The sequence below is a fragment of the Phalacrocorax carbo genome, chromosome 1 (genome assembly GCF_963921805.1).
Source record: "Phalacrocorax carbo chromosome 1, bPhaCar2.1, whole genome shotgun sequence".
NCBI lineage: Eukaryota > Metazoa > Chordata > Aves > Suliformes > Phalacrocoracidae > Phalacrocorax > Phalacrocorax carbo.
The window spans coordinates 148,935,794-149,079,972 of record NC_087513.1 but is presented as its reverse complement, the minus strand read 5'-3'; the positions used below and the strand labels follow the sequence as shown (position 1 = coordinate 149,079,972).

Below are 144,179 nucleotides of genomic sequence, written 5' to 3'. Positions count from 1 at the left end.
GGGACCATTTGAAAACCTTAAATACACTGTTCACTGGTGACTTTACTTCTGGACTGTATGTTGACATTTGTGCGTATTCCCTCTAATTTGTTAGTGAAGATATAAAAATGAGCACCAGAAATAGCTAAGCAGAAAGCTCTAATCATACTTTTTATCCCTCATCAAAAGTCTTAAGGCATTGTCATATAATTAGCTGAGGTGGTGCAGATGACTGACTGTTATGCAAACTTTGTGGAAGGAGCAAGAAAGAAAAGATAAATTGGTAGAACTGTAAAAAATAAAAAGGCTCAGTTACCATGCTTTGTAACCTGAAAGAAAAGCCAGTAAAAGCAGGAGAAAACAAATCATATGATCCAGTAGTTCAGTAAAACCATCTTTTTATAGAATGTTTTTTTCTCAGTGTACTAATTTAGATCAATTCTGTAGATTAAGAAGAAACCAACATATGATCCCTTATGAATTTAAAGAGAAAAGGCCAAGGGCAGTTCCCTCATTCGCTCCCATGACACAGCAAAGCTCTGCACAATGATCAAAGTTTTACCATAAATCACAGTCCATGTGACCTTTTCATTTATTTATTTTTAATAGCTATCAAAATCAGAGGAGGCCTTTACACTATTATCTGAAAGAGCAGTGAGGAAGGGTCAAGCCCTTCTTTTTCTGAAGTCAAACAGGCTGGGAACAGTCTTCTGCATTGGTAGTAGAGAACTGAATTTCAGGGCATGTGTGTCTTTTGTCCTGGCCACAGTCTGATCGGGGAAGAGATTTGAGGTCTGTTGATGGCTGATGAGTGTTAGACCAACACTGCCCACGCTGCTCCCTCACCCATCTGTGTCTCTCTGGGAACTATTGACTTTTCCTGACTCAAAGAAACAACCATATCAAATTAATTATCTCTCTCTTTCTTCTCTCTCTCTCAACACTTGAATAAGAAAGGGGATTCCTGTCTGGACTTGACTTAACATTTGCCATAGAAGGCCATTAATCCCGGAGACAGGGAAATCTCCCATCTCTTTTACCTTTCTGCCTGAAAACTCCCCTCCTTTTCCTCCTCACCTCTCTCCCAAACGCTGTCAGAGAGATAACAGCCTCTCCTTTGGGGTGGCTGGTACTGGATGGGGCACCCAGCAGGGAGACACTCCCAGTCAAGTTAGCAGATCAGCCATGGCACAGGTATGAACTTGGCAGAGGTATGAACATCTGATCTACCCATCCTGCCTTTTCTCCTCCGGACATTGGTGTGCTTGTTTTGCCTGCAGCGACAGAGTGACAAAACTAGCAATGTTGTGGAGATAAACCAGAAAAATACTGAGCATATGAGGGCTGAGAAAATCCAAGGATGAGATGGAGCAGCAGGCAAGAAAAGCTAAAGCTGAGCAGCCAGCAGGGAACTGGAAATAAAAGCCCATAACTCTCCCTGGGTTTGCACAAATTTCTACTTATATATCCATGAAAGTGACTCACAGCTCCCTCAAAACTGAATTTCAGGATGACGAGGCAAAACCTGGCAGACGGCCTTCCTGTGCTGTTCCTGCTCTTGCTCAGCACTATTTCTCCCCTCCCACATGGCACATTCTTTAAAACGCTAGAGCTGGGTGTGGGGAAAGATTTGAAATGCCAACATGAAGACAAAAATAGACTTCCAAATGCTTTTCCTAAATAATTTGATATAGAGGAGCCTGACAGGTAAGATTTTCAGGCTTCTGGACTCTGCAAAACTCTGACTTTTATGGGAGAGCACCTTGCCAGGTGCATTGCTGCAGATGTCTTCCTGTCCAGTCTTACTCTGTGTATGTGTGCGCGTGCGTGCGTGTGTGTGTCACCCAACAACTACTGAAACCCCTTGATAATTTCCATATACATTGTTATAGGGTAGTGCTCTCAAATATACTTTTTCTTCTACAAGAATCACAAAAATGAGCAGCTAGCTAGAGAAACAAAACCCTAGAAGCATGTAGGGTTGAGGTGGTTTCCTCATTAGACATCAGAGAATCCACACTGAAGGCCCCAAACAAAGGAGAGATTTCAGTTTGAGCTTATGCATTATTTGATAACACTGAATCTAACACAAAGCCAAACCCATCTACTTTTTCCATTTTGTATTTGTATAGAGCAGCAGGGCCTTTTTCTTGGTTTAACTTGCTAAAAAGTCTGCTTCTGCTTGTATCTGGTGTACATGTTGCACGTGCACTGGCATTTTTTTCAGATTTATTATCTTATAGGTAAGAAACATTAACACATCCCTATTTTAATTTGTCTGTATTTTAAATTCTCATCATGGTCTAAAAGGTACTAAGAGTTTTGACAAGCAAATATGAGGTTTTGCTATTTGTCAGCTAAAAAATCCATTACCTCCGCTTCACGAAAGAAATGTTGTTCTGGTTTGTATGAGTTTCTGGTCTCTGTCAGGGTTCCTAGGAACTATGGCAATACAGATGAATACTAACTGCATCTAGTGCCAAATGGCAGAGGTGCAAAAATAGTTTGTACCAGCTGAGTAGAAAATGGATGCTTCCCTCTCACTTCACAAGGAAAATTTGATTTTCTGAAAAAAGAACAGAAACATCTAGGTTATGATTTTTTATTAAATAAAAAAAACACCACCAAGAACAAATTTATTTTAGAAATGCCTCTGAAGTGACTGTTGAGAGCTGTTTATTACCTCTCTCACATCCCCACACCTTCCACACACAGCAGGCTCATTGGGCAAGCAGCGCCTGTCGCAGGCCATGCAACTCAGCCGCTGAGAAGTCGCGTTCCCTGGGGAAGTGGTGGGGCAGGGCAGGAATCAAGCTGAGGGAGGAGGACCACTTAACCACAGCTTTCATAAGGTCCTAGGGTCAAGGTTTCAATTAATTTGAATTGTTTTCTCAATAAATTAAACATTCAGAAAGCAAACATTTAATTGGAAAATATAATGTTACATTGGTTTTCAACAAAAACAATTTTTAAAGAACATTTTAGACTAACCTCATCAATAAATAGAGTATATCAGTCCTATAGGGATGGTTTGTGATTCCCAGTATCTGGCCAAAGCAAGAGTCTACACAGCCACAAAATCTAAACCAGACATTTACTGCTGCAAGACTGCATGCTTCACCCAGGTCTTGTTGTGGTAAAGGATTATTTTGTATGATGCTTTCATCAGAAACGCTGATGCCTTTAAAAGAAGGACAGAACATGTTGCACTTCAGTGGTGATGCTGTTTTATAATTTTGTTCAATGGTTAAATAATATTCAGTCTTTTACTTCTAGCTCCAGATCCTGAAGACAAAGGACTGAGTAAGAATCTCAGATTTCATTTTTTAAAATGACACCTTCAAGCCTTGTGATAGATAAAGAAAGCCTGTAAAGGTAACATCTAATCCTTCCCTTCCCATGAATATCCAACCTTTCCTTACACCACAAGTTCAGGTATCAGGAGGCCATTTACACAAGCCAGAGACACTGTTTTTAATCTCCAGTTTGTTGAAATCTGCCTCATTGTTTGTCTTTTTCTTAACACTTGGCATTGGCAATGATTAATGCTGCCAACATTTTCCTTGCCAGGGAAGATGTTTCTTTCCTCTCTGGAGTGCCAGTGAAGCCTGGAGACACCTCCCGCTCTGGGGCTGCCTCACCTATGGGGAGAGCAGCTAAGGAGGAGGATGGAAACATCATGCCCCTTTCAGGAGAGGCGTTTCCAAGCAGGAAGGAAGGAAAAACAGCAGTTTACAATTTTATTGTGGGTCAAGAGCAATGGGAAAAGAGTGAAGGAGCTCCAAATAGCTTTTCCCTTTCTTTTCCATTCCTGCTGAAATGTAACTCAGAAAGTGCTGATAACCTCTCTTTTCCACTCCTTAGGCACAGCACTATACCGCCACAGACTGCCCCAAGAAATGCTGTTTGGCAGAAAGCTGTAATCAGAATAATTTGATTGACCTACAGCCTGCTCTAGGTTGATCCACAAAATGAGGGCTACCAGGATGAGGCCAGCTGGGTTATATCAGCAGTCTGTACCCAGGCTGTGGGTTGAGACACCTCGCTTACACTGATGCAGTGACCTGGGCTAAGCTTAGCTCTATGTGGGGCAGATCTCCTCCTGCTTCTCAATTTTTGCTCTCCCTGTGAGGTGGGGTGACCAGGAGAGGCATTTTTGGCCTGCCATTTGCAGCTGGATGTTTGCCAGCTCCTTCTCACCTCCTGAACACCCCAGAAGTGCCAGATCAGATTTGAGAATCTGGCCTATTATCTTTTTATTATTGTTCCAAGGATAGAAGAGTACCCTCTTCGCTTGTCAGCAACTAATAGGTCACAAGTTGGCTGGTTTACCAAACATGAAAACAATTTGCCAACAGCAGGGACTTACACCCTAAAAGGAGAAAACACACTTTTAGCTGGCAGCCTCCTCGCCACCCCGAACAAAGGAGAGATATAGGGTATCAGTAGCAGCTTTTAAGTTGTCCTGAGTGCTAACTTGTTTCTGATTTTTAGGCTGTCTTTTAAGTCTTGCTTGTCTATTGCTAACAACTGCTCAGTGAGCTAATACTTCTTAAGAGCTGCTATCAGTCACCCACACTGCCCGGTCTGGAAAACAGACGTGAAGTTTTTGGTAGCTCAGTCCTTATCCCACTGCATCGGTGGGATCCTGCCACCAGCGACGAAGGACAGAAGATTAAAGCCAAGTCATTCTGCTGCCCATTGCCAGGCTTCAGCAGTCTTAAACATGGTGGAAGGACCTAGATTTATTTAATTTCAAATAACTGTAGTTCCAGCTGCATTTATGTGAATATAGAGAAAAAAATTCCGATTTATCCCTAATGGTATCTTGGTATATTCTAATTGCGTATTCTCCCTTCCCTCGTATGCAGCAGCTACAGAACTCAGAAAGAGATGCCAGCAGTAGATGAAGAGGGTTTGGAAGTTATACAGAGGTGTGGAGGAGGGGAGAGAAGGCTTAGAATGGACTGAAGGGAATTGCACACCCTTCCTTGCTCAGTGCCTCATGTCTCTGCAGGCCTTCCCTTGGATCCCCCCGCCACTTTGCAACACTCTTCCACTAAAGAGATGCTTAAGGTGGGAAGGGAATTTGTAAACCACTGAAATGTTGCCATCAGCTGTGATTTATGCTGGTAACAGTCCTTGGCCTTCGCATTTGGCCCTATAGCATGTTTTGGCAGAGGAGCAGGGGTGGGGCTTGGCTGCCTGAAGCTCATGGAGTTATAACAGAAACACTTTTTATTCTTATTAAGGCAATGAGCTGAATGTGATTATTTAGGGTATTTATGGGAAGATTCACCAGCCCTCATATAAGGACCTGCAAGTTAGGGAGTTCATTCAGCTGCCCACACAGAGGTGGCTCGTTCACTGTGTGGTGCCCTGGGGCACCCCAGGCAGCCACAACAGCATGGGCCACCTCCAGCTCCTGTGTCCTCCCTCCTGCCCCATACACGTGTCTCTGAGACCCCAGGGTATATCCAGCGGCACTAGACAGCTCCCTGTGGGCAACTGCCTGGAGTCCTCAAGGGCTGAGATTAATATAGTCTCTTTTCTAGCAATGAACAGGCTGCTCCAGAGGACAGTTAAGCATCTAAGGGAGGTCAGATGAATTTACCTCTGGAGGTTCATGTTTCACTTCTTAGGTCATGCCCACAGACTTTAGACTTACAACTTTCTTTTGTATAAAGTGAGACAAATCCCGCTTATGCTGCAGCGAAGTGTGGTGTGTGCAAAGTAGATGGCAGTCATTTTTTAGAACTTTGTTTTAGGATCAAGTCACAGATCAGAATTATTTACAATCCTCTATTTATCCTCTTTTTCCATTCATACCTTACCTTTCTGTTTTCGTGCTTCTCTCTCAAGTTCCCTTTTTAACGACTGCCAGAAGGACAGCTACTGACATCACGCCCTGTGCCATGGCTGCTTCCCGGTGCACCACGTTTAGCCCCCAGTTGCGATTTTCAGGAGGTGAAGAGAGAGAAAGCACTGGCGCACACACGAGCGGGCGAGCATATGCTTTATAACAACACCAAGATGCTGAAAAGCAGTAGCTGCAATATTGATCATGTCAAGGCAGCGTTACCAGGAGACGCCTCGCAGCACGGCAGACGCACGCCATTGGAGTCTCTTCGACCTCTGGAAGGTAGTGGGTGTAACGTTTTACATCTCTCTCTCACTCAGACATGAAGGACAAGCAGCCTAACAAGGTCACGTTTGTTAGAGACATGCATATTTCCATCTGCTCAGGCGGATGGCAAACAAAGTGCCTGGCACAAAGCAAGACACTCTAAAAAGGAATTGTTTAAGAGGGAGTGTCTAGGCAAAGCTGGGGAGGCAAGTGGTAGTTAGATACCACGCGCTGGGATAGGCACAGATACATTAAATCAAAGCCTCATATATTTATCGAGCAAAACAGCAAAAGCTACTTTGGATTTTCAAAATCATTCCAGCTGTATTGTTTTCCAGGGCACTATTAGCAAAGTGGCAGAGGAGATGCACAAGTCTTAGCAGTGATGTACCCCCAAAGCTGAAAGTTCACTCCTTCACTTCTAATGCAGAACCTGCACTGAGAAATGGTTCGTGGCTACTGCTAAGCCTTTGCTAGACTTGAGCGAGCACCGCTTCATCTGGTGAGTCCTGGACGGGAGATCCACAAAGACATAAGTCTAGTTTAGGTTGCAGCTCGAATTTCTTTCAAGGTGAATGAAAATAGAAAAGAACTCTCTGTCTTTGAGGTGAGAAGGCACAGTCTGCAAAAACTCAACTCTGAACATTATTTATGCTAAATCCCTTTGAAATGAAAGCTATAGCCCCACTTGTCTCATATCCTGGACCAAAGGATCTTCAGAGCATGGAGGTTTCAAAACCTAGTCTCTTACAAAATCTGGTATCTTGAAACTACCATGATAATAGAAATGAAGATGTCCATTAGGTTCAATGTTAAAACCATTTTCTTTGCTTAAATATTATTTTTGCTAAACATATTAAACAAGTGATTGTTTTGTATAAGCTTAGATAAGACACGGGGATTGCAAAGGAATAGAGAAGAGCAGTGTGTCTAAAGAATAAAATTATTCTTTAATATTTTCCTTTTCAGACTAGCAGGAACATCTAGTAATTCATACAGAAATGACATGAGAGTGGAGAATAATGAAGGGGCAGATGAAATTTTTCTTTGAGGCATCACTAGGATGAGTTCTGTGATGATACGCAGTTAAAAGTAGACCTTATTGCATCCTCTTTTGGTTTTACTCAGGTTTAAGGCAATGGCATTATTCTCTGTTGGCTCCTGAGAAATGCAGCTCTTATTTGAATACACACCATCATTTTAAACCAGCAGCTATTCCCTTTCCATGGAATACTTTCTGCAAATTTTGCAGATTTGGAATTTTCCAAGAATACCTACATCAAAAATACGCACTAAGCCCAGCTAACACTTGCTGAGACTGCTGTCTGAATGGCAGGCAACAGGAGATGTTCCTGCTTTGGGGGCCAAGACCCCTCTCCTCCCTGCCTGCCTTTGATGTTGATGTCTCAGTGAAGAGGAACAGCATGGCCCAAAAAGCGATGCTTGACTCTTAGACATTAGAGTAGTGATCAGTGGTACCAGAAGGGAGCCCACTGACATAACAGCAGAGAACCAGAGAAAGTCAAGCCCTCTTCTGGGGTCTGACTAGGGATACATCTCCATGGCTGGGCACAAGCAGATGGATCATGTGGTGACGGCTCATGGTGGTGGTGACCTACAAAAATGACTTAGCCAAATTCTAACTCCTGGGATGGATGGGCAGAAGTGAGATCCAGGCTGGTGAGTCCACACAGTGCTAGCACTGCCACCCACATGTCCTGGCTCAGCTTCTGCTGCCTTGGGCACCTCTGTGCTTGGGGACTGGAGACAACAGGTGAGGATCAGAGTAACAGGCAGCTGGGCTGGAAGGTGTTCATGGGGGCACATGCATGTGCCCAGCCTCTTCCCAACAGGTTCCCACAGCCTAGGGACTGCTGGGAGCCATCACAGGTCCTGCAGGAGGGGTGAGGAGCAGTGGCTGTGGGGGAAGCCCCATGCCAGCCAAAATATGCATTTGGCTTCAGACCCAAGAAGATCAAGCAGGACTGTCTCAAATAATGCACTGCATCACCCTATCAAGGGTTTTCCTGGAAATCCTTTTCAGAGTCCCAGACAGCTTTAGTTGCCATCATTGGTGTAGACTGACAGTAGGCAGGTTGCTAAAAATTGAACATGGCATAAAATTTCAGCCATGCCAGAAGCAAGATGACATTCTCTAAAATTAAGAGCAAATACTCTTTGACACATAGAGCCAGAGAAATTAAGAACTACTTAACTTGCTTTCTGCAGATGTTAGGGTATGGATATACAGTAAGAGCAAACTCTTAATGCCTGGGAATGGCTCCTAAAGCCAATGTTTATCTTTTGCTTAGCCTAATTAATAGCTAATGACAGACACATGACAGTGGATAACCACCATGCACCTTAATCAATGTCAAAGCCTTACACAGCTCCTCCTAGTTTGTTTGGCTCACTTGAAGAGGGCTATCAGCAGCAATTCATCACCTCTGAAGAGGGGCTGATAGGCAGCAGAGAGTGTTCTCAGAAACTCAGCTCCTGCGGAGGGATGGCAACATTTGTCTCTCATGAGTAGCCCTGAGATCAGCAGCAGTAACCAGGAAGGCATTTCAGGGGCCAAAGTCCCCTGCTGTCATGCTGAGTGGGCCACCGTAAGATACATGGGAATAGCATGGCAGAGCCTGTCTCCAGGATGAACTCAGTGAAAAGGGACAACTTCACTCTCCTGCTCTTTTGCACAAGATTCCAGGCACTCTGGGAGGAGGTTCACCATTCTGGACTCACCTTTTATTTGTTTCACATTTAGCAACCAGAGAGCTTGACTTCTTGACCCTTTGGAGGTCTTCAAAAGACTTGACCTCAAGAATAAGTAATAGCCAGCTGTTCAGAGACCATGATGGTAACCAGAAGAATAAACTGGGCCCAAAATGGTATGCTTCCCTCAGCTGACCTAGTCAGAATGTGAAAGGGGATAGCAATCCCCTGATGCTAGAGGTCCTGAATGGCAGACCCTGGTCTACACAAAGCCATTTCACAGTTTAATGGTAGCCCTCTACATTTGCTGATATATAAAAGCATGAGATATTAAAGGTGCAAGAAGGGAGCAGTAGCATCCTTTAACTGGCTAACAGGGAAATTTTTCAGCAAGGATTCAAGTCTCATAATTATTCTTCAGAATGAAAAAAAATTCATTTCAGGAGCTTTTCCATAGTACATGAGACTATGGTGAAATAAGCCATGCTAACTGGAATCCTCTTAAAAGCAATAGCCACATTTATTTTTAAAAAATTTTTTAATTACTGCAGTACTCATGAGCTGGCCAGGTCAATGGCTCAGTTGTGCTGGGTGCTGTGCAAAAACAAGGCAAAAAGGAGCACTCAAAATCTCACCGCACCGTTAAATGCCAGCCTGCTCTACATTTTAAGGTGGGAATAACCATCCCTCTGCAGTAATCCTGTGGTTTGGATTAATTTAAAAAATGTCTCTTGTTATGTGCCACAGTTAAAATTATGAGGGAATGACTTTAGGGGAAAGGCTCCTGTATTCTTTCCCAGGGTGTGGGGTTTCCTCCTTTCTTATACACCTCCTGGTCCTCCCCTGAAGAACAAATCAGAGTTACATCTGAAAGCTTGCCCATCAACTGACTTATCTGTTAACTGAACAAGCACTCTTCCAAACTGTCCTCAAAACAGTATTGGTCCCCATGCGCGGATTATTCCCAAAACTTTGTTCCCCTTAATCATGAGACTGAACTCTTCTTGTTGCTTGACTCTCTCAGGCAGATGCATGCCCTCTTATCAAAAGAAAGAAGGTGAAATGAGGATCATGTTACAACCCAGATGAAGTAGGAGGCTTTTGTTGAGATCTCCTGTTTATTTTAGTCATTTGGCCACCTTCCCACACCAGACAGCACTGATCTGAGTTGAGTTGTGGGCTCTGTGTGGTGTTAGAGATACACTGGACAAGAAACTATTTTTGGGGGAAAGCCCACAGATATGAGTCATGCTCAAAATCCTCTGGCCACCTCCATTAACATGTCGTACAGTTTTTCCTTCTGATCTCTTGGGAGTGGATGGTTGCAAACACAGAGATGTAGCCTGAAACCTTCTGATCATGGCAGCTTCCCATGGTGCGGGCAGCTTTCTGTGATACTGCAGGTTTTCCTTCTGTGACCACTTCGGCTAGGAGATCCTCTGCCAGCCTCCTTCACCAGTAGTTTCCAATGCCATGCTCCCACTTTACTTGCACTGCCATGTTTGCTTGTGGAGAGCACATGTTGAACCAAGCAGGGGAACTGGTTGGGTTTGGGGTTTTTTTTAATAGTATTTTTAGGTGGCTTAGTTCTCTCAGTACAGACTCAGAGGAGACTGTATCAGCCCGGCTGGGCCACCTGTGCTCTGAGTTTCAGTAGCAGAGGTGAGCCTCTGGGGGCTTGGGCAGGAGAGACGGAGTGTGTTTTGCTGACAGTGGCATGGCCACGGGGAGAGTTACCCATGGAAACATGCACCACCCAGAAGAGACCGGCTAGATTTGCCACCTGTGAATGCTGCTTTGTGCAGGGAAATGAACCTGTGAATGAGCAGAGGAATGGATTTCAGAGACTGGAAAAAGGCAAACGAATTACCTCAGGAAAACCTCCTCAAAGCTTTCCTTTTTGGGAAGTCAAGGTATACCAAAGAGGGGTGTCTAGACACAAATAAGATATACAAGTCTTTGAGGTAGCGGGTCCTAGCAGTATGTCTTCATGTAAGGGGAAGCTGTGATCCTTGCATAAGCCCGCATACCTATGCTTGCTTATTCCAGCTAGCTTCTTACACAGAGGCAAGGGAGGCTGTGATTTAGAGTACATCTCATCTAGAGCACGTCCCTAGAGAAATTAAGCATTGGCAGTCCGTCTAACCTTCAGGTTACCTTGTACCTACACTGCTTATCTCCACGTGAGACAGGCTGAGCTGACAAATGCCACAATCACACCTTCACTGCATTCTTTTTAACGACAGTTTAACCCATCCCTTTTTCTTTATTTGATAGTCATGGAAAGTGATTGATCCCTCAGGCACACGGTCACTGGGAGCGCTCAAGGCTGCGTTTCTGGAAGCAGAACGCAGGGCAACTGAGGCAGCTCGGGAGCATGACAAATTACTGTAGACAGACTAGGTTACAGCTGCTGCCTTAAAAGGCAGTATCTGTTGGCCCGAAATAAGGCAGATGTAGCCTGACAGGTTAGACCAGGGTCACAGGTAGCCTTCTGCACGCTCTCTCATTTGTCTGCGGGGGTGACGTTGCTCTGTCATAATTTACAAATGCCATATGTGACCTGCTATACATCTCAGGTCTCCTCACAGTCTTGCTCCCTGGCATGTGCCTGTAGCTATAACTTTAGTTTTAAAGTGCTGAAGAGCTCTAACAGGCATTTCTGTGACACATATCTATGTCCAAAAGCCTGGGCCCCAAAGTTGTTTATTTATAGGCTACTAGAGACATGCTTGGCTCCTATTTCTGAAACAGGCACTTCCCCATCACCTTTGTGACCCATGCTCAGCTCACACAGCTTAGGTTTTCTGCTAGCTTGTGCCACCCCTTGATACAAGACCTAAGGTAATGGAGCCAAAATGAGCTTCTCCGGCAGGGGAGAACCGTGAGCAGAAGGTTAGCTCTCATACAGGGCAGGGATTTGGAAGGGCAGGGAGGGACTCAGCCATCAGCAGTAGGTGGTTGACCCTAACACACCAGACTTAAGCCCTGGGAAAGGAGGGATCTTTGCAGGCAGGAGCAGAGCTATACATTACACAGCAAATGAGTAGATCAAGGGGAGGTATGAAAGGCAGTTCCTGAGCAGAAGCTTTGGCATTTTTTTGGATCACTGATTTGGACTGATCATATAGACACTGTGTCCAAAGCCAGCTCCAAACCTCCCTCAGGTACTCCAATATTCCCAATGAACTTGTGTGAAATGGAAAAAAAAAAAAAAGCAAAAATAAAATGCAGAGAGCTGAAACAGAGAGCCAACATAATTCTCCAAATACAGGCTGCCTCACAGCTGAAATTCCCCAAGGCAACCCATGTTTCACTGGCAAACAAACAAATGGGGAGCACTGGCCTTTTTGCAAGTGTGTGGGTGAAAATCCTGCTTCCTTTTCTCTCTGTGCCTAGCAGATGGGACAGTGTGATCACCCGTGTGAACACTGGGGTCATTTCACCCAGACCTGGCAGGGATGGCCCCAGCCGTAACACTAGTTCCCTGCCTGCATGCTGCCATGCCTTAACAGGGTGGCAGAGGAGAGGGGTGCAGGCAGCTCCCTCTGCAAGAGCCAGGCTTGCCACCTTGCTGTGTGCTTATAAAATGGTCTTACAGCTCTGGAGAGCTAGTAATTGTGGGGCTAATGGCTGGTGAAAAATGCAGACTTTTTTTCCAGAATATGAAATCTTGTACAGCAATGACTGACTGTTCAGATAATGTAAAAACACGTTTTAAAATCACCTAAGAATATAGGGAGAAGTGGTTTAATGTCTTTCAGAATAAAATGCACTGAAGGGTACCAAGATTCCCCAGTAAAAGGCTAAAACCCCTGGCAGAGGCCTGAGGGTTGTTAAATCACCTTTAACCATGCCACATGCCCACGGGTGAGGCTGCTGTAACCGAGGAGGCAGGATCATGCCCTCCTGAGCCAGGCTGAAGAGCTCCTGACAGGATCATCACCTCAGTGCGCAGAGCCACCTCCCTCTGCTCTGAAGGGAAAAGGGCTGTGGCCAAATGTGAACATCTCAGTGGTTCCCCTCAATTGCATCTTTCAGACCACCCCAAACTCGTACATGAGAGTCCTCATCAGGCTGAGTATCAATAACTCGAGGAGAGCAAATGTCCAAGTTGTGCTGGGAAGCAGCTTCCAAATAATGAAACCCATTTCCCTGGAACCAATCCATAAACTCTGAGAATGTGCTTAAGACCCCTGGGTCAGGAAAAGATTTAAACCTCTTGCGAATGTCCATGCTGTCTGAGACATGCCATGAGCATGCACAGTTCTCAGAGCTAAGCACAAGTTTAGGTGTCTTCCTGGGACTGTGGGGTCATGGGCTCAAAAGCCAGGGTTGGGACCTGATCCCAGAGGGGGAGTGGGATGGGCACGGCTCCAGGTACCAAGAATATAGTGGACCCTTTATGCTGTAAACCACAGACATTTCCTCCCACCTCCCTCACCCCTCCAGGCCAACCTCTGGCACCTCTTGCCCACTGCAACAGGGGAAAGATGCAGGTTTAATATCACAGAGAGGGTGGAGGAGAAGGAAGACCCATAAAAACAATGGCCTCCTTGGGGAAGTGTCTATCCTCAGTGCAGTCTGTCTGTCTGATAGCTACCTTGCTATTTACCAAATAGCATATGTGGCTGCATAACACAAAACCCAGCTCCAGCTCAAGGGAGATGAGCTGAAGAAGAAGGTAGCATCCACAGAGGACCCTGGGCAGGATGGCACCTGGAGCAGCCTCACAAGGGCTCCAGTGAGCAGTCCACCTCATTTCCATCTAGACCTGGTTTCAAGAGATGCCCTTCCCAAAGGCAGGGCCGCCTTCTGCCCCAGAGATCGGGCCCAGACACCCTTGCAGAAGGAGAAACCATGGGGGGGCTGCAGAGCACCTGGCTGGGGCTGAGCGAGCCTCACTTGGGGAAGGAGGCCACCACTGTCTGCAGGGACAGCAGTGACGCCGATGGAGAAGGAGGGCGTCCTTGCAGGGACCTGTGCCTGCCGGTCTGGTAAGCTTGTGGCAGTGTTTTCCCGTTAAATCCTGATTAAGTCAGCCTTAAAGGCTCAGCCCAGTCAAGCATGTGATATAGAAGGACTCCTCAAGGCAGCCCAGGTAAACTATATGCTTTGTAACTTCTGCTTTTAGTGTCTTCTTTTAAGAGTCTGTTAACATAGCATATAAATCACATCTTTTAATACAGGAAAGTGAGACAGGTTTGAATTAGAAAATGCATGGAAATTCAGGTTTTGATTACTATTCTTCCTCTCCACTTCAAATTAAGAGTAGGCTATTAATGGCAACATGGAAATTCCTGCGTAATGCAATTTAAGCTGGATGCTTTAAACCATTTGAACATAAAGGACCAGATTCTTCTTTATACAAAAGCTCTGAAGTGATAGAAAATAATATTTAAATCCTCTTTCAGACCTAAACATTTTCATCAAGAGTAATTTTTATAGTATGTGTCTAATCCAATCTAATCTGGCAAAAGATGGTTTAGTGCATTTAGTAGAAAGTATTTACATGATAACAGATAAAGTGAATACATCAATTTGCCAGCTATTAAAATATAGTTAATAATTCCAGTTGGAGCACTCAGCTGTAAAAGCTGCTTTCCATTTCAGTGAACTTTCTGCTACGAAGAGGAAAGAAATGATTCCTCCACATGGCTGAGCATCAGGTTTCTTTAAGCATGAAAGCAGGCTTGTAAAGGGTGGGTGTTTATGGTTGCTTGTCTCCACCAGGATTGTTTTCTGACATGCAGATAACCTGCCATCCACTAGCACTGCTTTAAGCAGCTCTGCTTTAAAACCTTCTTTTCTAAGCCTGTGTCAGCCCAGCCCAGCCTAGCGTGTGCATGGATTACCTTCATTTTAGGAGATGGTGTAGTAGTTTCTTTGCTGCTGTGCTGCTGCAGCTGCTGCAGCTGTGTGAAAAGCACTGAGTGACAAAAGGGAAAAACTGAAAAAAGGTATCTGTGGAACACAGGAGGGCTCTCATGCCCTTCTCTCTCTCTGAATTGGGCTCTAAAGACAATTCTGCTAACTCAGAAGAACACCAGGGGCTGATTTCCAACTGGAGGTTGACTTGGAGCAGCTCTTTTTCTGAACTAGTCTGTACAGCTAGCAGCTGGGATTTTGTCTTGTTTGGTTTTAGCAATGCTCACGGGCAAAACAAGTGAGGCTGTTTAAACATAGTGCTCTGGACTCCACAGGCTGTACATGGCACCTGAGGTAACTCACTCAGATGCAGGTATTTAAGCTGCAGCATCTAAATGTCCTCAGCTGGCACCCTCCCTTCTGTATATGTGTACATTTGACTTTACGTTGCAGGAAATAAAATTACTTCATTGAACAGCTAAACTTACACCATGAAAAACCCACTTTAATGCCTGGCAGCTCAGGAAAAAACTTACGCTGAAGCCAGAGAATCCCTCTGTGTTTGAAATGCTTAGGGGTGATGCTACTTTTACACTCAGCAGAGTGGGATGGGTGAAGGTCCCCTTAGCCCATCATGTTGCTGACCAGGGCTCTGCTTTCCACATGTGGCAGCCCTATTGCAGGACCTGGCTTATGAAGTCAACCCCTCTCCCTGTTCCCACAGCTCTGCTCGTTCTGTTGTGCCAGACCTAGCAACCAATCTGGATGAAAAACAAACAAACAAACACACAAAACCAGCCAATGTTTTGAATAAAACCACCTTATTTCAGCCTAGTAGGGAAGGTAGTCTGTGGGTAAGAATCAGCAGCCAGAATGAGGGCAGGGCAATAGTTATCTGATAATAGTAAGCTAAAAGGTGCCTGGCAGATGACATATTAAAATGGGCCAGACAGTACTCTGGAGTCAAGGGAGAGGGAGGAGAGAGAGGGCAAAAGGAAGGGCAGGATGGAGAGGACTTCTACCCATTTGGAGTTTCACCTTGGGTGGAGCACGATGGCTGAGACCCTCTTTCTTGGGCAGCCACGTGCATCCCTGCTCTGTGGAGGCTCTGCAGTAAAAAAATGACTTGCCTGGAGCACACAAGGAGCAACCCCCAGGTGCCCTGCACTCCCGTCACACCTGCACAACAAGTAGTATTTTTGCCTATTCATCTATGCAAAAATAATTGAGTGGATGCTTTTGGGGACAGCTTATATTATGGTACTTTTTCAGAAAGGCAATCTACCCATGGCAGTGTTGCATAGTTGAACACCAGGCTCCTATAAATAATTAGTATCGCAAATCTTCGCTTTTCCTTTTATCTTCGTCACAGTGACTGGAATGCGCTCCACTACCATCTGTGATTATAATTCATGCGTCACTAAAACCGCAAGGTACACTTTTTACACGCCTGATGTCCACCCCTCCACCCACCAGCGCTGCCCATAAATCTCCTTTTTTTCCAAAGATGCTAGGACCCACTGGCAAAATCTGAAGACTTGCCAAGTATTTGCTTGAAATATTAATATATTGTTAAAAACAGGAGCTTTTCACAGAAGACATATCTGACATTTTCAAGGAGTGTCTGGTGAGCTGGGGTATCTGGAAAGTGTCTGTTGTGAGCATGATGGAAGAAGTGGTTCAGAATAATCTTTTGCAGCAGAAAGCGGTTTCAGCAAGGACCTTGCTTCACTGAAAGGAGAGATGCTGATAGAAGCTAACCTAGAACAGCTGCTATATTTATTACCATTGTTGGCAGTTTTGATAATAAGAGCAATAACAACAACAACAGTAACAACAATAATTAATCAACGCAGGACAGGCTGCCTGCAGGAGGCTCACTGCCACACAGCCTTACCTGCTTGTTTACTGTGCTGTACAGTGCAGGAACCCTAAAAGTGACTGCATATTAAAGAGAAAAAAAAACTAACAGCTCTACATATTTTTAAGATCCACTGCAAAGTCTGTGTAGGCTATGAAAACATGTACAGTCTAAGTAGTGAAATAATAATTGAAAAAATAAACCCTCTCAGATAATCCCAACCAAGAGCCTTTCCTTAAGCACACAGCAGGGATCCTAAATAAAGCCAGGGACACTGCTTAGGGCAGAGGATTTTTATGCCATGGCACTATGGAGAAACAGGCCATTCCCCGAGGGATCAACACCATTCCCACAGGTATCTCGCTTAAATTGATTGAGGGCTAGCCGTAGATCAAACTCCCATTTTCTTGTGTGCTGTGGTGTGCATGTATGGGCAGCTTCCATAATAACTGGTACCCAGAAGAGGAATTTTGGCAAACTGCTTTCATGGAAGAAAAAAACCACATATCTTCTTGCTTATCTTTCCATGTATCTTTCCTGCATTGCTGCCACTGGTCACCCTCTCTGAGTGCCCACAGCACATATGGCCAAATGTGCTTCACCCATTTTGCCTTTACCACACTGTGAGGGTTGGGAGAAGATCCTTAGAAGAGTTTTATTCCAAATCAGCCTGGTGCAATACAGCAATGCACATAGCAGGCTCTTCAGGTGCCTAACCTAACCCACCCGGCGCTCACGCACCCCTACCTGAGCCACCTCTAGTCCAGGGCCTCCACCGACCACAGCAGGACTCATGAGTTTTTATTGATGGATTGAGCTAATGGCTTGAGTCATGCATGAGTGAAAAAGGCTGAAATGTTTTAGTAAGGCTGCTGAATATTGCACAGGTGCTATGGGTGTTTAAGAACAAGTTAGCATTTTGTCAGGACATCTGTCAGAGATGGTATGTCTGAAGCTGATCTTGCCCAGAGGCAGAGGATTCAGCCTTGCTTTTCTGTGGCTCTGTGGTATTCCGTGAGTCCCATGGTCAAGAGGAGGAAAGCTGGAGGAAGCCACAGAGACTCTAAATTTCTCAGGAAGCTGTAACAGCTTAGGAAACAAAGTTAATGAAAAAACAGCTTTGGGAAAATGCAAAGAGTATCGGAAATTTAAATTTTGAAACTTGCCCGAGGCATCATTTCTGGAAAAGTCAAGCTACTGTAACAAGTACTCACTTGATGTGGGATTTTCCTTACAGCTATAAGATGTTCCTTTTCACTGGAAAATGGTGCTAAGTGAGGACAGGAGGGTGGGGGCTTTGCTACATGATCCAATGCCTTTGGTAAACCATGTCCTCAGGTGTGCCTGACAAGAGCTGTACCAAACAGAGCTTATGTAGTCAGCGGTGAGTCTTTAGCCTTCACCTTGGCTATTTGCAAAGTAAGCTCTAGGAAGCAGAGCTGGTCTAACTCATAGTAGTTCAAATGAATCAGAGGGTCTAAAACAGTTCTCATCATCTGAGCTTCTACCACCATGTCTGTCTGCATATGGGACTGTTTTTGTGGCCAAATCCTCGTCTGGGCTCTTTAATAGCCTTGGTGCAAGGGCTTACATCAGTAAGCACTCAAGTTTGAAGAAGTTTATCCATCTGTAGTACCAGCCGATGTGTCATTTATTAGGCTCTGAAAAGTCAACCTTTGCTGTCTAAGGGTGTTTTCATAGCAGAGAGCAAAATTTAAAGGATGCTAGTTTAAAACACAGATGGCCTGGGCCAAATGGACGGTTCGCTGTCTATTCACAGAGATCATGTAGAGTTCTTCAGCCTGACCCGAATCTATCCAGAGACCTACGGTGTTACCAGGTAAGGTGTCATGCAGTTACAGAGTGACTGCCACAGGGCTTCATGTGAAATTATGCAGTCAAGCAAGGACCAGGAGAAGGACCACTCCCGTGATGTGCAACTTCATTGCTAGAAGGGAGCCAGACCTGTCCTCCACTCTGCTGGTCGACTCCTTCAAAAGCAAGAGAAGAGATTCAACCACCATATCCCTGGATAGACCTGTTCATGTGATGGGGAAACAGGGAAAGGGAGAGGACTACTTGTAGAGCGCTATGTGTGACACTTGTAGGACATGTGTGATTTCACCCTGAGTGTAAAGCAGGATGCTCACACTTTTTACCACCCTGCATTCAGAGCCTGATTCAGAGACCTTGAACACTTTCCATTGACTTCAGTGGAGTTTGAATCATGCCTGAAAGCCACCCAACAGCCTTGAAGGGGGAAAAAATAAACTGACTTTTCCCCCTGAAAGGATCCAGGAAAATAGTTCAGGCAGAGAGAAGTAGAATATCGTAGTATTTAGGGGGTTGTTGGGGGGTTTTTTGTTGTTGTTTGGTTGGGTTTTTCTTCCTCACAGCAGCTCATAATCTAATGCCTGGATTATTTTTAATGTTACATTCTTCTTGTTGTGATTTCTAAAGGGAACAGTCTGCAGGGCCTTTGGCCTCAGGGCCCAGCAGGCAGCTGAAAAGGAGCAGCAGGAGCTCCTGCAGAGAAACGTGGTCCACGACCCAGCTGGCAGCCAGGGCTCCCGAAGGGCCGGGGAAGCGGGGGGGCACTGGGGCAGGATGAGGTTACAGAGCTGCGCTTGGATGTCCTCTCCCCAGAGCTGTGCTGGGCAGATGCTGCCGTAGGGGGTAGAAGGTGACTGGCAGCACCTGATAATGGGGTGGCCCCTGAGCCCATGGATTTGACAGCAGAGTTTACAAACCCGTCACAATCCTTGTGACTATCCCAGGGCTGGTGAGCAAGCTCCAGGAAAGATAGGGGTTTGATGTGAGCTAACGTAAGCCATGCTCTTGTTTAGTCTGGGCCTGGTCCAAAGTCACTCTAGATGCTCTGGTTTGTGTTCTGGCTGGACTAAGGTTTGCTTTTCCATTTCTGAGAGAGCCCAGAGAGCAGGGTCACGGTATGAAAGCCCTATCAGCCAGGCTGCTGATGTGAAACAAGAGTCTTACATTTGTTTCATTTCACATCCTTTTGGTTTAGGAGCACATAGATACATTTAACAGGAACACACACCCTAAAAATAACATCTTCAGAACAGTCAGAAAATCAAGATTTTTGCTTTTTCATGATTAGCTTAAGCAGCCCTGCTTTATGATCTGGCCTTGGAACAGACATCACACAATCAATCAGCCTTACAAATAAAAATAGTTTTCACACCTTGATACTTTTAAGATAAAGTGTCTTTTAATGGCTTTTTTACTAATTAGATGCCATAACTTCCCAATTGCTTGGCAGAAGCTCTTTTTAATGTATGTCAATAAAACCACCAAGCATTATAGTCTTTTATTCAAAGGATGTCCCTAAGGGATATGCGAGCATAATGGCACTACTTTCTCCCCACTAATGGCCACCTCCGGCTGAGAGTGTCTCCAAACATCAGACCTGCTGCATCACCCACCTGCCTGGGCGGGAGTTGCCAAGAGGGGCTGAGGATGGGAAGACCCCCCCCAGTAGGGCTCAAGTGGCCAGGAGGATGGAGCAGAAATCTATTGCTACAGCCCTGCCACAGGTTTCTGTGCTGCTAAAGCAAAGCCTAAAGCTCAGAGGAAAGTACATGGCATAGCCCCCTCCCAGGATACAGGGGACTCATAAACTCGGTGGCTTTTTCAGAGGCCGAGAGTGTTGTGCAGCTGCTGTGATGTTCCCTTACAGCTCTCCTCTTTCTCACAGAAGAGCTCTTCAGCCTAAGCGATGTGCCAATAAACATGTCAGTAAAGAAAAAAGTCATCTGAGTATAAATAAAAGGGGACAAAGCCTCCTTAACTGTGGTCAGTCTCTAAACACCTCTGTCATCTAGATGTTGCCAACAGTAGATCCAGCTCTTGCACTCTCCGTCTTTCAAATGGCTTTGCTCAAGCGGTATGAAGCACTGGGTGGACTAATATTAATAGTGGATATTAAGGGAATACACACAATCACACTAGGGAGTAACAAATGATCCAGAACACGCCCTTGGATGGCCATTTTAAAATAAACATTTAGAGTCTCAGTTCTTCAGCAGTCCACAACAGGACCAACCTAATGCCATAATCTCAGGATTTGTCAGCTTGGATCACACTGAACATTGGCCTTTCTAGTCTTACACTGCAAGCTGTCTCATATTCCTAGCTAACACAATTATCTGTGCTCATATTTTCCACACAGTCTCAATAAAACGCTCAGATATTTCAAACCAATAGTTTAATTAAATTATGGCAGCTGGGGTTATTTCAGTTCCAGGAGTATCTGAGGCAGAGATGCTGAGGATAAACCTGGCACTTGTGCTTTCAGGCAAGGGGGTAGGCTCTGTTCTGTGTGAAGATGAACTTTCAGAGGACTGAATTTCATTAGCATCTGAATCCTCTAGAAATCATGCTCCTTTCACACATTTCAATTTGGATACTCCAAGATGGAAGTCATCAAGCTCACTTGTGGAAACTTTGTCTTATGCATGCAAGGAGAGCCGGTCATCCAGCTATTCCTCTGTGCTAAAGAAGTATTTTTAAGTGGTTTAGACACCCTCTGTGCAGCCAGGCATGCCAAGACAGCATGGCTCCCTATGGGAAGCTCTGCTTGGCCTCTACTTTTACTAGCCACCCAAAAAGCAATGTTAGGTTTCTATGTGTTAAGTTATGTGACTAAAGGGCAACCACAGCAAGCAGTAAGACCAGCAAGGATCAATGATGGTTGGAGGCAGCCTAGTGACCTGAACAATGAAAATAGGGCCCACTGAACTGGCAACTCCCTAGGACCATCAAAGGAGAAGGATTAGGCCATTACCAGTGTGAAACACCCCATAATGTAACTGCCAAAATGGGTCAGACAGCCATGCACAGGAAAGGGAGACACTGCCTAACAGCATGCAGGACTTAGCATGGTATGCACAGGCAGGAGAATTCAAGGATTGTATAACATTTCTTACTGGAGGTTTCCAGGGGACTGGAAATGAGTGGGGCTCAGTAAGGGATGCTTATGGGAAGGACCAGAGGTGGAAAAAATGGAGGCATAAAGGTGAATTGGGGGGATAACAAACATGAGGAAATAGAGGGGAAAAGGAGATGAAAGGGCCCAGTTAAGTGTACGCTTGCCTGACTGAGTCCTGCTCTTTACCACCACCATCTATCCTGTGTTCTCACTAAATCCTATCTCTAACTGGCTTCTGTGAGGGAGCACTCTCTGTCCTGAGTAATTCTCTGTGAGTGCTACCAAGCTTCAAACCAGACGAGTAGATATAGAGAGTACCAGCACCTAAAGGGGGACTACGAACCTCTGGGGCGCGTAGGTCCAAGCACCAGCAGCTGCAGGAGACTGGGAGCTAGGTGCCAGCTAGAGGACAGAGTGTCTAGGACCAGCTCCTGGAATGACCCATACATTGAGTGTATGTCCCAGTAGTGGATTTCAATCCTGATCCCCCAGAGAGGGGGAACAGGATGGGGCTGTCTGTGCCATTCATGTTTGTGTGAGTGCTGGCTGTGCCGATCAAGGCAGTGATTCCTCTTTGTGCTGATCTGTGCGACAGCGATGTGCATGTGTGTGTTTGCCTATCGGGAATATGAGCTCAGCCTTGCTACAGGCTCCATGAATGTGGAGCTGCAGCACCCTCACTTACATCCCGTAGCTCGCCAGATCTGGCCACCCCTAACACCATGAACTTGCTGGAGACTCAGTGTTGAGGCACTTTCCTAGCTTTCCAGAGACAGACCCTGTCCCAAGAAGACTTCCTTTCCAAGCCTCATTATCAACTTTCAAAATGTCCCATGCAACTTGGGGAGAAACATCTGGCTACCTCTGACTTTGTGTCCTTTCTAGGGGAACAGTTCAACACCCTCGGTTACTGAATCATCGCTTCTTTGGGAATGGAATGACAGTGGTTTGCCAGTTATCCTTAAATCACTCCTACCACCAGACAGGCTTGAAGATAAAGGAAGGAATGAACTTATTCAGGAATCCAGAGATCAGCAGTATGATCTCCTTATTTAGAGGCAGCTGTGCAGAAATAAAAGAAAACTAACAGCTGCAGACAAATTATTCTAACTGTTCTCTGTTTTATCCAGTTACAAAACTCTCAGCATGCTTACATACTTTTCAGCTGGAAACTCATCTTTAAGCAAGATCTGGTGCAGAGCATGTATTTCATTGAAGGGATCTTGATCCAGGGATATGTATGTCCTTGCACATCTCTTTTCTTCCTCGGGATGTTTCAGGTCCCCCTGACACCTCTCCCATTCATGCCACCACCTGACCTGAGACGTGTTGGCTCCTGCTGGATGGGTGGGATCTCCTCCTGCCCAGACAGGGAAAAAATATCACCATATCACCATCCCAGTGCTTACCTTAATGCATGCTGACTGTGAAGGAAACCTTCTTCTTGAAGGCAGAGCAGGATTCAAGCCTCCTTGCATTAATTATTAATAAACTCAACACACCAGCTCATATATATGCATAAGCTAACAATCATAGTAGTTTTAAACATATAAACAGTGATAATGCATGTAGTTAATTAGATCTTGGCTGCATCGAGACAAGAATTAACAGTAACCAAATTATTTCAGGACAACAATGACATGAACATGCTTGGCATGAATAACAGCCCTGTAATACCCCATAAGGATATTTTCTTCTTTTGAATGTATGGATGTACTGGATGAGAGATTTCTGGAAATCATTAAAACCAAAAGTCATTTATCATAATCCATATTCTATTAACACAGTTTTGTTTTCCATCTGTTCTCCCAAATCCAGGCTCCATGTTAGCCAATGCTTTGCACCAAGCAGTCCCTGTGTTTAAATCTCATACGTGACACTAGCGCCTATCCTCGCTGGCAAAGTTTCAAAACTGGCCACTTATGGCAAGCATATGAAAGTTTTTCCATCTTTTGTAGGGACTGTAGACATACCTACCACTGTCACATTAACATGAGGAGGAATGATCTTGGGTTGTTTGGCATTAACCTGATCTCACCCCTGTGAAGAATGATTTTGACCTACAGGTTATTTTGCTTCACACAAGCACCACTGGCTGGCTGATGTTAAGCAGAAGGGTTGTCTTTGGTAAGATTCTGACATTCAAATCTACTGAGATACCAAGAAAAAGCTGAGCAATTTGATCTGCTAGCACAATACCATGTTTGAAAAGGAGCAGAAATGCTCTATTATTCACAGTCACATTGAGAGATGATGCAAATCACTTCCCATCATAGCAGCAACAGGTCACACATTTGAAAAGCTTCTCTATTCAGGTCTTTAACATAACAGTGCCAGAAAGGGGACTTTGAGAGCTGCGTTTCTGCAATCCCCTGGGCCCCCTCTACCACAGCTTCCTCTTCCTCCTCCCTTGAACCAGAGTGCCCTGCAGCATGTGTAATGGAGGGTGGTGGAACACTCTTTCATAAACAGGAGAATGACTTTACATCATGTTTGGTGGCAGATGGCTATGACTGCAGAGTAGCTCCTCCTGGGCTGGCAGCAGTCCCAGGGGTGCTGCAACTGGCCCTGGGGTGAAGCTGCAGCAGAGGCTGGCGAGTGAGGGGTTTCTCCTGCAGGGCCTGGGGCAGTTGGAGGACCCATGGAAAGGGCATTTATGGGGGCCTATCACAGAGCTTAGCTTTCGATCCTTAATCTTTTCAGATCAGGTCTGGATGCCACAAATCAGGGGAATGAAAAGAGCAGCTGAGGTGGTTAAGTGCCCAGGTGAGCTCCTAAAAATGCTCTCCCATGGGTCTGCACAAGCCATCCTGGAAATACCCTGCAGCTTTGAAGAGGAGCAGACACCCTCTGCCCTGTTTTGGTACCCAGCTGTGGAGTAAATGGAGATTCACACCTCTTCTGCAGCACTCAGATTTGTCTTTTTTTTATATATAACCTCTCCCAACCTATTAGATTCTATTAATGAAATTACTGCATTTCTGTACAACTCAGTACTTGTTTTTCTGAAAATTTGATCTCCAGAAGGCAAAGTTGTCTCCAGAGCCCTTCCTGTACACAAGGATAGATCAGGACCAAAGCAGGCTCAGAGCCAGAGAGCTCGCAGGTCTGGGATCTGGTGTCATTTTAGGATTTGTTGTGATGGTGCCCAGAGTTGAGTGCCCTAAAAGCATTTCAGCATGCAAGGCAGAGATAACAACTTCTCTTTCTTTCAACTTGTTCCTCTCCCTTTGTTCTAGACTTTTCAATGCCAGGAGGCCTTTCTTTTTATACTCCTTTAGGTTTGGCAGCTATCAAACCTCTTCAGGCCCAAGCTCGATTGCAAACCATGGCCAATGCCCAAGGCTTGTGCAGGGACTCAGAAAAATGCCTTCTTCTCAATACACTCTTGCAAAGGAGGCCATTCTTCCTAAAAGATAGAAAGAAGTGCTGCTGTCTGCTGAGCAGGAGCCAAGTTTAGCGCAGTCACAGGTCAGAAAGAGAGGCGTGAACCCCTCATCTCCATCTTAGCAGGGTGCCCTCCGGAATATTTAATGCTTGTGCCCAAAAATTAAATGGCAGATTTGTTTACAGAAGTGTTTTCCAAGAGATGCTTGGGCTACGCTTGGCAGCTGCCCTTACCGCTGGCGCTGGGCGTACCTTGCATGTCTGGGTGATTAATCGATTTGAGCTGCTTTCTGCAAGACTCCTGCTTGTGGGCAGGGGCGTGCTCCAGCATGGCAGAGGAGCCGTCAAACAACTGCTGCAACAGATGGCTTCAGCTCTCGTCTTGGTTTGGCGTGCCCTGCCAAAATGGTGCCAGACACACACGCCTGTGCAGGGCTTGATGAATGAGGAATAATGCCAGAACATTTGTCAACTGAAACCAAAGGGGACTAATGTGCAGTAAGGACATAAAATTAAATGGGGAGATATGGGGAATGAGGTGAAGGGGGAAAACTGCAGGTGTTTGGAAGAAACACCTGCTAATCCTTGAGGGGAAAGAAGTGGTGGCAAGGATGCTAAGGCGGCGGAGAGTGAGAAGATTAGCTTGCAGGTTTCATGGCTTGAGTGGAGAGGGGAGGTTGGCAGACCACACACTGACACTAACAGATGCCTGGGGCAGAAAGGAAGCAGGGGAGAGATGTGGCGTGCCAGCTGTAACAGCCGAGAAAAGAAGAGATGGTGGAGCATGGAAAAAATGCAAAGAAAATGATGGCAATGCTAAGGTGGTCTAGTATTACATTGAATGATGGTTTTATGAGGCATACAGGTGGCAATTTGAAAAAGATCAGCAAACTCATAGTCAGGATCTGTGCAAAAACAGAATGCTGATTTTGCATGATAAAGACTCTAAACTCATTATCCTCCAGTTATGTTGTACGTAAGTACCTTTTTAAAGCATTAAAAAGGCACAGTGGGTTTTTTTCCTAACAATCTGAAAATCGGAGAGCTCTTTGTGTATTTTGATCAGTGTGTAACTGACAATTTAGCTAGTCTCAGCTGATGAGAAACAGAAAAGATGTGTCGCTTCCTTGTTCAGCATGCTTTGGTTTTGCTTTCTGCGCTCCAGCAATTTAATGGCTAAACACGTTTGTCAAGACTTTCAAATTAATGCATGGCCATAGAACAGATTATTTGGCTTTGAATCGTTTTTGAAAAATCTGAGTAGCTCTGATGATGATAGAAGTAGCTCTCTTGTTTAACTGAGGTACCATAAAGATCTGTCCTGGTAAAAGTCATGTTCTGTCGAACTCGGACATAAGATTAGGGTGCCAGGTTTAATACGCATAGCTTTTTTCAGCCATCAGCAAAATCACTGTGGGCTCTCACGAAAAACATCACTGAAACAGATAAAGTATTAATATAACCAGGTGAAGGCTTTTTATGTTATACATGAGAAAAAAGGCAAATCAGTGACTCAGCAAAGAGAGGAAACAAGCATTTAAGGATCATCATAGTCAGGCACAGGATCTGGGTAAGGGGAAAGAGTAGGTGTCAGGTTTGACATTAATTTTGGCACCTGTGGCCAGGCTGATATAGGCTCTCCAGTTAAATTTTTCACATTGCGCTAAATGGCCTAAAAGGTACATGATAGCCCTGGGCTGCACTTCTATCAGCAATGCAACAAACCTCTAGCAAAGATAGAGTTACCAGTTATGCAGTTGATTATATCTCCCCGGGAAGGATATACACCGTAACGCCAACAGCTGCTCTTTATAAACATAATTTTTAATATTGCTGGGCTTGTTTCCAATCGCATGCAATGGCCTTCAGCAGGCTAACCTGAGCCACCAGGCTTATACCAAGGCAATGCCAAAAAGGGGGGCCACTGCCCTATTCCACGGTGTGCAGAGATAAGACAAGGCTTAAACTTTCTGTGGAAGATTATATTTATTGCCACTGCCAGCTGCATTATCCCAGTTTCTATTTCTGCACTGTTTTGGGAAGTGCCTTTGAAAGTAGTATAATGTCATACTAGTTTTGCAGCAAGTGAAGACTGAGGTCCTTCTTAATATGTCCTAAGAAGAGCCTATTGATTGCAATGCAGTGTGTGCAGACAGGTTGATTCTGGGGTACCAGAGCACCGCTGCCTGAAACCACGTGCACCCCACCCGACATGAACCCTGAGGCAGAAGATGTAGGGAAAGGGCTGTCACAGGAAAGGGGAAAATGTGCTCCTGCCAGAAGGATCCTTCTAATGGCTGTGAAAGTCTGGGAAATTCTTAGTCCTCTAAGGGTTGGGGTTTTTTATGATATCACTCTATTTTTCAGATCTTGTTCTCAGCAATGATCTGTCTCATAGTTTCTCCTATAAGAGGGAAACCTGAGCCCCAGGGAACTTAATTTGATTTTTTTTTAAGTGCTTGGCACTTGTAGCTCCTCCGTCCTTCAGTGGGACTTGCATGCACTTGCCAGGTTTGATAATGTGGATATGAGTGTCATGTCCAAGGTCACGCAATTAATTAATGCCAGAGCTGAGATTATTATTACTTATTATGGGCGGACTGACAATTACACCTATGCTTAAGGTAATCTACAGCTTCTATTACTAAAGTCTGCTTTAGTCTCTATACATGCCAAAATAAAACTGCTTAGGCTGAAATTCCTTATCCATATAAGCACCCTTGTACTTGAGGGCAGGCGAAGCAGACCGGGCTCTTGCTTACTCCATTTTGCTGGTGGCAATTCCCAACTCCCACTGCTGGGTTCACAGCACTGTACTTCTCTCACATATCAGTTATCATCCCACGAGAAAACACCTCTCTCCCAAAAGGAGCCTTGAAAGTTTCTTTTGCACGTGTATTCATACTCATGGGTGGAGTTAAGTACAGTGTGGTAAGGATATTAATTCAAGCAGGCAGGTAAGTGTGCAAACAGGGCACTGAAATTTGGTGTTGCTGGGATTGCTTCTCCCATCTGCTTTGAACTCAGGCAATCACTTGGATCCTTTTGTCACTGCAACCCACAAATAGTTACATCTCAGCTTGTTGTTAAGTGAAGCCTGCTTAGCTTTATCAGGACTTAGTTTGGTGGATTATGAGGGTAGATTTAGTTTTGGACTGAAGAAGTCTTAGCATGATCCAAAAACAGCAGCTACAGAGGAGTGAACGAGTATTTCAGCCAAAATGGGAAAGGGCAGAGGTAAGGCCACGAAACAGCTGCTAAGAGCAGTGGCCTTTTGTGAGCTGTAACACTTGCTGGGTAGATAAATGAAGAAGTGAAGCAGAAATGATTCCTGCTTTTCCAACCTTGTTTGCACTCTGAAAATACATCCAGAGCTCCCTCTGGCTAAAGAGGCACCTTCCAGTCCTCTCTTCACTCAAGGCATTTCAGTGCTGTGTCACTAGATTTGCAAAGTGAACTCTGAGATATGGGGCCATTAAGTAGGGGCAGAAAGGCAGCAGTGCAGACTGGGGACTGGATTCATCTCCCTTGGTGTGTGTGGGACAGGGGCTAGAGAGGAGGAGAAAGGGGAAAGCTCCCTAGGTTTCCCATGCAGATTTTGGTTTGAGAGGTTTGGAGAGTTGGGTGTCTGAATTTTGAGACAAAGGCTCATCTGCATCATTTACCTGAATGTAGTATTTTTTTGTGCGGGGAGGAGAGCTCCTGCCTGTGCTCTGAGCCTCTGCCAGCCCCGACGCCTGTGGGGTGCAAGCTGCAGAGACTGGACCAAACACCCTAACCCCTTGGGTTCAGAAAGAGTTACAGAAATTCATACCAAAAAAAAAAAAAATCCATCAAGGTCATTAAATATAGTTTGCTTCTGTCTCAGAGAGTCCTCAAAACAACTCCTGTGGGAATTCAGGAACTTGTTCCCAGGAATATATATTCCCAAACATGAACTACTAGCCATCACTGGAGGCAAAAAACCAGGCTAGGCTAACCTACATCGGCCCCAAGACAGGCATTTTTGTGGCACACTACAGCAAGGGCATCTCAGCTGAGTGAGGTGCATTTCACATAACTTCAGTCACCAGAAGTTAGCTGTGTGGTGTGAGTCACCTCCTCTGCCCCCATAGTCAGCAGCGGGAGCTAAGCACCTCAGCCCACCAGAGAAAGCACACAGTTAACTGGCTTACAGTAAATGCCAGCTTTTGATGGCAAAAAGTAGGTGAGGTGAACTGCTGATGACAGCGTGCGTGGAAACCGCAGAGGTCACAGGGCTCCGAGCCTTTCAGCCTGCTCTCAAGCCTGCACGTAGCTTTGCAGCGATGACATCTTCTTGGAGCCTCGGCTAAAAACACAGGGCAGGAGGGGAAGCCGGGCAGAGATGAGGCCCCTGGAAATCACACACACTTTTCTGCTTCATATGAAGGCATCTCCACTGCATCTGTGCTCCAGAGCCTGGGCATGGTGGTGACAGTAAGGACAGCCACCCGCTGGGAGAGACCCGGGGCTGGGGTCCTCCAGGTGCTCATCCCAGGGGCCTGGAGATCACTGGTGTCCCTGAGGCCACCTCTGCCAGAGGCCAAATACTGCCTGCCGCAAGCATTTTCACAGGTGCGGGAAGGCCTGAAGATGTGCAATGCTCCTGATGCCCTGTGTGCCTCCTGGCAAAAGGTTGTGTACCCATGGGTTTGCATGGGAATCAGTGTTTGTGCGTGCTCTTCTTCCAGGTGTGGGGCAGCTGGATTTGGGGTTTCATGTGCAAATGCCTTATTTGGAAGGTACAGGCATGACCGGTGGCTGTGAAGGGCAAGAAAAAGCAGACAAGCCGATGGCTTGCTAGCACAACTGAATCCCCAGTTCATAGCGGCAAATGCTAATCCCATCTTCCTCACTGTGAAAGCCTGAATGTAAAGTGTTTGCAAAATATTGACTACCAGGAAAATCTCCACAGGCTCCCTCTTCCCCTCTTCTCTGCTGCTAAGTCTTTGGCAGTCAATATCGTATGTGCAGAACTTACTTCTAAATCCCACAAATTAGATTAAAGGCTCAACAACATCATAACGTGGTTTTAATCCCTGTGCTACCTACCATGAACACAAATGTCAGGACGGCAAGGTCAGATTCCCATGAATATCTGTCAGTAGAGCTGCTCCTTTAGAAAAGGGAGTGCCGGTGCAAGCTGGTGAGCTTTTGTTTGTTAAAGCTATCCTGAAGATTTACATTCTTCTTGATGCCCACTCTGGCATCTTCTGTGACTTGCAGAGAATGGCGGGGCAAATCCTGATTGTGAGGGATCTGTGACAAAACTTCTAACCTCAGTGTAACAAATGGGTAACAGGACCTTGGTATGGTTTCCACAGGGGTCTCTGCTTTAAAGCTTGCAGCATTTCCTTTGCGTTTCAAAAGAACAGTTGGACTCGATGATTTTAAAGGTCTTGTCCAACCTAAATGATTCTATGATTCTAAAGCAGTTCTTCTAGCACATGCACCTCCCATTGCCTTGGAGTAGAGAATTGGCTGAAATTCTTGCTTTGCTTCCTTCCTATACCTTCGTCGTGGGAGCAGCAGGGCTGAATCCAGTGCCGCAGACCCATGGAGATGGCAAAGGGGCCACCATGCCACCACTGCTTTGGGCCACAGAGCTTCGGCCCCTGACCCTCTCCTTAAAGGGCTAAATTCCTATGCTGCTACAAAGCCAAGCAGCCTGGCAACAGAGGAATACCTCTCCTCCATCGTTAACCTGCCTCCCCTCTGTAGCTCAGAAGTGCTGGCGCCCTGTGTGTGGGGGCATTTCCCTGCCTCATCTCAGGGGAAGGGATCAGCTGTTCCCTTTTGTGGGAGAACAGGATCAGGCCCAGCAGCCTGATGTTGCTGATGCTTTAGCCTTCTGTCAGCATCCTTTTTGAAGGACCCCTCCTTTCCCTGGTGAGCATCATCAAAGAGTAAAGCAATACCTGAAACAAAACTGGGACAGTTTAACTAGAGGTACAGTGGGGGGCAACCAGCTTTACAGGATGTTTGTTTTTTTCAGAGAAAAGCAGTAACGTTTGCGTTAACAGGTCTGTAATCCACCTTCTCAAGTAGTTAGGTGAAGAATGCTGGGAGGTCACATTTACCCCAAGCTGGTCACCAGTTGCTCAATGTTTACACCAGATCCAAATGTCCTCTGTAATCGGGCTGACACATAGGGATTAAACATGTCATTAGTGCCCAGAACAGCCTGGACTGGGGCTGGGGACAACCATCTTTTATCCAGGTTGTTTCTACAACATCACCCGGACCTTTGAATCATGCAAACAAAAAAATTGGCTAACATGAAAAGGTTGAGGTTTTCCAGAGCTGTCCAAACATATGTCCTAACTACCACATTTTTGCTGCTTATACAGCTTTTCATAACTGTTTATTGTTCTGGGAAATGAGAAAGGGCTGTTTACACGGTAGCTAAAGGAGCATGTGGCAAAAGGCCGCTAGCTCTACGATGAACAATATTTTCATCAGGAATCTGTGGGACATTTCTCTTACCTCCCTAACCTATGTCTCTAGGCCACACTCCTGGCCCACAGCCCTTGGAAGCTGGGCATTTCTGCATGGACATAAGGAGATGGGTGAAAGTCATTTTTTCCAGGAGACTTGACTCAGGCTTTCAAATCATATTGCTTGGCTGGGGCTGAGGACATGCTGTTACGAGCTTTTTTATGTTGGGATGAACCCTGCAGATGCCAACTTCTCATTGGTTTGGAGTTAAAACCATAAAACCTGACTGGGCTCCATGTCAAGCTATAAATCATTTTGTCATGTCAGAAAGCCTGGCACACAGTTTGTGTTAGTATCCAGTCCCACAGCTTGACCCATGCTTGCTATCCAAACAAAATTCTCGGAGACAAGCTCAGAGGTGACACTATCTTCTAGACTATTACTTGACCAGCACTCTGAAAAGAAGAGAAAGAGGGAGATGAAGGAAATGGGGTCTCTTCGGGACTGTGGAAGTAATAAATAAATCCATCAAAGAAATTGAATTCCACCTGTTTCTGCCAGGCGGAGGAACAACAGGCAATCTGTTTAACAGCACAGTACTTCTTCAGAGAAGTATGCTGCTGTGTAATGGAGAGAGTAATTTGCCTACACGTGGAGGCTGCCCTATGCTATTGCTTCACCTCCCCATCTTAAAGTGAGGTTTTCCTTTTCCTCCCCTTAAAAAAACACCTTAAAGTAGTTCAGCTTTAGGTCAAGGGCCATGTCTCTGCTGCAACTTTCTCTGCAGAAGTACACTGAAATGCAGAGCTGAGCCCAGCACTGGCAATGAGTTGGAGAGGTTGTAACCCCACCTTTGCACTGAGCCTTGCTTGGGCAGGTTTCCCCTCGAAGCCAGCAAGGCACTGCCCAGAAGAGCTTTTTTCCACCTCTAATCTCTCGCTCCTCACATCTGCTAGTGTCCCCTTCACCCAGCATCACACCTGCGTTGCAGCCGGAAGGGAGCCCCAAGCAGAGAGCTCACTTCTGAGCTATGGCCCCACTGCCCACGCGGATTTATGTCGTGACCTGAGGCTAGTCTCTAAAGTTGCTGTCTTTTTTGCTGCGAAATGGTACCACTGGCACTACTTGCCCCAACACGAGGTGGTGCAGGTATAAAATGAGGCATGACGTGAGGCACAGACTCCTCTGCAACAAGGCTGCGCACCTGGAATGGACAGGCGGACAGACAGACAAAGGGGAGTTGGAGTTGGTTACATCCTCAGAGCGGTCAACATTTCCTAGGGTGCTTCTGTCAATCCTGGAGGCCTGGCAGATAATCTGATTGAGAAATTAAAATTGCTTATAGCTCAGCCAAACTATCACACCCTGAAATAATGCTGGCTCCTTGTGGTCCCTCACAGGATCTCCCTACAGCAGGTGAATGTATTTTAAGGTCAGGCACTTCCAAGTGGAGCAGAGCGAAGGGCCAGGGCCGCTCAGGAGCACGGCAGCCCTTTCCATCAGTGGCCTCATGCCGCTTTAGCTATGAAGCCTTAAAAGGCTGGCAGCACAGAGGTGCTGCAGTCCTTATCTCCTGTGGATGGCTGGTACTTTGGAGCTATTATATTTATAGCTTGTCTGAAGCACAAACGCCTAACTGACTAATTACTAAACACATAGTTTGGGCAATCCAATAAAGCAGCAAGTCTGTCCCCATCCTCTCTCGTTCGCAGACTCACAAACAGAGGCAGCACCAAGCTGCAGCAAGGTAAGACAGTGACTTATTTTGGTTTTCACTGTCCTTTGGGCCCTTTTCTCCTTTTCACCCTCCCTTTGCAATAATTTCTCAGGGCTCTGTGTAGACATTATGAGGGTAGCACTGCTTTCTTACAGGAAGAGTGGATTTTAAGATATTTGTTCTCTTCTTGCTGCCAGAGCACACACAGAGCGTCTGTCTTTGTATTTTCAATCTGCTGTTGGGAACCAGGTGCTAACTAACAGCTGCTCTTTAGTTTCTGCACTAATAATACGCTGTCATGTTTTCATGTTCTCCAGGAACACAACCATGTCTAACTATAGACACTTTCCTGGTTTGAAAAGCAAACTGAATGACTTCAGGCAGAAAGCTTTTGATTAGGGTTTTTTTTTTTTCTCAATCAGCATTTTCTTCTTTATGATGAATATTTGGAAAATGAATAGATACTGAAAAAAAAAGAGGACAGAAGGGACATTTTACTTCTTTCCCCTCTTTCAGACCATTTCCTAATGGCCATGAAAGAAAGAAAGGCAAATTACAGGTGATGCTTGCTGATTTCATGTTTAAACAATCACTTGTTATGGATTGCAGCAGCTGTGTGAAAAGGGAAAAGAATGCGAGGCACAGAAACATAACTGGGTGTCAAAGCAGGAATTTGTCAGAAATAGCCTGTAAAATAGCATTAGCAATAACTGCCAAATGCCAATTATCAGGCTATTGTTACATTAAATTACTTTTAACCTCATCTCATGAGAGCATTACTTTTCAAACAAAGCCAATAAAAGAAGACCTCTTTGGAAAAATAAGATTGTTTGTGCACGTGTGTACATTTGTTTGGATGCATTTACACATACATTTTTAATATAAACTTTCTTATAACGAAACGTATTTTAATCCAAATATCACAAAGCATGACACAAAGGTAAGAAATATTAATTTACTTTTAGCATGAGAACTAAAGCTATCACATTTTGCGCCAGAGTTTCTTTACTGTTCCATTATTTAGGAAATTAAATTAAAGAAGGCTTTTTTTCAAAATGCTGAATGGCCATTGCTCCACAGGCTTTGACAGGATCACAGGTCCCTGGCACCCCTGGGGAGCAAGACTCCTTAGACCTGACCCAAAGCCAAGGCTCGTAGGAAAGGTCAGCCCACTTCAAAGTGTTTGGGATTGGGCTCAGTCTCTAAGCGAGGATTTCAAAGGCAAAAAGGTAGGTCCTTAGGTTGGTCCAAAGCTGCTGGAGAACCACCGACTTCAGCTGAGAGGTAGATGTTTCCATCAGGTGCTGACTGGGCTGGTGGACATGGAGAAGTTGGGTCTGGTCCCCAGGCTGTGTCTCGGGCTCTCATGGCAGAGCCCATATTCCACGTCTGGCATGGAATATGCCCGGCAATGCTCCCATGGGAGATTCGGCCCTGGGGCCATGCCTGGGCCATTACACACTCCTGGCCCCTGAAGCCAACTGGCCACATCCAAAATGTGCCCTAGGGACAGGATTTGCTCCCAAGCCATGCCCAGGCAGGAGAGCTCTAGCCAGCATCTGGATGACCGACCAGCATAGTTGATTGAGTCTCAGTGCCTGGCAGCATCCTGTGGTCCTGTTCAATTCATGAGTACAGACATGGCCTCTGAGGGTCCCTCCACATGTCCAGCCTCACCCGCAATGGGGGACCCACTGCCATGGTGGACATCCTCAGTTAACATGTCTTGTCTGGCTGAGCTCTACAGGCTGATGCTGGTGAGGGCTGTGACCATCAGAGTAGATAGCACTGACAGCACACTTAGGAACAAGCTTGCTCCACCTTTCATGTAAAGACCAGCACATAACTTAAGTGGAAGAAAAAAGGTTTGTAAAATACCGAATTGTCTGCACATAGCCTATCGTATCTCTAGGTTTACTGTCCCCACACGGATGTCTTGGAAGGATTAATGTCTTCAGACACCACAGCCAGCAACTCTGTGTATCTCTCTTTTCTCCAGCAGTAACAGTCTCACCTCTAGACCACCATCAGCTCTGTTCAGATCTGCACAGAGCTCCGATCTTCTGCTCCCCAGCACCGGTGAGATGAGTTTTGTAAGTTGGCTGGAGCCCAAAGGTAGTTGTCCCACGAGAAAGCACAGCCTTGACTCTTAGCAGGCCACCAGCAGAAGCTGGCAGCTGCCTTAGTTGGACCAGCCACTCCACTTGATCTGTTTTTTCCAACATCTTGCTTTTAAGCTAAACTAATGTGCCTCCGCAGTAAATTGTGCAATAAAGAAATCGTGTACAAAACTGATGTTTTTTTATAGAGTAGTCCGCTTCTCCCGTACTAGAAATTTTCTCATGTCCTCAAATTCTTTGTCTATCATCCAAGCCTCAGGCTAAAGCAATAAAAATAACAAAATTGCTCTGGTTGGACACTTAGTGTTAAAGTTTCACCACTGGTGTATTGACAGTATTCCCCCTTAAAAACAAGCAGCAGAAGCAGCATTCCAATCATGTGCTGAGCAAAGATCTTTAGCTTGAAACAAATCAGGAACATACATACTAATGCAGTGATTTTTCACTGGATTTGAATTTAAAACGGAAATGAAACAAAAAGACCCAAAGACGGTTCCCAAAGTGAACCCACTCCAAAGGCAGTCTTTCCAACAATAGTACTTTGTTCTTACCTAGCATTTGAAAATATGATTAGTGCATGAATAACTTTACTTTTTCCCTTCCAAACAGCAAGCCACCAGAACAAGGCAGACCTTTGATTGCAGCTGGCAGGAGGCTGGGAGGGGGCAGACTCATTCAAACACTTCTTTAATACAGAAAATGTAAAAGGCCATTTTACAAGGAAGAAAACCAGAGAAGGAAGGGAATGTGAATACTGACTTGGGGGTGAAAACCTGGCCTTACTGAAATCAATGGGAGTTTTCTCGGAAACATCCACTGATTTTAGCAAAGCTCAGATCTCCTCTTTTTCTTTCTCATTTTAATAGTGCCAAACTTGTGTAGATTTGCACACCAAAGTGCATTTTCACATTTTTCCTTACCAGTTTTCCTGTTCCGTAGCTGTGTATTGTCTAACCAGAGCACAGGCGCTACGGCACAGTTGTTTTTCAGTGAAATAAATTATTACTGGCTGCAGTATTTTATCTTTGGCTTTCTATCACAGTGAGTACAGTTTCATGCTGATAAATCTCAGGCTGTTTCAACAATGTTCATCATCTAATGCTGATTAGTTTTGAGAAGCGTGGGTCATATTACACAAAGTCCTAGTCTTTCTGAAAGCCGTTGGAGCAATTCGGCCTGATTTTGCTCAGCTCGCTGACACAAAAATGGAAGGAGCACTGCCATACACATTTTAAAGGGATCCATCAACTTCATAAAACTCAGAATGTTTCTGCTGCAAGTTGATTAACTGGCTACCGTTACCATGCCACCAAGAATTAGTGAAACTGGAAGAGCTAGGAAAAAAATGTATTTTCACCCAATTTCACTTCATATTTTCAGTAACATTTTGTGTGAAGCTGGTTGTACAGGTTCTCTTTTATAATAGTTTCTCCTGCTGCCCCTGTGAAACCTTCATATCGCAACAATTGGGAACAAAACTCTCCTTTAAAAAAGGAAAATAAGTACACTCTCAAATCACATTGCCATGGGAATGGGCAGAGAAGTGGGGACAGAAATGGTTTCACACACTTCATAAACAAAGCCAGTGGGCTTTCAGGTCAGCCTATTCCCTGTAAAGCTTAACGGATTTTCACCAGTCTCACTAGAAATTTACATGCTTTCTGTTGGAGGGAAGTAGGTAACATTGACTACTGCTCCTTTTTAGTAGTCTGCAGCTAGGGGAGCAAAGCCCTGCATGCCTAGAGATTACCATACAAAACCAGGAATACCTACAGTCCACAGATACCACCAGAGAAGCCCATTATTCTGTCATTTATCCTGTTTTTCAAATGCTGAGTATCCTAATTTCCTATGCATGAAGTCCATTGACTGCGACACGCTCACAGCCTCTGTGGGTGCAGAAGGCAGCAGGACACCCAAGGGGTTAGGACATGGATTATAATACAAAGAGAGAGATGTGCCAACGCTGTATTCCATGGCACTCCTGGTACAGAACAATAAAAGAGAAGAAGCTATCAGAATAAACTCTATTTGTTGTAGTTTTCAACTTCTGGGTGTAAGCCCCAGCTCAGGAATTCACACGAGCACAGGTTAAACATATTGTGTGTTACATACTTGCATGGCCCATGTTTCATATTGTTGAGTATTTCTTCTCTCAACACCCTTTTAGGGAAGAAAAGTAGCACTTTTTCCTAATCCAGAAAGGAGAAGCAAGGGCCAGATGTGAGGGCAGACTCAAGTATTGACCTGCGGCAAGGATTGGCCAGCTGTGAGATCCAGCTCAGGGCTGCAGTGACCCAGGGTTCCCAAGAAATAAGTCTTGGAGAGAGACCGTTCCTTCTCTTCCTTTCATCTGCCTTAAAAATCCTCTAGCCAACATAAGCAACGTTGTGTCCAGTTCTGCTCAGTTAAACACGGGAATATAGTGGCTGAATGCAGGTGTGTGAATTCTGCCTGGGCGTATCTGCTGCACTTTATGTATCCAAGGTCAGGTCTCTGTCTGAACTAGACAGCTGGATTCCTTCTAGATTCAATGCAGAAAGGCAAGCACAGCTATAGTGCAATTCATTTAATCCTCAATAGGTGTTTAACAAATCACCCCTCGCAAGCACCTCTCTTTCTCCATGCGCTGTAGCGGGATCGTGGGTAGCTTGTTTGGGTCAGCTAACATTTGGTCAGTTAAAACAAGGTGAGATGGATGCCACTATAGGTTATCTGCAAAGACTACACAGAACATTTTGTTGCTCAAGGAACAGACTGTTATCACAAGTCCCTGACTACTACCTGCAAACTCTCCCCTCCTTCCTATTTTTATGAACCAGGATGCTTTAGTAATGTAGACTCTTTGTAATAAGAACAGGGTCATGCTTACTTCTCATCTTCCTCCTTTACCATTTTTACTTCTTGTATTGGTTTTCCTGTGTATTGATGTGTTCGGGGGCATTCTTTGGAGGCTATCCTGGTGAGGTAGGAACTCTTGAACTCTGCTTCCAGGAGCAAATTGGGACCCAGAGCACCAAAGGAGCGCATCAGATGAAGGGAAAGTGCTTCTGGTGGAAAGAAGAACATATATAGGAAGTGGAAATATTGTGTTAGGAATTTTTCCTTTCTTGGGGGGGCTGTAAGAGACAGCAATAGTCTACAGAATGACTTTGCCTCTCAAAACAAAAGGGTGTGAGAGAGTTTATTCAGAAGTGAAGGGTTATGAAAGAGTGTAGAAACTTAGGAGGAGGGACTGAACGGTGATGATTTTCTAAACCACCCATTCTCATCTGCAGGGAAAAAATGACACAAACCTATTAAAAAATTGGTAGTGGCAATAGTCTTTTCAGCCAACATTATCTGAGGAAGTTTCGATCCAACGTACCTTTTTTGTGCAAAGTTGAACATCTCTGAAAAATTAGAAACTGTAATGGAAACGTTAACAGTCTTTTGTATAAACCTTGAATGGAAAGAAGAGCTTTTGCATGAGATTGACACTTTCCTGATCTGATGCTATGAGTTAGACTTGTATTCCTAATTCCTGCTGCTGAAAAACATTGTGACTGTGGTAACAATGACAGTCAGCAAGCTAGGACACAGCTTGTCTCTCCTTTTAGACTGACCATTTAAAATAAGTAACAGAACAGAATTTTTTCTAATAGTGGAAAGGGCTTATGTAAGTTTGTTAGCCAGGCAATCAATGGGAAAATATTCAATCATTATAAATAACCTATTAGAAAATACATTTGGAACTTCTTATTAGGACTGATAAGGTCATTCATTTGTAAACTGCTTCACCCATCATCTCGTCAAATTCAGTAAGAGTTTTACTCTGAGGCTTCCAAGACTGGCTGCAGAAACATTCATAAATGGTAATAATATTCACATTTCTTTGTAGACCACAACCTTAAATAAAGCCATGATATTATTTGTACTGTTATCTTACTTAAGTCTTGCAGTTCAGTAACTTGCAGATTCATAACCTAAGGAGGATCTAGATTTATTAGTGCAATTAGTGTCTTAGGATACAATTATTTGTTGCTGTGGAATACTGGTGGCTAAGCAGAAGGTATAATTATATGGGCTTGATTACACGAACATAATATATGATGTGCACAGTAAAAAGACGTATTGTTCTGCTTAAGAAAATCTTTAGGCAGACAGAAGTGAGGGAGATAGCAGTTGCAGATGTTGGCACCCCAGCACACACTTGAAAAACAACCAGCAAAATTGTCTGTTTCAAGGGTCTTGCATCCACGCTCCTCCAGGTCTAAAGACGAAGGGACCACAGAACTACAAGCAGCAAAGAATTCAAGAAAGAGGGACTGAAGTGGGCTTGTGACCCTGCAGAGCAAATGGTGCATGAGATAGAGGAACAGACTACATCAACCAAACCACAGAAATCTCAGGAGCTGGTTTCCTAAGGACATCCTTGTGGAAAATAGGTGGATCTGATTTACTGTCATGTTTCTCTTTTAGCTAGTTTTGTCTCAGTTAGAAACATTTTGGTTTATAACAAAATATTGGCCCTGAGGCCACCTAGCATGGCACAGCTGGTGTCCATACAGTTATACTGTCTTACCAGGCAAAATGAGATAGACGCGTCCACCCTCCTGTTAAGAGCAGTCCTCTGGGCAGGCCAGCCTTTGGGCTGTGCCAGACACCCCTTGGGAGAGCGACGGGGACTTTGGGCTCAACTGGACCAGGGGATGTACTTATATTTAAACAGTGTGGACCATCCTCTGCTGTGTTTGGGCCAACACAAGCTACTGGTATAGACGCAGGCAGGGAAGGTAGCAGGGCCAGAGGAATGGGCGATGCTATCACCCTGAGACGATCTCCCTGTCATTGGCCCAAGGAGGTCGCAAGGAGGTTGCAGTATGCGAGGGCAATTTGTTTATCCATCCTTTTCTGCTCAGCAGCCCTCGCTTTGCTTCCAGTGGCAAAAGGCACACACAGAGGTGGCGTGGCTGGGCCACTCTCTCCCACCACAATGATCAGGTGCACCCAGCTTGCGTGCTGGGGATCATTTGGGTCCATGCATGGTCTTCCCTTTGCCTTAGCCATTCCCCACCCCGCCACCCCATTATCATTGCTTCCTGCTGGAGTCTGCCACTCCTCCCAGTTGCCTGCTTTTGGTAATGGTTTCCTCATTTGTTGAATGAGAGTGGCTGAGTTAGCAGAGACCTAGCGCATGAAGGGCACGTGCACATCCAACTCATCATGCCTGGAACAGGTTGGGATTTTTTTACGCAGGTGGTTGTGCCAATTGCTGGGATTTGTGACCAGACTCTTGGCCTGGATTCCTGTCTAAGTACCTACAGATATGTGCTTCCTTTCTGCCTTTTCCCCCTGTCCTTAGAAACACAAATGTCAGGTGGCTACGCAGCTTACTGAAGGAAACAGCTCTGGGTCTGAGGCATGCTCACATGGAAAGTCGGCAGGAGAAGCAGCGTGAGCACGGCTGTAGATCACCTGTGGGCACCCAAGCAGAGCCGCCTGCTTTCTCCCAGGTCATCCTCTGCTCTGTCCTGAAGGTCAGGTTTCTGCTGCCTGCCGGTGCTGTGGCCGCTGCCAGACAAGCCAGCCCCTTCCCCGCATGTTTTTCTGGACATCCAAGTGTTAGGAACTCCTCCTTGCAAATGAGGGGGCTGGATTCCTGAAAATCCTTCTGGATATAAGGAAAAGCCAGTGTCACTGTGGATCAGGTGCTCATTGGGGAGCAGCCAACCAGGCAGGCAGTGCTCAGTCATGTAAGGCATTTGTATTGTAGCAATCCAGCAAGGACTCACTAGACTTTATGGTTAGCCATTAGGGATAAATGAAAGGACTACCACTGCTTTATAATGTGATTTCTGACTCCCCTCTAATGATTAAAAAAAATTACTTATCTTCCAGCATGAGACACATTACCTTCAAGACAAGCTATTGTTACAAGCCTTTATTTCCTTTTACTCACAACATTTTAATTTCATTCACATTAAGACAGCAAGTCCACTAGACAGCCATGTGAATATAAACTTAGCAGGGACAAACAGAATCTATATGTCTATCAGGCTGACAATAGATGGTATATTTTTTCAGTGCTATGTGAAGTGTTAGACATGAAATTCACATCAGCAGCTAAAAGATTGGTTTAATCCTATTATTTAAAGGGCCTGAGCACTTACAGTGTTCAAAGTAAGCACAGACCTAAAAGGATCAACAGCAAGGACTCTACTTCAAAGTGCACAATCTAAGCTCATATTTTCAATCATAATATATGTCTGAGCCTATGTCTCAGACCCTCTCAGTTTATATGTAGTGTATACGAACAGTGGTTGAGCAGAAAAATAACTGTGGCCATACAGAAGGATCTTTCTGCAACACAGGATGTCCCCAAACATATTCAGATCAGAGAGGGTGACTATTTCTACTTACATCAAAATATTAGGAGTCTGAATAATCTGGAAAGTGATTTGCAACTGTATGTTTCTTTTGAATTCAAGGCAATTTGGATGGTTTGGGGAACAATAGGGCCAATACATAACCAGCATACAAAAGCAGCCCTCAGGGAAGAGATGGCTGTAACAGAAAAAAAAAAAATTAATTATTTTTTTGCTCCTGTGTTCACTGTGAGGAACTTGGAGAGCTTCCTACAGCAAAACACTTCCTTATGGGGATTGTCAGAGGATCTATTTCAAGCTGAAGTGTCTGTAGAAGAGGTATGGAACAAATAAACAAAATGAATAGGAAGAAAATATTAGAACCAGATGGTGTTCACCCAAGAAATCTAAAGGGACTCGGGGATGAATTAGCTGAAATAACAGTAGTGCATGGCCTTTTATTTAAAACAGGCTTAGAACTGAGCACCTGAAAGTAGCTAATATGGTGCCAGCCTTTTTAAAATAGTTCCAAGAGAAACTTTGGGAATTAGAGCCTAGTAAGCTTGATAAATGTAGTAGAAATTGCTATGCAGGGTAGAGAAGATGAATAAATACGTTACACTGGGAGAAATTCAATACAGCTTTGTAAAGGAAAATCATGCTCTACAAATCTGTTGGGTTCCTGTAACATGATAAGAAGCACACAGGTATGGGAGATCTTTGGTTGGCAGCATCTGCCTATTTATTCAACAAGGGTCCTGACTAAACACCCTTGAAAACATGAAAGCAGCCACAGGATAAGAGGGAAGACCTTTGCATGGATTGCATAAAATTGGTTGAAAGATAAACAGGCAGCTCTTGCAGTAAAAGGAGATTAATAGGAGATTAATAGCAGAAATTCTACTAAGACTAAGAAACAGAAGGATCTTTGGCAACAGGATGAGTGGGCACTAGAACAGCATCTTAAACTGAATATAGATGAGCATAAAGCAGTGCACATGGGGAAAAATATAACTTCAGCTTTAAAGTAACAGTTCTGAGCTGACCACCTGGGTGTGAAATCTGGGGGTTGTATAGGTTTACAAATAAAAAAAAAAACACCAAAAAAACCCAACACCAAAAACCTGCTCAGTGCTCAAAAGCAGCCAAAAAGCATATTGAATGTTAAAGTTCTGCCCACTTGATCTGAAAAAGTAAATTGTCATATTGGAAAAAGTTTGAGGAAGGATGATAAAACATGGGGAGTAACTTTCATACAGAGTGAATAGATAGGCTTAAACTCTCCAGTCTGGGAGAGAGATGGCTGAGGGGAACTATGATAAAGGTTGACAAACACATGTAACGTGAATAAAGGTCAGTTGCTCATTATTTCTCCAAGTGCAAGACCTAGGAGGTATCAGATGAAGCTAGTGGGTAATATGTTCAAAATGAACACAAGGAGATGGTTCTTCAACAACAGAAAGTAGAGCTACCTGTTACAGGAAACTGTGACTTTCCTTTCATGGGATCAAGAGGGAACTGTGCAAGTTTCCAGAAGTGATATTCAGTCTGGATACCGTCTCCAGTTTGAAAAGTCTCAGGTAAAGCCAGAAGTTGTTGGAGGCTGGGAGAGTTTTATGAGGAGGTATCACTACAGATTAGTTTCATTTTCTTCCCAAGTCTCTTCTTAGACCCCTAGAAGACGGTAACAGGCTGGAGGAGCCCTTCTGCTCAATGATCCTCGTATTGCTATGGCATGATCTGAATACCTACAAATTACAGGTTCTGCCTGACACTAGTCATCATTTACAAGCACTCATGTTAGAGTGAAAACTCTAGTCTGAATGTCTTTTTCTTTCTGCCATTTGTGTTGGACTGACAAAACTTATGCTCATTTGACTTTAGAGGTTGTGGAGTCCTAATGTTAATCCTTAAGGGTAGAGTAGACAAAGATCTGCCAGGAACAAGTTAGATGTTGTCATTCCTGCCTTGGAAATGAGTGAGATATGTTCTTGAGGTTTCTGCCAACTGCTCAATTTTACAAATGTCTCTTTGCTCAGCAGCTCCCTGGGCCTCTGGTTGGCTGGTAAGGGGAAATGGCAGTTACAAATATTGTTGTTGACTATTTCTAGAGATTCATAAAAGATGTCAGGGATGCAGGCAGAAAAAGTGTTAAGGGGAGCAGAAGGAAATTATTCACACAGAAGCATGGTTTTGGAGAAGAAACCATGAGCAGTGGAGCAGTGGGAGGGGGAGGATTCTGGAAAGGGGAATACTCAAAAGCACTGGAGTGCACTGGGAACACTGCAGGGAATAATAGGCATGTGAGCTATTTTGTACAGAATTGCATGTCTCTTGTGCTATCAAAAACACAGAGCGATTAGGTTTTTGGAACAATCACAGTATGCTTGTTTCATGTGTTTGAAACAGGGAACCGTAAATCATGATTATACTAAAATGAATAAATCCTAAATTAAGGGGTAGTATTTGCCAGTTCAGAAGACCAGCAATTACTGCAAACTCTGTAGTAATTTGACATCCCAGGTTCCACCCACAGGGGTAAGAAACGCAAAAGCCTCTTCCCATCTGTCATACTCAGGGCCCCACATGGCAATCAAGCTGAATCCAGAGGAAAGGAAAGAAGCAACAGCTCCTCCACATAGGTCTCTGCACTGCCATCATTTAGAGTCACTGTTTCCTAAGACCACTCACCTCTTGTCAGAGATTGTCTCTGGGGCCAAAAGCACTTCCAAAGACATGCCACCAGGCTCCCTATTCCTGTTCACAGATGAACAAACTGTGGAGCCGAGGGGTTTAGGGAAAGCTTGGTGTCCAAAGAGGTATGAGGATGGCACAGATGACAGTGTTTCACTTTGGTTTCCTTAGAAGTAGAGGCACCATCTGTTCTCTAGTGGAGGAAAGAAAGAGAAAGAATGGTTGGGAAAGTAGGGAAGGAGAAGACAATAATCAACAACAAAAACTGTTGCTTTCCACTCGCTTCATTACAACTCTTCATGATTTCTTCTTCACTCGGTCAGCAGGCTGGTGAGTTCTCTCCAGGGTGGCTGGCCCACATGGCACAGACACCTGCTGCTTGAGGAAATGTTTAACTGGCTTCCTTTATCCTGTGATGGCTTTTATGGCTTCTTTTTATCCATGAGGACCTGGGATGTCTCTTCTGACAATGCTACTTGGCCAGTGAAGGACCTGTCAGTCCTGTAATGCAGTGCCTCAGCTTTCCAAGCTGTTGAAAACTCAGCCATTACCAAGAGGGATTCTCCTTAGCAGATACCAGTTCCTTAAAACCCTGGCTTGCTCCTCAGGACTTCCTCTGGTGTGCTCTGTCCCCTCCTTCCTCAAGAACCGCTACTCTTCTCCCCTGTGATCCCCTCAATTCGTGTCCCACCCCTCAGCAGCATGAAGAGCTGTTTGGCAGCACAGCTGAGATAGAGGAAAGCAGGAGGAGCAGGGACACAGCTGCCTTTCTGCCTGGGTCATCCATTTCAAACCATCTCAACATCTCAATTGTCCATGGAGGAAGGGGCATAGGTGCAATTACATAGACAGTGGCAGACCACATGTTGACCAGTGTCTCACTGCCACATTCCCTTTGAGACATCTTTTTCAGGAGATAGATTTCTCTGAATGAAACTGGGGCTAACTGGCTAGAAAGGAGGTCCTGACTAACTCTAAAACCCGAACAAAATCATTGTCCAAACTGACCATAAGGGTCTAAACTGCTTTCAGCTCCATCCCAGATCATGCTATTGCAGGAACAGCCTTGAATTTGAGGCAGTATCATCTGTCTTATCCTTCTAAAGATAACTTTTCCTATACAAAACCAGAAGTTATTCAGTGCAACTGAGCCATGGCACCTTTCTCTAAATTCACTGAAGAAAATAGTTTAAGGCTGTATGTGAAAATTATTCAAACATGTTAAGAAAGCAAACATGGAAATAATTTTTCCAGATTAGATTAAAGTTTCTAAAACACTAAGCTTTTCACATTGATTTAGGCTAAACACCCTCCCAGAAATAAAAGATGTAAGTCTTGCATCGACCCAGAGCAAGACGGACTTTCATTTCATGTAAAGTTCCCTATCTGCCTTGGCTGCAGGGGTTTTAATGGATTGTCCAAAGATATCTGTAATTTCTTCATCAAAGTCTGTGAAACTCTCATACTTCTTACTTGATAAGTATTTCTACTTGAGGACCCAGACACCTAGGGGAAGAAAGGAAGATCAGAATGTTGCAAAAAGCCTTGTGACTGGGAGACAGAATGGGGAGAGAAAACAGACACTAAAAAAAATCTGTTTACCTTTTGCATATTCCTCATACGCTTGGTAAAAACTACATATCTGAGAACATCTTATAAGGATGAAATTTCCAAAAAATCTCATATTGCCTGGCTGTTATTTTAGGTTTAATGAACTAAAATGCAACATCTGCATGAATCTATGCTACTTCCTAAGCAGTAGTGCCAAAAATAGCAGTTCTCCTAAATGCAGCCTCTCATATTCAATGGAAGCTTGTACTATACAGGTTCTAGCATCAGAAATGCTGAATTCTGATAAAGTAACTGAACAGTTTCCAGGGTAAAATAGTGGTGGAAGGAATCAGTCAGTAGCTTAGCCATTTTCAAACCTTAAAGTGTAGCTTTCCACCTCCCCTGCCCTCTCAGAGACTAGATTTCTCTGTGACTCAAACTGGGGAAACAGAAATATTCCACTTCCATCTGTCTCTTTCCACTGTTTCTCTTTGTTCATTCTTGTCATACAGAGAAGGAGATAAGTGCTGAAATGGTAGTTATTCCAGCATCAACCCAGTAGCTGAAGTGAGATTTCTGAAGGATTATTAAAATCATTGAGAAGTCCTGCTATGAAAACGATACTTTTTCCATCTTGTTTCCCATATGTGAGGTGTGCCCTTCTCCACATTAAAATTAAACCTGTTAAAGCACACAGGCCACTGAAGAACAAGTAATATATGCTACATAAATACTACATAGGTAAGAAATATATAACCCATAGGGTATGTTTCTGAATCACAGGATGGCACTGAATGGTGCTTGCATTTTCAACCTTAAATGTAGGCACCCTATTAGAAAGATTGCCCCTGTTTTCATTGCATTGTCTCCTCTGAAGCTTTGAAGATGGCTCGTCTGTGCCGGGCTAATCAGAGAATCAATGAAAAAAATAATTGGGCCACTTTAACATTACATTTGCTAGTGAAAAAGTCCTTGCTCCTTCCCCTCTATCGCCCTTTCCTTAATTATCATTAAGGAAAATTGTTTTTATTCCCCTCACTGTATTTGACGCTGGTGGGAAAGAGGGTGCAGGGGGGGTTTGCCAATTACTGATGAATATTTACTTGTCAGATAAAGAGGTGAAGTGAGCAGGGGTGGACCAACTGAAGGAGGATAAGTGGTCAGAGGTTGCCCATGCCATGCCTAGTAGTGTTTGATGGAGTGCATACACCACATCACGGGATGAGGGAAGGAGCTGCCTGGTAGCTCTCCCTCATCCCCTTCACAGCCTCATGCAGTCTTGATGTGGCTGCCGAGTGTCAAGTCCCATAGGGAACCCACAGATCATTGGGTTTTAAATTGGCAGAGGCTCTTCTGCCTTCAAGGACTCAGAGATGTTAGGTTAAATCAGACAAAAATTATCTCACCTTCCTAAAGTCAACCCATGTCCTGCAACAGTTAAACTAAACCATTTCAGCTGGAGCCAGTGTGTATTTTAACTTGTAATTGTGGAAAACACTTGTGTTCCAGCAGGTCACATCAGAAGATCTCTGGCAGAGTTGCTGCAGTGGCTGTCAGTGGATAGATAGGGAAATGAAAATATAATGGAAATTGAAAAAATCGAATAGCACATTTGGAATACTTAATTTGTTTTAGAAAGGTTTGGAAATAAGCTGACTCAGCCCAAATCTAATCAGCTTCAGGGCCCATTTTTCTTCTTTACATGCACTTCTAAATCAGAGCTGATCAAAGAACTGCAACTAAGATGGAAATTAATGATTATTGTTGCCCTGTGAAATAGTTTAATCTCAAAGAAAGAATCATTATTATTATGTTGTTGTTGTTGCTATTGTTAGTATTCTGCACTAACTAGTCATTTGTAAATTTGCTAACAGCTCACACAAGAGTTTGGCTGTCCTGAGCTCTATATTTACAGACAGTGAAACTAAAGAACAGAAGGATGTAATGTCTTGTCCAAGGGCATCCAGCAAGCCAGCGATGGGGCAGGAAACCCAATGAGCAGCTGTCCCAAGACATAGGGACAGTTCCATGGTAGCTCAAGGGCTCACTGAAAATTGCTTACAGTCTGGTTTAACTCATCTTCCAGTGCCAGTCCAAGTGCAAGGAAGGAGCCAGGTACATGTGGCTGAGGAGTGTAACAGCTTTGATTTAAATAAGCTTTAATTGCCATAGAATCAAACTCCTTAATCCCATACGTCCATGGCCAGTCCTCCAGGGCACAACGCCTGTGTTTTGAAAACGCAACTGCAAAGGCTGAAGTAAGAGACAGATCAACCCATGGGCATTGCTGGTCATCAAAATAACTCACATCTGTAAAGAAGGTTTTGCTCCTTTTAGAAGAACTAGGAATGGCCCTTTCCCACCATTTTATTCTGTCTGTGCTTTTGTAGATTTTGAGTAGAGCTGAGCCTGACATTTCATTCCCATTCCAAATATGACTACCATTTGGGTGCACAAGAGGACAGTAAGTACAGGTCAGGGTTCTGGCATAAGTTTGTTTTGCAGAAGAAACACTTAGCCAAGATGCACACCTGCACCACCGCCCAAACACCACCACCCCAGTGTCCAACGCAAAAGGACATTGGACTGACTACCTTGCGTCATCTCAATGCAAAACAATAGCTATTCTGTCCAGGGCTAATGGGCTTTACATTTTCATCCTTCTGGTTTCTCTTAAGGTTGAAAGCATTCCGGTTAAAGCACCTCCCTTTGGCAAGCACCAGTCATTACTGAAGTTTTACCCTGAATTGCCTCCCGACCCTACCCCTCAAATGGCAGAGAGCAGACATCTCCCGTGTGCTTCTGATCCAAATTCTTCCCTCTGGGAGGTTTCCCAGGACCCTCACTGTTTTGATTAACAGAATGTGTTTCTGCTAGAATGCTTGATAGATGAAATTGGATTTTGTAGCAGAAAAATTAGTTCCTGGTTATAGGAGGATTAATGGTTCCCCCTTACCTTAACATTTGCCCACTGGCAGGGCTCTCCGCTGGGTCCTGAGCATGTGCTGAGACAATCTGTTCCTTTGGCTTTCTGTTACACAAGGGGTTTTTTTGGTTTCAGTAATTTCCCCTGCTTTTCTTCTTTTTCCTTCTCACTATGGGGGAACTTGGAAAGAAAGAAGGGTGGAGAGAAACAAGAATGGGCTCTGAATGCTCATAAAGAAACGCCTGCACACTTGCTCCTCAGAAAAATGTGCACCTCTCCACGAAGGAGATGAGAAACAGCTTGTTTCACTCTTCTCTGGGCAAAGCACTAAGTCACAGCAGGCAAAACAGCCAAAGCAAATAAAGCCTCATACCAATTTTAACCAAATGCTTTATTCTCTCAGCCAGGTGAAGAGCCTTACAATTGTTTGGGGTTGAGTTGCTGTAAAACCTTTCCTCCTGTACAGCGCGATCCCTCGGATTTAGCAAAGCTACGTTATTAATAAGCATCAGGGGTTTAGAGAAACAAAGGGTGGAGGAGGGGAAGGGGAGCCTTATTTTAGGAAGGGGGCCAAGAAAGACAAGATGTTTAGGAGGGGGAAGTATCGACACCCTTGGAATAGAGAAAGTGTCGAATGCCAGCTGCAGAGAGCCTAAAAGAATGAGTGTCTCCGATGCTTTTGTCTCCTTATATGGTAAAATGATAGAGAGGGGTTTCACTAGGCTGGGGAAGGCAGCAGCCTCTTTCCACACAACACTGACTGCAGAGCTGAAATCGGAAGAGCCACTCTTCGCAGGCAGTAGAAAGCCCCGGCTAGCTGTGCAGCTCTCCTCTGCAAGCAGGCCGGTGTGCTCTTTACACATTTGTTAATGGATGTGACCCCCTGTCCCAGGTCCAGGAGGTGACATTAACTGCCCGCTACTGCTCTGTAAGTAAATATCCCTTTTTTCCCCCCTCCCTCCCCACTACCCACAGACTATATCTTTGAAGGTGTCGCTTTAAACAAAGGGTGCAGAGAGGAGGAAAGGGTTGTTTAATGCCCCAGTGGGTTGTTGGGTAAGACTGCGAGGACAGAGATTGCCGGTCCCCCCTTCTCCTGAGCACACGGCGAGGGGTGTGAAGAGGAGAAAAGACAAATCTCTTATCAGAGCAATTACTGCTGCATGTCCGTCCATATAGTGACACATCAGCGAGCTGATGAGATGCTGGGTCATTTCATGTGCAACTATTTTTAATGACTGTATTGTGCTGCGTGTGTAATCCACTGGGGAGGTGATAAAAAGTAGAAGCTGAGATCTTAGATTCCTTACACCTCTGTGCACACTCCTGCTGCCGAGCTCAACAAAGGAGCATTTTTGCACTGTAGCAAGAGCAGATGCACATGAAACAAAGGTAGCCTTTCCTCTTTGCAGGCAAACTCTGTGGCAGATTGTGTATGGGAAAAATGGGGAGCCATCAGCATCGAATTTCTTCTTTTTATGTGGAGAGAATAAATTAAAATGCAAATCCCAATTAATAGCTCTGAATTTCTTCCTTCCATGCTTCTCTCTGCATGCATGTATGTGCAACCACAATAACCCAGGTCCTTAATGTATGCCGTCTATCATGGATTTCTCTGTGTACATAATAAAGGAAATACTAACTTTCATCGCCTGCATTAATGACTGTTCTAAACTTTCTGCTTCCCTAAAGGGATATGGCTTTTATTTAGTTCACCGGGTACCTGCATATTTCAGCTTTGCTGTGTACAGAGACACTCACATAGTCACAAGAAAGCAAACCTTATAAAATCTATATACCAGCAGCAGTCAGTCTGTTATTGTTGCTCCCCTGACTCCTATCTAGAGGTATATTAACTCAAATGGCTGATTGACACTGAGATCACCACGGTCAGTAGCTATAACATTTATTGTTGGCTGTACATATTTGTATGCTGTCTTAAATAGGAATTGTCCCAGAAGGGACCAACAGAAGGGTATGTGTTGTTAGATACTCACACGCATCTGAATGTGAAGGAATGCTATAACTAAGGCTGCCATTCGGTTTCTGTTACGAACCCTATTTTCATCAGTTCATACATTTATGGGACTCCCTGCTTTCTGGCTAAAATCTTCTATGCCTTTTATCAGCCAGATGGTAAACTTTGAAAATGATTGCTTTAGGCATGTGGCTGTGGAAGGGAGAAAAATAGTTTGGTTGTTTTGTTTTGTTTTGTTTTTCATCAAAAATTTCTGATTGGTTTCTGCTCCTGTGCATATAACTTGGAAAGGATACACTTCAAAGGCTGCTCTGTCAATAGAGCTTATGTATATTCTTGACCACATTTGGACAAAATGAAAAAAACTTACATGAGGTACTATATTTGTTGAAAACTCTGTTCCAAATACTGCCATAGTGCCACTACTGTACCCAAAATCTGACCAGAGCACCAATAAAACTGTCTTTTACCCTAGCTATAACATGGATAATGATCTTTGGCTTCTGAGCCAACATGTGGTTGAGATGAGCAGGGCAGCTGAAAGGACACAAACCACTGTTGCTGAGAAATCATATTTGTGAAAGTTACCTTGGGTTCGCACCTGACATCTCCATCTGACTAGCAGGCCTGAGGCTGGGGGGTGGACCAGTTCTTGAGGTCTTTTGAGAAACCTTAGAGGGTCCCAAGATGGCAGAAGTTCTGGGGTAGAATATACTTATTTTTTGGCCCACCATTCTGCTGAATGTGCCCCCAAGGGAATCAGCAGGGCTACACATGTGAACACCAAGTAGTCACTTCCAGGTGGTTGGGTTTTATAGAAAAATATTACTAATTTTTGTGAGATCACTGTTATCACACTATAGTTTCTATGCTGTGTCAGACATTGTTTATACATGCAAACTCCTGCCATGAAAAGCATGTAATGGTGATTCCCAGCTAAAGTACTAGGATACAGGTAAGGCCCTGTTTCCTACCTATGATTACACAGTTTCTTAAGGAAGTCTAGCAAAGCCCTTTCCCTGAAATCACATCTTTCCTATCCATACAGACAGATATCAGGACTCCCAGGTGGCACACTTTGCATCGGAAAAAAAAATTAGACAGCTCCTTCAATCGCACACAACACAGTCCTGCAGGATCCCATCATGGCTTAAACATCAGGAGCCAAAAAAGCCAAAAAGGGTGGTGACAAAGTACAGCTCCTGCTGGCAAGAGTTTCTGCTGCAGTGCACTGCAAATTCAAGCTTTCACCTCAAAAGAAAGGGATGAGGAGGGCTGTAAAGACCTATATTCACATGAATGATTCCTGGCTCAGTTGTCCAGGGCATTGAGCCCTGAGCCCAATAGCCAAGGCTTACCTGCTGTTGTCCTCACCTCCTTTCTTGCCTTGCCTCACAGGGGTTGGGACATTCAGAATTAAGGGAGGGTCAGATAAACATTAACACCATCACCCAGAGGAAATGGCTTCTTCTCCATGAAAATCAGGCTGAAAGCTGAAATAGTGCCTGTTGCTGCTGGCCAGCACACTGCCACTCTTTTAAGGTCCCCACAGACTAGTTACAAGCAGGTCTGAGGCTCGTTCATGCTTCTCTGATGGATAAATTCGTCCTGAGCATCTTCAGAGAAACTCTGGATGGTGTAGCGTTGTAGGCAGGCACCTTCCCTCACTTGGGTACTGCTTCAGAGATTGGGGATCTCATAATTTGCATTTTTAGACTAATTAATTCTAATTGTGTAATTTTAATGTTTCATTTACATATGCACAGTTATTTGTGATGCAGATTCACCCCAAGTGAGAGTGTGAAATGGCAGGGTAATGACAGGTTTCACGGAAATAAATCTTGGATACACTGACAGCCACTGAAGCATTAACATTTCAACAATACAAATTAGTTATATATAGAGAGACAGTTTGATTAAAAACCACTAGAGGCTTCTTTTAAGGCTGAACACCATAGCACTCATGCCAGGTGAAAAAGTTACAGTCCTCATTTTGTTCCTTTTCACATACCCATCTGTATTAAATTGGATAATATTAACTAGGATGCTAATTGCCCACTGTACATATAGCAATACGCTGTAAGAGGAATGTGGGTAAGCGTAACACTGATATAAGAATATTCACCTCTCCCTTTCATAGCAAATTTTCAACTTGCAAATCAACCACAGCAGAGCACGCCCTTTTGGTGGTGGGAAGTAGTTCTAAACCCTTGGCAAGCACAGGCACAAGGGCTCAAAACCCACTACTCTTTATTTCATCTTGCATCATAAAAGTAGTGGATTGCATAAAACTGTAAAATCTCTGTAAGCATTCCCCTACCCCTGTTTTGTCATTGCTCTGAAGCATTCTTGAGATTTAGACCAAAAGTATCTTCAACGACCAGAACCCCACCTCTCATTAATTCCTCCTCCTCCATACTATGCCATGCATCTCTTCATGGTAGACCCAACATCTCCCTTCTTCAGTTAGAAAATATCTCACCCACAAAGAGACTGCCTATGTCCATGTCCCCAGGATCTCTGTATCTTTCTGTGCTTGCCCCTGCGTCTCTCATGCACCACAGGTACTCTGACTTATCATTAACAGCTGATCTCTTTGCTCTCCATGTCCAGTCTCAAGCACCAAACCTCAGCAAACAAATTGAAACCAACTGGTTTCACCCAGGTGTGATCAATCTATTTTGCTAAGATATGCCCAGCTGAATGGGTACCTCTAAGGTTTACATAGCCTCCTTTGCCATGTTTTGGAAAGCAAATGGCACAGCAGCTGAGCGGAGAAGTATGGATGCCTCACAGCCCCGAGGCATTCACTGCTGCAGTAGTTTTATACGGTAGCTGAAAGACGTACATTAACCGATCCTCCAAATCACCACACATGCCAATTATCTTAGACAGAAAGGGGCTTTGTGGTCTTGCCTCTGTAAACAGAACCACACAGAGAGACCCAGAGCTGTTCTGCTAGATGCCAGGACAAATAACAAAGCATTCTTCCTTCATAGGGTCCTCCCAGTTTTGCTTCTTTCTAGAAAGAAGGAAACAGAATATCCGGGACATTGTTCTGGTTTTGTGCCCTGGGTTGTATTATGCAGGATTTCAAAAATATAGGAGAATTCAGAAATGTCATTGCATTGTTGCACGTGGTATTTTCTGGTTGTTTTTATTTTAGGGTCTAATTTCTCTGGGATTACCAGTGTTCCTGTCAATAAGAGAAAGCAATTTTCTTCTGGCAAAACAAGCCTCCATTGGAGTTTAGTGTCTGCAGTCATTTAGCTTATACATTATTTCCGTAGGGTAGGGCCAGAGATAACAATTGGTTTTATTAACCTTCTACTATTTTCCTTCTCTGTCATTTTCTGTTATCCACTTAAATGCTTTTATTAGAAATCTGAATTTCTTTGCTTAAGTAATACCAAGTATTTGATTTTTCTCTTTGAGTAAGCCTTTGCTTATTCTGCAAGAGAAAGGAGGAAGACAGCAGTTTCAAAAGGCTTTAAAACAGAAAATAGAGCAAGCCTTTCTGCTTGAACTGTGCTCTTCCTTGCTATGGTAGATTTAAGAGTCATGCTCCATGTTATTTCAATAGGATCCTTTTGTAATTGAAATGTATTCAGGAATGTTGGTAAGACCGTACATCCTCCAGTCATTTCAATATCAACCTCAGCTAATCATAGTGTAAATATAGCAGGGTACACTTTCAAAGTGTCAGCGCTCAGTTCTTCTGTGGCCTCTGTCGTTACTACCGCTGGTGCTTGCTCTACCACCGCTGGAGTGGCTCTAAACTGGAGCAGATCCTTATTGATTGCCAAACACAACAAACCACACAGAAACCACAACTGGAGTGTTCCCTCTCCACTGCTATAACTGGGATTACTTTAGCCAGGCACATGAGGAACATTACCACAGGAGAAACATTTTCTGGGGCTTTTTAATTATTATTACTATTATGTTAAGGAAAACAATTTTAAAAAGCAGGCTATCCACTTTCCAATTCATGATAGGCTGACTGTGCAATCCAGACAGGAACCAGGTATGCTTTGGTTATCTGCACACGTTAATGCAGTCCGTCTGCTCAGAAAATTGCTCTAAAGTATTTAAAAAGAGACATTGGAATGTTATACCATAGGCAAAATAACTCAGCCATGTACAAGGAAGCTGAGTTGCTGGAAAAACTGTGATTCTGAAGAATGTTTTAACGTCACTTTAAAAATTCCATTAAAAATTAAACATTTTTTAATAGCTTTTAATATTTAGCATGTATATAGAAAGGCCTGAGTAGGATATTTAGGAAGAGGTTTCTTTACTTGGGTTTGATTTTTATTGTTTTCTATTAGTAATATTATGTTCAAATATCAAACCAAACTTTCCTGGTTTTTGTTGGGGAGCTTCTAGGAGACTTGTGAATATCTACTCTGTGCCTAAAACCTTCAGAAGCAGCAATGAACACCTCTGTTATTAGATACTTCTAACATCATAACCTTAATGCCGACACTGGCAAAGCAGTCTGGGCTCGTTAACAGGGCTGTTCTGAGATAACAATGACATATTATGTTATAAGGCTTTGATTTCTTGAAGACAGGGTGCCGAATTCTTTTGACGGGCTTACTACAGGATTGTTCTTCCATGGCAGCAGCAAAAGAAAAAGGCTTCCACTTTCTTCTCAGCTTAAAAGATTACAGCTTAGACAACCACATCTGCCTAAGCATCCTTGTCTTATTTACAAGCTTAGCATAAACCCCCAGATCATGGGATAGAGGGATACGCAGCAACTTGTTCCCTACAGTAATCATGACTCCTCTTTTTAAGGACCTACACAAAGATGATGTTATGAACAACAGTCACAGTAATAAGCTTCAGTGTCTCAATAACCTTGCAAAATTATTTTCCTTTTCTTCTCTTTAATCAAGAAATGCACCTTCACGCAGCAGTAACCCAGTAGCCACTGGCAGGGACAGAGGGCCTATGGAAGGAGAAGCATGGTTGGCTGAAGCTCCTGCAGGGTGAACTGTGCATCGCTTACCTCTCAGCACCTGGTTAGCTTTTGCATTGGCCATCTTTAGCGTAAGGAAGCAAATGTCCTTCCGTGGCCCTTGGAGGGAGAATTGGCTGTTCTGCATCAGCTGGCTTGGCTCCCCATGGCCAGGAGCCCACTGCTGGAGGGTCAGGGATCCAAGCAACACCTGCCTTACGGCCAGCTAGACCTCCAAGCACTCAGGCTCCCTTTGCTTTCCCTCTGCTCTGTCGTGGTATCTGTGGGCACTCATCCCATGAAGAAAAATATAAGCTATACCTGCCCAGACAAAGAAAGCGGGCTACTGCCTCTTAATGTGTTTTAGTAAATCTAAACACACAGGGTGTATGCTTTGGGTGTGTGTGGTGCACATCTACTTGCACATCTACTCCAGGGACTTCCAAAGTTCAGGTGGACTCTGATGGTATGTTACTTCTTTTTTCTTTTTGTCGGTTCTACTGGCCAATGGTTGTGTCTGCTTTTCCTAAAGTAAATTTAAAAGAAATAAAATTAGCTTTCTCCCCCTCACCGCTTGCACGGCATTATGGCCTGGTTTGGGAAAATGATTAGCTCTTAAAAGAGTGGCTTGCAGTTGCTGCAACGAGATGATAGATAACGAATGTGGCAATTGCTGCTAAGTTACAGGGAAATAATCTCCTCTTGCCAGAAAGACCAGCATAGTTTGAACTGCTAGTTCATAGTTGCAAAGGTTATCATAAATCTTTGCATTTTAGCCTTTGGAACACTAACATAAATTGTTTCCAAATGCTCTAGACCTGCATGGCTTATGTCACTAGAGTTGCCAGACACAAATCTTCCTTTCTCAGGGGAACAAAAATAAACAGAAAATTCTCTGTGTGCATAGTTCTTTTGGAAAAAAAGTCAGGTGGGAGAAATGTGTGTACATCTTGGAGGAAGATGGGTGTCTTCGAAGACCTTTTATTTCCTGCACAGGTGGTTAACAGAACATCCTGCTCCAGGGGCACAGGTAGAGCCCCAGCCTTATTGACCTAACTGAGGTCAATAGCAAGTCCCCCTTCAGCTTCTACAGGGACTTAATTCTGTGTCTCCAGATACTGTTACAACAAGAGATCAGAGCTTCACTTCAGTGAATAACCTAAACAACTCCTACATTTCTCAGACAGTTTCCCTTGGCTTCTTTCTCTCTCTTGTGTGTGTGCATCTGCACCTCCCAGTGTTCAACACTCCCTAAGACAGGTTGAAATAAGAGATGCACAAAGCATCTCTTATTAGGCTTGCAGATATAGTTGAAAAAGCAGGCAAGCTCTGGGGCAGCTTGTCCCCTTTTCCAGTAGTCAACAGTGTCATAGGACGGGGGAACACCAGACAATTTCTTTATGACATTACGAGCCCTAATTTTTATGAGGTAATATAACTTCGTCCATTATTCCTAGTAGAATAAGACTCAGCAAACGGGGGGGAGAAGAGGATAGAAGCATAGTTTTTAAGTCATCCTACTAACTTTCTGGTAATTTTCATGCCAATTCTTACTTCCTGGAAGACACAACGTGGGTAGTGCTAACATTTGGCATACGCTGCAACTTCTCTTCTGGGTATGCAGTGGAAAGCTCTTTTCCTTTTGGAGATGTACTTGTTATGTCTAATGTTGTAGGAGGGAGACTGTATGGCAGAAGAATCAATTTCTCCTTCGTGATAATATTGAGAGCAATCTGAAAAAGCATAAGTATAAAATGAGTACCGCGATAAAATCTGAAGACCTTGTTGTACTGCAAAGAGGTAAAATAAACATGAGTTTCTGGCCCACAAAGCTTTACGGTCAATAAGTATCAAACACAAGAGGAAGAAATAGATCAATGGCAAGGAGGTTGAATTGCAATTTTTGTCCATCCACAACTGTAAAAGTCTTTTGGTCTTTTTTCTTACAGCCCAAAGCAGCGCATAAAACCTGCGCTAAGCTAAGCATGATTTTTGTATATGACAGGAACTGACAGACTGGTGATGTAGAGGACCGTGTACATCAAGTGACAGGCAAAAACATTGTTCGGTATGATTTCGCGTTTCTTATTTGTAAGACAACAATGAAATTATTTGTTTGACATTCCTGCTAATTCTTAAGTAGATAGGTCCTGTGATTACTTTGTATTTAATTTCTTTTCTCCAGAGAAGAAAAAAACTGTCAAATATCCTCAGGACATCACAGAGTAGATCGTGAGATCCAATCCAAGGCCCAGATCTAAACAGCCTGGAATCTGGGATGCTTCACCCTGAATTGCAGCTTTCTGAATGAAACCACATGAACCTGAATTCCTAACTTTAAGAGATGTTGGATCTGAAATTAGTGCCAGATCCATTAAGAGATTAATACAACTAAACCCAAAATACATATCTTGGAAACTTTCCTTTCTTGTCTTTTAATTTCTCAGATCTCTGGCGTTGTGCTTTGAACCCATCCAGAGCTGCCCCTTCAGTGTCTTCACAGAGCAGAGTTCACCCCTAAATCTGTTTGGGACATAGAAACCAGGTCTACCTCTCCCTGCTCAGGGCAAGAGGGGCAATCCGCTGTGACAATCTTAAAGCACATTTAACAAAACTAGATCCCTTTCAGGATAGGGAGGAAAATGCCCAGGTATTTCCTAAAACAGTGGCAGTGACTATTCTATTAAATAATGTTTGCATCTGCTCCTGTGAAAAGCACCCAGAAAATAATACAGCACTCAAGAAGAAACCTCCTGTGATCAAGAGACTGGAACACTCACCTCTGAGACCTTCTTCCAGTCACAAAGCACTTCCATATTTTACATTTAGCAGCTTTGGGTGAAGGACAGAAATGGTATAAACCTGCAGGGGAATCACACTTTATGTTTTCCACTTTTACACAGCTTGACTGCGGAGAAATTTTTTCACTCTTCAGTTTCACACATCTACTTCTAATTCAGGGCTAGAAAGAACTAATTCTGAAGAAAGGTGAAAAATGCAAGTTCATAAATGGTTTCTGCTCACACTTTAACTTAGTAATAATGCAAATTAACTGTGCACCAAATCCCATCATTTGGAAATAAAATCTAATAAAGTCTGGTAAAAAGTACAAATTTCTGCCCTAAATACAGACTGTTTGGACAAAACTATCACTCCTCTCAGATTCAGTCATACATACACACACCAGTTTATACTGCTCTGACTCCATTAATTTTGCTGAAATTACTCCCTGAAGGAAATTAAGCCCTCTCGAGTTTTTTAATGGGGAAGTACAAACGTGTTATGTCAGCTGGGGGTGTAAACAGGCTCAAAAAGGAGGGGAAAATAAATCCACCATCACCTTTTAAATGTTGTGATGAAGACTGCAACTGCTTCAAGAAGAGAGTAACTTGCTGGAAGCAGTTATTATGGAAAGGTGACTCTGTACTGACCTTGTTCTCTTCCCTTACACGCTGATTGCTAGCCACTGCTGCTGGGGACGGGCTGGAGGGGAACCTTGGGTAGTCATTGCACTTCTCTCTCCAGCATAAGTCTCCTTACTTTCCGTCTTTTTGTTATCAGTCTCTGTGATCCTCTCTACTCCTTAAGGATGAAGAGCACCTAACATACTCCTAGCTCGCCTTTGGGATAAGAAAGTTAATAATTAGTTCCTAGAGCAGCTGTAGGGTCAGAGCAGTTGGACTGCTACTCCTTCTGGGCTGTCAGTAGCACGGACGACCAGCTGTCAGGATTTTAATTCCAAGCACATTTTGGGGTTTCATCGTTTGTCTCTCTTCCTGCTTTAGTAGTTACTTGGAGTTCAAAAGACTTCTGAGCAGCTGAGCCATCAATTACATACTTCACACATATAGAAGTGCTCACCCCTTAATCTGCACTGGTCACCACACAATTCAGCAGTTGACCAAGCATTTAAAAAAATAAAAAGCTTTCCTGACTTCAAAACAAACTTTGCCCATTCAGACTGCCCTAAAACCTTAATCAAACCCCAGCTATAGGGAATAAAAGATAATAATAATAATAACTGAAATCCTGGAGGAGAACTCAGGATTTCAGAATGCCCTAAGGGTGACTCCCGCTGCCAGAAGGAGAGGACAGACTCCAGAATTGAGCAACCTTGTGCCAAGAACACTAAGCAAGTAACAACGTTTTGTTTAAAACTGAGAGCTGAAGTTGGCAAAAGGACTGCAGCTGTAAATGTCACCTGTGTGTGAAAGACAGAGGTAGCCACTTAAGCCATTAGTACCCAAAACATTTAAGGTTTTATAGATCAAATGTGGCTTAAAGAGGAGATGAGGCCTGGCAGGCAGTGAAGATTGTGCAGTCCAGGTGGAATGTGCTTTCTGCCTGGGAAATTCCCCTTCCTAAGCAGGCAGCTATGCCCTGCTCCGGCTGTAACCTCCAAACACATTTCAGGTGCCACACACACTGCAAGCCTCAGGTTAAGAAAGAAGCTGAGGAACCCAATGAAACCCCAAATTAATTGTCCTAGCCAATAATGAACATTCATGCAAGTAATCAAAGGCATTTGTGTCATCGTTGATTCTGTGTGCATCCAGAAAACGCTGGAGACATAACAAGACCTGAGGAGCAAACAGCAGTTGTCCCTAATTCAGACAAGCTGGTACCTCATTTGCAATTTCTTCTACTTGCTTGTCCCCTTCTGCAATCATTGTTTGACATTTGTCTGAACCAGGGCAGCTAGCTCCCATTTGAGTCCCTGTACGCTACAGCTGTTGGAGAACTCATTCAACTGCATCAGAGGAGAATCAGATATACAATCACTGACCCCACATCTCCTGCTGTTAACTGTGCCCATGGTCCCATGCATGAGCAGAGAAGGAGGGTTGGTGTCTCACTGCAAGGCAATGACCGCCAGAGTGTAGGGAAGGAAGGAGCAGAAGCACGGAACAGTGGTGTCCAATAGCCTGTGCATGACTAAAGTCTACCAGCAATGCAAACCTTTGTCTTGCCTTATGGAGAAGATGTTGCTCCTTCTGAAGATTAGCTGGCTCATCCTCTTAATGTACTTGGCTCCCTCCATCCCCTACAGAGATAGCTTCTTGCTTTGGACCTGTTGGTCAAATCCCATTCACAAATTTACAAACTTGGGTTTTATTCCTCTCTCTCATCTCTAACACTGGCTCTGGTCAAAGACGGTTCAGTGGAAAGATGAAGTAGATGTGTTATTGTTATTACCCAGTACTGCAAAATTTATAGTGCGGTTTCTTCCTATTGTGTTCATTTATCTGACTGAAAGTTGAATTAAAATTGAGGTACAATGTGATAAACTGGAATTGGTAAACCTTTCTTGGGGGATTGGGTCACGTGTAGCTCAGTCTGACCAGTGCCTATTTCTGTCTTTGCAACAGGATAGTTGGACCCCAGACACCACCATGACTGAACGCTTTGACTGCCACTACTGCAAGGAGTCCCTGTTTGGCAAGAAGTACATCTTGAGGGAGGACAGCCCCTACTGCGTGAAATGCTACGAAAACCTTTATTCCAACACCTGCGAGGAATGCAAAAATCCTATTGGCGCTGACTGCAAGGTATGCCAGATTTGAGTCTTGTTACAGAAATCTTGACAGAGTAGCCTGTACACATAACTCTCAGTCATGGTGCTATCACCTGGAAGGATCCAGCTTAACAGCTACCTAGGAGCTTCTTTTGGTGGGAGAGCATGCTTTCTGGACCCCTGTATCTGCTTTTCACCACTTTGCTTGGCAAACCCTTCTTTACCAGGCATGTTAATAGAAATGGAAGAACGCCCCTTTCTTCCCGTAAGGCATAGGATGATCTGATGATCTGATGTTAGAAAGCATCTCTAACTCATCAGGAGACTCCAACTGTCCTTGGGGCCAGCTGGGATCTGGAAAGGTGGCAGAAGCTGATTTGGCTACCTTTGGGTCACAGGGAGCTAAGCTACTGCTGGCTTTGCAGTGACCACAATTTTGCCAACTCATAGACCACAAGAATCCGGCCAATGCTGACCCAAGTAATAAGTCAGTCAGAACACAGAATAATTAACCTTTTAAATAGAGAATTATGACAGTGGAGGCAACTGAAGATTGGAAAGCACAGAGCAGAGGCCTTACTTGAGCTGTGCACTGCTGCATCACATGGAAACACCTACCTGGTACAAATAAGGCGTGACCACCTGCATTTCTTTTAAATTAACCAAAACAACTGGAGTTTATGCCAGTTTTACTCTGACTGAATGAAGACAGATGATATTTGAGTCATCCAGTGAGGTGTTTGTTGGACTGCTACAGACAGACTTCATCCAATATACATCCTCCTTGCACAAAATTGACCTGTTCAAATTTGGCCAAGAGTTTCACTGACAGAGTTTGCACTAGAACAGCAATTTGCATTGCATGGCCATGGGATTCTTGACTGGTATGAGGACATCTGATGTTTGATTTCCTGTATTGCTGGTCCATACCTCTGGAAGCACCTATTAGTCCCTATTACTGATACTACCACTCTAACACTAGTTCAGAGATATAAAAATATATGCCTACTCAGATTGGGAAAAATAAATCTCATCTTTTCCAAACTGATCTATCCCAACCAAACCAGTAGGAAAGCCCCTTTCAGAAGCCTTAAAAAGGTGAGAATGTTTCACTGTCATGACAGGGAACTGGCAGTAATCTGTAAGAGGGTATAAAACTGCCAGCTTTCCTCCAGCTCATAAATATTCAGATTAGAGAAGAGATACAGCTGGCCTGACCTGAAAAAGCAAAATATTTCTGCCCCATTCCAGAATGTGCTTTTGTTTTAAGGTCTCTTTCTAAGCCCTTGAGAAGATATTTCCATGTGTTGATGTTCAAGAATTTAAAAACTTGGACCGGCTTCAACAAATCTCCGACAAAGTATTCAGAAATTAATCAGGCTGAACTTTTCAACCCAGATTTATGGATTTAGGGAGTGTGGGTGTAATCCGATATACTGCTCTTCTGTACTTTTAAGCAAGAGACACTCTAATAGCAGACAGAAGAAAAAAAAGCCCCTAATTGTCTGCAATATAAGAATATTTTATGTATGTAAAGAACCAGAACTATATGTGGAAAACACAACTATAAGATAGTAAATAAAGATTTCTTAAAGAGCTATAAAGTGCACCAGAAACAAATGTGGCCTTTTTTTGTTTCTGTGACTGTTGTTTGTGACTGTCCGTGCTTTATGCTGCAGCTTCTGAACCTATTGACCAATTTTAACCAAATTCTGACAGATGGAAAAAAGGTTGCAAACTTAAATTCCTGCAAGTTTTCTGAAAAAAAAGCATGTGGTTGGTTAGAAAAAGAGATCCTATTAATGTTCCCACTGAGAGGAAAACTAGAGTAGGTTTTTCAATGACAGTAATAGATGCTAGAGAACATATTTCAGAGAGCCCTTATAAGTGCCTCAGCCACAAGATAAGTTTCAGCTGAAGCTTGTGCACTCTATGACTGAGCATAACTCAGCCATGAAACACAAAGCCACAAAAACTCATGCTTCTGCTCCTCATTAAACTGTACATATACATAGATATATAAACACATAAGGAATACACACATATATGCAAACACAAGACATATATGTGTGTATTTTTATAGGTATCTTTTTACACATTGCATTTGCATTTTCCCCTGAGGAAAGAAGATAAAATGTATTGTGTTTGGGAATAAAACCAGTATGTTTACTGCATGTACAAAATGGACCCCATGTTTATTTGTGTGTTCCGACATAGCCTTTATACAGCTGTAAAATTTGGAACTAAAACTTAATGGAGTGACAGTGTTATCAGAAAGGGTCACAACCAGGCCTCTGTATCCAGCAGGGGCACCCACCCTCACTCACATCCACATTACAACCTGAAAAACTCCATGTAGTTTTCACTTCAGATCCTCCTTTGCAAGTCGCTTCTTGGCCACTGCTGTTTCTCTACACAGAGAAATGCTGAACTGAAAACCCAAATGCAGTTGAGATGTTCCTGTTTTCACCCTGCGAAGAACTTCCTTTCTGAGGACGGCTATGTAGTTAGTCTATGGATGTTTCTTAGGACTTGCAAAGCATGAAACTAAAACTAGGATTGAGATTTGGAGCCCCTAATTCCTTAAGAGTGCAAAGCAAGAATTAGTTTTGATGGCATCTTAAATGCTTATTTTTCTGGGTGAAAATTACTGTACAAAAACAAACAAAGTACACCAGAGTAAAGGAGGTGTTGAGAAGGGCACAGCCAGCTCTCTGCCTCTGACACTACTGTATCAGCACTGGTGCATAGCATCGTCTCACCTGAGCTGAACTTAAGCCTGCTTAGACACTAGTAATACTCCAACGTTGACAGCACTGGGCTCTGAGAGGGCCAAACCGATGGCCAGATTTTCACCTTGTGTTTTAGCTATGGCACAGAGACCCCATATGACAACTATCCTGAAGACAAGCTTTCTCTGAATTCAAATCAGGAGAGAATTTGCTTCACTATCTTTCGTTCTTCCTATGGTAATTTATGGGTAACTGTGAACGTAACTGAGTAACAGCTAATTTGTTCTTTATTTTAAACACTTTTTTTTGTGTTAAAAAACCACCCTGAATGACAACATGTGTCTGAATGACACCCCTGGACTTAGGCCATTTTGTCAGCTGTAAGCAATTCTAGCTGATGTTTACGAAACTTTCACGGACAGATTAAAAGCGTCATATACTGAGAAGTAGGAGGCACTGGCAGGCAGTGGAAAAACATGATTATGTTTCTCTCGCAGCTATTACACATTATCCGTATGCCAACGGGTTCTAATAGAAATTTACTCTTTCTAAAAAGAACTGGCATTTCATCACCTACATCCCTGGTGAACGCTCACCACACCTACAGTTTCACTTTTCTTTCTGGAAATCCATCCATCATGTTCTCATTTACTTAACTGCTGAAGTGTGACTTTTGGCTGATTTTGGCTTTTTTCATAGTTTCCTTGCGGGGCCTATGGCACAGAAACCATCATAAATACAGGAAATACCTACCGTAATCCAGTGTTTAACGCAGCCCACAAGTTGGCCTTGGCAGGCAGGAGGGGGTGAAAACTCTCCGCAAAATGTGAGAATGAAATTAAAAGCGGATTGTGAGATAAAGCTACTGTGCAAGCACACGGACCAAAAATTAATCGAAAGGGTCGGTCTTACACTCAAACTAAACAAAACAAAAATAAGGCCTCTAGTAATGTGGGTCAGGAAAAGAAGAAAATATTTGGTTTTCAAATTTCTGAAGTTTAAACTTTGTACCAAGTTGCAACATATTTTCAGTGCATTGCTGAACATCAGACTAGGTGTTGTGAAGTGGAATGGTAAAAGAGGCAGGTACCTTCATTTCTTCTCATACCCTTAAGGTGCTGGGTTCGGCATATCATTTATTTTTACCTTTTCTAAACATGCTTTTGATAGGGAAGTGCCAGGCTAACTTTTTGGGGTGTTTTTTTTTTGCTACAGGGTATACATGGCTAAAATCTGTACAGCATTTTGTTGTCATACCCCATTTACTCTGCTCAACCTTCTGAAAAGAGCATTGTGGCAAGCAAAAAAAGTCCAATGTAGTCTTCATTCATGAGCAAAAATATGCAGTTACTCTTCTGGTAATCTCTCTAATCTCCCTCTTCCTGTTGGGTCCCTGTTGAAAGCCAGTTCAGGAGAAAAGGTAATACATAATGGCTTAAGTTTACTTAGACTGATAAAGCCAGAGTAGAAGACAATACAGTTGCAGGATATGAGGAGCCTATGCTTAACCCACTTACCTGGTAACTCTAGTCTTGGGGCTCTTCTACTTGAAAAACAAAAGTCGTCACGAGCAGCCCCATACTAGAGGCCAAGTAAACCATGCTGGATCAAAACTGCACAGAACGACTGAGGAGCTATAAAATGTGATTTTGCCAATGTTGAAAACAGTTTTCTTTACAAAATTTTCTTTGGGGGTGACATCATGAAAATAAGTGAAAATAAAATTGTTTAAAAAGCACTGGCTTTTCAAAAACGTAAGTTTCAAACCCATTTGGGTTTGGGGATGACTGTAAATTTTTGGATAGAAATAGGATCTGCATTAAGTTTTGCTTACATCGTATTCTTACAGTCATCTGAATAGGTGTACAAAGGACCTCCACTTGGCCCACACTCTGACATCTGTTTGAGAAACATCCACCATTCATTTGGTTGTTCCAAGGAACACTGAGCTGAAACTTTCAGCTGAGGCTGATGCTCAGATCAGGCTGAGAAAAGCACCTGTTCAAATCTGAGTAGCTTCAGGTTTTGTTAATCTGGTTACTTTTTATCTTCAAATGAAACCAGGCAAGGGAAGGATTATTCTTCATGTTCAAAAGAAACGTAACTGAATGAAACATTAAATATTTCTCCCTGCAAATTTTTCTGCAGGATTTATCACGGCTCTGCAGAGACAGGCATTGCCCTCCTCCCCTTCTCTTCCCACTAGTAGCACATCTGGAACTGGTCTGGTGCTCTCTGCGCTTCAGCTACAAAACACTTGTACAGGACAGACCATGTCCATGAGCAACTGTGTGCGTGTGTCTCTGTATATGTAAACACTGTTCCACTTCTCAAATTTCAATCTATGGCAATTCTTCAGTCTCTTATCTGTGTTCCTGTGTGCTTTATCTAACAAGAACACGTGGCTGTCAATTTTCATAGACGCACAGATCGATCGCAAAAAAGGTCATTTGCCATATTTCTTTTAGACAACATAGGAAGCTGTATTTAAAACTACAGTTAAAATATGTAGCACGCACCAGGGACTCAATTCCCTCAGGCTGCATAAAGCGGCTGAGAAGTCATGCTCATCAATATTTTAAGGATATACTCCAGGTCTGAGTCCACAATAATAATTTTCTTTATTAGTTCTTCCTGGAAATCCATGCAATGAAGAGGAATTAGTTGTATATCACTTGTACCTTCTGCTGGAACAGATTTATTTGGGTTACAGTCAGCTAGCGTAACCTAGAGCTCACACGCCTCGAGTAAACCTAATGCTCTTTCAGCTTAACTGAGGACCAGCCTAACAATCAGACCAGCTGGAACAGTTTTGCACATGCAACTTCTCCAGTGTAGAATCTGTTCCAGACCAAGACATCCACAGCTCGTGTATGAGCCAAAGGCTCCAGCTAGATACAGATACAGTAGGCCAAACCTGATTTCTGGTGACTTTGTTACACTGACCTAAGAACAATCATGATGCAGGAACGGTTTCATCAGTACCTTTGACTTCCTTGCTTTGGATGTGACAAATTCAGCGAGAGAAAGCAATACCCATTTCATCAGTCTACTATTCTGCTGCAGGCATGTCAAAGCCAGACATCTTAGACTCCCTCTACATTAGATGACAATATCTGTTATAGTCATCCAAGGTAGCTAAAGATTATTCAAGTCAGTCTGTATCTTGGGTGCTTTGGGTTGTAGTTGCGCTTCACTGCTTTGCCACGATGAAATATCAGCTACTTTCACCTACCCAGCTAGTGTCTGTACAAGCTGCCGTCATAACTGACTCAGGGACCAAACCTTGAGTCAGTTTGACACCTAACCATTGACACCTAATCCTTGTCTTCATTACTCCTCTACTAAAAGGCACACACCTTCTCCAAGGTATAGTTTTATTAATAAAACAAGGCAAAACCAAAGCAGACAACAGCATATGAATTTTGCAGATAAAAAATAGCTTGCAGAATGGAGAAAGGCATCAAGTGGGAAAGAGACAAGAGAAAGAAAAACAGATCTGTTGTGATTCTGTTTTCTAGCAGGCAAATTTCACATTTTGGAAAAATCTGCTGGCTGTATGTTTTGTTTTTCTGTTGAAAATATTATTCCCCTCTGAGATCGCATTCAGGCTATTCAGCTTCATTTAAAGAGCAAGCAAATGTAAGTAAATCCCAAATAAGTTTTTCATTTTGCTATTAGAAAAGATTAAAATCTTACAGTCAGAAATCTGGGTTGTTTCAAAAGAAGTTAGCTGAAATGAATAGACAAGCTGTAAAAACAACTGTCTGAAAGCTGCAAAGTAGGAGGCTTAGGTATTCTGCTGCAGAGTGCAACCTCTGAGATGAAAGACACATTGGGTACCATTTGTTACTCACAGAGATTTAAGAAATTTAGGTGAGCAGCACAGTTGTCCAAACAAAAAGTCTTTATTGGATCATCAAATTCTGACTGAAGTTAGTGTAGTTTAACAAGCTACCACACATCAGCTGAGCTCAGCAAAATTATTTCCAATGTTTTCTGTTAGCTATTTATGAGAACAAGGCTCCTGCAGACATAACATGGTTATTTTAGGTTAACCTAAATCCACAGAATCTTTTGTTTTCTCTGGGCTAAGATTGCACTTTCAGAGTTACCTGTGACTGTGCTGACTGACACAGAGCAGCTTAGGCCAGATTATGTTTGAACACACTGTGATGCTTCCATTTACACAGTCAAAAAACTTGATATTCTACAACTCATTCTTTTCCTTCAGTTAACCAGATTAATTCAGTGCTTGCAATTAATACATAGTGAATCTTGAGCTAGAACCTAGAAGTTATTTCTGCTAAACTTTTATAACCCCCATTCATGACAATACTAGCCTCTCACACTCCTACCTTGAACTGAAGCCTATATATTTGGGGGTAGAAGCCCTTTCTTGTAATGAGCTAAGCTTCATTTTGTTTGAAGTCCAAAGACACTGTTCAAGTGTTACATGATTAGTCCACCTTAATTTAAATTTTCAAGGGTACAATCCATCCCTTTAGGTCACAATTTTTAGAAGGACTTTTGTTTTAAATAATAGAAGTACCACTGCAAGGAGTTTTTTAAATACTTAGGTGTCCATGCTAATCCCTTGGCCAGAGTGTTCTGGATGACTGGCTGCAGGTATGATGTGATCTCTCATCTTTCAGTCTGATCCACATTTAAAACATAGGTAAACCAAAACACAAGAGTTGGTAAAAATTAGTTGCAGTGAAAAACAAACAATCAAACAAACCCCAGAGATGAGACCAATTCCACCTTTGGTGTAAATCTGTTGAACTGAATAAATACTAGCAAGTAATTGGGAAAAGGATTTCTGTCCAGCAATGAACAGCTATGAAATGACCTAAAAATCAGCAATAGCTGAGACAAATAGGGGAAATCTACCCTACCTATAAGGTTAACAAGTTTTAATCTGACTCAGAAATGGGCCTTTAATCTCAGAGGAAATACCTGAATGAAAATAGTTGTTCCTCTGCCACATACAAAAAATGAAGGTTACCTCGAACTGCAAAAGGGTCGATAGTTGTCACGAGCTGTCCTTGGTTATCAGAGCAAAATAAGTTCACCTTCACCAGAACATTTTGTTTTCTTGAGCTGTGCAAATTAGCCTCAGCTCCTGGCTGTGGTTCAGATTTGGATGTGTTTGCATTCTCTGAGCTTCCAGTTGTATAAACTATTCATTCTGCTTACTCTGTGGTTTTGGATTTCTACAGGATCTGTCTTACAAGGACCGCCACTGGCATGAAACCTGCTTCCACTGCTTTCAGTGCAAGAATTCATTGGTGGACAAACCATTTGCTGCAAAAGAGGAGCATCTACTTTGTACTGATTGCTACTCCAACGAATACTCTTCCAAATGTAATGAATGCAAGAAGACTATTATGCCAGGTTAGGATGCTCACTTTTTTGGACTAAGAAAAGATTAGGCTAAATAGCAAGCCCAAACTCAGCAACATTTGTGACAAATGTCTTTCCTTCACTATCTCTGCTAAGTGATGGTGAACTTTGTAAAATACAGTTGATGGTGCATTCCAAGTCATTTCCATGACCAGAACATGTAATTTTCATAATGGATCATGATAGAACTCTTATTCACATGAAGCAGATTACCCTTGAAAATTAGCATTTCATTTAGTATTTTCATTAATGGAATTTATAATTTTGTACAGCAGTATTGATTAAAAGCCTTCTGATGACTGGATAACTAAAATTGATCTTTCTGTCCAATCCCAACTTTGTACTATCTTGATTGGTTTCCACTGCTTGAAGATCAGAAGCAGCTTGTGTATTTAACAGCTTGCTTAATTAATTATTTAGCTTTTTATGTAATTACTGTAAATTTAGCTTCTCCCATAAAAATTAAAAATTGGTCCCAGTGCTTCTAAGGTCTTTCCTGAGCAGAAAGATATGAAGAAACAGGAAAGCTCTGTTTTCTTTTTCAACATGAAACATGAGCTTACAGTAATAGATTGCTAAAACCTCATCTGCTCATGTCAATCCTATAGCATTCTGTGATGATCTGAGGGCTTAAAGTGGAAGGAATATTGGTCCAGAAATAAAATATTAAAAGGCAATTTGAAGAATCCACATACACGCTCCATAATGATTACTAGTTACTTTTTCCAGTAAAATTTTTCCTTGGCTGGCTCTGACATCAATCATCTTAGACAAAAGCTGAAAACCACAACATTGTGCACCTAAAGTGTAAAAACGAGGGCTTGATGATGAAATAGGATGTATAAGTAGAAACAATAAAGATATTTAAAAGCAGATGCCCCTATCCATTCATGATTGAGTTTAGGCATCTCCTTCTATTATTCCATGCGCACCTGTTTTTACCGATACAGCACCAACAACTGACATGTTTGGGAACAGCCAGTGCTGGTTTTAAAGCTGGAACTACATATATGTATATAGCATATATATATTTTTAAGACTGTTCATCAAATTCACCCCCATGATCAGTGAGCTTATTTACCAAATGGATCTCTTTTTGCGGATTATGCCAGCTACAGTTTGAAAAGTAGTAATGGAGGCTGGATTTAGTGACCCAGAGAATCCTTTCTTCTCTTATAATCTGAAACAGAAGAAATCAATTTTTATGAAGCTTTACAACCATCAACTGGTCTTACTCAAGATAGCCACGATGTCACCACGTTCGGAGAGCAGTACACCCAGCATGTATTTTTTACTTACACAGCACACGATGTTAGCACAGGAGCTACACCAGAGCACTATGATCACCAAGGGAAGCATAATTCATTTTGAAAGAACCAGCAAGTGGTTGGACAGCCTTTATAGAGACTGTTAACGCTACACTTGCCCTTTGCTTTGCTCCACTAAATGTACAATTTAGATTTAATAAAGCATTATCACGACATGCCCAATACTAAAGTAATTACAAGCTTGATCCTTCAGTCCTTCTGCAAACTAAACTCCCAGTCACTTCAGTCTAGCAGCTAACAAACAGTGCTCCCCCTGCCTTGAGTTTCACTCACAACACAATTCCAAAGAGAGAACAGCTAAAAATGTGAAAATGAAATTATAGACTATTTTAAAAAATTATCCACATATCCATTTTCCAGAATATTGTTCCTTCAGGGACAGATTTATTTGCTCCTTGGTATGCTATAGAAAGTTTTCAGCACTGAGAGGGCATAATTCTTAAAAGGCGTCCATTAATAAAATGGATCACAAATATTCAAGCGTGTAAGCATCGGGGAGAAAGATAATTAACAGTTCACTTACTACACTCCTACAAGTCAATTCTTAAAAAAAAAATCCTGAAGTATGCCTCAGGGCAGAATTTAATGAGACCAAAAAAGAAAAAGAAGAAAAATACACACCTAGTAAACAAAGATAAATTAATGCTTGAGAAGGGAAAAATGATAGAACTCGACCCTGCAGCAACAGGGGTGGGGAGAGCTGGCATCAAAGGAGTTAGTGTGGCTCTTCATCATTAGCCAACACGATCCGCTTGTCACTCTTCCAAGCACTTGACATCATGTTTGTTGCTACAGGCCTCAAGAGTAATGCAGAACTGTAGGTGCATCATTTGTTTGTTTTCCCTCCTGGCCCGTATCAAATATTTTGACACAAGCTGGTACATAGGAAATGATATAGTGTGTAAAGAAATTTGTCCATGTAATAGGGCATCTCCAATTTCCTGGAAGCGCTGTCATACAATGGACTGAATCTGCAAAGTACAGTATCTGTACCCTAAAACTTCACTCTAGACAAGTACATTTAGCTCCTAACTACTACAGCACTTTTCTGCTTTTCAGTAAAAGATTATTTAAAGATTTTTTTCTTCCTTTCATATTGCAACTATGGTTTAAATACAACTGAAGACAGAGAAAATTTTTTTCTTACTGAAAGTTTCAAGAGACAGGAAAACTTTTAGGACAGCTGTTTCAGGGCCGGAAACTATGGCAAATTTATAGTGGACCTCAACAAGGACAGGAACAAGGCCCCAGAACAGATATTAATTAATCCTTTGTCTCAGACAGTGACTATACTTCATTGGGAAAGGAGGCAAGAAGCTTGCCAGGAATTAACCAGGTATCTTGCAGCTGTCTGCAAAAGAAACAAAAGGGACTTGGAATGAACGAAATCAAACTTTGATGAGGAATGGCCTTACCTTCACTTAGCAGTAACAGCAGCTTTTATAGGTGTCTTGCCAATGCCCCAGAACCTTTCTGTGCATTAGAATTAATTATTAACTCTAATAATACCACAAAAAGGTGTCCTACGCCTTCATTATTAGCGGTAAATGTTTCTCTTCTTTATAGGAGGAGAGCCACCACTCACTCTCCAAAAAATTAGAATGGTTCCCAATACCATGCAAAGCTGGTAGGAACATGAAATAGCCTCTAGCTATTTCTATAGCTGCACTGCTTATTGCCTGACAGCCGGCCGTCAGGCAAACGAGAGCTACAAACTGCATCTGTCTCAGCCAGAAGTTGTTCGGTTCATGCTCTGGTCTCATTACAGGTACCCGGAAGATGGAATACAAGGGCAACAGCTGGCACGAGACCTGCTTTATCTGCTACCGCTGCCAACAGCCCATTGGGACAAAGAGTTTCATCCCTAAGGACAATCAAAACTTTTGCGTACCCTGCTATGAAAAGCAGTTTGCCATGCAGTGCGTCCAGTGCAAGAAGGTAGTGCTCTTATTTTACTTACCTAAAACCTAAGGGATTGAAGTCCATCCCATTTCATGTCCAAGTAGCTAGAATGTTTTATTCTTCTGTGTGTTAAAAGATGATTCTGAAATCATCCGATTTTAAGAGATAATTTTAGTTCCCATCCTGCACCAGGCACAGCATTTACTACAATGAGAATTCTCTTACTCCATGTCAAAGATGCCTTTGAATAGAAAGCATACAGAGAACGCATTTAAAAACAAAGAAACAAAAACACAAAAAAAACCCTAAACAAACAAACCAAAATAAAATTAAAACTCTGCAGTGCAACAACCTCATTCCAATACAACCCATCATATAGCATATACCTAAACATTTCAACTGGAAGGAAGAGAACGCTGACCATTTTTTAATATTCTAATGAAGTTCAAAACAGAAAGATAAGCCTTACACAGAGCAAATGCTGTTCCTGAAATAAACACTAGTAAACTCAATATGCTCAGGAGTACAACTTTCTAGGCTTTTATTTGTGAATTTCCTAAATTCTATACACAGAAACTGATAAGAATTTTAGAATTCTTTCCTAAAAAGAATCATCTCACCGCTTATGGAACTAACAAATCCCAGCTTCCTGTGGATATACGCCTGGGCAAAGACAATCAAAACTAGGGCTATGTCCACAGTAAATTCCCTTTCCCACTGGCACTGCTTCCTCTTTGTCTCCCTTTTACCCTCTTACTTCCAGCCACCACTCGTGCCCACCATACCCAGACTTTCTTCCCTGTGTGCTACCTGCTTATTCGCCCTTCCAGCCAAGCAAAGCTGCAGCCTGGTCAGACGTATGGCTGGCCAGAAACGACTGCATCTTTGCTGCTGCACAGGCAAAACAAAATAGGTAAAGGCTAATCTTTTCTTTCAGCCTTTGACCTGAAGTATACCTATGGCCTTTACTACCTCCTATCCATCCGCCAATTTTCTGAAGATTCTAGGAGTTCTTAAAATCTCTGTACAGTGCCCAATTTCAAGTACATTTGAGAACAGGCTCAAAAATACTTGGGAAAGAGGCAAAGACATGGATGAATATACATACTAGGTAGCATGATCAAATACAAGCCTGATTCCCAGGGAAGAAAGGAAGAGAAATTACACTGTCCAATTTCACAGCCTTCTTAGGAATACTCAAAGGATCAAAAAAAGTTCAGTTTGCCTAACATCAGGGGAGCTGTGTTTGTAGGCAACAACTTGTTGTAAGATAAAAACCCTAGACAAAGTCCAGAGAAGCAAAAAGCAAAGACTTCAGCTAAAATTTGAAATAAAACAGTCTTTGTCAAGGAAAGTAACAGGGAAGTTGAAACCCATAAGGTAGCTCCTTCACCATGAAGAATGGGACAGGTGCAGGAACAGAGATGAGAGGAATAGGCACATGCATATGAAAAGCGACATGCAGAGACTAGCTTTAAAAACAGAGAGGAGAATTCAGAGTGAGATTATATAATATACGGAGAATAAAGTACTTTTAGTATGGGGCTTCTTTGTACAAATTAGGAAATTATAATAAAACACTTGCATGCTTTTCTCAAGGACAACTCCAGCCGAAATGATGATTTTGCTGCTGTTAAGCCTTCTTTCCTGCCTACCACACACACAAAAAACTCACCGCACTTCCTCTCTACTAAATCAAGATACAAACCTGCCATCCTCAAGAAATCACCTTCTGTCCTACTTTCCGTAAAACAGGCTATCACTACAGGAGGCGTTACTTACCGGGAGCAGCCGTGGCATAAGGAGTGCTTCGTTTGTACTGGATGCAAGAAGCAGTTGTCTGGACAACGCTTTACCTCCAGGGATGAGTTCGCATATTGCCTGAGCTGCTTCTGCAACCTCTACGCCAAGAAGTGTGCTGGATGCACAAACCCAATCAGCGGTAGGTCTCTCATGGCCAGTGCCTTTAAATTTCAGGGGGGGTTGTTTGTTTTTTTTTTTTTCTTTAGTGAAATGCTTCTAACATTAAAAATGGTTCAGTATTGATTCCAAATAACTTGGGAGACTCAAGACATTACAGAATTCAAGATGTGTGAAAATTAAATACTAATGATGCCTTTCAAGTGCCTAACAAAAAGAAATGGAAGAGGTCCTTAAACTGAAGTTTCCTCCGTCCCACCTGATTTTCACGGAACATGGTGGACACGCAGTAACAGACCTAAGCACGTAGCGGGATTTGCATGCTCCGTAGGTCATTCCGCTTGCACTCGTTAGAGGCATCGCTGACCTCAGCAACGGTCCCTCCGCCAGCAGAAAGCGTCTCACTGGCCTGCACCTTGGGCTGTAGCATGGCGCCTTTCTTCCCTGACTTTTCAGGACAGCAACTTAGAAATCACAAGGCTTTTAGATACTGCTTTAAGTACAAAAGTACTTAAAAGAGCAACTGCCTAGAGCTTTACTATAAAACACATAGCATAAAAATATAACGTCCTCTATGAAATAACCAGCATTTAACAGCATGGTCCATACAGTCCAAGACTGCAAATCTGAATTATATCTGGACCATTTTCTCTCGTTATTGCTCTGACCTTGCTCCTGCCCCTCACTAACACGTGCTTGATTGCATAGCTCCTGGAAAAGTCAGTGCATAACACCACTGGCACTGTTTTCTGTCTGTGTGAAAGAGGTATTTCTCTTTTGAGCATCGCAGTCCTATCATATACTGTTTTTTCAAAATGTTGCTACTGAAGGCAAAACAAAACAAAACCCCCCTCTCATCAGGTAAGAGATATGCCCAACTAAATCTTTCCACTGACTGCCAGCTAGTCATTCCAATGCATCATGTCTAAATTGCTTGTCATTTCTGAGGTTAAGCAAGAGGTAATTAGTACTAAGAGACATTTGTCCCTTTTCTCTTTTTTCCTGTACAACTTCAATGCCCCTTACGATAACCTCCATACCCTCAAACTCTTGAATATTTTTTGTCGTTTACTAACCTGCTTCTTTTCTTGAGGCACTCCTCTTTCAAAGCTAAGAATCAATATTTTTACAAAACAAAATTAATTTACTCAGATGCCATAAAACATTCTATAAAGAACTATCAGACTTTTGTTCAGGGGCAGTTGCTTTCCTTTTCTTCTGCTGTGCATTGTAGTGCCTTCCCTTGAAAGTTCATTTCTGCCCTCGTCTATCACCAGTGATACAAGTCTAGTTCACTAACTTAGCTGAAAAGCAACAGAACTATTTGAGGATGAAAATATTACCTGCTACTGAATGTCAGCAGCAAAGTCAGCACAGCAACAAACAGATTTGTTACAATGGCATTTTTTCACTACTACATGTCCGATCTCCATAGCAATCCATGAGGGGAATCTGAAATAGCCTGAATCACTTGATGGCTGATGTGCTATTCTTTTCTTGTAATGAAATGCTTTTGGTTTTCAAACAGGACTCGGAGGAACCAAGTACATCTCCTTTGAAGAACGGCAGTGGCATAATGATTGCTTTAACTGTAAGAAGTGCTCTCTCTCATTAGTGGGTCGCGGCTTCCTCACGGAAAGGGATGACATCCTTTGCCCTGAATGTGGGAAGGATATTTAAAGCTCAAATTAAGAGGTGGGGAGAGAGGGGGGAAAGCCGTGCTTGCAATATACAGTCTGAAATACACAGATGTTCGGAACTAGCTTTGCCACTCTGTTTCGCTGTACTATTAACATTACCTAATCTTTTTCTTCAAACTCTCCAAATCTGGAGGGAAAAACAAAATCTCTAGTAGCAGTGTTGGTGTTTTAAGATTCCTACAGCTAATGATAACTAATGCAAAACCTGAAATATAAAACCATTTGGGTGTTACTGACATAACATACTCTTTTTTGGTTTTTATTTTTTCCTTCCACTAAATATTCCAGTTACAAGCAAGTGTTAGAGTTCAAGGATTACAATGGCCACGCACAATACATTCATAGATGGAATTCATTCAGGGTGAAACCCTCAGCCCACCGAAATCAATGGCAAACACCATTCAATTTCAATAAGGCTGTGGTCTCGCCTCAGTGTTCCTGAGCTATGTGACAAGTGTGCGCTGTCAAGTGTGTAGAAAGACTGTGAACGTAGAGGGTGTTTCAGTGTACGAGGATTTGTGCCGTGCTATAAAGAGATAATGATAAAAGAGTTGAAGTGGGAGCGCTTCATAACAGGTACATCTTTTATTGCATGACTAGCTCATCGTTGTGTGAAGTACAAGTTCTGATTGACAGTGTCAGTATTACAGTTAGTTGACATTACACTGCACATTGTATTTTTCAAAATAAAATCGTTTAAAACAAAATTGTGACTGTGCTTTAATTGTATTACATCTTAGATATTTACTAATAAAATGCTTTCACAGCCCGAAGAAACTCCATGTAAGAGCCATACAAACACAACCCTTTTTGCACCCAGTCATTACGAAACTGTGGAGTTTAGACAATCCTCACAGGGGCCCTGCTGATACAACACAGTCTTCTACTAACTGAGATCAGTGGGAAAATTATCAGCAAAACTGAACAGCTGCATGAAAATACCGAATCAACTGCAGCTGATAAAAATGTGTTCATAAGCTCTAAACTCAAAACCAAAATATTATTGTTCCCAGCAAGCAAGGGGGTCAAAACAAGTCAAAAGACTTTGAATCTCTGCAAAAGTCAGAAGTTTAACTTCTATACTAGGGCATGCCTTTATTTTGTTCTGTATTGCAACACGTAATACCCTTTGCTCTAGCATCATTTCTGCTCCATGTATGCTGCAAAGGCAACTGTTAGCAACAGCATGCTGGCAGGACAATAAAATCAGGAGGAAACAATCCAGAGGAAGATAGCTCTCTTCCCGAAGCAAACTTCAGGAAATATGGCCATGTTGTGCAATGTATGATCCTGGTACACCTTCCAGATGGAATTCATTTGTATCCAGCAAAAGGAGGAAAGTAATATGTCACCCTTACAACAGGAACCTTCAGACAGGGAAAGAATTAGGAATATACTTACTCTGTGCGTACCTGTGTAGGGAAGGTTCATTCCTACTTCCTGCCACCACTCCTGAATTTATCCCTTTTTGTACCAGGTTTAAAGTGCTCACAGGTCATTCCTCTCAATAGTTCAACAAGCTCAGTAGATGCATCAGATTAGATTTGGTTTACTGTACACCATTTGAAGAACTTGGCTGGCTGACATTTCTGAAGTGCACACTGCCCTAATCTGGTATCACTGAACAACTAAATTCTATCCTTTGGTGACTTCATTCTATGATGAAGGCTATAGTAAAGAAGAGCCATGAAAATCCTTCTTATATCCACATCTCCCAAAGAAGTGGAAGCACCTCACTTACTCTCTCCTCTGGGGTCTGGCAATCACCTAGCACACTGCAGCTCTGCTCTAATGCTTTGCTGAGAGAAGAAGGATTACTATTAGCTCAGGGCGTAGTGGAAGGTACTAAGAGCAGCATGGTTTGCACCTTGCGCCCCCCACCCCCCGAAGTCCTACAACAGAAAGCAAAACGGTCCCAGCTTTAGGGAAAGGTAGGTGAAACATGGCAAGGCTGGAGCACACCAGCCTGAAAACAAGACTGTTACCATGCAATAGTAGCATCACGCTATTATTCCAGTAGAATTCTGCAAATCACTCCTTAACATGTACCAAACACACGTGCTCCTAGCAACTGGAACTACAACAAAATATAGCCTAGACTCTAAACCACTGCCAAGAAGCCACCCACAAAACAGAATTCCTACCAGACTGTTACACTAGTGCAAGGACCAGCACTTCACATGATACTAACTGCTGCTAAAACTCCAAAGCAGCTACTGAGCCTTTTACCCTCTAAGCTTCTTCTTAAGCTCTAATCACTTCAAGTCCACTGAAATATAACTGTATAACAAGAACAAGCTTAATTACATGACAAAAACAAGTCAGCACTACTTTGTTTGCTTTTAATTGTATTTATTTAAATAGGATAAGGCTACTTAAAAGACAACTTTTTACATACAAAATGTACGTTACGTTAAAGTTTGCTGTACTCAGGTACAAAAACTGCACAAGTGTTTAGTAAAAGGGAAACAGCACACAATATTTCAAAACACGCACATTCTTACCATTTTACAGCATTCAAGAAGTGCCTTTTATATCATAGCAGTGAATGGAGAACTTCTGTCAGTAATGAATTAAGTTACAGTTTTGGTTTCAATATTAACGAATGTTAAAAATGTAAACAAGCTTTCAGATCACTACTGACAGCTTCTTTTAGTGGGTTAACTAAGTGGATTCAGAAGTTGATTTGTTTGTTTCTGTTTTACTAAGTCTGGGAGCATTATTATTTACCATCCATATCTAAAATGGATCTAAACTGGCTTTACCCTGAGCCACTGAGATTCAATAAAATGTTTCCATCAACTTAACTGGATTTCTGCCTTCTAAGGCACTACCAATTATCCAGAGGAAACACCAAGTTTTACAGAAAGCCAACATCTATCTTAAATTGTCAAAGGAAGGGAAAACAGGTTGGGCGTTGGGTTTTTTTTGAGTACAACTATATATGCTAGTGCTCTCAAGGGAATTCTTTGTCTTCCTATCCCTGACCCCCTCCAGCTGTTACTAAGTTGACAAAGAACTGACCTGCATTCCACAGGTTTTGCCCATATTTTATAAGCCTGACTGTGATGAGGAAAAGAAGCAAATTTGCTACATCGGCACATTTTTACACTTATGCACGTATAAAATATGCCTGTCTATTTAAGAGAACATGGCACTAATTCATTCACTACTTCCTCTCAAAGATTCATATCAAACAGTCTAATTAAACATACTTCCATCTGTGCATTTCTTGTCTTATGTCAATAAGAGAAACTTCAATTTGAAGTAATGCTGTTCAATAGTTCATCTCTTATTACCAACCAAACTTCACTGTAAATTCTACGCTCCTGTTCCATGCAACAAAAAGGAAAAAAAAAAATTTGTCTCAGACTATCTTATCAGCAAAATGGTCAGTTTTCTCATCTAAACAAATTATCTTTTGGAAGCCAAGAAGGCTCTTGGGATCACTATGAATCTCAATAGCTATTTTAACTATTTAACCAGAAACAGAACAAAACTGAATCTTACTGAAATAAAAAAAAATATTTATATGTGTGAATCGTAGTCACATGCAGGAGATGAACTATAATAATCTTGAAAACTAAAAGTGGAGGGGTTGGTACATTGTAATATTACCACCTTTTAAAGAAGTAATGAACTACTTGGTGGATGAGAGTAGACACTCTTAAGGTGACTGGTGATAATGACTCCAGCTTTACAACAGGGAACTTTTAAACTTGTTAAAACTTCACAGCAATCTGAATCCCTGTAAGATTTAAAAAGAATTGTACTTAAACTGTTTAAATATGACTTATCTGTTTGAAAATATGGAAGTTACATGTATGTTTCAAGCACCATTAGCTACTTCATGGCCATGTAACATGCTGGATTTTCTTCTTTGCTTCCGTAGGCTTTAGGTCACTCTGAAATACAAGAAAATATATAAGTATTCTTAGATACACTGCACAAGTACAGGTTAGTAATTAACCTGCCACGTTCAAATCTAGTACCGACTATTGCTGTTCTCAGCTATATGTTACTACAACAGCTTTATATTGCCACCTTGTGGAGAAAATGAAATATGACAGAACTTCTCTAGAGAAGATAAAAATACAGCCACTGAATTTAACTACTTGCAAATCATATATGTCTTTTGTTTTTTCTTAATCCTACAGCTAGTTATGCAAAAAATATCTTTCAATTATGCAGCTTAGAAACAGGTACATACTGAAATTTCAAAACATGCTTCTAAAGTTATTTCACATTTCCTTCTTAAAACACTTGTTAAAGCGGGATTGTGTAAGAAAAAATAAACATGTAACTAGGAAACCAATTTATTTTTGTCAAATAGTAAAAACGTTAGATGAAGAAGGAAAAGTAGGTCTTCCTTTGTAATGACCTGTATAAAAAAAAAGCTAAATAATTGCCAAAGCCTCAGATGAACTCATCTTTCAAGCCCTGCCCCAAGAAATAATCAAGAAAGCCCAAAGTAAAACAACAGAGATTGAAGCAGTGAAATAATTACTTTTCACCATCTAAAATAAGAAAAAAATCTGAGAAATTAGAGCTTTAACAGTTTACACAAGCAGAGTACAGACAGGTATATGAATTTTCAAGAACATCGTGCAACTCACTGGCCTGGGGAACACAATCCAAAGATCTCTCTTTCCCTAAGAGTTTAAATGTTAGTTTCTTTACAGCAATCCTGTGGATTGCAACCACTGAAAGGCTGAAGGAAATTAGGCCCAAAGATCAGCTTTTCTTGAAAGTCAAAGACCAATCACTTGCTTGAAGCTGTCATTACTGTCATACTGAAAATCCATCAGGCTTTACACTCTACAGCCATCTGCCAAGCGTACCGATTCTTCCTGGCTGCAACACGTATTATTCAATACCACGTTCTTTAATTTCAGACCATGAAGTAACATACATACAACACACCTGCCTAACTTCAAATGTGTCTGACCAACATCAACTAAGGCATGACTGTACTTACTGGTGTTAACTTGAACAATGTAAACTGTGGCTAAGATAGAAAGTCAAGCGTCAGAAGTCATAGACTCCAAGTGTCGGTTACACAGCGTCACTTAAGTGTTCATCATCATGTCTACAGAACATTTAAATTCTATATAAAGAAGCTGTGAGGTGTATGCTAAGCAAGTTTCAAAAGCTCTGTAGGTTCAGATCTGACCAGTACTTAGAAGAGTTCTAAATACTAAAACAAATCAGTGATACTGGTAGTAGGAAACACACGTCTCCAGCATAAATCTGCTTCAGGGCCTCAGCCATGATTCTCAGAAAAGGTGCCAAAGCTGTCTTTCGGAACACCCACGCATATAGGTGCACACGTTTAATAGAAGTCTGATGGAACCTACCAATCCATGCAGCAAGGATATTACCTGCATTCTTTCATGAAAGGATTTTTTAAAAAAGAAACAAATAGAAAGCATTTCATGAAGCAATATTTAGAAAACAGAAGTTAGGTCTAGTGTGCTGGGAAAATGGTAGTCAATGTAATTGCACACTGCATATCTAAAGTTCCCCCTGCAGTTCAACTGAAGGCAGATATTTCTATTTCTTCCTTTGAAGCCCAGACTTAATCCAGCTATTCCTGTATTCCAGTGGCAATGTGAAGTTTCCTTGATTTGTATTATGAAGGAATACAACACAAATGTAAGACTCATCCTTACATCACAGCACATTTTATAAAGGAGATGACCCATTGCTCCTCGCTCACTGACAAGGCCTTAAAGATTAGTCACACCTTTGTCAAAAATAACCACTGTTCTATCTATCTCCCCAGCTGGCAGCTACATTCAGCACCACTACCTATGCTTCAAAGATATGCCCTCCTAGATTCATATATCCTGCCTTAGCTCTTCTCTCATCACTTCAGCTCGTCAGCCTCGTTCTGCCCCCATCTGTAGTATAGTTCTTTTCTCTACAGAAAATTTGTTTGCAGCTGAATCTAACTGTATGTAGAAGATAACTACATACCTTTATGGTTAGCAGCTCAGTCATCAGTCTTCTACTTGAGAGCAGCACCCTTCTGTTCAAGATCTCAGCATGTCTTTCTCAGCATCATATAGAAGCCTAGGTACCCAATTAGGATCACCATGGCTCAAAATGAGCACTCAACCTTTGGCCTCTCACTTCTACTAGTATGGTTTGTTGTTATGGCTTCTCATTCAGACCCACCAGCTAGGCAGCTCTCCAGATTCTGACATCCAGTTCCTTCCTCTAGCTTGCCAATTCCTATGTGAGATTTAAACCAGATGGCGTTCTTCCTCTAAGGATATATTCTACAGCTCTCAGCATCCCACTTCAGTTCCCGTAATATCTCTTCCTTCACTTTGACAAATGAAAGCTTGACCTACTCAACCATTCAAGTGTGATTGTTACAAATGTTACCATTTTTTTCTTCCCTACTACAGAAAACAGACCACTTGTCCTCCCTTTAAGGCTGTTCATGTTGTTCTGTAATACCTGTTCTCTCTCTCAGACCTACCAGTAGGATTATTTTGTTTGTATTTTATTTGACTGCTACCAGCACCACATTAAGCACTACCTACTTACTCATTTTAAAATCACATACATGTTTTCTGCAAAGCTGCCTCTCTCACACAGAAGTTTCCCATGGACGAGCATGAAGTACTTGATTTCTTTCCTTCTAATCTTTCCTAAACCAGCTACTCTTTTGCCTGCTTCTAAAAAAAAGACTCTATTACTCCAAAATAAAATAATCCTGAAAACTCTTACAAGGGCCTACCTTTGGCTTCTGCAAGTTTCAATTAAAAAACACACCAGCTGCAAAACAAGATACTGAACGTACATACCGGCAAATCAGATTCTTCTTTTGGAACAGCCCTCTTTAACTTCACAACAGTAGTTCCTGCTACCGGAGACAAAGGGTACACCTTGAGACTATCCAACACACTGCTGTTAGTCTTTGAAATATTGTTCTGCTTAGCCTCATTATTCCTCATTCCCAGCTTAGCGTCCTCTGATAAACTGGAGGCTGAAATGTATGTGGAGGCATTTGAAGGAACTGATAATCTTCTAACAGTGTTGGTGGTGCTTCCAGCTGGAGGAGGTTTTAGGCGATCGGCAGCTCCGTTCTCTGTCTTCCTCACCTTTATGCTTGTGCTTGTCGAATTGCCATCAAATACAATTAATGGCCGCTTCCGTAAACCTTCCGCCGTTGTAACACTGAAAATACAAATTGTAAAATTCTCAGAAACACAAGCTAGGTGGTCCAAAAATAGCGTATCCAAGACATGAGCGGTAAAAATTAATTTAGTCTTGCCTAAAGTAAAAATATATCCCAAAATACTAACCTTAAGCTCTTAGCTGCTCCCAACATAGACAACAGAAATTGCCTCCAAAGTATAAAGGGGGGAAGGGGGCAGGGGACTGTGTGAGGAACAGTGTTCCTCGGCAAAGAGGGTTGTGTGAAGAACTTTCTAGGCAGACAACTAAAGCTGTACAACCAAAGACTGTACACTTATACCACTGTGGCTCTTCCAGAGCAACTAAAGAGATAATAGCTGCTAAATATTTCTCAAATATTTACCTTTTGAAAACATGTGCCACCTTACCTACTAGACAGCATCTAATATTCTGATGCTTCTGAACCTACCTGTCACCCCTCTTACTCAAAATCATGTTAAGATAGTCCAAAAGACTGTAAGACAAGGAATGAAAACATTTAGCCTGTTTTTCAAATAAGCTTTCTTTGAACAGGAATCCTAAGCTGATTTAATGACTATTGTTTGTAATAGTTTGTGCCTTTAAGCCCACGTGTAGTAAGGGCTGGACAATTTAGTAGCAACTCATTTATCAAAAAGGAATACTATCAAGCTAATATCAAAACAGTAGTATCAGAAAACATCCTGATTGCCAAAAAATAAAGCACAAAGTTATAATAATTTACTCTACATTTAGAGTTTTAAAAAAGCATTGCTCAAGAATGACAAAGAGAAAGTGTTTGGAAAGCACAGATTTAGCCAATAGAAAAACCAAACCACCATCAAGTTATATAATATTCCTGTTTAGAAACTTCAATTTTCAGTCCACACTGCTTAATCATTTCATATTAAACAGATGATTAAAAGTTCAACTATAGTGTTTTCAACAATGAAATATATTCATTAATTTGTAATTAATGGATTTTACAATATTGATGATAAGTATCTCAACAGACTTCAAAATAGGCCACAAGCAGAGACTCCATTTGTTTGACTTGGAACAACATTAGATTAGTAACTGCTGATAAATCTCACATATTAAGAAATTACACAGCACTTGCACAATTTCTGTCCAGACTATGGGTTTCTTTAAAAAAAAAAAAAAAAACAGGACTCAGAATTTAAGAGCTCATAGAGCAAGAGAAGGTTCAGCTCCTGTTCAGATTTGCTTCTACATTACTATCTGCTCACAACAACGCGTATCACTTAATCCTCCTCTTTTTCTGTTCATTGGGTTCCCGGAACTAACAGAGACAATGAAAGACCTTCAATTCATTTGGGACTTGTTTGTCAAGAGATCAGACACAACTCTTTGGCATATTTCTACAGTAGGTGCCGTTCCTAGGAGAGCTTCTACAAAATGAGATTAGCTTCCAAGACCAGCAATATTCACACAGGCATGTTGTTTCAGTTAAATACTACTGAAACAACAGTAGTATTTAACACATCCATTAATTTAAGGGGTATAATTTCACTTGATAAGTCTAAAAAGCTGACACACACTTCAAAAATAACACATGATATTTTTTGCTCATTTTGGCTTTGTCTGAGAGTTTATTCAACACTCCTGAAAAGGAACACATTCCCCAGCAGCCTTTTTGGAAAGACAGTTTACAAACTATGTGAAAGAAAGAATTTTATACCTTTTTTCAGTCACCTTCCTTAACATAAGAAATCTGTTTTTCCTATGGAGATTTTTTTCTTTTTTTTAATTCATCTTGGTTAGTACTGGTAAGTCAGGAAATAACTGCAATTCTACGAGGACTGTTATGTACTCTAAACTGAATTTTAGAACTGTAGCATTTGTACAAATGACCACACAATATAATGCAGTCATGTTCCCAGTGAAACACTTTGGGAAAGTTCCAAAAGAAACTTGGATGCTGTACCATCAAGAACTGTCACATTTAATTTTTAGATACATGGCTCACAGAACACCACAGAACCTTGGGTGTGACATTCACTTTCTTTATATAAAGGAAAGGCAGCCTAAAAGCTTCAGAGCAGGACTCAGGTTAGCCAGCACTCTTCTGAGGGAGGACACTGATGCTAGCTAACAGCTGGAACGAACCATTTTAGGATCGTGTCCCCTCCTGCAGGACACTCTCTGGGAAACCTAGATCTCAGTGCGCATCTCCTACATCCCAGAGGAATGTTCTAGCCGCGCTTTAGGCTGGGCTGGATGGAAGGTGTGCCCTAAACCTGCTGTTTACTTTGTAGCACATGGTAACAAATACAAGATTTACTAGAGGAAGCAAAAGCTTCTCTACATGAGCAATCTGGTTTCCACTGTTTCCCACAATTACTCATATAGTCAGGATGGCGTCTGAGCAACTCCTGATTATGACGACAATTTAATGAAAAATGCTCCTTGGTACTTAAGGTAGCACCCTAAAAATGGAGAAGAGTGTAGGTTTTAGCTCCCACCCCCTGATTATCCTAAATATTCACCTGTTACCGAAACAGGCAGGTGATCACCTCGTCTCTGAATGTCTGAAACTGGTCAGAAGTACCATGTTTCACACTGAACTGAATATTAGCAGCACATTAGCAGTTCTCAGAGGATGCTGAAGCGGCCTCTCAGGTGATTAAGGAGAAATGAATAGCTCTACCAAGGCCACAGCTCTGATCATGGACAGCCACAGTGCTCCTGGAGACCGAGAGTTTGCAGGTGAGAGTCTTCAGGCTCAGTGGCACTTCAGAAACTATACATACATTTTGAGATTCATACCATCCCCTTTCTTCCAGCAGGCAAGATGATCTTACAGATCTACAAAATTAACTGTCCCCGAACACAAATACTTTCTGAAGTGTCTGAAGTTGGATAGACTGCATTTGTTTTTATTTGGTATGACTGTCTGCAAGCTCAAATATTCAGTAATAACATGTATAAACCATCATCTGTGACCTCTGATATTTGGTTGCATTAGTGAGGTATAACATGTTACTGCAGCTCACAAGTCTTTCAGGACGTGCCATCAATCACCAGCAGTAAAAATTAAACACAATATTCAACACTGACTTTTAAATTTCGGTGTGTTTTTACCTCCTATCTGCAACTACCAGAGACAGGCAAACACACACCAAGCTGTGCTGACCAAGGCTCCAAGCCTCATATTAATTCCAGCACATGTTGTAAAGCTGTGCTTTCCACAGAGGACCTAATCAGAAAACTCCTGTTGTTCATACGATCATCAGTTTATCTGACTTCTAAACTGAACTAACAGCACCACTTAGCTCCCATCTCTGACTTGCACATAACTTATAGCCTCACAACACCTAGGAATTTTTTGTTTGTAAAAACAAGAATGCCAAGTAGTACATCCTCCTCTGCACAATGGCATCGTGCCTGTTTTCCTTAAGTGGTGCACACAACTATGAGGAAAAGTGTAATATTTCAACATTCAAAAAGATGATCAAACTTCCTTGATTCTTTCTGTGAATATACTAAAACTCACGTTTTCTCTGGGCAACTTTTACTTAATGAAAGTGCTGAAAGTCTATTTCTCCCATTTCACTGTCATTAGTAACACCAGCAGTAAAAGATTAACTTTTCTAGACACTATTTTCTCTAGACAGCATTATTTGTTAAGTATGGAAGATGTAATACAAGCAATAACAGTAACTGCTGGAAAACTTTAACACTATCTAACAACAGAGCAAAACACTAAGCCTAGCATGCTAGATGTTAAGTACTGAAAGCAACTGGTAAAGAAAAGCAGAGTGGTAGATTAAACATATCTCCTTTTACTTACTATTCTCCCAGCAAATACTACATAGCTTTAACCATTACTGAATTTTAGTGTACCAAAATATGAGTACCTAAACTTATTCTACATGTAAACTCTTGATCAAGTCATTCTCCCATCTAAAAATTAACATTGCCTCCTTCTCTCAAAAACATCCAGCCTGCTATCTTTATTTCTTTGATAAAAAATCCCTTTTTCCCTATTCCAGCACACCAACAGTTTCTTATTATTCGAACACTAACCTCATGCTTTCATCTTCAAGTTGCAAGTTACAAACAAATCGAGGTACCATGAGCTATTATGTACATGGAAAAAAAAATCCTGACATAACAAGATAACTCAGCGTTCTAGCCACTAAAAATTTCTCAAAATAAAATAAAAAAATCACTTGATAAATTTGTTTAGCTCTTGCCAGTTAGAAACCTCAGTAAAGTTAAAACAGACTCATGAAATCAACATGCTGTAATACTGCAAAATTAGAATTTCCATCCACCTTTCCTTTAATATTTACTGCTGAAGCTAAACCAGAATGCCACCCATGCACATCACATGTCAAAGTCAAAGCCTTGGGCAAGGGGAAGGTCAGGAGAAGAGATTCAGTAAAATAAACTCCTGAGGAAGATTTTGCTTTCCAATCAAATACAAACAGGTTCTAAAAACAAGGCAGAATGTTTCTTTCAGAAAGTAGATGGTTGTTTTGAATTGGACACACAAAACTGCTGCAGCATACGCCCCTGACTCTAGAGTAGACCAAGCCTGTCCAGGGAGCAAGCATAATTAAACATGCTTTTGGTCCTTTTCCTAAACACTGTAAATATTATTATTAGTTAACAATTACAGGGTGAAACAAAAAATAATTACTTTTTCTTCATTATGAAGTATCTTTAAATGTACTAATAATGGAGGCTGGAGGATGAAGGGGTTGAGAGCAGCCATGCTAAGAAGGACATAACAGTACTAGTGGGTGAAAACCTGGACATGAGCCAGCAATGTGCGCTCGCAGCCCAGAAAGCCAACCGTATCCTGGGCTGCATCAAAAGCAGCACGGCCAGCAGGTTGGGGGAGGTGATTCTGCCACTCTGCTCTGGTCAGACCCCACCTGGAGTGCTGCATCCAGCTCTGGAGCCCTCGGCACAAGGTGGCCATGGAATTGTTGGAGCAGGTCCAGAGGAGGCCACAAGAATGATCTGAGGGCTGGAGCCTCTCTCCTACAAGGACAGGCTGACAGAGTTGGGGCTGTTCAGCCTGGAGAAGAGAAGGCTGCGGGGAGACCTTATTGCGGCCTTTCAGTACTTAAAGGGGGACTATAGGAAGGATGGGGGGATTCTCTTTAGCACGGCCTGTTGTGACAGGACAAGGGGTAATGGCTTTAAGCTAAAGGAGGGTAGATTCAGACTGGATATAAGGAAAAAATGTTTTACAATAAGGGTGGTGAAACACTGGCACAGGCTGCCCAGAGAGGCGGTAGATGCCCCATCCCTGGAAACATTCAAGGCCAGGCTGGACGGGGCTCTGAGCAACCTGGTCGAGTTGAGGATGTCCCTGCTCACTGCAGGGGGGTTGGACTAGATGAGCTCTAAAGGTCCCTTCCAGCCCAAACCATTCTGTGATTCTATGAAAATAAGCACTATAAGCTAGATACCACTAATAACCTTTTTTTTGTCATGCAAATGTTATCTTCCCTTTTTTCCTGTTATTGCAGTAGTAGAACCTAACACTTCCGACACAGGAGACCTGACACAGCATTCTCTGTAAACTGTAACAATGTCCAAGAGCTGCACAAGTTTCATTAATCGGGCAAACAAAGATTAAACTAAATCCATTGTCCTAAATTCTCCAAGTCTAGCCCAATAGAAGCTAAATTACCTTTTATTCTCACTTTTTGACTCATTTTGCTGTCTTTTCTTTTCCATCGTTTTCCCCCATCTACTTTTTGGTAAGTCACGCTGAGGGAGGGGAATGGCATGTTGAATATAGAGATCAGTGAGACCATCTTTGTCCATCTTTACAGCATTTTCAACTAGTATGTTCTTCTGTGAGGAACAGAGAAAAGGTTGTTACTATTATGACAAATTCAAATCACGCGCATTTTACTGGCATAATTTCTTTTTTCAAAAGCCACTTTATGGTACTGTATTGGGCATCAATGCCGGGGTTTCAGAAGTGAGGGAGCTGCAGGGGTGATCAGTGTGGGGAGGCCATGGACTGTCCTGTGCCAAAGACAGCCTAGTCTCCTGCCTTCCTAAAGTCAACTTCCCTCGTTTTCCACGTGGATTATGCTTGGTCCCTCCCTTCAGTGAGGCAACGGGAATTATGGGATGTTTGGATCAGTGCATAGTGGTTTCTTCTTCCACTACCTGCAAGGGCATCTCTTCACATATCTCAAGTGCCTCTTCCTGGGTGTCTTTTTGTGTCTCCTACCCCTGGTGGCTACCACTCTTCACTAACTGCATTTAAGCACAGGCACCAGGAGATCCTCTGCTTGAAATTTTGGCGTGTGATGGGCTGTTTTCATGACTGTCAGACAGCTGGATCCAGCTGCAAACAGTACTGGGCAGTTCATCACTTTTGCCCACACAGATCAACCCTGCAGCCCCTCCCTATTCAAAGCCCTGTAATTTTTCCCAATAGGGAGTGCCAAAAAAAAAGTTATTACAGACATACTGTTGATGACTGATGTTTTCATGCACCCTAGAACACACTTCCCTGAATCCAACTACAATACCAGAGCTTTTCTTCAGGCTCCTAAAAATAAAGACAACTAGAACATAACACAGTTCAAACTTGCAGACATAGAGCTACACTTCCTTCCCCAGTTCCCAAACAGTAAGTTGCAAAGGGAGATCTCAGGTAGGTGTCAATTATAACAGACCACCAGGCTTTTTAATCATGTAGAAGGTTGTGCGAACAAAATTCCTTGGTATCTCCTGCCAAATTTACTAAAAAATAAAAAAAACCACTAATTTTCTACAAACTAGAGGTCACTGAAAGCAGTTCAAGTCTCTGCCACTACTAGTTTTGGCACCACTTCATGACTTATGATGTACGCCTAAAACCTGTCCATTTTTGTCCACATAAACTACATGGACAAGAGCATACAAAACTTCACTGAGCTCACACAAAAACCTAAAACTTTGATTACTGCTGTTTCATGCACCTAAAATTTCCAGGCAAGGCAGTGACAAATATTCCAAATCACATCAACTGATGCTTCATACGGCCCGAAAGTGTTTATAACCCACTTGCAAACTCAATTTTTTTCCCATTATTGATACTTAAGCACCAGCTTGACTGATTACGGAGGATGCAGTTCCTTAGTTCACCGGGTGTGAATGCAGCAACATAACTGAGTAAAAATAATCTTTCCACAGATTATTTCACTGTATGCACTGTCCCACAGAGGTGCTGATTTGGGTAGATTACTCTTCAGCAGCTAGAGCGGCAGTGCTCAAACACAGACCCTCTGCAAACACGGAGACGTCTCTGACGCTACAGGCCTCCTCTACGCAAGTGCCTAGCCTGCACAGCACCGACTTGGGGTTTTTTGGGGGGTTGACTTTTTCCACCCTAACGCTCCCTGCGCACCCGTTAAGGGCCGCAGAAAGACTGGGCACCGCAGGAGGGCAGGGAGGGAGCTTCTCGGCTCGGTGACGGGGGGCCGGAGCTCCCCCGCAGAGCAAAGCGGAGGAACAAACCGGGCGGGTGTGAGGTGGGGCGGCAGGACAGGACCGCAAGCGGGGCCGCGGGCCCAGCAGGCGCCCCCCGCTCCGCCCGCCCCACCCCGCCCCGCCCCGCCCCGCCCCGCCGCAGGGCCCGCCGCGGCGGTGCCGTCTCTCTCCCCGGCGGCGGCCGGGCGCACCTGCTCCAGCGTCAGCAGCAGGAACTCCTCCGACAGCAGCTCCGGGTGCAGCAGCAGCTCCGTCTCCGGCCGCCCCGAACCCCGCGTCTCCTCGCCGCCGCTGCCTGCCCGGCCCCTTCCCTGCGCCGCCATCTTCTCCCCCCAGCGACCCCCGCTCCGGCCTCCCACAATGCCGCGCGCGGGGCGGGGGCTGGCGCGGGGAGTGAGGCGGGACGCGTGACGTCATGGCGCGTCGCGGAGGCGCTGTCCTCGTGTCGCCGTCGGTAAATGCGTGACACGGAGCGGAGGGGCCGCAGGCGGGCAGGCACGGAGGGGCCGGGAACGGGCTCTCCGGGCAGCCGCGCTGCTTCAACCGCGGCTTCCGTATCGTGTGCTAGAGCGGGAAGCGGTGTGTGACGTGAGCAGCCTCACTGGGGGCAGCATAGGGGGCGCGCGCCCTCCCGGGGCGGCTCGGCTCGGCTCCGCCGACAGGCGGGCGGAGAGGAGTGTTCCGCCTTGCCGGTAAGGTGAGGTCATCCCCGCGCCGATGCCGCCGGGCAGGGCAGGCAGATCGTGCTTTATTACAGCTCTGTCAGCGCGCAAAAGTGCCCAACGTTTGTGGCGCTACGCGCAGGAGCTTCGCCACCGAACCGAAGATCTAAAATCCTGCCCGCAAAAGGAACGGCTGCCCCCGAACGCCTCTTCATCCGCAATAACAAAGGTTGCTTTGTAATTCCAAAGTCAAATAACTGCCTGCTCCTTTCGAGTTAGCCATCTGCTTACACGTTTAAAAGCGGGAATTGCAAATAACAACCTCAGCGTATTAACCCCGTCGTTGCAACGTGAAACTGCGATGTTATTTGAAGTACTCCATGCATTTTAGAGAACTAAGCGGCATGGGCGACGGGTAACGTAACACGAGTACCAAAATGCGCGTAGCACAAGTCGCACATACGTGACTGCGTGCAACGTTATTGGTATGTTTATGCAGCGCTTCTAAGAATATGAATTAACATTTTAAAATATTTACAAATCACGTAAGCGTACAAGCAAGCAAACTTTAATTCATATTTCACACGGTGTCCTCAAATCTTGTCACCCGGCAGTTGAGGTAACTTGTTTCCTTGCCCTCCTCCCAAACCACCCGCCGCCACTGCTATTGCTTGGTTGGCCTTGGAACAGCTGCTTTTCCTGCCAACTTTTATCCTTAATACGCCGGGGCAGGACCTGCTCTGTAGCTACTAACTGTGACTGAACTACGGCGTGCGTGTGGAGGTTACAGAGAGCTTCTCCGGCCCCGCCCAGCTGGCGAGCGGCGCGCGCTGCCGGGGCGGCCCGCCGTCGGCTCCCCCGCCGTGTCGATGCACACCTTAGGCGCCATCCCTGACGCTCGCCGCGCCTCTCCCTGAGGCCACGCTGGCCCGGCGAAGGGGCCTCCGCCGCCCTTCCTCGCCTCCCCCTTCGGGGACAGCGCGCCGCGGGGGACGGGACCCAGGGACGCGGCTGGCCCGCCGCCAAAATCCGCCTCCCACGTGTGCCGAGGCGCTGCTCTACGTAGGCGCTGCCCCGATGTAGGCCCCGCCCACTCCCGGCCCCGCCTCGGTGGGCGGAGACAGCCGAGGCTCCACCCCTCCACACCCGTTGGCGACGGGGCGACGGGGCTCTCCCCCGACACGTGACCGGAAGGGTGCGGCGGCCCCTCTGGGCGCAGGCGGCCCGTCTGCCTTGCTCGCCCCTCCCCTCCGGGAAGCGGTGACGCTCGTGCAGGGCGGGGCCCGTGCCACACCGGAAGCGGCGCGTCCCCGCCCGCCCGCCGGCGGACCCCCGCGCGCCGCCAGGCCTGGGCGCTGACAGCGCGCCCTGAGGCGCCGCCCGCCCCGGCCCGGCACCGGCACCGGCACCGCACCGCATCGCACTGCTCGGCCTGAAAGCGGCTGGCCCGGCTCCCGGTGTGGCGGCGGCGGCAGGTGCTGGAGGAGGGCGAGCGGGAGGGCGAGGCGTGGGGGCCGGGCGCTGCCGGGCCTGATTTGCGCCGCCCGGGCCTGTGAGGGGATGGGGGCGAAGTGAGCGGCTGGCGGGCGTGTTACGGTCGCTCCGGCGTTCCCGTCCTCCCCGGGGGCTGGCGCGGGCGGCCCCGGCGCCGGAGCGGGCCGCCGCAAACAAAAGCTGCCCTGAACCTCCGCTGGTGCTGCCTCGGGTCTGCGGAATCGTGCCGGAGGGCTGGGTAGGGCTCGCACGCAGTTAATCGCATGGGGTGAGGGAACGTGGCTGCGTGAGCGAGCGGTGGGGAGGCGGGGCGGGCAGGGTGCGGGTTTGCAGGGCAGCGGCAGGCGAAATGGAAATGCAAAGCAAGGTGTTACTTAACAGAAGTGGGGGAGAGCTGCTTTCCACCTCTCCGCGGAAACGAGTGCCCGCGGGGTTATTAGTGCGCTTCAGAAAATAAAACTTAGTAGGCTGATAACTTGATTGCCTATTGATTATTTTTTGACAGCAGACATCCCCATTATCTGGTTTTCCGGAGTTCTAAACAGCTAAGCAATGGCATGCTGACTTCTGTTCGTAACTCCGGGGTGGCCTCTTGCACTTTAAAGGGACAGCGTGTTCTGCGGGTCCTGTTTCTGTGCAGTGCGCGCAGGCCCCTAAGCTTTTATAAGTGAGAACAAAATAAATGTTAAAAAAAAAAAATCGCATGCAGATTATGCGTGTTGATGCGGGTTGTTTTGAAAAGCTTTTTTGACGGCTTTTTTTTCTAGCATGAATGCTTGGATTTCTTTGCTAACAGACTTACGTAGTACTACGCTATTTTTAGTTCTTTCGGCTCGAGGATTGTAGATCCGTTTTGATTTCTTTTATGCTCTTAATTTTTATCTACTTTGATTTAATAAGTTTTTTGGAGGTTTTTAATGGTCAGGAGCAAAGTTCTATAGCTCTCCCACTGGCATGCATTAACATTTTACCTCGGGCTACAGGAACGTTAAGTTGTCAACAACTTAAGGTGCAAAAACTACCTAACCTCTCTAGAGGATGGTTTATCACTTCAGGCTACACACAGGCTCTTAAAAATGGTTGGGATTTTTTTTTTGGTAGTCAACCTTTGGGCAGCCCTCTTTAACTTCATGTGCTGTGTTTCTCTTGATAACGTTGGAGGGCTGCCTTGCCAGAGACTTGCATTATTTTACCTTAGGCTATTTCTCTGGTACTTCCTGGGTTTGGGTTTTTTTTGTTGAAGGTCAGAACGCTAATTTACACCCCAGGTGAGGATGCAGTTTGAAAATGTCGTGGAAGCTCAAACTAAAATCTCTTTGCCAACTTGCTATTTTTTTCAGAAGTTAAAAAAGATCACTACTGTTTGTGTAATGTGATTTACTTCTGGTTGTATTCTTAGTTTGATCTCGTTTTACCCAGTGGTTCCTTGAGAGTTGTGCACCTTACCTTCTCTCACTCCATTTGGGAAATCTTTGCTGTGGTTTTCAGTGTTTTCTTGCAAAAGCAAAGGGGTTTTTTTACATGTAATAACTTGAAACTAAATTCATTTTGACTATAGTTTCAGGATTGTTCACAAGAGCATCTAGTTGATGTTGGTCTCTCTGTTGGTCCGCAGAAATTTCATTTGATGTTTTATATCTCCACTGTACATGTGGACTAGAAGTAATTGTATGTATTATTAAATCCATTCAAGATTTTCAAGGTTGTGTCTTTCCCTGTGTTGGCTAAGTGGTTGTTACAGACCAGTCATGAGAAATTAAAAGGTGATTAAACAAGGTCAGCCATTTCTCATCTGCTGTTCTTTGGAGTGTTGAGCACAGCTGTCTGCTGGTTTCTTTAAAAATAACACAAGTCTGGAGTACAGCAGAATTACACCGACTGCTATTAAAACACTAATAATTGTTTCATAAATTACATCTGTCCCTTGGCTGTGCTTGGTTGCAAAACAGTAGGTATAGTTTGTAGAATGAATATTAGAAGTGCTGCTTAGCACTTAAAGACAGACTTTTGGAATGGTTGTGATAGTAGAGAAGAGAAACTTTTAATTTCTGTGAAGTTGCATCTGGAGCTTAATGAATTTGTGGACCATGCTTCCAAATTTGCTGTGTGCCATTGCTTTATAATTCCTGGTGCATGTAGTCCAATACAGAGAATGTGTAAGCAGCACTGAATGAAACAGACACTTTGTAGATATTAAAAAAAAAAAAACCACAAACCAACAGCTTTTTTTTGAGTTGGATATTTCTGGATATTTCACTAGGAGAGTATGTACTAATAGACCTAAATTGAGTGTAAAGCAACATGAGTTGTTAACTTGTATCACTGAATGCCTTGTGGCTTCTCAAGAAATGGGAGAGCCGAAGCTTGTTTCTTTTCATATGCAGGTGATATAAGCTTGTACATGACAGGTTTATAAATCACTAAGCACTGGCAGCTTGTAGTGCCAAAGTATCAGAGAGCCAGTAATATGCTGGTCACTTGTGGGGAAAGCATCACTTCAGAACAGCCGAGTGGTGTTGTGAATCTACTTTGGAATAGACTTGAAGGGGAAGTATAGAATTCGGTTCATTTCTGTGGTTGTTATTGTACTCATTCTGGCTTGTGTGATTGGGTCAGAAATATAGACCAGTAAAAATGCAACAGTGAAGTTTTTGTATTGATGACTGTTAAATTGCTAACTCTGATATTTGATTATGTGTGTGGAGGTAAATAGTGGTGTGTTTTGTTGTTGTTTTTTTTTTCTCTTTAATCAGATCACCCAGAAGACACAATGAGTGTTAAAGCTTTCAAGCTCGTTTCTGCTGTTGAGTGGGAGATGTTAATGGGAGACAAAAATTACATCAACATCGAATGCATTGAGTGTTGCGGAAAGAACCTCTATATTGGAACCAATGACTGTTTTATCTATCACTTCCTGTTGGATGAAAAGATCTCAACAGCTGGCAAAACAACTTTTGCTGCCACCAGACAACTGCATAAATACCTGGGCTTGAAGAAGCCTGTGAGTGAGTTGAAAGCAGCCTCTGCCCTCACCAGGCTTCTCGTACTTTGCGACAACACAATAACACTAGTTAACATGATGAACTTGGAACCCGTCCCCACTGGTGCTAGAATCAAAGGAGCTGTGACATTCACGCTGAATGAAAACCCTGTGAGTGGGGATCCTTTCTGTGTCGAAGTCTGCATTATCTCAGTCAAGCGGCGGACCATTCAAATGTTCATGGTGTTTGAAGACAGAGTCCAGATAGTGAAGGAAGTGTTTACTCCAGAGCAACCCTGTGCTGTGGCAGTAGATGGTTATTACTTATGTCTTGCCCTTACTACACAGTATATCATTTTGAATTATAATACCGGCGTCTCCCAGGATCTATTTCCTTATTGCAGTGATGAGAAACGGCCAATTGTGAAAAGGATAGGCAGACAAGAGTTTCTGCTGGCCGGCCCCGGAGGCCTAGGTGAGACTAAGGATTGTAATTTTTTGCCATTTTTTTAACTTCTCTTGCTTAATTTCTTTCAATTTGGGAAGCAAAGCTTAACTAATTAAGTGTTGTGCACAATAATGATAATTTTCTTCACAGGGCTATACTGGAATGTTGAGATAGAAAGCTAGATGGTAAATTTTTGGTACCGAGTATTATTACAACTCTCTTTTTTTTTTTAACGCACAAAAATCTGAGTGTTTGTATTTTAATTGTGTCTGCAGAAAGCTTCATTTCTGTATACACAGCTAACAGTAGTAGTATCTTGCAGCCCAGGGTAAAAAAATTGGTTGGTACCAAGTGAAACTTTGGAGGCTGATGGCCTTTCTGTAGTGACTAGCCAGCCTGGGTTTGAGGAGACCCATGTTGCTATAAAATTGTTAAATTAGTGTAAATGAGTTAATTTTTTCCTCAGTTGCTATTCAGATGAGTTCATACAAAGTCCATTTTTATAGATTGTAACAGATTCATGAATAGGCGTGTTGTACTACAGCGCGAGTAAGAAATGTTAGTGGAAGTAAACTGTATCCTGACTTCTGTAGAAATAAACCCTGTCCTGACTAGATGATATCAGATACTACCCAGCTTTTATGCTCCCATCTGCTTTTTTTTTTTAAATAGTATTTTTTCAGCTTTGTATTACAGAAAATGATAGTTTCAGTATTGCAAAGTCAAAGTTAGATTGTGTGAAATAATGTTCTTTTCTAATAGACAGGTGATTGTACGGACTACTCTTGCTGTAATCTGTTTAAACCAACAATATGCTGTAAAGTCAGTCATCTTGAGCTTTTTTTGGAAAAGCAGCAATATCCTAGAGCTGACAGACCACAGGCAGAATGCTTTCATGCTGTTTGCCATATGACGCTCCACTTAGGAGACTCAGTTTATGTGTCTTCCCTGACACATTAGGAATAGCATGACACAAAGGTCACAACTATTTAGGCCCTTAATTCAGGGATCTGCATGGGCTTTGGTTTTTTAATGTAAATTCCAAGGAGATGCAAGAGTGCAATCAGTTGTTTATGTTGAAGTTTTGTCTTGTGACCAGGATGTGAGATGTACATCAACTCCACAGTTTTTCCTGAAAGAAGTAGACACTCATTAGAATATCAGTGTATGCAAATTAAAGATGTTCCAGGATGAACTTGTTTTTTCAGCTGTAGGGCTTTTCTAAGTCGTCTTGGTTGCCCACTCCTTATTAAAACTGTTAGTTACTTGAAATGTGGGCTTTTATTTGTGGACACTGATAGTTTTAATGGTGCTATGAAAGTCAAAATTTGTGAGTTGACAGTCTGAAAGTATTCCCTTTTGACATGTTTCTAAGGAGATCCCATTCTTACTTTAAACTTTATTTATATTTTTAGGAATGTCAAGCCAGATTCTGTTCAACTGGTTCATTTCTTTTTTGATTTAAGAAGCATAGATACACTTTCAAAAGCATAATTGTATTTAGTCAGAAAGCAGAATTTTATTTAGTCTGACTTTTCCTTTTATCTGGTGTTCTGGAAGAGAGCTATACAGTAAGACCTTTACTCATAAAATCCAACATCCCTGTGTAAGTAGATTGTCCTGGGGTTAAAGTATCATATATGTGGCATCTTAAGCAAATACATTTCTGCAGCTCTAAACGTGCTATAAACTTCCATTTTTCGCATAATCCAAGCAAAGTCTGCCTTGTATTAGCTCAGAAACCTTAAAAAGACTGCTTGCCATGGTTTGTATAGTTTTTTATTGCCTAATTCAGCTTATGGGTTGTTTTTTTTAATAATTTTAAACAATTTTTAATCATTTGTTCTCTGTTCCTCTCCCTGCTATTTTTTTGATTAGTACTATTCATCTTGCTGTTCTTCCTTGGCAATATTCTTAGTGTCTTTGACACTTGTCTCTTTGAAGTTGCGAAGATGGTTGAGCATCTTCATATTATAAAGGCATTGTATACATTAGCGTTTGAGGTAGGCCTCTGCTGTAAAGTGAATGGACTCAAAAAGGCTTGATTTAAGTCTTCAATTCTAATTTTGGTGTGCTTTTGTATGTCTTATTGGTTAAGACGTGTTTGTTTGGCAGTTAGTAGAACGTCTATGCTAAATTCAGCCTCTTTTACTGAGGTGGATGTATTCTGCATTAATAAATTAGGCTTTATAGCATTTGAAGTGACATTTATGTAGATTAATTTGCTTTTGAATTAAGACTGGAATTTAGAATGGCAGAAATCAACTGCTTGAAATGGTAATCATAAAGTAAAACATCTTTGAGTTTCTTGGGTATGTAACCTTTTTCCTTACCTGGACCTTTGTGTTTGAAACTGATTTTTATAATTGTTCATAGCTGATCCATAGACTTAGCCATTTGGTACTTTGGCTCTGCTTGCAGTTAGCATATAGCTCATTCTTTCAAAGGGAGGAGGAACTTAATTTTTGATGCATCTTTATTCTGTCCAGTAATTCATTCAGAATTGAAAACCAATTCTTTCTTATTATGTATGAAACTATGCTTAGCAAAATTCAGTTTTTCATTTCATGAAACTCTTGTTGCATGTTTCTAATCAGATTTCCTGCTGTACAGAGGCTTTAAGCTTTTAAAATTTCAGCAAACAGTCCTTGTGTATTGGCACAGGGCATGCTTCCTAGCACCAGCTGGAGCAACTACCCCAAAACATCAGAGACCTCAACTCAGACTGAGCTCCCAAGGGAGGGTGCAGTTCTTCAGGTCTAGAGCTGAAGGAAGTGCCTGGTGCCTTTTGCTGAGGCTAGGGCAGGGGAAGTTTTGTCCTTGCCTGCAGGAGACACGTGCTTGGTTGAGAATTTGTGTTGCCAAGTAAAGGAGATGCAGGAGGAGGTCAGCAGAGTGCACAGCATCAGAGGTGACAAAAAGGAAACAGAATCTTCTCCAGGACCCAGGTATGAGCCCGAATGCTGAACTGCACTGAGGAAAGGGCAGGCTGAGTCTCTGCCCTTTGAGTCTTTGATGGCAAAGGCAAGAAGCCTGTGACTTCTCATAAAAGGAAGAAATCTCCTTCTCTGCTTGCAGATTTCCATCTATAGAATACGTTTGGTGCTCTGGTAGCCGATGAGAAGCAGGAAGCTCTTCCAACAAATCATCTGAGCCTGTATAATGCAGTAGCACCAGGAGGAATTAGCAAGTAATAATAGCATGAGACTCCCTCATATAGGAGATGGAGGCTTTCTCATCAATCCTGCTGGTGAGGAAGAACAGCTTGAGGAGGAGTGGGTGGATCCATGCAGGTCACCAACTGGTTGCACAGCTTTTGGTGACAAGGGATTTGGCTTTTATGACTGTGGGCCCCTGTTTAAGGAAGAGATGGGATCCACCAGGCCAAGTGAGGCAAAAGTACTCTTGCGAACAAGCTGACCAACCTGATGAGGAGGATTTAAAGTAGGAATGGAGGCTGTCAGACGAGTTTGCAAATGAAGAGTAGGATGATGTGGATGAGAGACTTCGTAATCAACAAACAGGGCTGAAGAGTCCCCGCTTCAGGCATATATAGACAGAGAAACATGTACAAAACAACACGATGGTGAAAGTGCTCTTACTTTTTCTGGGAAACCAGCACAGCTATATGTTAACAGCTGAGGTGTGGGTTACCCATTACATGAGAGCAGCAGAAGGGTGTGGTGTGGTGCCTTGGGACAAAGGAGGAGGCAGGTGAGAGTTTATGGATTAGAGTTAGAGGGCAGACTAACACGGGTGACAATGTGGTGAATGTCTGCTACAGACCACTTCATCAGGAAGAAGATGTAGGTGAGGCCTTCTTCAGATAATAGGAGGAAACGTATATTTGCAGGCCCTGGTTCTTAGGGGGCACTTGAACCATTCCAGTACCTGCTAGAGGGGCAGCACAGCAGGGCACAAGCAGTCCAGAAGATTTCTGGAGTGTATTGGTGTTAACTTTTTGACACAAGTGACTGAGGAGCTGGTGAGGGGATGTGTTCTGTTGGACCTGGTTAGGGATGTGAATGTCAGGGGAGCAACCTTGTTGCAGTGTCCATGTGATGGTGAAGTTCAGGATCCTGAGAGGAGAGAACAAGGCAAAAAGACCACAAGCCTGGACAGCAGACTTTGGTTTGCTTAGGATCCTGTTTAAAAGAATCCCATTGGATGTGGTCCTGGAGAGAAGGACTGTCTCCTCCAAGTTCAAGAGTGGTCCATCCCAATGAGCAGAAAAACAATAGGTGGCAGGAGGCCTGCATTAATGAACAAGCATCTCTTGACTAAACTCAGATATAAAAAGGAAGCAAATGAGGTGAAAGCAGGGCTAGGTGACCTGGGGGGAATATAGAGACACTGTCTAAGAATCTGGGGATGGGGTTAGAGCAGCCAAAGTCCATCTGGCATTGATGCTGCTGAGCACCATGGAGGGCAACAAAAAGAGCATCTACAAGCATACTGGCAGCAAAGGAAGACTAAAGGATGCCCACTGCTGAAGGGGGTGAGAGACCTGGTGCCAAAGGACATGAAAAAGGCTGAGGTGCTTAACGCCTTCTTTACCTCAGTCATTACTGGTATGATCTTCCTTCAGGAATCCTCAGACCCTAGGTGGGAAAATCTGGAGCATCAGAAACCTGCCACCAGTAGAGAAGGATCAGGTTACGGAACATTTAAATAAACTGGACAGACAAATCTATGGGACCTGATGGGGATGCATCCATGAATGCTTGAGAGAAGTGGTCAATGTCATTGTGAGGCCACTCTTTTATTATCTTTGAAAGATCATGATGATCAGGGGACATTCGTCAGGACTGGAAGAAAAGATCCAGGGAACTGCAGACTGGCCAGCCTTACCTTGATCCTCGGAAAGGTGATGGAGAAAATCCCAAAGCCATTTCCAAATGTACAAAGGACAAGAATGTGATTAAGAGTAGTCAACATGGATTTACAAAACGGAAATTGCCTGACCAGCCTGACAGTCTTCTATGGTTGGATGCCTAGCTTGGTGGATGAGGGGAGGACAGTGATACTATGAACTTCAACAAGGCTTTTGACTGTCTCCCCTAACATCCTTGTAGACAAACAGATGAAGAATGAACTAGAGAAACAGTGAGGTGGATTGAAAGCCTAGCTTAAAGGTCTGTAGTCAGCAGCACAAAGTCCAGCTGCAGGCTAGTCGCTAGTCCTGTACACCAGAGGGCTGATAGTGAGCTCTGTACTAACATCTTCCATTAATAACATGGATGGTGGGGCAGAGTGCAGCTTCAGCAAGTTTGTGGATGGTACAAAAGTGGGAAGAGTGGCTGATACGCTAGGGGACTGTGTTGCCATTCAGAGGGACCTTGACAGGCTGGAGAAATGAGCTGACAGGAACCTCATGAAGTTCAGCAAAGGGAAATGTCAAGGCCTGCACCTAGGGAGGGACAGCCCCATGCACCAGTACAGGCTGGCGGCCAACTGGCTGGAAAGCAGCTTTGCAGAGAGGGACCTGGGGGCACTGGTGGGCAAAGTGATCATGAGTCAACGATGTGACCTTGTAGGAAAGAAGTCCAACAGCCTACTGGGCCTCATTTAGTGGTGGGCTTGGTAGTGTTAGGTTAATGGTTGGACTTGATGATGTTAAGGGTCTCTTCCCAACCTAAATGATTCTGTTAGGAAAAGTGCTGCCGGCAGGTTGAGAGAGGCAAATTTTTTTCCCCTCAGTCCTGGTGAGACCATGTTTGGAGTACTGGGTCCAGTTGTGGGCTCCCTTGAATGGCATGGACATACTGGAGTAAATCCATGGAAGGATCAGAAAGACAGCTACGTCATCAGAGCACCTTGTATGTGGAGAAGCTGAGAATGTTGGGACTGTTCAGTCTGAAGAAAAAAATGTTTGTAGAGATTTTATCAACATGTATGAGGAGGGTGAAGAAAACAGAGCCACGTCTGGCAGTATTGTATCCAATGTAAAGGATGGGAGGCAGTCAGTACAAACTGAAACACAGGAAATTCTGTGTAAACATAAAAAACCAAATTTCTCATTGTGATGGTGGTCAAACCAGGAAACAGGTCTTGAAGAGGATGTGGAGTCTTTGTTCTTAAAGATACTCAAAACCTGACCGGGTGAGGTCTGAGCAACCTGTTCTAGTTGACCCTGGTTTGAGCAGGGAGATTGGACTAGACAGTCTCTGGAGGTCCCTTCCTGCTTTAACTATTCCACCACTTTAATGAGTAAAATAATACAAATCTTAAATACCTGATTTTTAGTTTATTCCTTTTGCTTTTCCAAAATAAACTTCTCAGTGGTGCATGGTTTGAACAGTTGTATAGTGATTGAGTAGACTACAAATGGAGTTGGAGAACTAAGCCTTATGACTTAAAACAAGCACACAGGTACTAAGCAGAGAATGATTCATAGAAGGTTATGCAGTGCCTTTTCTCATAGCTGGTGATGGTGTATAAAGCAGGGTAGTCAACAGTAACCAGCATGTTCCCTTCTTGTTTTCACCCACTCAGTGTTCATGCTGTCAACTTTTACGGTAACTGAAAGTTTTCATATTCCTTTTTAAACAAGTAGTAGTAATAATAATAATAATAATGAAGTTTCACTCCATTTTTTTATAGATATTTTCACTAAAAAGGTTTTTGTTTTAAAATGAATAAAATCTACAGTCTGTTGCAGAAAATGCTGAGTAACCTGATCTAAGTTGGTCCTGCTTCAAGTGTGGTGGGGCTGGACTGCATGTCCTTCAGAAGCCCCTTCTGAGTTAAATTATTCTGTGATTCTGTAAATTTCTGTATCTCTTGGCGCTGAAAACAGTATAACTGTGTTTTGGGTAACTATTGGAACATATTGATAGTGTATGCATTTTTAATAAGGAATTGATTACTGGCTTCATCTCAGTTTCATCAGACTCATTCCTATACTATAAAAAGGCCATAGTTTATGATTGTGGTTGTCATGTTTATTGTACTCTTTAGGTGAGAGCTGGATGAAGACAGAAAATGCATCATTCTATCACAGAAGCCCTAGCTGTTGAGAGCAGAGGGATATAGAGAGATACTGACTTAGAAAAGTCCTGTGCATTGCTCTGCCTACCCTTCTACTTCCATAAACGATTTTTTTTAAACTTACCTAAAAGACAGTTCTGTCATTTAAAAAAAGTTTTTAAAATCAGGTTTTTATAATATTTTTTTGAAAATGTCAGAGAAATAGAAAATTTTCATAATTAATTTTTCAAATATAATTAGCCCTGAATTTACTACTGGTTAGTATGTATTTAACTCAAATTTCCTCCCACTTTTTGAAATGGGATTATAGCACACAGTAACAACTGGAAGGCATTAAAAAATGATAGTGCAGTCTGCCTGCCACTTCTGCTCTGTAATAATATCAAGATCTATAGAGGAAATTGGCAATTGTGTATTACGGCGCAAAAAAAAAAGTATTTTCTGTAAGGTGCTCTGATTGAAAAGCTGATCGTTACAGTGAAAATGCAAAGAGCATTACTTGCTAATAGTCAGATGCAAAATTTTAATTTTGTGTTGCACCCTTAGTCAAGGGAAAGGGCTGATCATTTATTTCAAAGCTGCTATAAAGGATCCAGAAGCTTAGTCTCTACTCTGTAGTTCTGTAAAAGTCTACAACTGTCTGTTGTACTTGCCCCGCCTCCAAGATAGTCCTCCTACCCAGCCACCCTTACCTCATTATCCTCTGTTTGCAAGAGATTTTGTAAATTGAATAATGTAATCGTTTAATCTCCTCTGTTGTTTTGAGCTCAGATTTATTCCACCAGCTGTCAAGTGGCTTGTTCCTGCTGAAGTACAATTTTCATGGTGTGTCTTTTTAATGGCATGAGAATATTGGTTTTAAGGGGTATGCATTCATGTTTAGAGCAGAAGTTTAGTAGTTCTTCAGTGTGGCTCAGCTGGCAAAAGGTTACTGAACTAGGTCTGAAAACTTTTGTCTGGAGTTTTTCTTAAATTAATGGCTCAGGAGGAATTGGGGAATACCAAGTAGCATAAATAGAACCAATGGCGTGTGATCCAAAAGCAAGTCAAACTTCTATTAATCTAGGAGAAGGAAGAACAACAGAAAAGACAGTAGGAAAGATAGAGGCAAAGAAAAACACAAGTTAACTGAATATTTAAGATGGGCATTTTGAAGACAGCATAGGAGGTACCATTGGGATACTAAAAAAACCTTTACACTGTGCTTGGCTTTTGGGAAAATATGCTTTATACGCAGCCTTTGCATTTTTTTCAAATGATTGGAAACACAGATGCCTCGCAGGAAGTGACCTGTCCCAAGGAGCCGCACCCTCATTCTGTGACAATTTTGCTGTAGCAAAAGTGAAGTGTAAGTAAATGACTGTTAACTAAAATGCTTCTTAGACATTTGACACTACAAGCAATAAATATGCCTGTGTTACCAGATAGGTCAGGCAATGCAGGTCTGAGGCTCCGACTAAGGCAGTATTGTTGGAATGCAGGGTCTCACTAAATATTACTGTTTTGAAATGAATTCAAAGTACATGTCATAATTCTTATAAAAAAATCTGACCGTAAACTTGAATAATTCCTCTCTTTTCAGCTTTTGGTGTTTCTGTGGTGAAGGAAAAAGAACAAAAATTTGAACTGAACTAACCAACAGGTCTGTAAGGTCCAGGGAGGTGTGATGCGCTGTCATCACATGCCACCTGATACCACATCTGTACCTTGGTACCTACACTTCATATTGGGAAAACAACAGCGTTCAACTGGCCTGAGCCTCAGGCTTTCTTTTTCCCTTTTTGTAGGCATGTTTGCAACTGTAGACGGCATTTCACAGCGTGCCCCTGTGCACTGGTCAGAGAACGTGATTGGAGCGGCTTTGTGCTTTCCTTACGTGGTTGCTCTCGATGACGAGTTCATTACGGTGCACAGCATGCTGGACCAGCAGCAAAAGCAAACACTGCCTTTTAAAGAAGGTCACATTCTACAGGATTTTGAAGGTATTAAGAATGACGCTTTTTTGCTTCACTAATTCTGGAACAACCGCCGCTATGGGCACAGTCACTTCGGTTTGTTTTTTTAAACAAAATATCTAGCAAGGATGTTGCCTGTTGAAACTTTTCTTGCAAATGCTTTCCTGATTAGATTCCTGCAGACTGTGATAGGAAAACTTTAGTCATCCAAAATTCCACACTTCTGACAAAATATATGCTCTTTATATGTGCTCTAATTGTAAAGTTAATTGTTGGGTAGGAGTCTGTGGGGTTAGAGCTTTTTTTTGTAACTTAATTATTTCTTTCAAAGCAGCAATGTTAATTTAATGCTATGAGTCAATAATTGTGAGCTACAAGTCCATTGGCTATCCTGACAAGGCGCTAACATCTTAAAAATTGTTCCTTTGTATTCCTTTCTAAAATATTTGTGTAAGAGGCTTAAAAGAAGATATTTCATAAAGAACTGTTAAAAAATACAAAAGTTTATTTTGATCTGTTTTTCAACTAAGAACTCGTAAGTGTGGAATACATTGCATTGCTATTTTTTTTTCCAGAAGAGGCACAAGCTCTAGTACTATGAACTGTATGTTACTTGCTGCCTTTGAGGAACAGCTTACAGTTTTCTAATGTAAGCGTGTGAAAATATCTGGCAGCTAAAAAGTCCCTGTTCTCTGGAATCAGGGCAGTAGTTTCAGTGGTGGCCTTTATAGGTTAGCTCATTATGAGAGATTATAGCCAGTTTCATTTACTCAGGGTGGAACAAAATCTCCTGTAAATAAATTTACCATTATGTCTGTATTTCTGAGGTGCAATTTACAGGTAACTATACTGTCTAGTAAATATGGTAACAACAAAGATGAGTTTTGGAACTTTATCACTGTTTAGGTTCTTGTATCCTAAATAGTAAATATTAAAGCTTATTTCTGAAATGTGGGGTTCTTTTCTGTAGAGAATGTAAACTGAATATGTCTGTTTGCTCTGTCCAGGAAAGGTGATTGTTGCTACTAATAAGGGTGTGTATATCTTGGTGCCGCTGCCTTTGGAAAAACAGATTCAGGATCTTCTAGCTAGCCACAGAGTGGAAGAAGCCCTTGTTCTAGCAAAAGGAGCTCGAAGGAATATTCCAAAAGAGAAATTTCAGGTCTGTCCTTCCTTTTAATTTTCATGAAAATATAGATTTCACAGTGGGGCCATGTATACCAATGGTCAAGTGACTAGAGGGGGTGGGTGGGGGAGGAATTTACACTGAAGAGAAACCTAGTACCTTTTATGGTTTCAGCCTGACAAAATAGACATGCTGCTGGATTGGCTTGTGCTTGTAAAGGCTGTGACGTTAGCAGGTTGAATGCTGCTGCTCTGCTGGGGTTTTCGTGGTGTTTTTTTTTCTTTTTAAGTGTGTAACTAAAAACTAGTAACAAAAAACTAGTGATAGAAAATCCACTGCGATTCTTCTGTAGTACTAGGTTCAGTTATTTTTCGTTATTGCTGTTCTAAAAAAGGATACTTTATTTAAAATTAGAATTTTTAGGTTTTACTTTTTCTATGGGAGATTCTCACCATATCCTTAAGGTCCACAGTAGTACCACTTCAAAGCAAAATGATGGGAAGTCTAAAGCAAATGCATCCTAATTCCAAACTCATACAAAAAGTCCTCACACTGGTGTGTACCTGAATATTTAAGATTTTTGTGTGGCAAAGTATCTTAGTAACTTTCTGATTAGAGTGTTGATTAGAGATATGCACTCATTTCCTTCTACCTCTGGTTTATATTACAATACGTATTCTGCTGTATTTGTTCTTATTTGTCATTTAGAGACTGAAACTTGGAAAGTAGCATGAAACCTCTACTCACCAAGTAGGTGAATAAATACTTGACTTGGCTTTGTTCTTTTTGTAAAAGCAAAAATTGGTCTGTAACCTGCAGAAAATCTGGGTTTTTTACTACACTTTGGAGCATTTTGTTGCCATTAAGTTAATATCTGTTGCATTACCGTTGGTTTGTTTAGGAAGATGTAAAAGGGTTTGGGGTTTTTTTTATTTGTTTTGTTTTGTTTTTTATTTCAAGTTTCTAATTCCTTGTCATTTAATTTTGCTGTTGAAAAGCAGTGATTAAATTTAATAACATTTGTATCAGCTCTCATTTTGATCCTTAACTCCTCTGTTGAGTGAATAGCTAGGAGGCTGCTGGAAATAAAAACCTTAGGCCGAGAAGTGTTGCCATCCTTTTGCCTAAGGTGCAACTATATGGAAGCACTTGAAGCTGAAAAGTATTTAGGCAAATACAGAGTTCAGTTTCCAGAATGTTTTGCTTTGCATCTTCGCTTCCAACTTTTCCTTTGCAATCTGTTTGAAGAAGCAAGCTAAAATCCTGCTATGAGGACAGGATGCACGATCTAGGCAAAGTCTTCTATGTATGATGACTTCTAATTCTCCAATTATTTCTTTCTGGTTTATGTAGATGTAGTGTGGGAGATGTATTTCTGTGCTTTGCCACAGGATGAACTACAGTACATTATCTAAAATATGTGATGCAGAATCTCATTCCTCCTAAGTTTTCTCGCATTTAGGATTTTTCTGTCTTTATCCTAAAGTTAATTCTGTTCACACATATCTTATGTGGACAAAGTCTGTCTTCCTGAAATTACTGTTTCCACGAATATTGTAAATTCTTTCAAACTTAACATGCTTTTAAGGATGTTCTGTTACTTTGAGTCAATACTACAGCTGAAAAATAGAAAACACATTACTTGCAAGCAAAATAGCCTGTTCTCGTTCTGGGCTGTATTTGCAAACTGATACTAACCAGCTTAAACTGACAGAGTCTCCCACTGGCTTATATTAAAATGACTCAACTTGGCTTAGTCATTGAGATATTAGTCCAGTTTTTCAGAGCTTATCTGTAGCTGGAAATGTAACATGTTGAGCTTGCTTTCTCATGTGCCTCTGATATATAATGCTGTCATTACGGGTTTGTGACAAGCACATCAGATTTTCTTTTACTGTATAATATAAATAATATAAATCTGATGGAGTTCAACCAAATTACATGCCTTACATACGTCTTTTGTAGCATTTCCGTGGCATACTTTAACTGATCACATAGTCACTCCTTTCTAATTCCTGTCTGAGCAATATCTTCAGATAATAGATATTAGATAGATAGATAATAGATTTCTATTAGATATCTTTTGATAAATATTTTGCAAGCTTTACTGGTTCCTGAGTAGCTGATAGTTCAAGGCCTTATTCTGCCATTTAAATTGAGCTGTGGGAAGGAATGCATAGGTTTGGCAGTAAGGCTCTTATTTATACATTTAGATTATTATTTATTATATTAGTATATTATTTGTTATATTAGTATATTATTTATTATATGTATATTATTTTATATTGTTTTAAATTATACATTTAAATTATAATTTATCTATAAACAAGAGTGATAGTAGTTGTCTGGTACATGTAGGATAGTGCCCCCTTTTCCACATGCTGCTTTTATTTCTGTAGTTTGCAATGGCTGTTGCCATCTTAGGTGTGACTTGAACTCAGTCGTGTTGTAGGACAGTTCTTGACAATGGGGGCTTTTTTCCTACAGTTCAATCCTGCATTGTCATTGCATGCGTACACAGGTGCATGCTCTCTCTCTTTATATCAGCGGTATTATATCAGCATAAATATATATATATATATATATATAAAAAAAGCTGGTAATGCAGAATGCTAGTGGGATTGAAATAGTAGAGTACTGTTCTCTCAGAATTATTTGTACAGCAAATATTTAGTTATCGGAAAGAAGCAGGTCATGCATTAGTATCTCTAATCTGTTATTTAACCTGTGGTCCCTGCAGACTGCAAACTTACCTCTGCCATATTAGATGAAAATTCCTTTGTCGTCAAGCATCAAGAATTACTGCTAGGTAAAAAAGGCTAAGCAAAAGTGTTGCAAGGAGATGGCTTCAACAGATGTCATTTTTTTGGTAGAAGAATACAAAGGCCTTTCTACCATGCTACCATGAAATGACTGAATACTACTTATTAATTTTTCAGGACAGCTGAAGTTTGCAGAAATCATGGTTGATGGTAGTGAAGACCTTGGTTAGATTGACACACATCTTGCATAGGTATCTTTCTTTTTTCTTTTTTTTTTTCTTCTAATTTCTTTCTAGTTTCAAAAAACATGAACTGCACCCAAACCTTACCAGAAGCCGACGGGACTTTTCTAGAAAAAATATTTTTGGCAATCTACTTCGTAATTCTGATCATTTTAGAAAGGATTTTTCTAGCATTTGAGACAATTAAGGGTTCACTATAGCTATCGCTGCTTCACCAGTTGTCTTTCTGTTTTCTAGTGCTTTTTCAGATACGAACTAATACAAACCTTATTTCCTGTTTTTTGTAGCTAGTTTTCAAATGTGAATTCGGCAACAATATATAATTTGCCCAAAGCACTTCGAGTCCTATGGTGGTTCTTCAAAAATGATAGGGCAATAAACAGTGTTGTTGAATTTTGACTGAGTGTTAACTTAGTATCTTTTTAAAAGAAGCTTATTGCGGTATTCTGGCAAACGGGTCTGGCACAACTCAGGATGTTTTTTGTGTCACAAACAAAAGTTAACTGTATGTGGTTGGCATATAGGTCTAGCCCATTTTTAAAAACCTGTGAGAAAGAGAATACTAAATTTTCCACAGGCAGTCTGGTCTGTTGCTTCTATAATCTTTACCACAGGACATCTTAATGTCTAGTGTTTATCTTGTTGACTGAAAATCAACCTGGATATTCCCTATGCCATCACTGCATCTTCAGAAAGTTGGGAGAGCACCTGTCTGTAGACATTCTATAGCTTTTTTTTGTTGCGTGGCTTATTTAAGAGACAAGTGAAGATATGTCAACATTTAAATGAAAGTGAATACCACTTAATCAGTTCAAATTTAAAACTGATTCCTTGGGCCTATACTTAGACTCTGTCAATGAGCTCTTTTCAACTTCTAGTTGAATCTTCTTTTCAACTTCTAGTTGAAAAGATTGCTGTACAGACTAAGCTGTACAATTAAAGCAGTATTTTCAGTGTCTTAGATCAATTCAAACTTAATTCCAAGATCCTAATTCACTAAATATGTACATATTAATGGTCATGCCATTGCAAAGATTGAAAACAGAATTTAAAAAAAAAAAAAAAAAACCATACCAAAAAACCAAGCTAACCTACTTTTGATAGTAGTTAGCAGGGTGAGAAATAATTGTACTTCAACCCTCTCTGGAAAGTCTGAGGCCAGATTTTGAAGTTTTTCTGGTGCTCCAAGATGCAGATAGTTGCAGATTGAAATCCTTTACCAACATCCTTAAGAATGTGCCCAGGCGGGTATTCATCAGTTCACAGATTACTCTTTATTCATTTAATAACACAGTTGTGAATACAAAATATTTTTGATATTTTGTGAATTACTCACCTGAGGTAGCTTTACTTTATTACTGTAATTACGTTCCATTTTAGCTTTATTTAACTGTATTTTGAATTTTAGTACACTTGGATGTAAAGCATATTAACCATAATTAGTATAAACATGTCATGAGGTATTGTTTGTTTATTTTGGTATTGTTATGTCTATCTGAAAAGGTATGCCAGGTAGCCTTTCCCTCTGTTTCCCCTTGTCTCCCCACACTGGGGAGGTAAGAAAAGTCCCACAACCTTACAAATGAATAGCTTTTAATGGCTTGCTAATGATTAAGTATTTCCTTAAGACTTAAGATAGTCCATTAGTAAAGCATACACAGACTAAATGGACATAAGCCAAGCTTTTCTCTTGGTAAATCCACAATCTTTAATCAAGGTGAAAAATCACCAATTAGAATATCAGTCTACCCTGCTTGAGGCCTGACACTCTTTAGCAGTTCCTGCCTAGAATACATTGCTAATGTATTGCAGTTTCTGTAGGTATTTTCATTGAAAATGGGAGTCCATTATTAATAACAGCATTCATGTATTCTGTTAAACATTAGAAGGCTGTATATTTGTGAGAAATTTCAAGGGAAAAACTGAGGCCATGTGGATGTCGCTAGCTGTATTTGCAAAATACCAGTCTTGTCGCAAACGGTGGATGCTTTGCAGAGCGCAGTTTAGGTTCCTTGCTTTTAGTAATTCACTTTTGCTGTGGGAAATATTCTGAGCATGAGGGTTTCATTTAATCTCTTGGTAACTGATTGATCCTTCAAGTTACATAAACACTTAGCATCTAAAGTAGTTTTTTGTTCTTTTTCTAGTGAATTTCTTGTAAATTTTTCTCTGTCTAGGCATGACTTAACAGTAAAACTTCGTAACACATAGGTTTTCCTATGGTTTACTTGTACTCTTCTTTTTAACCATATTTTTATGTACATTGCATAATGTACTGCGTATTGGATAAGTTGAACTGCTTTGGAAGTATTTTTATTTTAAAAAAATAATTTAAATATTTTAAAAACCACACACACAAAAAAAAAAACCAGGATGGCAGGAAGTCTGAAATGTGGTCATCAGCAAGGTTGCTGTAGAAGTGAGGTGAAATGGGGCGGGAGTTGGCTGTGTGTCGTCAAGTGGGATCACCCTTGAGTTTAAGTCTTCCTTTTTTTGTGCCTGCTGAATGACGGGGAACTTCAGAAATGACCATTGGCTTTTATGTTTGCAAATACCAGGAGCAAAAACTTGAGGCAAGTCAGACTGATGTCAGATAAGTCATTATTTGAATAAGAAAACTTAAACTTTCTATTTGTTGACTTTGCTTTTAGTAAGTACTCATGACCAGTGTTGTGTTCACACGCTTTTGTGTAAGAAACTGAGTCTGGGCAGCAGGTTCAGTATATTCAGGTACATACAATTTAGAATTTAGAGGATCAGGGCTTTATTTTGCGTGTAACTTGAGAGGTCTGGTTGAAGATCATGTGTTCAGTGTTTTGGGCAGGTAGTTGTTGCAGCAGTGACTAGCACTATGTAAATAACTCCTTACAAATATAATAAACCTCTTTCCCCCCTTCTCTTTCATAGGTAATGTACAAACGAATCCTGCAGCAAGCAGGTTTTATACAGTTTGCACAGCTTCAGTTCCTTGAAGCAAAAGAACTCTTCAGGTAATTGTGTGACAAGAAACTTATTAATTTATCTTCTTTAAATAAGGAGTTAGTGTTCTTGGTTTTAAAAACTTAGTTGCTTGAATGTTTTTTGATGCAGATGTGAGTTCACTGTGATAAAATGGGGTTTTGGGGGTAAAAGCAGAGTAATGTTGAAACAACTTTATAACTGAAGAGGTAACGCAATTGGGTTTTTTTTTAGTATTCTAACATGCAGTAGCATTAAGGCTATAATCCTGTAATCTGAGTATTGTATGTGTATGAGATTTTTTACTTTATGCCTATGAAGGTCAAGGCTTTGTTATTGAGCCTGTGCTGTGGTGTTCATACATTGCCTGGTTCTCTCGTTGTTGTTGTTGTTTGGGGGGGGATTCTTTGGGTTTTTTAAGAAAAATCTTTTTAAAACATTACAATTTATAAATTAGCCACAACTTAAATATTACTGACAAAATTGCACTAATTTTTTGAGGATGCTGATACTGAATTTAACACTTGGTCTGTTAGGCCTTTTCCAGAAGACTGATTATTTATTCTTGAAGTCTGTACTAACCTTCCCGATTCAGCTGTTTCAGCAGCCACTTGTTTACAAATTGACCTTGGTACTCCAAAAATGCTGCTCATTATCTGTATTTTACCTGACAATTTCATTTCTGCTAGCCATGCCTCATTCTGTGCTGGGACACTGTCTAGAGTTAGTGTAATCCATGCTGACCACATGAAATAATTCTCGTTATCTGCTGTAATTTACTTTAAATGAGTTTAGAGTCTGTGGAATAGGATTAAGGTTAGACAATTTGCTGTATATTTTAAGTGTGCACAGTATAGGAAAAAAGTTGTCCTTGGGTTTATGGAAGCCTATCAAGCAAAGTAAAGCTTTGGGGTGTTACTACTGATGTGGGGCTTCACCGTTTTGCCTCCTGCTTACCAGGATAATGGGAAACACTGGGCTTGAACAGGCAGCGTACACTGAGAGAAGATTAGGTAATGACAGGAAAGGCCTGAACAGCATTAGTGGCAATTTGATTTGGCCACAACCACTTTCTGTATCACCTTGTAATTCTTGACATTAGTAAGCAACTTGCAATCTTCCTCCTCTCTGTAATCTTCCTTCCAAACACTAGACTGGATCGCTGCTGTATTGTGCATCTGAAGAAGAAGTACAAGTTGTACATGGTTAGGAATCCTTTACAACATTCCGACAAAGCCCTTCCATGTGGCTTTCCAATGGCCTTTTTTTCAGTTTTTTTCAGTGTGACCAGCTTTGGTAAAATAACTTGTTGAGGTACTGCTACGAAGTGTCTTCGTTGTCTAGATGTGGTTAGGTGGCCAGGCTTGTACAGCTCTGCAGCTATCTTGACTATGGCTGACACTTCAACTTCTTTTCTATCCCTTTATGGTACCCTGCCTGGCAATATTTCCCTGTGGGGTCTAATCTGAGTGGCCCACCTTGCCGGTAGTGGCCCGAGGATCTTTTAAAAGCAGTGAAAAGGGGGAAATGTATCCTGCGGGGAGCCCCAGCACCTTACGGAAGGAGCCAAGATCAGTTACGCAGCCTCCATCTAACTAGCAGTCTGACAAAGGAGCTTTAATGGGCAGGAGCATGGGTGCTCCTCTATAGAAAGAAACATGCCTCATGAGAAAATGTGCTGTCCAGGCATGAATTTTGGAGTTGAGTCGGCATCCCAGAGAGCTCCCTTCCTCTAAAAGCTGCAACTCCAAAGCAGAACAACTGTTCACAAATAGCTGAAGTCTGCTGCGGGGAGAAAGCAAAGATAAGTTTTCCGTGCTTTTCTTGTGGCCATCCATACATAAGCGATTCAGAATATTTTGCTGACTCTGAAAACCTCCTTATGGAATCCAGGTTCCCTGATTTTCAGACCTGGTGAACACACCCTGTTTGAGTAATACCTGGTTATGCCCTGATATGCGCTCAAAAAATCTTGTTGATTTTAGGGTTACTGATGGTCAGAGGCAAAAATGTGAAAGATAACGGCAGTCTATGCACACACTTCCTCCCATCCTCATCTGTGGCTCTGCAGGTGTTTCAAGCTAGTGTTAGACAGAAATAACTTCAGTCTTAAAATGCCAAAGGGAGCTTGGTATCTGTCTGAGAAAAGATGGATTTAGCAGTGAAACAGAGTGGCAGCAGTAATTCCAAGAACTTGGTGTGACATGGGCCTACTTCTGGCCAGATATGAAGTGAGATTGTCTCACTCCTCAGAAAATATCTGTCAGTTACAAGCTAGCAGGGGAAATTACTATATTGGACTAAAGGTCTCGTTTTCTTGCATCAATAATCCTTCTTGGATAACCTTGTCAAGATACAGTTAGATCTTATGCTTAACTTCATAGTTCTTAAATACTGAAACTTTTAAGAGGAATACTTTCCTGCAAAGTTCCTTTTTGGTTATGCCAATACTTCTGAATAATGAAAAAGGTTGACAAAAAGGAAGGAAGCGGTAGCTTTATTGAAACTCAAATAGTTCAACCAAGGGAGGAGAAATCTCTTCAGCTGCACCCACTAATCTTAAACTGAGTGAGCTGTTGTAGTAGGGCTTCTTTGGTCTGACAAATTCCATTACAGGCAATAATGGAATTGTGTTTGTGTTATGTAGTTGTGATATATATGTTGTATTTTTGCTATTTGATATTGCTGTCATTGGAGGCTCACACACAGTTACAGCAAACAGCGATGCTTAGCAGGCCATTTGCTGAATTCCAGATGTCTTGCAGAGATGTTGGTAGCTGTCGTGAAACCATTTATCTCCAGTGTGGTTGGTTATGTTCTTTCGCTGGTTAGATGTTGCTTACGATCTGACATGCCAGATACTGGAACTTTTCTAAACTTTGTTGCTCTTTTTTCACAAATTAAAATGTTAACTCTTTACACAGTGTTGTCTCACCTGGGAAAGGCTATAGAGAGACTTATAGCTAAAGTCTCTGCTACACTGAAAAGGTTAAAAAATTGCTGGTACTTACACCTGGAGACATAAGTAGGACTCGGTGTGAGATTTGCTTCTTAAATGTGATTCAAGAATATAAGCTTCTATTACAGCCAGTGGGATCTAGGCAAAATAGCTAAATCATGCAGGCTTCTTTGACATCTCTAATATCTGTAAATTTAAGGGTCTGAATTTAGACCTACGTTTCCTGAAAACTTGTAGATTCTGCCTGTTGCATTGTTGGTATATATGAAGCGCCCTAAAAGACCTAATGCAGAATTACTTGAAGGGAAGTTGCCTCTTAACGTTGACAGCTTGACTTGTCTTAAGAGCCTGTTTTCTACTCTGTGATAAGTTGCTAGCTATATTTTGCTAAACCTGAGATGCTAGATGCTGAAGACTCAGATGTGGTTTTGAAGAGACATGAGGCCCTTTGTAGCTGCTCCTAAATTGTTTCTTCCAAATGTGGTGGAAAGAGCCACAAGACATCCACAGATCCCAGAAGCCTTAAGCCTTAAGATCAATGTTAACCATTCACACAGGTGTGGTCATTGCTTAGTATTTGGTATTTTTCTGAAGAAGTTTGTTCTGGATGATACTGTGCTTTTAAGGAGGCTGCTTGATTGCTAATTACCATCCCCATGCTGAGGGGAGAGCAACACTGTACAACGTGAGCTTGAGTCAGACCTGCTGAGAGAACCACTGGTGATTCACAGCCCAGGGTTTGGGCTAGCCTGAGTTGGAAGCTGGTTTTGATTCTGCTTTTGGAAAAGGACGGTCATTAAGGCCAGAGTCCATGAAAATCAGAGGTGAATTAGCTGACTACTCATCTAGGAGAAATTGGATGGTAAGATGAAAGGATGCAGAACCTACTGTAGAAGGTGGAAAATGTTTTAAAACTTATTAAAAGTGGCATGTTAAATACAGCATTTTTAACTTCATCTATCTGCATAGTCGTAGTCTCCATCTCAGCCGTAAGCCATCTCCAAATACTTGACTGCATAGCCAGCAAGGGAATTTCTGCATTGAATTTGTGTGGATTTATCAAGACTCCTTGCTTCTGCACTAATTTTGAGTAACCTGTTGCTGTTATTCAAGTTATGGGTTAGCTTTTGTTCTAAAACAAATCAGTGAAGAACCTTGAAGGGGAAAAAAAATCTTTAAATAGGGTTGATTTTCTGGTGTAATACATATCATGTAATATACTTTATCTGGCGGTACTCAGGTCTTAAACTTACACTAGTAGTTGGACTAGCCAAAGCTGCAGTTAGGTTACTGTAACAAGTTCACACTGAAAGCCCAAACGTTCTGGGTCACTCTGCTGACAGAACTTGCTACTTCTTGGTTATTCTGCCTCTTAAAAAGAAGTCTTCATCTACTTGTGAGTTCCATCGTGATGTAGAACTAAGAATTTCAGAACCAAATATCAAGTCTGAAGAGGGATTAAAAGAAAATTTCAACTGCAGAAATCTGCAAAGTAGACATGGGCACTTTACTCTTGTTTACAGGCTGGCCTTTCTGGTGTAGAGGTGGGTTTTTTAGGCAGTAGGAGCTGTCTATGAATCAGAAGAACTTGTTATTCAAACTTCTCAGAGGAAGGCTTCCAGTGTTCAGATTTTCCTCTGTTGTGGTCCTCTGTTGTTCACATTGCTGTTCCTGCGCTTTGCGGTCTCTAGGTTCTGGAACGGGATACTTGCCTCTCTTAAATTTGCTGTTGCTGCTGTCTCCCAGAATTTTACTTGTCTGGTGTAGCTTTTTTTGTAGCCGAGGGACAGTATGTACTTTTTAAAAAAGTTCTAAATAGGTGTTGACGTGGTGATGCTTCCTACTAATTCATATTTCCTGGATGAGTTTGGAACTGTGTCTCTGGCAAGAAGAGAACAACTCGGGGCATGCACCACTGCTTTAGTTACTTTACAGTAGTAGGGAAAGGATGAGCCTGCTTATGAGGATGTTTCACACTTTATTGCCTGCAGAAATCTCGTTCATCTTCTTCCATGGTTATAACTTGGTTCTTTTTGGAATTCCTTCCAATCAAGGTTGTGAAGGGAAAGTCTTTTTGAGATTGCTGATAGATAAGAAATATATTTTTTAAAAAGTTTTATTTGCAACAAAATAGTAACTAACCAGGGTTTCTTCTAGAGAACTGTCAGTTCATTTTGATTTTTTTTTTCCAGCAACAGTATCTCCTAATTTCAGGAATACTCATCTTTAAAGATGAATTCTGAATGACTTTGACAGTGAAATAAAATATAAATTCTGATTTCTTGCTGTTCTTCTAAAGCAAGACCTAGGAGGAGGAGTCCTTCTAGCTGTGAAAATTGGGGAGTAGTTTGCCATGTGTGAAAAAACTTCTCATTTTATTCTTCTGTCACAACACACATTCTTCAAATACTTGAGGAATTTCTTCAATATAGGCTGAAAGCAAAATCTTTTGTGTAGCATATCCTTATTACAACTTGCTCCTGGATAAAGTATAGATTCCCTTCACATGTGAAGTGGACAAGTTACTCCATAGGATCTGACATAGATGGACACCCAAGACCTGTACTATAGACTGCTACTTACTGGTTAGACAGATGCATAAGCAGTGTTGCGGGTTCGTTTTCAGAACCTCCTTAAGAAGTGAGCCAAAGGAGGAATCTGGTGCAGTTCAGGGTCAGGGAGAACACCTTCATCATCCAAACGTGTTCTGAAAGCTTTAGTTTTTTACAGGAAGTTGCTGTTTCTACAGAATTGCACTTGCACAGGCTTTGTGGCTTGCTGGAAAGGGTTCGCTGTCTCCGGTTTTTTTTTTGCCTCCACCAGAACATTAGCTCCCGTAATGTATGGAGGAAGACTAGGACAGTTTAGGAACTGCACTAAGGCTGTTCAGCTGCTTCTTGTATGTGCCACAGAACAGCTGTGGGATGTCAAAAGCAAAAAGCTGGCCAGTCTCCGAAGTTTCAGAATTTTTAATTTCTAGAGGAGGAAAAAGATTGATAAACAAGTTTGGATAGAAATAGAAAAGAACTCCAAATTTGTTCTGAATAGCTTTTCTCCAGCATAGAAGGCAATTACTTTCAGAAACTGACAACCTGTTAGTGTCGTGACTCTAAGCATATGTGCACACACATTCCCAGTATGTTATTTTTTTGTGCCTATGTATACTTTTTCTTTCTTTTTGCTTCATCTAGTTTGACACTGTAATTGCAGAAGCGGCCAGCTTGATGTCCGGGAGCTGATCTCTCTCTACCCCTTCCTGTTGCCTACTTCCTCTTCATTTATACGGTCTCATCCCCCTCTGCATGAGTACGCGGACCTAAACCAGCTGACCCAAGGGGACCAGGAGAAGATGACAAAATGCAAACGATTCCTCATGAGTTACTTGAATGAAGTCCGCAGCACTGAGGTTGCAAATGGCTACAAGGAAGATATCGACACAGCTTTACTCAAGCTGTATGCAGAGGCAAATCATGAAAGCCTGCTGGATCTGCTGGTTTCGGAGAACTTTTGTCTTTTAACAGATAGTGCTGCCTGGCTGGAAAAACACAAAAAGTGAGTGGATTTTTGGAGTATTGCACCTTTGAGACCAGAGGGAAAACTGTCTTAAATGCCATTGGCTTATAGAGCAACATGTTCAAATGCTTGTAGTTTCTGTGCTCTCAGGTCCAAAAGACAACTTGGCCTGACTTGTCAGCATTTTAAAATGTTGGTGAAATTTTATTAATTGACAGTCTGAGGTAAAGGAAGTGCATTCTGTCTTATGCTGGTAAATATGGAGTTCTCCCTGAAAGATTCTGTCCCCAACACAAAAATAAAGGATCGGCACAAACCTGGAGAGGAGAAAAAAATTTACTTGTTTGCCCTTGTGATAATGTGAGAGTTGAATGGATGCAATAGTGATACTCGGACAGGATGAAAAGGTACCTTAAAGCATGCAGTACCTTAGGTAAAAGCTATTAGTCAGCTAGTGGCTTTAAAATTGTAGTTGCTTATTCAGGGAAAGAGATCTTATTTTCTGTGCTCTCACTGTTTCACCAAAAGGAGGTTGCTTAAGATGACTATAGATGACTTTAAATTGGAAATGCCAGCAGGTGGAGAACTGACTGTCATTAAGCAGAAAACACTAGATAGTAAATGTGTAAAATACAAACTCCAGTTGTACGTAGTGTCTCTGTCTTGGTTTAATTTCTTTAAACCGAGTGGTGCAGTAGTAGCAGCTACAGTGGTGAGGAGGAGTCTTTAATTGTGGTTAGATTTAGCGTAGTTTCATTTATTTCAGGTGTTTTGTTAAATCCTCTTAGTAAGTATGGTTTGCATGGCAAACTTTTGCAAATGTCAATGGTAGAATATAGCCCATGAGAACAGCCGTTACAGAACTTCAGCTGTATTTTTATTACAGCGCACACACAAAAAAACCTTCTGGACAAAGCTCTTCCTTGCCTGACTTGATTTCATGCTGCAGTAAAGAAAAAAACTGTTTCTGATAGGAAAACAGAGTTTTAAGTAAAAGAATAATAAAAAAATTTATTTAATGACAACCGATTAATTATTGGAGGAGTATTTATTATTTGGAGCTGTGTGTTAAGTCTGTATATAAACTTCAAAGAACAGCATGGGAATCATCTCTAGTTTGACACATACTTTAAGTTGGAGCTAGTAACTAGAAACTGCTGTAGAGACAGGAGAGACAGACACATTTCTAGGACAGAACTTCCCTCCTTTGGTTCTGAAAAAGAGCCTACAGATACTTGTTCGAGTGTAGACATGGCTGTGTACAGGTCACTAAGAAATTATTTGTTATATTCTGTGCTAATCAAACCATAATGAAATAGGTATGAAAGTGTAGGGATTTTAATATTTTCTCTCTTTCCTGTACAGGTATTTTGCCCTTGGTCTCTTGTATCACTACAATGGTCAGGACGCTGCAGCGCTTCAGGTTAGAATAAAGCTTTTACTGTCGTCTGTAAACCATTGCAAAATACCAGTTTACCTCTAAGATAAACCCTGAGGTGCTAATTTCTCTGTTTGAAAAGTAGTGATGTGTGTGTATATATATATATGAGAAACTTATGCCAAGACTTCCTTGAATAAATTCATATGCTAGATGTGAAAAACCTGAAAAGCTTACTGAAGGTGACAGCTCTTTAGTTGCATGTATGCTATTTTTTAAGCAGAAACGTACTCTTAAAAGATGGATAGAAGCACTAAAATAATCAAGAGATACTTAAAAAGGTGTTTAAGAGACTTCAGGAACATATCTTGTGCTGTTTAGCCTGTATACACACAGCAGAGCAGTATTGTATTCTCGTGGCATGCACTGACAGCAACTGAGAGTTTATTTCCTTATCTGATGACAGGCAGTGAACACACTCTGCAAGATCTGTGGGTTTCAGCTGGGTTAATAATCCCTTCCGGGACCCCCTTTCTGATGTCCCTACAACTAGCAGTGGTCTGTAGACTAAATTATTTTGTTATTCCTGTCTGCAAAACTTCATCTAAAAAAATTAATATGTTCTTGATCAATAAATAGCATTTATGTCTCAGACCATATCCGATACCTCAAGTAGTTTGCCTTACTGTGTGGCTTTTTGAGTACGTTAACCACAGTAACACTGTCAAATGCATTCAGGTTAGTTGTGTCATTAGTAATTTCCTGAGGAGAAAACCAGTAAGGACAAAAAAAGTATGCACCTTCGTCATGTGCAAGATATTTTTCTTTATGTTTCAAGGAACAAGGTTTCTTGTTAAACTGGTCTGCTAGGTGTGGCAGCTTTTAATTCCAACTATAATGTATATAAAAATAATCTCACGCGGTACTTAAAGTTCTTCAGTCAAAATGAACGAGCAGCAAAAAATCTGGTTTTCTTCTTAATTGGTTGTATCATTTGCTTTTAACCTTATACACACAGAACACATGCGAAGTATACCATGCATTGGAGAAAAGGACTTTTATCAAAAGCTTTCTTTGTGATTAGTGTACCTCCTCCTGAAGTGCTCAGCTAATCTCTCTCAGAATGAGAACCCACATGATATGGGGGTCTGAATTAGTTGAATATGGCAGGTGCAAGAAAAACCTGTGATGGAGAGGAGGCATAAATTTAGCAGCTAGCGAGGTCCCTTGCAATTGGTATTCCTAGGAGCTCTTTCTAATTCCACAAGTACCAGTAGCTAATACTAAGTGTTTTAGTAGCTGGCATAAATTTTGAGTTGGAAGAGCTAGTACATGTTTTAAGCACTCTAATCTGTGTGTGTTTTTGTTGCAGTTATGGGTGAAAATAGTTGATGGAGACATTCAAGATTCTACACGGTCAGATCTCTATGAATATATAGTAGACTTCCTTACATTCTGCTCAGACCAGGATCTAGTGTGGAAATACTCTGAATGGGTTTTACAAAAAAATGAAGAGGTTTGTGTTTGGTGTACTGTTCACAGAACATCAGAAATATGAAGTATTTCCCTGCAGTGGTGTTTGGGTGTTCATTAACGTTGTTCCATCTTGATAGCTAGTTGGGTCAATTTTTCAGAATATTTAATGCCAGTTAAATAGCAATCAATGGAAGAAAACTTCCAGGTTTCACAATTCTAAGTCCCTCTGTTAACAAGTCCTGTGATAATTGCCTCTTTTTCTTCTGAAAACAAAGTTAAGTCATTCTGTGCAATGAAAGATGCAGCATGTCTTCTGGTTTTCTTCATATTAAGCAAGATAATTTTCAGATCTTTAACAAAAAAAGAATAATCACCTAATAGGTTAACTGCTGCTGCTGGGTTTTTTTAAAAGGATTCCAGGGACAGGTGATATCTGTGTGCACTAGGATGTGGAATAAATAGCCTTCATTCAAGATAAAACCTCATTGCTACAAGAATTAACTTAATCCACCAAAATTAAAAAAAATTACTTTGTAACATCCATTAGTGGGGTATGCTGTTAAATGGGATGCTTGATGCTCTAGCAGACAGTCTGCACTGTTGGAACTTGTCACTGCCCAGTTTGCATTAATTTAAAGCTCAGTTATTACCTGCAGCGATAGATTTCTAAACTTTTGGTTTGGTCATCCCAGAAGTGTCTTGCTCTGTGTACATCATCACATTTGATAAGGCTGTAAATACTTGGGTCTCTAACTCAGGCTTTCTTGCTGCAAAGGCTGAAGCCTCTTGTTCTGCTGTGACACAGATCTGTGCTCTGCTACCACAAAAAAGTATTGGTTGTGCACAGCACAAGGTTTATAGGCTGGACAATGTATAGACTATGAATTGAAGTAGCAGAGATAGGAGTGAGATCACAGTAAACACCAAGTGCTATAATCTTGGTGGTGTTGAGCAGGGTTTGGTGTTGCTTATCTTCCTGAATAATGTACTAACTAATCTCACAGTGCTATTTAATAAGTATTTAAAATAAAAAGGTAATAAAATGGTTGCCGCTGAGTTCCTAAATGTGATTAACTCTTTCTAGGTTGGTGTACAGATTTTCACTAAAAGGCCTTTGGAAGAACAGGAGAAAAACAATATTAATCCAGATGATATCGTCAGTTGCCTTAACAAATACCCTAAAGCACGTATTAAATATATAGAACACCTAGTATTGGAAAGAAAAATAGAGGTGAGTTCTACAAGAATACTAAAAATAGGGATAGGATTCAGAATGCAGACTATGACAAAGAACAACTCTGAAAAAAGCCAAAGTATAGAAGAAATAAGCGTAATTTGAAAGCTTTCGGATCTACTCAGAGTAGAGAAGGAGTGTTTTTTTTAAGATTAAAATAGAAGATGAGGAGTGGATATCTGCATTATTTTTAACTCTTCAACAGTCGTGATGGCAAGATAGTTGCTTACTTCACCTCAGAGGTTTTGCGTTTTGTTTGGGTTTTTTTATTATATCTGATTATTGCATACTTTTCAGTTTCACCGATGAGGCCTAAACCTCCATCTGGTAAGATCATAGAAATGTTTGAGCAACTGCTAATCCTACTGCACTGTGGCAGCAATATACTAAAATTGCTAATTCAGTATTTTACAAGTAGGTATGTTTTGTTCTGTCCTTCTGGAGAGATTTGTGCAATGAATGACAGAATTAAACCATGCACCTCTTACTGTAGAATTCCAAACCACTCTAGATGTTGAATGTCCAAAAGGTGTGTTCACAGGTCATTAAGTGACAGTGTATTCTACCTTTAGGTTTTTAAGCACAAGGCAGAAGCGGCCAAACATCATGGTACTTGGATATGAGACGTTTTAAGCACAGGAGAAGTTACTTTAGCCTGAAAATAAAGCAAGGAAATGAACATTGAAAGAATGCTGCAGAATTGTTGATTGGTTCACTAATTTACTTTCTTCAAATACATGTTAGATCAATGTTTTCCCTCTGTTGCTATTGCAAATATGTCAAGATTTGTGACACCTTGACGGATGAATGTACTAGTTTCTGATGTCATGAATATTTTCAAACAAACTTTTTGAGTTAAACATAATGCCTTGTAGAATATTTGTAACAAAAATAGTTTATAATTAAATTTACTCTACCTGCTAGTAAAGGCTGAGTTATAAATTAATTCGGTCTTAGAATGTAATAGATTATTGTGAATGCTTTAGTGAGAATGTTTCAAACAGCCAAATCATCAACTATTTTTGATGAATATTGGGTAGTGGATAACACTCTGTGCCTTCAGAGTCCTTGTCTGCCTCTGGTGGCTTTCTCAAATTTTATTGCAGGAATAGAAAATGTCAAAGAACGTACCTGCATATGAGGAAGACTGAATTAGATCAAAATTACTCATTTTGTAAGGGAAACAAGAGGAGAAGGCACAGTGGAGATCATACTTGTACTCAAAGGAGAGAGATCTGGTTCACTGCATTGGCTTTCATTAGGTGAACTTTTGAAAGGAAATAATTTTGGCATAAGAAAATCTCTATAGAGAGCCTGTTTTGTATAAGGAGAAGAGGGGTTTAGGAATAAGGTGTTTCATATCTACATTTTGGAAATATCTGTATTAAGGAAATAGATAATCCCATACTATAGGTACAGTGTATTTGGTGAAGCTGGTCTGAATAAGTTGTCTATCTGCATGAACAAAAGACTTTCTGATCCATTTGAATTAAATAAATGAAAACACATGTCTGTGTAATTATGTAAATATTCATTACTGTTATTGGTGGGGCTGTCTTTGTAAACTGAGCTTGTTCTTTTCATCTGTAGAAAGAAAAGTACCATACTCATCTAGCTGTCCTGTACTTGGAGGCAATACTTCAGCTGAAGTCTGTGGCCACAGATAATTGTACAGAAAGAAATGAACTGCTGTTTAAGCTACGCAGCCTTCTTCAGAAATCTGATCTTTATAGAATTCACTTTATTTTGGGTAAGATGCACATGGTCTACTACAAATGCTGTATGTCAGTTCCAGCTTTGAGAAATCTGATTACCAAGGATTTGTTTGTTGTCCATAACCCACTCTCACCCTGGAGGCCAGGGTTCATGCTGAAAAAAATACAAGCACCTTTTTTAGTGAAAAGTGGAACATATGTCTTGCTGTTGGTATAAGGCAAGCAACAGTTGAGCTAAAGTTTTTCCTTGGCCAGTGCTTATAAGGGCTAATTTTTAATGTTTAGCTCACTGGAACAGTGGATAAAAGGGAGGTGACTTGTTATTGTACTGAAAGATGTGAAATGTTTTCTTGAAATACAATGGAAAAATCCGGTGGATGTGGAAATAAAAAATAGCTGAGTAGCAACTAAAATAACTTACCAGAGTTTGATACCCCCTCACCTTTCCAGTCAGCAAAACATTATATGACAGATAATGCACAAGTGTAACACAGTCATTGAAACCCTTGCTCTTTTTCATCTTTTAACTTTTCACCAAATTTTAAGGGCAAGAGTTACAAGATGGATTATTCTCTAGAAATCCATGTCCTCTAAAACACAGGATTTCTTACATGACAATTCTTATGTTACGTGAAGATGAGATCAATGCATGCTAGTGTGTTCCTCCTTGATAACCAAAATATTTTGGGGAAAAAAACTTGTATTTCCATACCTCTTACGGAGGGCTATGCTAAATCTTGATCACCTTTACAATAAGTAGAGGATTTTCTACTTTATCTTGAAATGCCAGATGAACTTGCCATTCCCCGGCCTGTCACTGACACTTTAAACTGTCAGACTGAATTAAGGGTTTGTAGTGCCCTTTAAGAAAAGGGAAGTACCATTTGATCTTTATTGTCTTCTGTGGACTTCAAACTGTTCTGTAATTTTCTATAATGTTGAGAGAAGCAGAGATTAAAAATATCGTGGCTTCACCTTACAGTTTATCGTGCACGGTAGCAGTGTGCACAGAAATGCGCAAGACTGACATGCTAGAATTTAAAAGGTGTTGGTGACGCTGGTTTTATCATTTGTTATTTAGTAATTTCTCTTTTCCGTATTTTGTGGCACTCTCTTGTTAGAGGTGTGTTTCCATACATCTAGGCATTCTTGTACTTACAAACAACTGTCCTCTTCATAGCTGCCAGCAACCCTGTGTGCAGAAATAGCAGAAGTTGAGTTCTGTGGGCTTGTTTGCATTGACTCTGGGAGAGGGAGTAGTGATCTTCTCCACTGATCAAATATTGCCTTCTCTCATTTAACAGACAAAATCCAGGGCACAGACCTTCATATGGAAAGTGCAATTTTATATGGAAAACTAGAAGAACACGAGAAGGCTTTGCATATCCTTGTCCACGAGTTGAAGGACTTCCATGCCGCTGAAGAATACTGTATATGGAACTCTGAGAACAGAGATGTGCAGTACAGACGGAGGCTTTTCCATATGCTGCTGTCAGTGTATCTGAATCCAGGCGCTTCGGATTGTGCACTAGTCATGGCTGCTGTGGATCTCCTGAATAGCCACGCTGCTGAATTTGATGCGGCTCTAGTTTTGCAGCTGGTGCCTGACAGCTGGTCAGTGCAGCTCCTCTCCCCGTTCCTGGCTGGAGCAGTGAGGCAAAGCATTCACACAAAAAGAATGACTCAGGCTGCGCTTGGGTTAGCACAAGCCGAAAACTTGATCTACAAACACGAGAAGGTCGGTTGGGTTTTTGTTTTTCGTTTTTCTTTTAAATAGAGGCACATTGAAGCTTTACAGTTAAGTCCTTTGATATATAATAATCAGAAGAAGTTTGAAGAATTAGGACAAAGTTGTCTTCATGTCCTTGGCAGTTGTACTTGCTGCATTTATTAGCTTTTTGCCATGACTACGAGATTCAATCTTATTTTTATGCTTTCCCGGTAAAGCATAAAAGGTGGGGTCCTTGAAATAGGAACAACTTTGGTGAACCTATGGGCTGAATAAAAGTGAATCGGGTTTACAGATTAATGAATTTCTTTCAGAAACTTTAACAAATGTGAGTTAGGGGTTTTTTTTCACTAGATTGAGACTTGTCAGAATTTGCAAAAAAGTTTACCCAGCACTTAGTATTAATTGAAGTTTGTTAGTAACTTTTGTTAGTGGTAAATTCACTTGTGAAGCTGTCTTCTGTTCCTAGCTAGAGATCTTAAATCTGTTTAGTTCTAATGACAGTATATCCAGCAGAATCTGTCCGGAATAAAAATGCGTCAGTGCTCAGTTCGCTGTGGAGGTGTCCTGTGACCTCATGTAGGAAGCTGCATGGGGTTTTTAGTTGCATTAAATGTGTGAGTGCTTTTCTTTATTAAATAAACAAAGAAGAAAAAAAAAAGAAAGATCAGTCCTTAAGAGGAAGCTTGAAAAGGAATGAGTAGGAATGTAGAAATTGACTTCAAGTTAAATAGGTCAAGCTGCTGCCTTTACCTGTTACCTCTGTCATTGACCAGGTTCGTCCATTTGGTACGTTTGAAGTTATATGCCTTGTAATTTCCGTTCCTTTCTTGCTAGGTTCATGTTTGGATTTTTTCCCCTCTCTTTAGGTTAAACAAAAAGGAACCCCAATTCTTCTTTCGGACAAAAAGGTCTGTCAGGCATGCCAAAATCCTTTCTGCGAGCCTGTATTTGTAAGATACCCAAATGGGGGTATGGTCCACACACACTGTGCTGCAAACAGACATCTGAATTCAAACGTGACTCATCACTCTTCCAGCTCCAGCAATCAGACTTGAAATATGTTCTGGTCCCACAGGTTCCCATGACTTATACCCCATTGAAAGCGGGCTGGAAAAAAGAACAAAGTGCAGCTACTTTAGGTATAAATCAAGATGAACAACTAGTCTTTGGGTTAATGGGAAGACTTCCAGTAAATATGAAATATCACCACTTATCTCTTTGATTTCTAATGAATGTAGATAAAAAAGGAAATTCACTACCAGAAATGAAGAGGTGCAGATACAGGCTCTTCTGTACGTAGTAGCAAACAGTTAAAGAAAATGAGCCTTTTCTTAACAATAAGGATGAATGTTACGGAGGCAAGGCAAACAGTTATTTTAAGAAATGTCAATTTGCACTGAATGTGGTGTTGATAAATTTGTAGAGGTGGAGATGGCATCTACTGAAGACGGAACTCTTGGAACGTTACGTGACAAGACTGGCATCGTGCAGCTCACTATCAAGACAAAAATGTGCATTGGTTATAATGTTTGCTGCAGCATGTCCTCTTTTGGGCTGGATTCTCTCCCCCAGGATCACATCATGAATTTGATTATTGCTCTACAAATTGTTGGCTTTTGATGCACTTTTTAGTACTTCCCCCACTTCCCCCCCGCTATACAGAATTTAAATGTAAGCACTGGTCCTTTGGTTTCTACTCCTACAGCTACTGTAATAAACGGAGTGGAAACTGATAGCCTCAGTCACACAGATGCGCTTGGAAGAGAAAAAAGTCAGATTGTCTGGTCAGACTGTAGTCACTTTTATATGGGGGAGGAGACCTTAACTTTAATATTGATTGATTTATTTATTAATATGCAAATATACTGTACATACAGTTGAATAAATTGATCTTATTCTAGAGTTTTTTGGAGGATAAAGATGTAGCTGATACACAAGTGTACAGGTTGTGTGCTAAATGTTTGCTATAACGTAACTTAGGCAGATTGGAACTCCACAAGAATAGGTTTTTTTACTTTGTGCAATCAAAATCACAGAAAGAAGTTATAATTGGGAAGAAATCTACAAAGGTGCACTACAGGGGTACTGGATTTGTTATACTCTACCAAACATTCTGTGAACTAAGGTTTTTCAAATGACAACACAACCCCTTTACTTAACTGTCCTGATAAGTATTCACATTGCTATTTAACCATTTTAAAGCAATCAGTTTAAAAGAAGCAGCTCCCCACAAGAGATGTTAAAAAATGATGACTTTAAATAAAAGTATTTCAAAGTCAAAGCATTTCTTTTAATTCTGTAAAGCTCTAATAAAGACCAAGCTTCCTGACCAGCATGAGTTGAGTTAGTATGGCTGCTCGCTGTTTCAGCATTCCAAATCAGAGCAGAGACTTTCAGCGAAATGTGGTATGTGCACAGTGTCTTCTAGGTGCAGTCTCGGCAGAGGTCTCCTGTTACGGAAAGGCTGGCCTATGGAACAGCCATGTAAGCATAGCGCTGCCCCGAGGAAGGGACAACCAGACTACATCTGGGGGAAAAAAGTATCCCTTTCTTTGTCTTTGAGGCAAAAGACCTTTGGATCTTTCTCTGTCCTGAGTTTGAAATTAGAAAAGTATAGCTGTTGTGTTGGTTTTTAAAAAAATAAATAAAATCCAAGTAAGGAATTTTGTATCACTTTCTACTGGGACATGAAAGGCACCTTCAAAAAAGACAAATGTGGGCATTTCTGACTTAATTCTGGCACGAGTGCTTTCCCATGCTGCACTGGTATGAGCAGATTCTTCTGTATTTATACTCATGGTTTACAAAACATTGTGTAGACGACTGGCGATGGTGACATAGACAAATTTGTAGTCCCCTGGTCTCAAAAGTCTTGCTGATAGAGAGGAAGTGACTTTACAAAGATCTGATGAGCCTTTTGCATACAGTAGCATGCAGCTCATAAGAAATACCTTCTTTTGTTGCAAGCATCCTCAGCGTGCTTTGTTCCTATCTAATAAGGAGCTACTAAAACAAGTATCATCCTCCACGATTAAGACTAATTCTAGCCGCTTGGTAGTGATGGACTTAGTCTTGTCAACTAGTGTTGCAATGGAATAGAGATCATATCATTCCAGACCACCAGGAAGTTCTTAATCGTTCCTACATGAAAAGGTATGGCTGCAAAAGACTAAACAATTTTTAATTAATATTCAATACTTGTGTCAGATCTGTACATTGCCTAAATTGCAGCAGTAACAGTAATTGTATATACAGAACAAATACAGAAATCAGAGTAACAAGAAGTAGCGTATTTGCAATCATAGATGACCAAAAGGGTGTTAGATACTTAACTTGGGGGTTCTAATTCTTTTAGCTCCCTGGAAATGTGGACTGGAAAAACATTGACATTTGATTGATACATTGTTACCTCTTTCTTTGTTAAATTTTATACTAGAACTCATTTGGATGAATTAATATGGAAGCCCCTCAGTAACAAAAAGAAAAAGCAGAACAAACCCGTGTGAGGCTGAGGTAGGGCAAGAGCTCAGCAGGGAGGTGGCAGGTGGAGGACGCTTTCCAGTGTGCGTACAGCGCTGGAGCAATTGGGATAATGCTCGACCAGAGGAGATGGCAGCCTACGTCTGAGTGGTGCCTGTTATTCTGCACTTCATCACCAGGAAATGTGTGAAAGGTCTGCATTCAAGTCCCCTTAGGCAGGACAACTACAACGCCCCTGGGGTAAGAGGAGTTCACATTGGAGAACCTGAGTTCATTCCTCCTTTGGCTTTGGCACTGTCAGTTTGCTCATTCTTGTTTCGTGTACCTGAGCTCCTGGGACGGCATTGCTACTGTGGGTAAGTTGTTCTGGTATGGCTGCAGCAGCAAGGAGGGAGTGATGGTAGTCTGGTTGTTAATTGCTGACCAGATACGTGAAGGAGGAGAGGCAGGAAACGGGAGTATTTCTTTAGCCGTCCTTTAGTTTGGAAATTAAATGGGTTCTGTGAGTTTAAGCTTGACACAATCTTTTTTTCTCTCCAGTTAGGGAATCCTAGTGTCTTAGACCTACCCTTGGAGAGAGGAGATTCTGTCAGAATATTTCTTCTTAATTTATTTGTGTTTGTAGCTTATCTCTCTCACTTTTTTCTTCTAATTAGTCTTCTCCAATTTTGTATGTTTGAAAACCAAAACAGTAGTGCAGATTTCTTGGGGTTTTTTTAATGTGACTGTCTGTGATTCAGGACATAATAAATGAGTTTCATCTCTCACACAGATGCTTTTGCAGATACTGAGGCACGTTTGCTTAACATGTAGCTTCTAATTACAGAAATATTGCAGCTCCAACTTTTTTAGCCATCCTCCATTACAGTCACCGATAGGTACAAAAAGCACTCGTTAAACCCTTTTCTACTCTTTCGTATCTCCACGCTTCCTCACCTAAAAATTACCTATGATGTCTGTATGTCATCATATGCAGTTTTTCCCTTAAGTCAAAAAGAGAGAAAAATACTAATGAGAAAAAATTGTCCAGAATCTGTCACTCTGCTCAAAATAAGATTAATGGCTGTACATTTATGAGAAAGAATTCAGTTAGGTCTTCATTTCTATGCTTTAAAGGGATAAGTTATCACACTGATGATAATACAAGAATACTGATCTCAAAGTCTGGAGAAAATAAGCGATTGGCTTTTGTTACACAGAGCATGCTGCGGGTCCCTGTGAATGCCCTCTTCGGGCGGCCGCTCTGCGGTGTGCACGGGAGTCCGGGTTACAAGGAGAGCTGCTCTCCTTGCCACCCCCGTGCCCGGCCTCAAAAAACTTCCCAGCCTTTGTTACCTGATTGATGTCACTCTTCTAGCACTTAATTGACATAGGGGTAAATCTTGAGTTCTGGGTGGACTCCTGAGCACATCTGTCCTCGTTCAATAAAATGTCACGTGAGCCACGTGAAACCCTAATAATGTCAGCTGTGGGAAGGTGGCGGCAGGGATGGAGCGTGCGTATGTTTTCCGAGACCTTTATTACGTGTTTGAACATACAAGCATTATCGGGACTCTGCTGAATCTTTATAACAAGGTCTGTCCTTTGCATTTTGTACAGTGTTTAAAGAGGTAACTTTCTTTTATTACTCTTCCCTATTTGCTGCAGTCTCTATTCAGCGTAGCTCTGGGTGCTTCATTAACACACTGCTGTTTGCAATAGGCAGCTACTAATGCATTTTCATTGTGAGCTCTCCTTCTATTGCCTATATTTACTAATTAATTTTTTCTCTTGCTGTACAACACTTGGGGGCTTATGCCTTGTGAACACTGATAATTAAATGTGCTGCTACTTTTAAAGGGAAAAAGAAGAAAAGAAGTTAATGACGTTCTGTAATGTGTGATTGATTACAAAACTGAAGTACCCCTGCAGTAAATTTGCTCAGATGGAAATCTGTACCGTTAATGCTTTCTGATTTAATGGTTATGTTGGTGAACATAAACAGAGGTATGTGGAATGTACAAATGTATAAATAGGTTGATTTTTAATAAAAAAACCCTTTTAATTATGTTTCTGTCATTCATTCCTAGATGCATATAAATGCTGGGATGTGAGTGGCCAAGTGAACAAGAAAGGTTCTTCAGTGGTGGGTAGAGGATTCATCTGGGTGACTGACAGAGGTGGTCACGTGAAAAAGGCTGAATTAAGCAAGTGCAGGGTGTTAATGGAGATAAACAAGTGTTCTTAAGCTAGCGAGTTTTGCTTTGGGGAAGAAGTTTTACTTTGGTTTTACCTCTCCCTTGACTGAATCCGGGTTTTTACAGATTCAGGTGAAAGCAGCTACTGCCATCACAGAATGGGAAGATCTTGGTCTGCCTCTGTGTAGCCAAAGCGATCCCTTCCGTGATTAAAGCTGGTGGTTGCACGGCGGGTCTGGTCGTTGACGGGTACGTGGACATTTTGGAGCAATACAAACAGAAGTACTGAAATATTTTGGGGGGAAGACCTCAGCAGGGCTGATGTTGATCTGGGAGCATAGGCTGGTAGTCGGGAGCAGTTAAAGCAGATGCTGTTTGCAGAGATGCCTCTGGCACCAGGTAGAAAGTGAGTTTAACCTGCAGCTTCTCTACTGGGGCACACTCTTCCTAAATTTTTGGTTTTACTAAAACTAAGATGCAAGTGCTACCAAGGTAGGATTTATTTATTTTTTTACTAGAGCTCCCTAATTCAACCTTAAGAGGCCAAAAGCAAAGTTACTGCCAGAGCCTAGCCCATGCCTGCAGGAAAAAGGGATTATTGTAGCCCTGCAATGTGGAAATGAGGCTGGCACCTCTATACTCTACAGCAGGGAGCTGGCGTTCCTCACCTTTCTCCTTGCTGCTCAGGAGTAATGGCCTTGGCTCAGACCAAGCTTCAGGGCTGAAGGGCCGGGCGTCCCCCTCTCCCCACTTCCAGCAGACGGGGCCAGGGCCACCACAGTGGCGCTATAGGACCCACTGATCGGGGAACCCTAGGAAAGGGAGGGTGGTACGGGCTGGTACGGAGGGAGGCTGTGGTAAGCCAAGAAAACCGGTGTTACCTCTGAGGGGAGGCAGCAAGGAAGGGAAGCAAAGGACACCCCTCTCTCTTTCTCCCTCATGTGCTGTTTATGGATGGTGGTGGTTATCCTCGTAAACTATAAAATGGGCAGACCTCACTGAAACCATGGTTTAACTGTGGTATGAATGAATCTGTCACCTCAATATTTTACTGCTTTTGTGCTAAAAATCACTTGGTTCTTTGCATATGCTGTTTAATCATCAGGACTTGCTGCTTGTTTCAAGTTTGTGCAAACAATGTTTTCACCTGTCTTTTTGTTGCTGCATTTTTTAGCTGAAAGTAATATGTAAAGAAACAATATCAAAAAGACCATTGAGCAGTAGCTACATGCCATTCAGTCAACCTGGGTTTAGTTGCAAGCATGGTTTTGAACTTATGACACTGTTGTCATTTTTATTGATGTCTCAAAGCCAAATAACAAATGGGAATGTGCTCATTCTCCAGTTTGGTTTGCACATTAAAAGCCCATGGGGTTTTTTGCTGAAGCAAAACCTGTGCAGTTTGGCTAATTCTTCCCTGATTTTCAGCTACTTGTTTGAAACCGCTGCTTAGACGGTTGAGTGACTCTCATCAGAAGCATAGGTTGGATTATTTTTCCTCATTCAGGCACTTTGGGGACAGTCCTGGATGTCTTATGCCTGAGCTCAGCTCAGACCTCTTGAAGCATCTTGGTGCTCAGGCAGCAGAGGAAGGGGTGAGCCCTCAGCCCTGGAAGGCAGGTGCCGGTAACGCTGCAGGCATCTGCTGCATGCCGAAGGCAGGTTGTGCGCTGCATACCTGGGGAGCCAGCAGGGTGAAAATCCAGCAGAGTGGGAATGGTAGTGAAGGGCTCTAGTTTTGAAGTTCAGGTCTCCATTCACCTGGCAAGGTTTCTACAGCCCTACCAGGTCAAGTTTGTTCCTTTGGCTGAAGCAAAGGCTGTGGGCATGTTGGTGGGCGCTCAGGAGGCTCTTAGAGGGTGTTTGGGATGCAAAGGTTGGAGTGCAGCATGATGCTGAAAGGAATGGAAAACGTTACTGCAACAAGCATCACTTCATTAACTCAGCCAGCAGGAAATACACCCTGGAGAGCCCTGGTTTGCATTTCCCTATCCATCCATCCATCCAGTCAGTGGAGGAAAGACAACGCAGAAAGCATCAAAAAAAGCAGTTGTGGCTTTGGCACCGTGGGGTTTCAGCTAGTAGTGCCTCTAGACAGTGGTTAGAAAATGGTCCATGCTAATTATCCATATGGCAACTCCTTCCAAAACAAATAACCAATAGAGCATAGCTGAGTTTTGGCAGAAATGAGCCCCAAAGGTCCAGTTCAGTGCAGCACCATAGCTGCAGGACAGCATAGGGTCAAAGAGTCCGGGGTTGCCAACAGAAAGCTGATGGCTGAACACACAGCAGGTTTTCAATAGGTTAACGAGGCTGATAATAGCACCTGAAAATCGAATAGCAGTCATGAACAGCATTACCATTGTCTGTAGCTGCCAATAACCTCCTGAAGATACTGCCTTGTCATTGTGGTACTTGCATGGGGTGGGAGCTGACCATCCCCAGTGTGTGTTAAAATCCTAGATAAATTTAGGCTGGCTGGGTTCTCTGAGGGCCGTGTTGTCCCAGCCCAACTCAAAACAGGGTCAACCTGTGTCAGGTTGGTTGTGTTGTTTTAGACCAGTGCTGACAAGCTTGAAACCAGATTGGGAAGGGTCCAAATGTCTTCTGTCTTGGAGGGATTTGTTTGGGCTTCTTTTCAGATACTGCAGAAGGGCTGAATAAAAAGGAAATTTCTAGAAAATAACAGCGACTGATGAGAGCTTCAGGAGTGCTTGCTTCTCTGATCTGAGGAAGTATATTCAAATAAAATGCAAGCTCTTTATATCTGTTTGAAAGTCACAGATTGCGTGCAAAGATGATTCAATCCCTTTAGTCCCTGTAACATACAAGGTTACTCTGCAGTGTCAGGCAAGAAAGCTGCCAGGGTGTGACAGAAGCAAGGGTTTGTGTTTTTTTTCTACTTGAACCACGAGCAGTTGAAGATGGGGAGGGAGGAGCACAGGATGGATTTGTATCTGCTTTTTAAAACAATGTAGTGCACTGGGGATTTACATTTGCAAAGAAGAAAGGAGGTTTTCATTTCTGTACTCATCCATCTTTAGGTTTTAACGTGTCCTATCTTATTCCAAAGCATCTCGGTGCCCTGTTGTGACACGCTCTTTTGTCAAGCAGGAGGTTTAGTGTTCCTCCTTCAAAACCTTCCTGAAAGCTCTTGTTCAGGATAGCAGCTGCTCAGTGCATCGCCCCTAGGTACTCCAGTGATCATGCCAGGAGTGGAAATATTTCTGACAGTGGTTGCTCATTCTGTAATGCTGAATGGCCATAGAAATATGATGGTCAAAACTAAAAACTACAAACTAAAGGAATCACAATCCTGGAGGAGGGAGGAAGTCTCTCGTTAAGTTGCAATTCATTATTGGGACCTTGATACCCTACGCTTTTGGTTTTCCCACCTGCCTGACACCAAGTCACAAGTGTGTGTAGTGTTTCGTACAAATAATCACCTGTTCTGACAACTTACCTCCCTGTGGGAGGAAAAAGGGAAAGACACGTTTGATTGAAGCCGGGCTGTGACAGGATTTGAAGGCAGTCAAAAAGATCTGCCAGGGCTTTTTTTTTTTCAAAGTGAATACCCCACAAAACACCAAGAGAGCTCAGAATGCAAAATCCAGGCTTCAGGCAATCATGAGCTAGAATAATTTTAAAATGGAAAACCTCATGAATTGAGTTAAAATGGAAAATCTCATGAGATCTTATCAATACTTATAAATATCTGAAGGGTGGGTGTCAGGAAGATGGGGCCAGACTCTTTCCAGTGGTGCCCAAGGACAGGCCAAGGGGCAATGGGCACAAGTTGGAACACAGGAAGTTCCACCTGAACATGAGAAAAAAACCCTTCCCTGTGCGGGTGCCAGCGCAGTGGCACAGGCTGCCCAGGGAGGCTGTGGAGTCTCCTTCCCTGGAGACATTCAAACCCCACCTGGACGCGTTCCTGAGCCCCCTGCTCTGGGTGTCCCTGCTCAAGCAGGGGGGGTTGGATGAGATGATCTCCAGAGGTCCCTTCCAACCCCTGCCATTCTGTGGGTAGGGAGGAAGTTTTTTTGGCAAGCAAATTCCCTCCCCACCCCCTGCCTTGTGTCTTGCCAGATGAGGCTTTAACTTCGTGTTAGGCTTCAGAACAGACTTTGGTGGCTTCCTAAATTGCAAAGCCCCCTCCACCCAGCCCTTTCTTGCTCCCCTGGGGATAAGCCCCGCTGCTCCTGCTCTCAGGGGCTGCCAGTCTCCGCTGTGCCCACTGGCTCCCGCCGGTCCCTGGCTGGATTGCTCGCCTGCTTCCCTTGCTTGGCTGCACCTTGTTCTCCAGGCATTTTCCCTGGCGGAAGAGCTGCGTGGCTCTCGAGGCAGTGCAGGTTGTGCCCTGCCTGGGGGGGCTTCCTCTGCCTGGGTTCGTCCACTTTCTCCCCCAGACTTGAATCAAAACTTTGTGCAGTATGATATTAAGCTTTAGTAAAATGCTAGAAAATAAAAATAAAGTAAAAATAAACACAGGTTCCTGACTTCGTTAAACAGTGTCGCTTTAAAGAAAGAGCAAAGCTGTGCTCTAACATGAGAATTCAAGGTCTCTTAAATTGGCAGCAATATCTTTTCTTTTTGTGTGGAAACGTTTTCATACACCCACTATTTTAATGAAGTATCTATGCAGAAATGTAATCTTTCATGGTTTTTCTAGGGAAACCAATGGCTATGAAGTCAACTTAAGTGTTTAATATTGACAGGAGTCTGAAGGTATTTGTAATCAGCCCTGCCAAATTCTGCCCAGCTGTATCTGCAGGATTCTGAGGAAGCTAAGGGGACGACAGCCTTGCTGCATGCAGACTTATATCATACAATAAATAGCAAGTACTGATTTCATGCAAAATGAAAGTCTCAGACACATCTCTTGAATCAAAAATTGTGAATCCTGAAGATATGAATCCTGAAGATATCCCTGTCTTCTGAACTGAAGGAAACGGACTTGCACCTGCTATAAGTTTTGCTTCGTTTTACTCTCTCATAGCAAGACTTGGGCTGAGAGGAATGTGCTGAGGACTGACAGTGCTTAACTGCTGAACAGTTTTTACAGGAATAATGTTTGTGAGATATCTTCAACTTGATTTTCATTCTTCCTCATCTCCACCACCCCAAACCAATGACCCCTCCCCACCAGAGCATGACGGGTGTTTGGCAAGTGCGCAGGGAGCTGGGCTGTTCCTCGTTTCATATGTCCAAGCCCCTCCAGATCTAGCCTGAGACCCTGGCAGCGGGGTGACAGCGTAGCCAATAATATCTGGTAACAGAGGTGACGACTACACCTGAACTTTCTCATTTCTTTCATGCCACCAACATAACATTGAAACATTAAAGCCACCCAGCCTGTTTGGGCAGTTCTCTTTTTATTCCATAGCATTTTCCTAAAGAAGAAAACCTTTTTTTTTTGGCCTGTGTCCTGATTTCAGCTGGGATAGAGTTAAATTTCTTCGTAGTAGCTAGTACGGGGCTATATTTTGGATTTTTGCTGGAAACAGTGGTGATAACATGGACATGTTTTAGTTGTTGCTAAGTAGCACTTATACTGGTCAAGGACTTTTCCAGCTCCCCGTGCTCTGCCGGGTGCACAAGGAGTTGGGAGGGGGCACAGCTGGGACAGCTGACCCCAACTGACCGAAGGGATATCCCACACCATATGACGTCATGCTCAGCATGTAAAGCTGGGGGAAGAAGGAGGAAGGGGGGGATGTTCAGAGTGATGGTGTTTGTCTTCCCAAGTAACTTACGCATGATGAAGCCCTGCTTTCCTGGGGATGGCCGAGCACCTGCCTGCTAGTGGGGAGTAGTGAATGAATTCCTTGGTTTGCTTTGCTTCTGCGCGCAGCTTTTGCTTTACCTATTAAACCGTCTTTGTCTCAACCCACGAGTTCTCACTTTTATTCTTCTGATTCTCTCCCCCATCCCACTGGGGGGGAGTGAGCAAGCGGCTGCGTGGTGCTTGGTTGCTGACTGAGGCTAAACCACATTTTGAGGGTGAACTACATGCCAGTTTTGGGCAGCAAATTTTGTGGGCTGCGGGTTTCTTGGCCCATCTGGGCTGACCTCCATCACTGGTGGAGGTAAGCTGAGGGAGGTGGAAGAAAAGCTAAATGCTATCCACGTTTTTCCATCATGTCATCACATCTTATCTATATACTTTAGTTCTGGTATAACATGGCACCCAAGTGTTGTGTGCTCCCTGCAGCGTCAGGTCAGACCCAACACAGAAAACTTATAAAATGTCTTGTTCAGGTAGTCCCGGCAATGGGAATCATAAGAAATACCAGCAACTTTGATATGCTCATTTTATGCATCATTACCTGCTGTTGCTTTACACAACTGTCAGGGTGCTGGCAACACTCTGGCATACAAAGAGCTTTTTTCCCTGTTCTTTTTAACATTTGAGGGGCAGAAAACTGTAACAAAGGCAAAAGAGGACCTCATTTGTCCTTGTATATCGGCATGCTCTACCGGCAAATTGATGGCAGTGGTGTTAAAACTGTGCTCATGCTGACTGTACTTTCCAGTAGGTAATATAACCACACTGTAACGAAAGCAGGCGGCATCAGCACAAGTGCAAGTCCTCACCAGTATAACTCTGCCCGCTGCAGGACCCCGGTGCTGCGGAGAGAGAGAACCAGCACCGGCACGGCAGTGGGCACGTAAGTCGGAGGCAACCGTACCACATCCTCAGCTGCGCAGCAAGACGTGCTGTTTACAAGGCTGTCCTTTGCGTGGCTTCTTCTGGCCAAGTCCCAGCAGCTGGTGGGAGGCAGGGCACCCAAGGGAACACCCGTACAACAAATAGGCTGAGACTGATGCACTGAAAACCAACATAGACCCAACATAGACCAACATAGTCCCATGTGCTCTACAGCAGAACAATAACAATAGTATATAAAATATAAAGATTGACTCGCAGCATCCAGCCCACTTGGCGATGCCCGCAGACAGGTGCTCTTGTACTTGACCTGTTTACTCCATCAAATTACCCAGCCTGGTCTCAGGAGCAACACATTTCTGCTTGTTCTGATGGCACTGGAGAAGGTCACCACAAAAATCCACACAATCCAGAGAAGACTGGCAGCATAGAGAGAGCATAGGGAGCATAGAGACTTCAGCATGGAGAGATGTGTACCACATGGAGGCAACATTTATTCAGGTCCATGCTTTTCACTCTACGTGCTTTCTTACAAGAAAATTTTAAAACCTGTGTATGTGCCTTCCAAAAGATGGGTACATTTCTCCTCTAGTATAATAATGGAGAATAAATTTCTCGCCTTAGCTAGTGCTGAAAAGAGCACTAACACTGTGGAGTTATGCTACTAAGAAGCCCCTCTTCTTCCTCCCTGCTCCTCACCCTAGTTCACCTTTGGGACATTTCTATTATGTTTGCTGTCTCCCATTACAGTATTTTAAAGTGTGAGGTCTGTATTCATGCAAGGTCCATTCCCGCACAGCCAACACATAAAGCCGATTAATTCACCCTTTCTGAAATTATGCACACTGCATCAATATGGTACCTAGTGTTCCACCACTTAAATAGTGTTTAAAAATTATCGCATTATATTCTTCCATTAACAGTACTTTAGAAACACTGAAAAAACCCCAAACCCACAGAAGATATCAGGGATCTCAGCCAAGTGGCCTGAGCTCACAAGCCTGAGTTTAAAAACACACTCATCCCTGAATAACTTCAGTGTTTTAAGTATCCATATTTATTATTTAACATTCAGCACAAGTCAGATTGGCTTTTACAGAGAGAATGCAAGACAACAGCTGCAACAGACCAAGAGTCCCTGGAGCGTCGGTGCCTGGTCAGTGTGCACAAGCAGTCAGAAAGGCAGGGAGAGGGAGAAGCAATCCAAAGGAAAACTAAGGAAGGAACCAGCACAACATGCCTTATCAGATAAATTATAGAAATGGCATGAAAAAATCCAGAGAAAAGGCTGGAGGGAGCTGAAAGAACTGGGAAAAGAACAAAAGCCAAGGTGAAAGAAAAGGAAAGGCAGAGGAAAAATAAGATTATGCAAGTATCCCCCAGTGCCCACTCAGCTCTTAGGACTACCTTTCTGGCTGGAGGCACCCACGTGCCTCTGGGGCTTTGAAAATATTGCCCCTAAGAGTCAAGTGGAATCTCTGCCCTGCTGCTCTCCTCCCAGCCTCCCCTCCTCCCCTCAGCTCATCCCACCTACAAGGCTTATGCTTGTCTTTTCACCCTGACCTCTCTGTGCTGGTTGCTGGAAAAGGCCAGGGTCTACACCTAACTCAAGACATTTCTTCATACAGCCACAGCATCACTACCTCAATGATATGTCAAAGTTTTATCAGGTGGATTCATTAGAAAGGTGACTTCTTATTTACAACTTCAAATATATACAAAAAGGACAATAATGAGCCTACTTAATAATCGTGAAACAGACTTAATGTCATTTAATTACTGCACCTGTACCAAAAGGCAGAAAGAAAAATATAATTAATCTCCAGAATTAGAAAGAGGGGGAAAAACAGTCTAATAATAGCTACTTCACCAATAAACATAAAGGTTATAAGTGGAATCCCCAGAATTTCAAAGTCAAAATAAATTTGTAAAAGTGAAAAGGTTAGAGGCAGAAAAAATAATAATCAGGCAGCAAAAGGTAAATAATCCATTAATCATGCACATCTGCTGAAGCGACTGAGTGAGCAGGGTGCTCGTCTGGCTGCAGAGCAGCGAAGGCGATACGCCCCGTGGGCGCCAGGTAGCACCTTTGCCTACGGCAGGCTGGTCCATCGCCTGCTACCAGAAAATACCACTGAAACAGAGTAATTAGAAATAGGCACTAGACACAGGTCCTATAGGAAACGCTGTGCTTAAAGGGGAGAAGCATATGGTAAGAGACAAAACTCAGCCGGTTACGGCTAGACATATGCCTGTGGAAAATCAAGCATGACTGCAGTGGTGAAAACTGGACGCAAAGGAATGTAAGCCAGCCTCGTAACCACTGACACGGCAGCTTCGCTTCATCACTGACCTTTTTCAGTTTGCTTCTGGCAAAAACGATTGGCAGGGCCCTGACGTGCATGAAAAAGAAGGATGTTGTCTTTACACTGAGGCTACCAGTTGTGCTGCATTTACTTTGGAGAAGTTCCGGGTTTAGGTCTGTACAGCCAATTAATGACCAAAATGCTATTAGTTCTTCAGCATGTGGCTGAGGCTTGACCTGCTGTGGGTGTGCAGTTTTAGCCCGCCAATGCATCACCCTGATTGTCGGAGAGATGGGGGTCCACCACGTGCAAGCCTCTTGGCCTTGCGAGGTGCTGCCAGGCAGCTCGCGCTGTGGTTGCGTCAGAGAATGGGGTGGAGACACCGGCAGTTCCTGTGAGCTTCTACACAGGTAAGGATGAGGCTTCCGTATTCACACCATTAAAACTTATGACCCCAACACACACCGGAGCAAAACAAAACTGGGGCAGCAGTCCCCACAGGACAGCTCTAATACCTTGAAAATGCACAGTATCCACCACATAAAATGCCTATTGCATCTCTGCAGTAATTGAAGATAAGAAAGGAAACATGAGTGGACCTGGAGCTGTAGCGCTTTGCTGGCAGAGGAGTTAAGGCCTTGCAAGTTTAGCACTGGAGAAGCCAAAATCCACCCCAGGCTACCACTGAGGCCTATTTTGATTCACACAGAAGGTATGTATCCCAGTATTGTCTATAGACCACGTTTTGCCCGATAATAACTCACATTAGGACACTTTCCCCACTGTTCTTTGAGGGTTACTTATAAGCTGAAGGGTTTCCCGATGAGCACATTTTGTCTGTCTTGGAAGAGGTGATACACATATCTCTAGCCGTGTCTGTCCCAGACATTCACTCCTTTCACACTCTTCGTTAGAAACCTCTCTTGTCACAGTTATTCAAGCAGTCCATTTAGTTTATTTTTAAAACCTAATTGCACTGGCACATTAGTCCTTTCAACTTTCTTTTTAAAATTTTGAGTTTAGTATATTAACATCCAAGGTGTGGAAACAGCCAAAATTAAGAGAGACTTAGCAAACTTCAGGTACACCCAGGAATGGCAGAAAACAACATCTACAATGAGACATAAGTAGGGAACTTTCAAACCAGAAGGACTCTGGGAAGATCATTACATTGATTCAGATCCTAGAGAGGTACATTTATGGAAATACATTATAGTAAGTAACTATATATAGCTACTCAGCACTGCAAAATTCCCTATTTTCAGTGAGTGTAAGGTCAAGGAATGGATCACATTGCAAGGCTCAGAGAGTCTGCTTTCACATAAGAGAAGCATTAGTGGCTTCTGAGGTCTCCTTCAACCTTCTGGGCTTTTCACAGTTTAAAAGACAAGAAAAGGTTAAAAAAAAATTACTAATCTGAGAAAACCTGTTTCAGAAAATGAGACACTACACAGAAACTTATTTTTTCTGCAGGGTACATGGAGCTGAGCATTGCAAGGACCTGCAGAAGCATGAAAGTATTGGCTTTTGACACAAATTTAGCAACTCTAAAGTGCCAATGGGCAAACATTTTCAGCTCCGTGGAGCAAACAGACTCCCGCACTGCTTCAGGCTTCAGTGCAGCATTGTCTGGCCTCAGACGGCACAGGGAGTGATAAGCACGTTAAGAGAAGCTCTCTCACACCTCACTGCCTGCATCCGGGCACAGCTGCTGCCCGGCGCGGGTGCCGCTGCATCCCTGAGCGATAACGGCTGGGAGGCAGACATTGAAATGTGAGGTGTCTATTGAAATGAGACATTATATTTTACGTTGCTCTGTGGCAGAGGAGGTGTGTGCTCCGCTGTGGGTGTACCTTTTGGTCACCCTTTCCTTGGTGTCTCTCCTGAAGCAGTCCTGAGGGTGTGAACAAATATTTGTTCCTTGGTCTTTTAAATAGGGCACAGTGTCTTGGCTCTAAGTACGCACTCACCGTGATGCTCAATACAGGCTGCTTCGGTTTGTATCATGTACTTTGCCTGGCAGCCTAACCCTGTTCTGAGAAGGCTTTCTAAAATATGTGCTTTGCTTTTTAACGTCAGAGGTGACAAGATACCACCAGAAACAGGGATCTAGTGATGTAATAAGGCAGGAAATACTGTTACAAAAAAAAAAAAAAAAAAAAAAAAAAAAAAGGACCGTATTGAAAAAGGAGTGAAATCAAGCCAATCCCGTAAGATCTTGTTCACTAGGTCTTAGAGAATAATGCCTTTGGATGAATTAGAGCACATTTACAGAAGTACTTCCTCATGCCTACTTTTGGTCTAAACTCATAATAAGAGGGCTGATCCCTTTGTAGGATCTCGATGCTGAGATGTACAGAGAACCCTGAATAAGCAAAGCACACAGAAAAGCAGTACATTATCGTGCTTTGTTAAGAGTCATGGAGATTTTGCCCTAAGGGAGGTAAAGATCTGGGCTTGGGAAGGGCAGGTCTTTGGCATGACAGCAGTCAGGTTTTTTTCCTGCAGACAGTAGTCCCTTCAAGTACTTTGAGCTAAAATATTTTTACCTCAAAATTCTCCAGGCTCCTGAAACATCGAAAAAAGTGAGGCTGAATTTTAAGCTAGTTACTGTGCTTAAGAGACACATAGGGAGCCATTGAGAACTGTCTAAGGAAACATTTCCAGCTTTGGACTGCAAAGTAAACAAAAAGAAAATCAGGATTGTTTCTGGGGGAAGAAGGAGTTCAATAATTCTCCTGTAACTGTAACACTGCAGAGATGCGTTCCTGGACAGAAGCATCACCCCGCCGCAGGAACACCTAAATAGCTACTTGGAAGACCACGAAAGGACTTCAAACTACTTTGTACTAGGGCTAAGAAGTCTGCAGGTGTGTCAAATGAATTGATGATGGTTAATTTAGATCCCCTATACTAGTGCACAGACGTAGTTGTTCTCAGGCTGACTCCTGGATACCCTCCCTACCAATGCTTGAGGGAGATCAGACTGTTCAAATTGAAAGCTGTAAAGAAGTTTCATTTCTGTCTTACATATTGAACAAGTATATGTAACCAGGAGGTACCTGAATTTATCAACATTTCAGGTTCGGTTGCAAGCAAGTCTTATTTAAACAGTCATCTTATTTTACAT

The 144,179-nt window shown here is 42.3% G+C and overlaps 3 protein-coding genes across 5 annotated transcripts; 2 read left to right on the top strand and 1 right to left on the bottom strand.

Annotated features, from left to right (window-relative positions):
- The first annotated feature begins 33,001 nt into the window (after positions 1 to 33,001).
- Positions 33,002 to 76,853, top strand: FHL2 (four and a half LIM domains 2). Of its 2 annotated transcripts, none has more exons than XM_009513513.2 (6): positions 33,002 to 33,091; positions 61,013 to 61,192; positions 69,113 to 69,287; positions 72,393 to 72,562; positions 74,282 to 74,468; positions 75,975 to 76,853. In XM_009513513.2, the coding sequence occupies exons 2-6, from the start codon at positions 61,037 to 61,039 to the stop codon at positions 76,124 to 76,126; spliced, it is 840 nt and encodes a 279-aa protein (XP_009511808.1). In that variant the 5' UTR covers positions 33,002 to 33,091; positions 61,013 to 61,036; the 3' UTR covers positions 76,127 to 76,853. The 2 variants fall into 2 exon arrangements, with proteins under 2 accessions (XP_009511808.1, XP_064295560.1); XM_064439490.1 differs by lacking the exon at positions 33,002 to 33,091 and adding an exon at positions 49,302 to 49,627.
- Positions 76,854 to 78,477: 1,624 nt separating this feature from the next.
- On the bottom strand, positions 78,478 to 91,146 carry C1H2orf49 (chromosome 1 C2orf49 homolog). Its single transcript, XM_064439511.1, has 4 exons — positions 90,984 to 91,146; positions 88,991 to 89,157; positions 82,965 to 83,337; positions 78,478 to 80,051 (listed from the first exon to the last, which is right to left on the bottom strand). The coding sequence occupies exons 1-4, from the start codon at positions 91,113 to 91,115 to the stop codon at positions 79,995 to 79,997; spliced, it is 729 nt and encodes a 242-aa protein (XP_064295581.1). The 5' UTR covers positions 91,116 to 91,146; the 3' UTR covers positions 78,478 to 79,994.
- Positions 91,147 to 92,652: 1,506 nt separating this feature from the next.
- TGFBRAP1 (transforming growth factor beta receptor associated protein 1) lies at positions 92,653 to 131,937 on the top strand. 2 transcript variants are annotated; one of them, XM_064439466.1, is made up of 12 exons: positions 92,653 to 92,929; positions 95,702 to 96,403; positions 105,154 to 105,348; positions 106,329 to 106,483; positions 112,359 to 112,441; positions 118,579 to 118,920; positions 120,247 to 120,304; positions 121,632 to 121,775; positions 122,820 to 122,966; positions 124,560 to 124,719; positions 125,989 to 126,422; positions 127,283 to 131,937. In XM_064439466.1, the coding sequence occupies exons 2-12, from the start codon at positions 95,719 to 95,721 to the stop codon at positions 127,469 to 127,471; spliced, it is 2,592 nt and encodes an 863-aa protein (XP_064295536.1). In that variant the 5' UTR covers positions 92,653 to 92,929; positions 95,702 to 95,718; the 3' UTR covers positions 127,472 to 131,937. The 2 variants fall into 2 exon arrangements, with proteins under 2 accessions (XP_064295536.1, XP_064295545.1); XM_064439475.1 differs by lacking the exon at positions 92,653 to 92,929 and adding an exon at positions 92,949 to 93,186.
- The last annotated feature ends 12,242 nt before the right edge of the window (positions 131,938 to 144,179 follow it).

Excerpts from the sequence above, each read along its gene's own strand:
- C1H2orf49 (XM_064439511.1), bottom strand. The coding sequence starts at position 91,115 with ATGGCGGCGCAGGGAAGGGGCCGGGCAGGCAGCGGCGGCGAGGAGACG. Across the intron at positions 83,338-88,990 it reads TCAAAAAGTGAGAATAAAAG|TGTTACAACGGCGGAAGGTT; the intron begins GTAATTTAGCTT and ends TTGTATTTTCAG. Across the intron at positions 80,052-82,964 it reads AAGAAGAATCTGATTTGCCG|AGTGACCTAAAGCCTACGGA; the intron begins GTATGTACGTTC and ends CTTGTATTTCAG.
- FHL2 (XM_009513513.2), top strand. The coding sequence starts at position 61,037 with ATGACTGAACGCTTTGACTGCCACTACTGCAAGGAGTCCCTGTTTGGC. Across the intron at positions 72,563-74,281 it reads AGTGCGTCCAGTGCAAGAAG|GCTATCACTACAGGAGGCGT; the intron begins GTAGTGCTCTTA and ends TCCGTAAAACAG. Across the intron at positions 74,469-75,974 it reads ATGCACAAACCCAATCAGCG|GACTCGGAGGAACCAAGTAC; the intron begins GTAGGTCTCTCA and ends GTTTTCAAACAG.
- TGFBRAP1 (XM_064439466.1), top strand. The coding sequence starts at position 95,719 with ATGAGTGTTAAAGCTTTCAAGCTCGTTTCTGCTGTTGAGTGGGAGATG. Across the intron at positions 96,404-105,153 it reads GGCCGGCCCCGGAGGCCTAG|GCATGTTTGCAACTGTAGAC; the intron begins GTGAGACTAAGG and ends CCCTTTTTGTAG. Across the intron at positions 126,423-127,282 it reads TGATCTACAAACACGAGAAG|GTTAAACAAAAAGGAACCCC; the intron begins GTCGGTTGGGTT and ends CCCTCTCTTTAG.